The sequence below is a fragment of the Corythoichthys intestinalis genome, chromosome 14, assembly GCF_030265065.1.
Source record: "Corythoichthys intestinalis isolate RoL2023-P3 chromosome 14, ASM3026506v1, whole genome shotgun sequence".
Taxonomy (NCBI): Eukaryota; Metazoa; Chordata; class Actinopteri; order Syngnathiformes; family Syngnathidae; genus Corythoichthys; species Corythoichthys intestinalis.
The window spans coordinates 40,113,151-40,256,285 of record NC_080408.1 but is presented as its reverse complement, the minus strand read 5'-3'; the positions used below and the strand labels follow the sequence as shown (position 1 = coordinate 40,256,285).

Genomic DNA, 143,135 nt, shown 5'->3' with positions numbered 1-143,135 from the left:
AAGCACAAGAGGAATAGAAAGCAAATAGCTTGAAATATATAGACAGTTATGGATATGCTGTGCTTAACAAAAGCGTTTTAGCCATGATTTAAAGGAGCTAACAATTTGAGCATAGTTCAGACCTTCAGGTAACTTGTTCCAGAGGTGAGGAGCGTAATAACTAAATGCTGCCTCACCCTGCTTGGTTCTTGTTCTTGGAACATACAGGAGACCGGTTCCAGACGACCTTAGGGGTCTAGATGTTTCACAGGAATCTAACAAATAAAGCATGTATTTTGGTCCAAGGCCATTAAGTGTTTTGTAGACGAGCAGTAGTATTTTATAGTCTATCCTTTGACTCACTGGAAGCCAGTGTAACGATTTCAAAACCGGTGTAATGTGGTCCACTTTCCTTGTATTTGTGAGGACTGGCCGCAGCATTCTGTACTCGCTGCAAATTCCTGACTAATTGGTTTATCGAGAGCTGTAAATATAACGTTGCAATAGTCCATTCTACTGAAAATGAATTCATGCATAGGTTTTTCCTTGTCTTGGTGAGTCAGAAGCCCCTTAATTCTGGCTATATTTTTTAGGTGGCAATAAGCAGATTTAGTGACGGACTTTGGCAGGCTATCAAATGATAGGTCTGAATCAAAAATTATGCCAAGATTTCTGACTTGATTTGTAGCTTTAAGTGACATTGTGCTAAGGTGCCTGCTTATCTTTGAGCTTTCCTTTTTTGGCCCAAAAATGATCACTTTTGTCTTCTCCACATTTAACTGGAGAAAATTCTGGCACGTCCATTCATTAATTTGATGAATGCATTTACTCAGGGAGACTAAGGGTCTATAATCATGCGGGGACACAGAAATGTAGAGCTGTGTGTCATCTGCTTAGGTGTGATAGGAGACGTCATACTGCTCCATAATCTGAGCTAGGGGAAGCATATAGATGTTAAATACGAGTGGACCAAGAATTGAGGGACTCCACACGTGAATTTGGTTCGTTCTGACTGATGGTTTCCGATTGACACAAAGAAATCCCTATCATGTAAATAAGATGTGAGTCACTGAAGAACAGTGGCAGTAAGCCCTATCCACTGTTCCAATCTGCCAAGTAGTATGTTGTGATCAACCGTGTCGACGACGCTGAGATCCAATAGTAGCAAAACAGATTATTTGCCTGCATCGGTATTCCGACGAATATCATTTAGGACTTTGATAAGCACGGTCTTTGTGCTGTGTTGTGCCCGAAATCCAGATGGAAATGAGTTAAAAAGATTGTTTTGCATGATAAAAACCTAGATCTGTTTGAACAAAACCGTCTCAATAATTTTCCCCAGGAATGTCAGATTTGATATTGGCCTATAATTACTAATGGTTGAGGCATCCAGATTAGTTTGGGGTTTTTTTTTAGAAAAGGTTTTCTTACTGCAATTTTTAAAGTCTGTGGAAAGTCTCCTGTTTGGAAAGAAGTATTTACAATCTGAAGTATGTCTGGGGCTATGCAATGAAAACCGTTTTGAAAAAGTTTGAAGGAAAAGAAATGACAAAAATGAAGCATTATTCGTCAAAATAGCATGAGTTCCCTCTACTGGAGAAAATAGCTCCTAGTTTGAATAGTGACTATTTCCTTCATAGTTCCTTTTCTGAAAGCATATATACAGTACAAGGATCATATCTCCAGTTTTCCGGAGTCAAATAAAAACTGAGAGAGAGGTTAAAATCCGTGATTTCGAGTCATGTTGAGGGCGGCACTCGTTGTCAAATGAATAATTTTTTACGGTGCTTTAAAGACGCCACATGAATGAACAGGTTGGCGTGATGATAGAACGGCAAGCTTGCATCTGATTGGTTGAATAGAGTCATGTGATTATTGTTGCAACGTCTCACTGGTGAAATTGGTAGAGCTACTCTTGGCATCACTGGCAATGAATAAATAAATCAAATAAGTAGAATAAAGAGGAAATATGTACGGACTCCTTAGTAAAAAGTATGGCTTAGTAAAACTACTCTAAGGAGTACTTTTTTCTCAAAAGGTTACTCAAGTAATTGTAACGGAGTACATTTAACGCGTTACCACCCACCTCTGGCTTTGACCAACGTACTTTTCAAGATACGAGCCGTCACTTGATCACATATTTGAGATGCGAGCAAAAATTTGTAAAACAAGTGTTCTTCAGCTCCTGACCACTAGGTGATGGCAGAAATCTTTGCAACATCAAGAACCATCACCTTATATTGCCATTGAAGGACAATATCAGTCAATGGCAGTACTTTGTATCAAAATAGCCTGGCAACAAACAATAAGCCTTGTAGGATGAGAACAAAGAAAATAGATGTATGAATAAATAAATAAAAACAAGGAAGGTCTATACCCTAGCTCTGTTTTGTTTGCCTGTTCCGTATGTACACTGCTGGCCAAAAGTATTGACACCCCAGTAATTCTGTCAGATAATGCTCAGTTTCTCCCAGAAAATGATTGAATTTACAAATGCTTTGGGAGTAATATCTTTATTTTGCTTGCAATAAAAAATAAAAAAAAAACACAAAAGAGAATGAAAAAAAAAAATCGTGATCATTTTACACAAAACTCCGAAAATGGGCTGTACAAAAGTATTGGCACCCTCAGCCTAATACTTGGTAGCACAACCTTTAGAGAAAATAACTGCGAACAACCGCTTCCGGTATCCATCAGTGGGTTTCTTACAATGCTCTGCTGGTATTTTAGACCATTCTTCTTTGGCCAACTGCTCCAGGTCTCTGAGATTTGAAGGGTGCCTTCTCCAAACCGTCATTTTCATATCTCTCCACAGGTGTTCTATGGCATTCAGGTCTGGACTCATTGCTGGCGACTTTAGAAGTCTCCAGTGCTTTCTTTCAAACCATTTTCTAGTGCTTTTTGAAGTGTGTTTTGGGTCATTGTCCGGCTGGAAGACCCATGACCTCTGAGGAAATCCAGCTTTCTCATACTGGGCCCGACATTATGCTGCAAAATTTTTTGGTAGTCTTCAGACTTCATTAGTCCATGCACACGGTCAAGCTGTCCAGTGCCAGAAGCAGCAAAGCAACCCCAAAACATCAGGAAACCTCCACCATGTTTGGCTGTGGGGACCATGTTCATTTCTTTGAAAGTCTGTTTTTTCGTGTAAACTCTATGTTGATGCCTTTTCCCAAATAGCTCTACTTTTGTCTCATCTGACCAGAGAACATTCTTCCAAAACGTTTTTGGCTTTCTCAGGTAAGTTTTGGCAAACTCCAACCTGGCTTTTGTATGTCTCTGAGTCAGAAGTGGGGTCTTCCTGGGTATCCTGCCATTGAGTCCCTTTTCATTCAGACGCCGTCAGATTGTACGGGTTGACACTGTTGTACCCTGGGACTGCAGGACGGCTTGAACTTGTTTGGATGTTAGTCGAGAATCGTACACTCAAGGACGGACGAAAAAGGTTGAATCAACTTTAATCCATTTTAACTGGCTACAAGTGTGATATCGTTATTGCCACCACCTGATATATTCCACAGGTAAGTAGCAGGTGCTGTTAATTACACAAATTAGAGAAGGATCACATGATTTTTCAAATGGTGCCAATACTTTTGTCCGGCCCATTTTTAAGTTTTGTGTGAAATGATAATGATTTCATTTTTTTTCCATTCTCTTTTGTGTTTTTTCATTGCAAGAAAAATAAATGAAGACATTACCACCATAGCATTATTTTCTGAATTGCATCGGTGCCAATACTTTTGGCCAGCAGTGTGGAGAACAAATGCTGTTGTTTTTTTGCAGTTAATGTTAAGAGTAATTTTTTTGCAACCCTAGTTACAATGAAGCTGGGATGTCGAGTTAAGCATAATAACAGCCGAATACAGTTATTTGCAAATCATGTTTAACTATAATGTATTTAATTAAATACACTACAAAAATATGATATTTAAACTGTTAAACATTATTGATTTCGGGGCGGGGGGGGGGGGGGGTGGCGGTTAATTATCATGAAATTAACATACAATATAATGGCTGCAACACGTTCCAAACGAGCTGGGGCAGGGTCATGTTTGCATCACCTGTTCTTTCAACTACATTCAATAAACATTCGGTCACTGAGTAAAGTAATTGTTGAACCTCTGTAGCTGGAATTCTTTCCCATTCTTGTTTGATGTACAGCTCCAGCTTTTCAACAATCCGGGGTCTCCATTGTCATATTTTATGCTTCATAATGTGGCACACATGATCAATGGGAGACCGGCAGGCCAGTCTAGTACCTGCCATGCTATTTTTAACACATGCAGAATGTTATTTTGTATTGTCTTGGAGAAATTAGCAGTGGTGTCCCTGATAAAGCGATTGCTTAGATGGCAGGATGTTTCTCCAAAACTTGTACGTACCTTCCATTATTAATTGTACCTTCACAGATGTGTAAGTTACCCATACCATTGGCACTAAAATAGTTACATACATCACAGATCCGAACTGTTGAGCTTAGCGCTTTAACAGTTTGGGTTGTTTTTGCCCTCTTTAGTCTGGATGACATGGTGTTCCAGTTTTCCATAAAGAACTTCAAATTCTGTTTAATATGACCCGAGAAGTTTTGCACTTTGCCACACTCCATTTTGAAGTACCCCATATCGATAGAAAATGCCTGTGCTTCGGTCTTCTTCTTTGCACTGTAAAGTGTCATCCAACAACGGCAGATGGCACGATGGAATTTGTACCCCGATAATGATTTCCATTTTATGGCTCAATTGTCACAGTCATCCAGTATGACTTTTCGGCCTTGCAGCGTACATCTAGAGATTTCTCCATATTTTCTGAACTTGTTATAACTCAGACATTATGTCATTTTTGGTTAGTTTGACAACAAAATTAATCACACATTTCCAAAGATGGACGATGGACTGTCTCATCCTCAGCTCCAAGATATAGTAGCAATTTAATTTTGTTATGTTTCCAGTTTAATTTTGCTATCTTTCCAGTTCGCCTTGTTGATAATCGCGATTTTCGCTTTTCGTCTTAATGCGAAGAAAGAGTAAATGGCAATCAGACCGCCATGATATTTACGTCTTCAGCCTTCACGCTGTCACCCGGGAATTAAACGGCTGCTTTCCCACATGCTGCGTCCCGGGTAAAACCCGGACATTATACTCGGACGCAACCCGGTTAATGTCTGTGCCATCTCCTTGTCAGTCCGCGCAGAAAAACATAAGGGCTATCCGTTTAAATCCCGGGATTTAGCATATGTCTGAAAGGGGCTCTGGAGTAATCATTCACTGCCAATCCTCTCAGCAAATGAATTGATAAAATACATATTTTAATTAGAGAACACAATAAAATTAAAACATGTTTTTAAAAGCATAGTAATGATAATAATGCATCCCGTGACTTGATTTGTTCAATGATTCAATGTCTTTGATGTCATGTGATCGAAATAACCGAACCAAATTCAACAAAATACAGTGTATCACAAAAGTGAGTACACCCCTCACATTTCTACAGATATTTCACTATATCTTTTCATGGGACAACACTGACAAAATGACACTTTGACACAATGAAAAGTAGTCTGAGTAAAGCTTATATACTAGAGTTAATTTATTTTCCCCTCAAAATAACTCAAAATATAGCCATTAATATCTAAACCCCTGGCCACTAAAGTGAGTACACCGCATGGGAACTACGTACATCCCTAAATGCCAAATTGAGGACTGCTTGTCATTTTCCCTCCAAAATGTCATGTGACCCATTACAGGAGTATTGTCAGTTTGCTGCAGAGATTGAAGAGGTGGGGGAGGGGGGTCATTCCCACCACCATGCTTGACTGTAGGCATGACACACTTATCTTTGTTCTCCTCACCTGGTCACTTCCACACATGCTTGAGACCATCGGAACCAAACAAATTAATCTTCATCTCATCAGACTATAGGACATGGTTCCAGTAATCCTTGTGCTTTGTTGACATGTCTTGGGCAAACTGTTTGCAGGCTTTCTAGTGTACCGTCTTCAGAAGAGGCTTCCTCCTGGGGTGACAGCCATGCACACCAATTTGATGTAGAGAACGGCGTATGATCTGAGCACTAACAGACTGACCCCCCACCTCTTCAATCTCTGCAGCAATGCTGACAGCACTCCAGTAACGAGTCACATGACATTTTTGAGGGAAAGTGGCAAGCAGTACTCAATTTGGACATTTAGGGATGTACGTAGTTCCCATGCAGTGTACTCACTTTTGTTGCCAGGGGTTTAGATATTAATGGTTATATTTGGAGTTATTTTGAGGGGAAAATAAATTACCTCTATTATATAAACCACACACGGACTACTTTTCATTGTGTCAAAGTGTCATTTTGTCAGTGTTGTCCCATGAAAAGATATACTTAAATAACTGCAGAAATGCGAGGGGTGTACTCACTTTTGCAATAAACTGTAGCATTAGACTACCGCACCACTGTTGAGCTGAGGTCCGGGTAGCCATTTTCGGTAGACGGACTTTCTGCAACCAATCTGTCATCTTGAAGGACAAAGGCTTGCTAAACCGCATTGGCAAAGCGCAGTCTGTTTTCCCAAATAGTGCAATCACTGGAAAGTGCTCCTAATCTTCACACAGCCTAGTTAAACCTACTGTAGTAGACTGGTAGTCACAAGGATGTAAATTAGTCAACTGTTGTATAATAGTAGGGAAAAAGTGCTGATCATCTTCCTCACAGACATGAACAAAAAGAAAAAGATGTACCCGGCTGTCCATTCCAGACTCAACTATTTGTGTACAAGCAAGTGAAAATGCATTTGTCACTCTTTTCCCTTTGAGCAATGTGTGCCTGACTGTTACCTGTGCTGTTGTACACGCACATGGCTCAGATTCATGTCAAATTAGTCAAACATGGTTGAGTCGATGTCACAATTGAAAAAGACAGACAGGGCTCCGTGTTTAGTCGATTTTGGATTCAAGATTGGCAGCCAAGGTTAAATATCAGTCCAGTCTTGCCTCAGCGAGACCCCAGCTTTCCACACACATGAAAACTAGGCGGGTTCACGCGCAGTTCACAAATTTGTCGGCAACTACACGACCGCGGGCCATTTTACAAGACTTTGAGAAGAAATCCGGTAATCACTTGTCACATTGACAACCATTGAGATCTACTGGTGAGCTATCAATCATCCTGGTGAGTAACCTGAACACTCTGGCAGGCCCACTCATGAAAAATATTTAGACCTTTTGCTAACGCTTTCAATTTGGGGATTAGCACAATGATGTGTACAACTGCTGAGGCGTAAATTCTTCAACTTACACTAAAGAAAGTGGCATGAGTTTGAAATGTGTGGTATCTAAATGCATTTGCAGAAATTGAATTTGATACTCTTCTTGTTTTTTAAAGGGACCTGCGGATAGAAAAGCTTATAATTCTTAAAAGATAAACGTTATTATGAGTTAAAATAATTTGATATTGAAATCCCTCTTGATGTTTTTGTTTTTTCTACAATTTGTAAAATTAGTTTAACTACTAGGTCGCCATTGTTGTTGACGTCGCAGGGTGGTGACGTCACATGGTTATGCTGCCGGCTTCCAGAGTATGACTCTCACTACATAAACATGTCATCTGTTCAATCCTTTCAATTTGAACGCGAGAGGAACATTAATGAGCATGAAAGCACTGTCGATATTTCACAAAACGAGCAGCGAAAGCAAAATGAACAGGAAAGACAGGATGAGAGGAGATGAGATTAGAGGAAAAAACGGTGTTCTGCCAAAATGTGCTACATCGGCGAAACGTCTACAAGAGGCAAATTTGACACCCAAAGTACGACCGTGCGCTTTCAGCTTGTTTTGTTTAGACAGAACATACTAAAGATGCCTTAAGAAAATACTTAAATATAGTAATATCAAATAAGGCTGGTTTAAAAATGATACGTGACTAATGTGGTCAACAGATCAACAATTTGCTTTAAAGCTAACACAAGACAACACAATGCTTAAAAGTATGAGAGGGACACACATGCCAAAAGTATTTTGAGGCAATGAAAAGGTAATAAAAGACTCAATAAAAACACAAATAGTTAGTACTCGCCGCTTTTAACCGATGTGCGCATGTGTTGGACGTCTTGCCACGTAGAAGGAATTGGAGTAACCCGGTAGTGTTCGTCGCGTGACAGTGACAAACTACGTCATCACCCCAAGGCTCCATTGCGCGCATAAAACATGGCGCCCGCCGTAGGTCTAAATATGTATTAAAAATTACAGATTTTTAAATCAATGGCAATACTGTATTTTTTGTGTTTCTAATAACATATTTTAGTAAAAGAGAACAAATGTGACTTAGAGTCTATAAGTCTTTAAAAATGGTAAAAGCAATCCAGGTTTGGTCAAAAGATGCTAAACAGCTCAATACATATCCAATTTATTATTCATTTTCTGAAGCAGAAACCTCCTATTTCCATAGTCAGTTTTGTATTTTAGTCACAAATCTTTATTTATGTTAAGTTTGTTATTCTTACAAATTATTGACCAGTCTAAAGCATTCAATGGTTTGGCCTCTCTAAATTTACATCGCTCTACCAGGACTTTACGTTCCTCTAGCTACACGGCATAGGTCATTCCTAAATCAAAATGCATGTCATTTGCTTTTCTAGGTGTTCTAGGTAGTTTTTCAAACTAGCGTTTTGCACTTAGCCCTGGCTTGACTGTTATTGTTTTCTTTTATGTATTTATAGTTTAGTGTATTATTATTTGTAGTTATTATTCTGAGAAGCACTTTGTGCACAATTAGGCTGTTAAAATATGATATATATGGAGGAAAACACTCAGGTGACTTGAAGTTCCGGTCTGAGACCCCCAATTTGGCCAAATTTTAAAATTGTCCTATATGCATGTGTGATACATCATTGGAAAACCTAAAATCTCAATTTTCTGAGGAAAGAAAATTTTGAACAGGAGGGCCTTTAAAAAAAAAATTAAACAGCAAAACCCTAAGTGGAGGTGAGAGCATGCGAGAGCATAATTGAAGACGCCATGATTTTAACAAGATATTATCGCGTACTTAGCTCTTTTCGATCCAAAAACTCCATGTAGCACGTATCACCAAGTGTCAACACACAGCTGTGAATGGCCACGGCCGTATTTTGGGGTGATTTTATGGGTGAAGAATGGTAATATAACAAGGGTTGCGATGCAGAAATCGCAGACATCAAGGAGTGGTCGAGATTTCCATTTTCATATATTTACCCTTTTAATCGTTTTTTTTTCTTTTTTTTTTTCTTTGTTTGATTATTTATCATCTAAAATATTGGGTAAAATGTGACGGTAACGAAAAAAATACAATCAAGCCGTAGTTATGAGGTAGATATCTGTGACTTATTTACAGACGCTAGTTTTTTCATTGTGATGTCATTTATTTAAAAGTTTAAAATATGTGAGTGAATAATTTTTTTAAGTCGTTTTTTTGTTTGTTTATTTTTTTTTTTTTTTAAACTAAATATTGGACATCAACTAATGATTCTAAGCTAAAAAATGACAGACATTTCGAAAAGATTTCAGAAACTGTTCTTTTGGCTTAAAATACAGCAGTTTTATATATTATATGTGTATGTATATGAAACAAATGTGTTTTGATTTGATTCGAAAAATGGCTTCTTCGAATGCAAAGACCTAAAAAGTGATTGTTTTGGAGCTGTATAGCGATATAATGCTGTTTATATATTTTTTTGTGTTCTATATAATTTTATTGAATCATGTTGTTCGTCTATTACACAGAATAGGTCTGTGTTTTTCCATGTACCTTTTTTTTTTTTTTTTTTTTTTTTTTTTTTTTTTTAACCTATTCAGTTATTTATTTTTTAAAACTTGCCTGAAGTATGCTGGAAAATTCTCCAGCATGCGTGCAACACTTTTGAGGATATAACTGTACATAGATAGATGATAAAAGGATGGATGGAAAAGTTTTACCTATCATTCTACATTAATTATTATTTTATTTTTAATATAAGCTACTGATATTTAATTTTTCAGTCTACTTCTATTTAATTTTTTATGGTCTTTTTTTATTGTATTTTATTTTTTACTTTGACATGATTCAGTGGCCCCTAAAGAACAAAAAAGTACTTACAAATAGCTTAACATGTAACATGTAGCCCAGCTGTCACACTGACATTATCAGTTGAGGTTGCAGCAATTAAAGAATGTGTAATTGCACAATTTGTTTTGGTCACATGCAGATTCATAGATAACATCTCCGTTTGCCAGCGTTATGCAGGGACAAGCCTCCCTCATGGACTGTGTAAACAGCTTTCATTGGCTCAGCTACCACCTGACATCTTTTGTGTGCACGCACACAAATTCACACCAGTGGGAGCACGTAAATACGGGGTGGGTCGTATGCCAACTTGGGAGTTCTCCAACCGCACACCTGGGCTGTGCGTAATAGGATCAAGTCGAGTTGTGAACAAACACATTGTGATCATTGTGTAGATTTTAATGTGGCGTGATATTACAATTGCTTAACTCGTCTTCTGTCACTCACAGCGGTAGACGTCAAATCAATTTGAACTGGGACGTGTTGACAGTGAATGATTACTGCCAACCTTCCTAAACTCCGCTCTGAATTTATAATGCATTTACACTGCTGGCCAAAATTGTTGGCACCCCAGCAATTCTGTCAGATAATGCTCAATTTCTCCTAGAAAACAATTGCAGTTACAAATGCTTTGGTAGTAATATCTTCATTTTATCCCTGCAATTAAAAAACACAAAAAAGAAAGGGAAAAAAATTAAGTCATTATCATTTCACACAAAACTCCAGAAATGGGCCGGACAACAGTATTGGCACCCTCAGCCGAATATTTGGTAGCACAACTTTTAGACAAAATAACTGCAAACAACAGCTTCCGGTATCCATCAATGAGTTTCTTATAATGCTCTGCTGGAATTTTAGACAATTCTTCTTTGGCCAACTGCTCCAGGTCTTTGAGATTTGAGGAGTGCCGTCTCCAAACTGCTATTTTCAGATCTCTCCACTGATGTTCTACGGGATTCAGGTCTGGACTCACTGCTGGCCACTTAAGAAGTCTCCAGTGCTTTCTCTCAAACCATTTTTTAGTGCTTTTTGAAGTGTGTTTTGAGTCATTGTCCTGCTGGAAGCCCTTTGAGGGAGACCCAGCTTTCTCACACTGGGCCCTACATTATGTTGCAAAATTTGTTGGTATTCTTTGGACTTCACAATGCCATGCACACAGTCAAGCAGTCAAGTGCCAGAGTAAGCAGAACAACCCTAAAACATCAGGGGAACTCCACCATGTTTGACTGTGGGTACCATGTTTTTTCTTTGAAGGCCTCGTTTTTTTGCCTGTAAACTCTATGTTGATGCCTTTTCCCAAACAGCTCTACTTTTGTCTCATCTGACCAGAGAACATTCTTCCAAAACGTTTTTGGCTTTCTCAGATAAGTTTTGGCAAACTCAAGCCTGGCTTTTTTATGTCTGTGGGTCAGAAGTGGAGTCTTCCTGGGTATCCTACCATAGAGTCCCTTTTCATTCAGACGCCGACGAATAGTACGGGTTGACACTGTTGTACATATGGACTGCAGGACGGCTTGAACTTGTTTGGATGTTAGTCGAAGTTCTTTATCCACCATCTGCACAATCTTTTGTCGAAATCTCTCGTCAATTTTTCCATTCACATCTAGGGAAGTTAGCCACAGTGCTAAGGGATTTACACTTACTGACTACACTACGCACGGTAGACATAGGAACATTCAGGTCTTTGGAGATGGACTTGTAGCCTTGTGATTGCCCATGCTTCCTCACAATTTTGCTTCTCAAGTCCTCAGACAATTCTTTGGTCTTCCTTCTTTTCTCCATGCTCAATGTGGTACACACAAGGACACAGGACAGAGGTTGAGTCAACTTTAATCCATTTTAACTGGCGGCAAGTGTGATGTAGTTATTGCCACCACCTGTTACGTGCCACAGGTAGGCATGTACCGGTATGAGATTTTGACGGTACGATAACCGTGAGCAAAAATACCGCGGTTTCACGGTATCACGGTATTGCAATTATAGCTCCAAAATTTTGAGATGTATGGGGTTTTTAAAAAAAAAAAAAAAAAAAAGAAAGAAAGAAAGAAAGAAAAGAAAAAAAACCTGGATTTTTTTTCAAAAAATATTTGCAAATTGGAACATGAATATAATGTGAAAATAAATAAATTGACAAAAAATAACAAATATTTAAATAAAATTAAAATAAATAGAACCTAGACTATACCCACAGCCACAGCTCAAGTTGCTCAATATTTGAGTAAGAACAAAATAATTGCTATAAAAAACGTAAAAACACTTCTAAATAAAATTAAAAATATATATTGCATGACTTTTTTGAGGGGGGGAAGCTCAAGTGAAGTTTTGCCATTTTCAGCCACTGTGTCAACTCTAGTCTACATGATGCCATGCCTTTGTGTTAAAAAGAACAAAGAATTCATAAGTTAATAAGTTAGTTAAAAATGTATAAGTTAGTTTTATAAATTAGTTAAAATGTAAATATTGTTGAGGAAAGGTTTCATCTAAAAAAGAAAGGGAGGAGTGAGACCTCCTTTCATAATTAGCGATCTTTGACGCGATCCTTTTTCTTCCTCCCCTTCATTCAAGCTTGTTTCTCACTCAGCGGCTGTGAGACATAAAACCTCGACGAAGCTACTCTCCTAGCTTAGCCTAGGCTAACATTCGTCTCTGTAAGTTTTAGTTAGTTTGTACTGTATATTGAATTTGAAAGGAAAATGTGTGTTTTGTTTTGGGTGAACTTTTTAATGGTGCTACTGCTATCCTGTTAAACCTAATCACACGTGGAAAAATACAATTGTACAACGTTTTAAATGTATTCATTTGTATATTTCAGCACGATTTGAGAGCTCAAAAAATTGAAGAAAAGTACGCCTTGTGTTTGGAGGGTTTGTTTTTGGGGTTTGCTGGCTGTTTAGCAGAATAGCATCACTGACACTCACGGCAACAAACGGAAAGGGTGAGCGCTGCCGCACCAAGCCACTTCGGCTGCATTTTGGCACATGAAAAATAGCGAATACCGTACTAAGGTATGACGGAAAATTTTAGGTGTTTTGAAACCGCGACGTTTTCACACCACGGTAAACCGTGACACCGGTAACCGGCACATGTCTAGCCACAGGTTAGTAACAGGTGATGTTAATTATACAAATTAGAGAAGCATCACATGATTTTTCGAAAGGTGCCAATACTTTTGTCCGTCCTATTTTTGGAGTTTTGTGTAAAATGATAATGATTTAATTTTTTCCCATTCTCTTCTGTGTTAATTCATTGCAAGCAAAATAAATGAAGATAATACTACCAAAGCATTTGTAATTGCAGTCATTTTCTGGGAGGAATTAAGCGTTATCTGACAGAATTGCTGGGGTGCCTATACTTTTGGCCAGCAGTGTACAGCAAATAAACCTGCCATCCTTCAACTCTTGGTTATGGTACAAAGAATATGATCATTTCATTGTAAAAATGTTGGCATTTCAAGTGACGTGATAGTGTCATAGGCAGAGTTTGACTATTATGGGGGGGCAAAACATGTTGATGACCCCGAAATGCAGTGTCAACGATAAAATTAGCTTTCAGGATATATGTATGAATATACATCTTGACACTGTTCTTGTTCAAATTGTTCAATCCTTGGTTTAAGCTAAGCTGTTGTTGACGTTTATGAAAGCTAAGGTTTAAAGAAATTCCTAATATCTATCTTGCCTCCTCAGGTGTAGTTTTGACTAAGCAAAGCAAAGGACCGTTGTTCTGACAGATTTTGCTCCTCATCAGAAATGTCAATTTTCCAGTCCGGCGCATGCCCAAAGTAAACACAACAAACCTTCTATAAACAAAGGAATATGTACTTACGTTTGGCCATGGCATACACGAAGGAAAGTACTCCTCACGCAAACCTACCATGTGGCTACGGTCAACTCGACTGAACGCCGCTCTCTGACCATTAACGTATTAAGCATGTATTTATGCCGTATTCATGTTGCACATGTATGTTTATGATTTAAGTTGTTTATTTAGCACATCTGGGTAATATTGAGAATCCAACGGAATATAAAAGACTGTTTATTCATCACTACAAAAGCTTAGGGAGAACTATAATTAGGGAGCAAAATCTGACAGAACACCGTCTCTAAGGTGCAAGTCATATGATATGTTTGAAAAATAATTTTGACCCATTATGAAATACTTCATTTCATTTTATTTTTTATTTTTTTTTTAATTTAATTTTATTATTTTTTTGCTTTACAATTTTTATAGACAACATTTTACCAGCTGGGTCTTTATTTTAAATTCATATATAGTACGTATAGGAAAGTCAATTACATTCAATGACATTTTTCGGCTACTAGGAGGCGCACTGCCCTGGCTGCCTCTCCTCAATCTCCACGAATGTTTCTAATGTGCCCAAGAATTCTGCCAGGCAAGAAGTAGCTGCCTTCAAATGTGATAAAATAATCTTTGCCAAATCTCCATAACTTAGGTTTTGTTAGTGTTTAGGTTGTTTAAAGTCAAATCAGTTCACTTCGAAGTTTTTTTGTTTTTTTTTTATGTTTATTAAATGTCTTCCCAAGAGAAAAATTAGCTCTACCCAACTTTATATTTCCAGATCACTACTTTCATATTTAAAACATGCACCTCATCCATGTTTATTAGACCCCCGTCCGTAATGTTTATTAGCCAATTGCTATAGTTACAGAGATGCTAAGAAGGCAAAAGATGGTGGCATGCGGTCAAGTTTGCTTTTTTTTTTTCTTTTTGCATGATTTCACTTTTACACAGGTGAGCACTTGAACGCACAGGAATGCATTTCCACCCCCTTTTCCCCTCCAACATTATTAGCTTGTCACTCACTCCCACGTAGGGACTCGAGGCCCCAGTGAGGAGGGTGCCTAATAATACCTTGCTTCTTCTGAGGAGATCAGCAGGAGGGTTTGTCAGTACATGACAAAAATGGACACTAATCCTGGTGCAATATCCACCAGCCCTGCGTGTCACTAGAGTGGGATAATTGTTTCCCACAGCTCTTCTTTAAACTCGGCCCCTATCGCGCTCCCAACCGCCAATGCGGGTTAAAAGCGTGTGGTCCTAACGGGCGGTGTTTTGAATTCAGAGCTGTCATAACTGTCGTAGGTGGTAGAGGCAATGGATTCTGTAATGGACGTTAATCTCTGCAGTGTGTCAGAAAATACTCCCTTCACTCTAATGACACATTGACACATCATAATCTTCAACCTCCTTCTTTTACACATACAAAAGTGACAAATTGACAGTGAAATGGTGTTAAAATGTTTAAAATATACACATATCCTAGTTTAGCAGTCAGTCTACATCTTCACTTAATGTTTCTGCTTGTCAAACAGGCAGAATCAAATGTGCACCGGTCACAAACCCAAGTCCTTTGTTGACAAGAAGTTGCTTTTCTTCTCTTTTTTGAGAAATCCCTTTAAGAAGAAGTGACACCAATTTAGAACATGCTTATATACATCCCTGCTAATTCGTTGCGATTGACGGCAATAGACGAACATGGAGGGTTGACGTGATTATTCACTCCCATTTAAAATGGATCTGATGTCTATTGTTGTCAATGCCAGCAAATTAGTTAAAATGAGACCAAACTAAACAAACCAACTTGCTTGACATGTACATGCGTGTCAATTTTTGTACAAACACATTCACAAAATATTTTGAGCAGTGGTCTATTTTTAGCACTGACTGTAACACAACATGAAAACTGGCCAGCTGAACATTATTATAATATGCACCCACAACAATAACGATCCAATCATCCCTATTTTAATCCACTGCACGATCTAAATAGTTTTGAAGGTGTTTCTTTAAATCAGAACACTGCTGGCCAAAAGAATTGGCACCCCTGCAATTCTGTTAGATAATGCTAAATTTCTCCCAGAAAATGATTGCAATTACAAATGCTTTGTTAGTAATATCTTCATTTATTTTGCTTGTAATGAAAAACACAAAAGAGAATGGGGGAAAAAATCATTATGATTTTACACAAAACTTCAAAAATGGGCCAGACAAAAGTATTGGCACTCTTTAAAATGTGATGCTTCTCTAGTTTGTGTAATTGACAGCACCTGTTACTTACCTGTGGCACATAACAGGTGGTGGCAATAACTAAATCACACTTGCAGCGAGTTAAAATGGATTAAAGTTGACTCAACCTCTGTCCTGTGTCCTTGTGTGTACCACTTTGAGCATGGAGAAAAGAAAGACGACAAAAGAACTGTCTGAGGACTTGAGAAGCAAAACTGTGAGGAAGCATGAGAAATCTCCAGGCTACAAGTCCATCTCCAAAGAACTGAATGTTCCTGTGTCTACCGTGCACAGTGTCACCAATATGTGTAAAGCTCATGGCACTGCGACTAACCATCCTAGAAGTGGACGGAAAAGAAAAATTGGTGAAAGATTTCAATGAAAGATTGTGCGGATGGTGGATAAAGAACCTCAACTAACATCCAAACAAGTTCAAGTTGTCCTGCAGTCCGAGGATACAACCGTGCCAACCCGTACTATCAGTCGGCGTCTGAATGAAAAACGACTCTATGGTAGAATACCCAGGAAGACCCCACTTCTGACCCAGAGACATAAAAACGCCAGGCTGGAGTGTGCCAAAACTTAGCTGAGAAAGCCAAAAACTTTATGGAAGAATGTTCTCTCATCAAATGAGAGAAAGGTAGAGCTTTTTGGGAAAACGCATCAACATAGCGTTTACAGGGAAAAAAAACAAGGCCTTCAAGGAATGGAACACGGTCCCCCCACAGTCAAACATGGTGGAGTTTCCCTGATGTTTTAGGGTTGTTTTGCTACCTCTGGCACTGGACTGCTTGACCATGTGCATGGCATTACGAAGTCTGAAGACTACCAACAAATTTTGCAGCATAATGTAGGGCCCAGTGTAAAAAAGCTGGGTCTCCCTCAGAGGTCATGGGTCTTCCAGCAGGGCAATGACCAAAAACACACTTCAAAAAGCACTAGAAAATGGTTTAAATCACTGGAGACTTCTAAAGTGGCCAGCAATAAGTCCAGACCTGAGTCCCATAGAACACCTGTGGAGACATCTGAAAATGGCAATTTGGAGAAGGCACTCTTCAAATCTTAGAGACCTGGAGCAGTTGGGCAAAGAAGAATGGTCTAAAATTCCAGCAGAGCATTGTAAGAAACTCACTGATGGATACCGGAAGCGGTTGTTCGCAGTTATTTTGTCTAAAGGTTTTGCTACCAAGTATTGGGCTGAAGGTGCCAATACTTTTTACGACCCATTTTTGGAGTTTTGTGTAAAATGATGATGACTTTTTTTTTTTCATTCTCTTTTGTGTTTTTTCATTGTAATCAAAATAAATGAAGATATTACTACCAAAGCATTTGTAATTGCAATCATTTTTTCTGGGGGAAAACAGAGCATTATCTGACAGAATTGCAGGGGTGCCAATACTTTTGGCCAGCAGTGCATGTCTATATCCAGTTTGTCCTTTTAAAAGCAGAACAGATTTCCTGACGCCTGTATGGAAGATCAACCCAAGAACCGCTATTGTGTATTTGATTTCCCTTCCATGCAGGAGCTAAAGATGCCAAAAGGCCAGTCTCTTTCAGCATTTCCTTTTTTTCCCTTTGTGCAATTACAAAGAGGCACCCCTGGGCTTTGAGGTCTACAGACAGAATGTGTAAACCCGTCAGATGTTGGTGGACTTTGAGGTATTTCCTCAAGAGAGGCTATCATCCCAAAAAAAACATCCCTAATAATGTTTCAACTTTTGCTCGATGTAAAAATGAAAAGTGATGCATGATGGTAGCTTTGGTTTTAATGGTTAGCATTCAGCAAACAATCCCTTACACCACAAATTGTGATGGCAAAAAGCTTGAAATGAAACCCTCCTCATCGAGCTCAGTCATCACTGGTATTGGAAATGATATGAATTTATTGTTTTTCAGGCTCTTAATTGAAAACTGGTGTTAGTTGAACACTAAGTAGCAACCTCAGCTATCTTGGGCCACATCATCAGTAAAAGTGAAGTGGGTTATTTTCCTGAAATAAAGAGACTCTTCATATTTGTTTTTTGGATCCTTCCTCTGCCTGTTTGTTTTGTCAAACAATTGTGTTTTTTACCTTTGATTTTTCTATAACTCAGATAAGCATGACATGACCTGAGCGTCCGTAGTGCTAACACATGATATACATATCCAAAATATATTGATTTACAAATGTGACCTGGTTTGTATTTGAGGAAAAATCGGAATTGTGGTGTTTACTGATGTTTAACAAAAAAAAAAAACAATAAAAAAAAATCATAAACCCTTTACAAACACATATCCAGGGAAATTCCCATGTAATTCCCATGAGGCGGGTCCCTTTACAAGCCCAGTTGATCCAAGAGAAGGGTGGAAGGAAGAATCCCGCTAGCTTCCAAAGGAAGAATCCCGCTTTGTTTTGTTGTCTTATCGACTCTCTGCCTACCACTTAGGTTTGTATTTTATTGATCCCTGTCGACCTACAGTCACGGTCCCATTGTGTTTTTTCCCCCTTTTCCGCGATCGCATGTATTTTTGTATTTAATAAACCCTTGAAGGCATCCCGCTGTTGTTTTATGCTTTGAAGTACAACCATGTTTCCGCAGTAGCGGACCCTAACATCGGCAACAAAATAAACCACACATTTCCAAAGATGGACGATGGACTCTCTTCCTCGGTTCTACTGTCACGGACGCATTCTGTAATTCCCCCTTTTCAGTGATCGCGTGTATTTTTGTATCTATTAAACCCTTGAGCGTTTCCCTCCGCTATTTTCTGCGTTGAAGTACAACCTTGTTTCCACAGGAGCGGACCCTAACATCGACAACAAAATAAACCACACATTTCCAAAGATAGACGATGGGCTTTCTTCCTTGGCTCTATGACCAACCAATTTCATTTCGTTGTGTTTTCAGTTTAATTTAGCTATTTCCAGCTTGCTATGTTGATAATTGCGATGTTTGTTTACTGCTTTTCCTCTTACTGCGAAGAGGGAGAAAGTGACGATCGGCCCGCCATGATATTTACGTCATCAGCCATCGTGCTGTGACCCGGGAATTTAATGCCTGCTTTCATGCACACCGCTTCCCGGGAAAGTCCCGGACATTATTCTAAGACGCGACGGCCCGGCAAAACGGGCATCCTGCGATACTCCCGGTGTTTCAGAGTGTGTGAAAGGGGCTATAGATTATTGTCACGTTAGGACAAAAAATATCTGGATTGGTCAGCCGTATGAATATAACATAATTTGAGATCAGCCAAGATGAGTTTGAATCATCAAATCTCACACAATGTAAAGAACTACAATAACTTGAAGCGGGTCTTTATATTTTACAAATGTGATGATGTATTCATTTATTTTTGTATATTTTATGTTGTATAACTTTAGTTGCTATGTAAATATTAGTTCCTACTTGTTTTGTTGTGGTAGGAGGGTTTTGTATTGAACACGGGGCCGTGTTGGTTATTATTATAGCAGAGAAGACTGCAGTAAATCAACAAAGACAAGTCAACTGTGCCCCAATCTACAACTCAAGAGATCTGATGTACTCAAAAAGTGGGTTACGATTGCATATTAGTTTGAAAATCGACCGGACCCACCGTATTTTTACACGAGTGACTTCCGGTCTGCCCGAGCCTAGCTAGTAGTATTGACGCAGGAGGGCCGCGTCTCGCGTCAAATAATAAACTCTGTCGTTCTTTTTCCGTGCGTCGTATTGAACCGCATCTGGGACGCGTAACACGCGGCCGCACTGCGACTGGTGTGCATTGGCTGATTGACTTTAACTCCCGCATTTCACTGCGTTCTCTCGGCGGCCACGTTGTCACGCCGTTGACGTTATACTGTCCACAGTAGAGAGAAGAGAGAAGACGGAGTAAATATAATCTACACAAAGAAACTGTAACCCAATGGACTCACAGCCTCGAAAAGTAAGGGTTAAATTACGTCACAAACTCGTTCGGTACGCCTCCGTTCCGAACCGAGCACCCCGTACCGAAACGGTTCAAAACAAATACATGTACCGTTACACCCTTAGTTGATTGTTTTTCATGATGAAGGTGGAAGTAGTTGCCAAAACATGTCAGGTAAATAAATACCTAAAACAATTGCCTGTGATAAAAGAAAAAAAGGACTCATCTATAAGTGTAGACAAAACGAACTCAATACAACCACCCAATAATGGTTAGTGGTGTCAACAATAATCGATGCGGCGATGCATCCCGATGCGGGGCATGGACGATTCAATTCGATGCGGGCAACAAGCCGAATCGATTCAGCGCATTTTAAAATACATAAGTACGTTCAAAAATCTTCCCTGCGCAATTCCGGTGATGCAACGGATTTGGTTTCCCCATTTGTTTCATGTTTTATGTTTCATTTTTTACACACCGCACCACACGCTCTGGTCAAGTTTCCCACCAACCTCGTAGAAGCCAAAATGTCTCCAGATGTCTGCTTTCAATGTCTTGGGTACATCAATAATCTTTCTCGCTCCCTCTTTCTCCGCTTCAGCCATTGTTATGGTATGGTATGAACCCGAACCCGCTTACGGGACCAAAATGTTAAGCATTCATGTTCGGGTCGGGTCGGGTCGGGCCACAGCGCCGGACTAATAAATTATAAAAAAAAAAAAAATGGGATAAAACCGAGAGCAGGCTCTCTGTATTGTGCATTTGCTTGTGCACGCACATGAAGGCCGTGCCCCGCATGTTTTTTTTTATATTAAACTTTCCCAGCATTATTTCGTTGTGTAAATGCTTTTATAATGATCATAAAAATATGTAGACTTAAGAAAACATGCGTTTTTTTCTGCCAAATGAGAATTCGTTTCGAAAGACACTTTTATTTATGCACACAAAGGCAACAGAAATGTGATCCTTTTGAATCTTCTCCTCTGTGTGTCTGCAAAACCTATGTTTTTTTTTATATTAAACTTTCCCAGTGTTATTTCATTGTGTAAATGCTTTTATAATGATCATAAAAATATGTAGACTATGTAAACATTAAGAAAACTTGCGTTTTTTCTGCCAACTCGAAGAAATGAAAAAAAAATTCTGCTGCTGCCTTTTTGTTTTGTTTTTTTGTGTCACTCCAACAAATAATTTTTTTTTTAAATCGGGGTTGTCAGGCTGAGCCTGCAAATCTAGTTAACTGATCGATACCAGCGGGCTGTGTCGGGTCGCGCTGGATTTTTTAGGCCCGATCTAACCTCTATTGCACATATACGTATAGTGGGTTAGGCCTACATTTTACTTTTGCTCTACATTGCAATTTAGTTGATGTTTTGTTTGCAACTGAACTGATCACTGGATTGATATTGCGATAAACATGCTGCTGTACTACAATATTTTCTGTGTCGTTTTAATATTTACTTGAATATTTTTATTGATGGGTCGTTGTGACTAAAATACAGTGACTGTTATTACTGATTTTGCACATGAGTTCAGATGTTGCACTGTGTGAAAGGCTGCTACAGTGTGTATAAAAAAGAGAAAGCCCTGGCCTCAGTCAAAGCACCAATTAAATGCTGTGATCTGTTTTTTTTTTTTTAATATGTATATCTCAAAGTATTTTCATTTGACTTCAACCAGGAGTGACACAAGAGCCAATAAAAAGTTGTTTAATGTCTGACCGCTTGTGTTGCCTCATGATTCACAAAAAATATGCTTTGCTTTAGAATTTTAATGCATCCCAGGTTTTAATGCATCGCGATGCATTGCCGAATCGAACCGAATCGGATCGTGACCCTCTGAATCGAATCGAATCGAATCGAATCGTGGCCCTTCGAATCGTAATCGAATCGAATCGTGAGGGCAGTGCCGATGCACACCTCTAATAATGGTGATAGACATTTATCGACATTAATGGCAGCCAAAGAGTTAAAGAAAAAGACAAGACCTAATACAAATGTCCTTCACGTGAAAGATGATTCCTCAGAGAATCTAAATATGCAAATCACAAGTTACTTGGAACTTTGATAATAGAGCAAATAATGTCTAAACAGAAAATGACACCGCATGCGAGCGCAGCAATTTTGACATCTGTCACGCACGTGCAGTGCATAAACACTGATACACTCGAAACAGATAAAGAGTAGCTCATAAAATAGAAAATTTCTGTACTTGTGCAATATGTCTTCGTCTTTCGTCTTTCTCCGTCTGAGACTCAGACAACGCCTCCTTCACTTCCCAGGTCTATTAAAGCATATATAGGCCATTGATGGCTCATAGGACAGTGGGAAGCCAATGTGTGACGAGGAGATGGAACAATCTAAGATACTCACATTTGATTGGCTACAATAGTATTAGTATTAAAAAATGTCTGACATCGGCAATGTTACCAACTTCCATGAAATATTGCCTGTTTTTTTATACATTTCTTCACTATTACAGATCGTAAAAATGAAATTCTTTCTTTTCTGAGATTCTTTCCGCCGAAATGTAGCAGTACTTGATCAAGGTCTTGTGTTGCGCTTTAATGATGGCACCTTGCACGATTGAAATCATGAGTGCACTAAAACAATAGTCCAGCATGGACCCCACTTTGGATGTGCGTGTCATCTGATTATTTGATGACTTCTCTCGCTAATAATGATAATAGATGCCAAATAGAAATACGTGGGAGGAATTTGGTGCGTTTGAGTGCCACCAGGCCTTGCCTTCCTCCCACTGCCGAAGCGTCTCGTGCATTAGCCTCGCTCTGACCTTGTCTTGATATCACATCCTTGGAGAAAGAATGTAAATCGTATCCGTCCAATCCCAACCCCGTTACCACTAAAGCGGCTCCCTCTCGCCGCCCCTGCTCGGCTCGGCTGCAGGGGCCACACGATCTTTTCCATGTTCCAGACATAATTTGCGGCTTCGGTTTGTTTGGAGGCTGACGCTGCGTCTGCACTGCTTCTGCTGTTTCAGGCGTCGCCGGCGCTGCGTTGCAGCAGGAGTCCGGAAAAGTCCCGCTTTTTTCCCCGGAACCCCGAGAGGTCGCTGTTCGTTTGGGAGCAAAGTGCCAAGTGCGTCAAGCACGTCCACTAATGCTGATGAATAAAATTTAATGTAGAAAACACCACAGCAGGCTGGCAAGTGTTCAATTAGTCCTGCTATACTTTACCTCAATAGTTGAGAAGGATGTTTTATGGACATTTGTAAGATTATGGTGATATTCAATCAGGCTTCATTGAGGCCATTTAACCTAAAGCTCTGAGCACATTTTCTAGTGAAGTGTTATGACACGTGTGAGACATATTGCATGTGAGCGTGCACTGGCTTGTCTGCACTTAAATGTAGGCTCATCCTGCTACTTTCTACGAGAAACATGACGTGCATCCAGAGTGCATGGCATCTGTGGTCAGATTGTACAGATGTGCATTATGATGTTAGAGGAAGAGAAAAACATTTTATTAAACCTTCTACAATTCAAAACACAAGGGCATCAGTCCAACATAAGTAGTATGCAAACAGCATGACTTTAAGAACAGTGTTAACCGAACAGTGAACGACACAAGTCCATTAAGCATCTTTCAGTTTGAGATACAAATAAGGAAAAAATGCTGTACAATAGATATTTTGACCCCACAGGAGCATGTTTAACTACAGTGCAAAATAGTTTCATGAAATTACTGTGCACATTTAAGAAACAAATGTGTAAATGAAACACATTATTAGCAGAAAATACTTTTCTAGAGCAGGGGTCAAGAACTCCAGTTCTCGAGGGCACCAGTCTGTTTTCCATGTCTCTCTCCTTCAACAAACCTGAATAAAATAATCAGGGTCATTATCAGGCTAATGGAGAGCTTTGTGATGAGTTGTTCCTTAATACATATTGACTAATCCGAGTAGCGGTGGACTCTAGTGGTTGCCACCATTACTGTCTGTTTACACGCCTCAGTAGCGAGCCAGAGTCGTTCAATGTAAACAGTAACATTAGCTGCTGTGGGCGACACACCTCAGAATTGGCATACGGGGTATTTCTAGTCGTTTTTCTCTAATTAGTCAATAAATACCTATTTGAAAGTTTCTCCAAACTTTCGGCTATCCATCACATGCAACGCGCTCAACAAAACTGTTGTGCATCATGCAGGCTATTCGTGTCCCACAGAGCACCATGGGTGTGGGTGGAGCATTCCACTCACTTGTACTGAAGGGCGAAACATTTAATAATACTGTACACCGTAACAGAAAAGGTAATTAGAAAATAAGCTGTTTTTTTAAATAGGTCTTATGCCCCAGTTTTCAAATTTATATTAGTCCTTATGGCAGTCCAAAGTCCTGCCGGGGGCCAAATGCGGCCCGTGGTCAAATTTCATCCGGCTCCCAGCCTCTGTCATAAAATAATGTCTGGCCTGCACACAGACTTGATAAATTCGTCAGCAGTACTGCTACCAGCATATGAAGTAGCTTACACACTAAATGCTGCTCCTCGTTTACCCACTAAAAGGCAGCAGCACTCAACATTAACCCGTGTGACCCTTTACTCCCAATTTTCTAAAATGGCGACAATCAACAAAAAAAAGTTGACTGCGATGGCCGACGCTCCAAGGATAGGTGGAAATTGGACTATTTCTTCACTAAAATACGCAAAAACTGTGTCTGCCTCATTTGCAAAGGGACAGTCACGGTTTTTAAAGAGTTCAATGTGAGGCGATATTACCAAACAAGACACGCTGACATGTACGACAAGATTACAGGGAAGATACGTAGCGAGAAATTGAAGCAACTTGAAGCTAGTTTAATTTTACAGCAGCAGTATTTTGCAAGAGCCTGAGAGTCGAAAGAGAACGCCACAAAGGCTAGTTGCGAAATTGTTGAAATTATTGATTAAAAAACAATAATGAAGCAAATATGACACCCAGAATGGCTTGCTAAAAATTGCTTAAATATACTCTTCTATGTAAAGGACATCAGCCAAGGTCGGCCCCCCACATTTTTACCACACCAAATCTGGTCCCCTTCGCAAAAAGTTATGACACCCCTGCGTTATGGTAGTCGCCCCACCATTTTTTTTTTTAACCTAATGTATTAAATGGTTGTCATGTGATCTCTCATTCATTCAGTTACACCATTTCAGAATCCTAAAGTATTAAGAATGCAAAACTAGATGTTCCAAACTCTTACTAAGGGAAGTAAAAGGTTGATAAATTTACTGTTTGGATATGTAGATTATTTCCTACCTATTTTTCGAATCCTTGTAAGTCGTAATGTAAAGAAACAGATTTCAAACAAAGGTTCAATAGAGTTATTTGCAATACTTTTTTGACAAATAGAACACTGATTTCATTTGCTGGCTTTTCCCCTGCCAGTCTCAAGAAATACAGTAGCCTGTATGAGGCGAAAAGACTCAAAACAAAGCAGACAGACGCATAATGGTGCCCAAATACTTAAATTGATTATTTTATAGGTCCTGACAGTAATTTCTTTTTGAGGTAGGAGGCCAAGAATAAACTCTAATAAAAAAAAGAGAGAGACAGTCGTATCATAGCGTTATTGTCCAACTCACAGTTGACACTATGATTACGCCCAGTCCCTCCATTATGTGTCTTATCACAATCCTTTTTACACTCTGCCTTGCCAGGAGATACGATGTCAACGCCAGTGGTCATGCCCATCCTGCAGATAACGCCAAAGCAGAGGCGGGTCCACCGTTCTCATGTGCGTGGAGACGCATGAGGAAAAGTGATGAGATGTTTCCAGGTGTGTTCTCCCTTTTCCCAGGAAATACGGCATAAAATGGCAGCAGGAGGGGAAAAAAGTAGATGACATTCATTTTAAAAACAAATAGTACACATACATGAAAGAGCTGAATTCCTAAAGTTACAAGAGCTAAACGGTGTTGCTGTTAGGCAAAGTTATTGTAGTTTTACTTCATTTTAATTTTTTCCCATTCTTTGCTAAAAAACAAAAAAAATATATTTGCATTTACTCTCATGTAGAAATCTTGTTCTTCAAAATAAACATTTTTCTAATTTTATAATTATTTTCTTTAGTTTTTAACATCACATAACCAGTTTTATGTTTTTTGTTTTTATTACAGGTTGTTTATCAAGTACGGTAAAGTAACACGAGCCTTCACTACAATGCTGACATCTAGTGGTGCTAGTGAATGCTTACACAAACTCGATACATAAATAGTTGGATTACAACAACAAAATTATTATTATAATTACCATTACTCTAATCATTTGTTTTTCGTGTCAATCACATTATATAACATATATATATGGCGGAAAACACGCACAAGACTGAAAAAGCAGTTTCTGCTCTTGCACTCCTCTTTAAAAGAAACTGCTGTATTTTAAGCCAAAACAACTGTTGTGTTTGTTGAACTATATGTCTATATGCTGCCATAGCAGATTCATGGCGCATTAAGCCCCCCAAACTATTTATAATTTGTCCGTTTTACCGTGAAAACCCACGTTTACAGACGTCGCGCAACCGCTTTTGCTTCAACCCAGCCATAAAACAAAAGTAATAAATTATATTTCTTATTCAAAATGTCTGTCATTTTTAGTTTAGAATCATTAATTAATGTCTAATATTTTGTAAAAAAAAAAAAAAAAAAAAAAAAAAAACTTTAAAAAAGTATTCACTCCCATATTTATACTTTTAAACAAATGACGTCACAATTTAAAAAATGGTGTCTGTAAAAAAGTCACGGATATCTACCTCATTACTCGCTTAATTGTGTTTTTTTTTTTTTTTGTTACGGTCGCATTTTCTCCGATATATTACATGAAAAATGATTGATCCAAACAAAGAAGCATTGAAAATAAAACATTTAAAAGGGTAAATATATGAAAAAGAAAATCTCGACCACTCCTTGATGTCCGCGATTTCTGCTTCACGACCCTTGTTATATGACCGTGTTTCACCCAGAAAATCCCCAAAAAATCCAGCTGTGGCCATTCAAAGCTGTGTCTTGACACTCAGTGATACATGCTACATGGAGTTTTTGAATGGAAACAAGGTAAGTACGCGATAATATCTCGTTAAAGTCATGGCGTCTGTAATTCTGCTCTCGCGTGCTCTCGCCTCCAGAGGCTTTGCTGTAGGGTTTTGCTGTGTAAAAAACTTTTTTTTTTCTTTTTTTAAATGCCCTCCTGTTCAAAAAATTTCTTCCCCAGAAAATTGAGATTATAAACTTTCCAATGATGTATCACACGTGCGTTTCGGACAATGTTGATATTTGGCCAAATTGGGGGTCTCAGAGCGGAACTTCAAGTAATCTGAGTGTTTTGCACCATATATATATATATATATATATATATATATATATATATATATATATATATATATATATATATATATATATATATATAATATTAAATGAAACAAAAAAATCGGCGTCTCGCCCACACGGGCGGTATGGTCTCTCCTTTCAAGCTCGGGTCCTCTACCAGAGACCTGGGAGCTTGAGGGTCCTGCGCAGGATCTTAGCTGTCCCTAGGATTACACTCTTCTGAATGGAGACGTCGGACCTTGTTCCTGGTATCTGTTGGAGCCATGTACTCAGCTTGGGGGTTACTGCCCCTAGTGTCCCGATCACTACTGGCACCACTCTTGCCTTCACCCCCCACATTTTCTCCAACTCTTCCTTCAAACCCTTAATATTTCTCCAGCTTTTCATGTTCTTTTTTCCTGATATTGCTATCGCTCAGGATTGCTACATCTATCACTACTGCTGTCTTCTGATGTTTATCCACCACCACTACAGTATGTCAGGCTGGTTGGCCATCACCAGTTTGTCTGGATCTGGAAGTCCCACAGGATCTTGGCTCGGTTGTTCTCGACCACCTTCGGAGGTGTCGCCCACCTTGACTCTGGGGTATCCAGTCCATACTCGGCACAGATGTTCCTGTACACTATGCCTGCTACCTGGTTATGTCGTTCCATGTATGCCTTGTCTGCCAGCATCCTACACCCTGCTGTTATGTGCTGGACTGTCTCAGGGGCCTCTTTGCATAGCCTGCACCTGGGGTCCTGTCTGGTGTGATAGACCCCAGCCTCTATTGCTCTTGTGTTAAGGGCCTGTTCCTGTGCTGCCATGATCAATGCCTCCGTGTTGTCTTTCAGTCCGGCTTTTTCCAGCCACTGGTATGTTTTTCCCATGTCAGCTACCTCCTCAATTTGTCGGTGGTACACACCGTGCAGGGGCTTGTCCTTCCATGATAGCTCCTCAGGGTCCTCCTCCTTATTGGTCTTCTGTTGCCTGAAGCATTCACCGAGCAGGTCATCACTGGGGGCCATTTTCATGATGTACTCTTGGAGGGATGTAGTTTCCTCCTGGATAGTGGCTCTCATGCTCACTAATCCTCGGCCTCCCTCTTTTCGCATTGTGTAGAGCCTCAGGATGCTGGATTTAGGGTGAAACCCTCCGTGCATTGCAAGGAGCTTCCTTGTCTTGATGTCGGTAGCCTGCATCTCTTCCAGTGGCCAGGATACAATGCCAGCAGGGTATCTGATTACTGGTAGGGCACAGCTGGTAATGGCCTGGATCTTATTCTTGCCATTCAACTGACTCTTGAGGACCTACCTCACCCTCTGTAGGTATTTGGTTGTGGCAGACCTTCTAGTTACTTCCTCATGGTTTCCATTTGCCTGTGGGGTCCCCAGGTATTTGTAGCTGTCCTGTGTTATGTACTTCCGTGATCTATGTACATGTAAGGCCAAGACTTGAATGGAACAACACTTCTTTATTTAGTGTGCTTCTCAGCATATCTGTCACAGAGACATCACAGAGATTCCTTTTATACTGTAATACCACACCCACAGGAAGTGCACACTATGGCAACAGCAGTGTGACATAAATATGTCACAACTCCTCCTCCCTTACATAACATGTCCCAGAAATAAACACAAAAATACCTCCTGTTTTTCCCCCATTACTTATGACTTATAAATCAAATCTATCAGGCGGTCGCCTGTCGCGTGCAGGATAACGACGTTCAACAGTCACTTCCGATTTTCCACTTGTGGAAACAGGTTCCGATACCGTTTCAGGTTCCGTTTGTGCATTGGTTGAGTAAGACACAATTACAGCAGGATTGTTTGGGTTTGACACATCCGGTAAGCTAGACATTTCTGGTATTTTTGGCACATCCGGTAAGCTATTTCTGGAATAATTACACTGCTAGCATCATCACAATCAATAGACAGTTCTGGAGTAGTGTCTGGTGTTCCCAACAATTGATCCACATGGCGACGCCAAACACCATCAGCTGTCTGAACTGTGTAGGAAACAGGCCCAGTTTGAGCAATGATGGTGGCAGGGGCCCACTTTTCCTTACTCTGGTAACTCCGGGCCATAACAGATTCACCAGGTGGAAAAACTCAGTTCTTGGAATGCAGGTCTCTGTACTTGACTTGCTTCCGTTGATCCATTTGGACAATCTCGCTTAGGGTTGGTGGTTTCAGAAGATCAATGCCAGTTCGTATCTCTCGAGAAAACACGAGGCTCGCTGGCGATACCTTGGTAGTTGCATGCACAGATGTTCGGTATTTGAGGAGAAATTCGTGTAGTCTCTGATGGAGTGTACTTTGCCCTTGTGATGCTTTGAGAGCATGTTTGAGGGTCTGCACAAACCTCTCTGCCAAGCCATTGGTTGCCGGGTGATAAGGAGCCGACTTAATGTGTTGAACCCCATTGGCTTGCAGGAATTCAACCATTTCTTTTGACACAAATTGGGGCCCATTGTCTGACATGAGTTGTGCAGGGCCTCCGAAACGACTAAACATCTCCCCTTACTTCTCAATTGCCTTTTCTGATGTGGTTGATTTCATGATAGCTACCTCTGGCCACTTACTATGGGCATCGATAGCAACCAGAAACATTCGATTTTCAAAAGGCCCCGCAAAGTCAATATGAATTCGGTGCCAAGGGTCCTAAGGAAAATCCCAAGGATGAAGTGGGGCTGCAGGTGGATTGTTGCGAATCTTCTGGCAAGATGAACAACTTTTTACCGTCTCTTCGGTCTGTTTATCTAATCCTGGCCACCAAAAATAACTTCTCGCCATTTCTTTCATTTTAACAATACCACTGTGACCTGCATGCAGTTGCGCAAGCATTTTAGCACGCAATGTCTGTGGCACAATCACTCTCCTCCCCCACAGCAAACAACCCGATTGAACAGAAAGTTCCCCACTCCTATCCAAAAAAGGTTTGAGAGCGGTGTTCTCACACTTGGTTTGTCCTTTAATTACCATGTCCATGACGACTGACAGGTTGGGGTCGTTCCAAGTTGCACGTTTCACTTGCGACGCTGAAATTGGTGCATGTTCAACATTTCGGAAAAAGAATATGTCCACAGAGGTAGGTTCAGGAAGCGGCAACCTCGAAAGTCCATCAGCATTGCAATGCAAATCTCATTTACGATACTTGATGTCGTATGAGTGAGCTGATAACAACAAAGCACACCTCTGAAGACGTGCAGCACCCAGCGAAGGGATTCCTGCATGAGGTCCCAAAATCGTTGTTAGTGGTCTGTGATCCGTAGACAGAGTAAACTTCCTTCCATACAAATATTGGTGGAACTTCCTCACACCAAAAATAATGTTCAATGCTTGTCGTTCCAATTGAGCATAGTTTGACTCTGCTTTATTAAGTGTTCTCGATGCGAAAGCAATTGGTCTTTCATCTCCATTCGGGAACACATGGGAGATGACAGCACCCACACCATAGGGTGAAGCATTGCATGCCAGCTGTATTGGATATGAAGGGTTGAAATGAGTGAGAACCTCTGATGAAATCAGGGCATTTTTCGCATTTTGAAAAGCTTTGTTACACTCATTCGTCCATTTCCATTTTACATCTTTGCACAACAGCTCATGCAATGGTTTAAGAAGCGATGCCAAATCGGGAATAAACCGTCCATAATAGTTCAATAGACCTAAAAAAGATCCAAGCTGACTCACATTTTCTGGGGCAGGTGCATCCACAATTGCTTTAGTCTTTGATGGAGCCTTGTGTAGCCCTTCGTGGTCTATCACATGCCCGAGATACTCCACCGATGGTCTCAAAAATTCACATTTTTCCTTGCGCACTCGAAGACCATACTGCATCAGCCTTTTTAGGACAGCATCCAGGTCGCGAAGATGCTCCTCGTCGTTGGCACCGGTGCAGAGAATGTCATCCAAGTTACATTGTACTCCACTCAAAATTTGATCAATAGCCCACTGAAACAGAGCAGGAGCAGATGTGATGCCAAAAGGTAATCTGCAATATCTGAAATGTCCCTTGTGCGTGTAAATTGTCAGCCACTCCTGTGATTCTTCGTCCACATGCATCTGCAGATAAGCTTGGTTGAGGTCAAATTTGATGAATTTTTGACCACCGCTCAGACCTGCAAACAAATCATCGATCAATGGAAGTGGGTACTGTTCCACACAAAGTCATTTTAAAATCACCACATGTGCGAATTCCGCCATTCTTTTTCGGAACCGGCACAATTGGTGTCGCCCATTCGCTGGTGGTGACTGGTTCCAAAACACCACTTTTGACCAACGCATCCAGGTCAGCCTCGACTTTGTCAGGAATAGCATACGGCACTGTTCTAGCCTTCATAAACACAGGTTTGCTTCCTGGTTTAAAGTGCAATTTCACTGTAATGTCCTTCATGCTGCCCAATTCCTCACGGAAAACCTCTTCATTCTTGTCCAGGATGACTTGTAGTTGTGAAGAACCGTCTGACAGCTGCCGAACCTCTAGTCAATTTACACGAAGTGCATTAATCCACAGTCGTCCCATGATGGAAGCAAAATTCCCTTTTGTAACATACACTGGAAGTTTGGCAGTTTGATCCTTGCATTGCACAGTAATGTCAGTCATTCCTTTCATGTGCACTTTGTGTCCAGTGTACGCTTTGAACACAGTGTCTGATGGTCTTAATGGAAGGTGTCTTAAACACTTTATGGACTTGGTAAGACACAAGCGATGCTTGTGATCCAGTGTCTATTTGCATTTTGACTGGGTGACCCTCTAACTTTGGTGTGACCCAGTAACACCCTGACTTCCCGTCCACGCTCATTACATGCACGGTGTGCACGTCCCTTTCATCTTCGGAAGTGGAGGCACTCTCTACTGCTTTGACATATTTCTTTGTTTTCTTCTTGTCATTCATTCCCTTATCTTTGTCTGTGCTTGTTTTTTTCCGACAGGCACGCTCACCATGACCCTTCTTCCCACAATTATGACAGTTCATTTCTTTGCACCAGCAGGTGGAGGAAAGGTGCACTATTTTACCGCATCTAAAACGGGGACCAGCAACATTGCTTTGGGTACTTGCCACTTTGTGTATTCTGCTCGTAATGTTCAGTTGTTGAGCCTCGTTTGAAGCAATTTCCATAGCCACGCTTACATCAAAGGCTTTCTTTTATGTCAGTCCACTTTCTGAGAGTAACTTCTTTTGTGTTGCTTCATTTCTCAGTCCACATACCAATCTGTCTCTTAATGTGTCTTCTAAAACATCACCAAACTCACAATGTTCAGCCAGCTTCCGCAGCGCCGCTACGAACATAGTGACAGATTCCCCCTCTTCCTGATTTCTCCTGTGAAATCGGAATCTCTCTGCTATCACAAGGGGCTTGGGTGAAAAATGTCCATTAAGAGTTTCCACGATTTCCCTGTACGTTTTACTGCCAGGTTTATCGGGTTGAAGCAAGTTTCTCAGTAAATTGAAAGTCTTTGGCCTAATAACGCTCAAAAACGTGGGCAACACTTTCTCTTCCGCTATTCGTTAGCTTCCACAAAATAGCCAAACCGCTCCGTGTACGAGCGCCACTGTTCCACAAGTTCATCAAAAGGACCAACAGAGCCGATAACTCCCGCCATAGCGCCTGGTTACACAGCACCTTCACGCTCCTTTTGAAATCTCCTCCCCACGAAGTCACGGCGTGGAAGCTGTGGTCGGCGCCGTCTGCCCCCTGGAGCACTGCGGGTCGCAGTGCTCCAGGGGGCTCCAGGGAAGTCTGGGCTTCCCTGCTAAAGCTGCTGCCCCCGCGACCTGACCCCGGATTAAGCGGCGGATGGATGGATGGATGGATGGATGGATGGATGGATGGATGGATGGATGGATGGATGGATGGATGGATGGATGGATGGATGGATGGATGGATGGATGGATATTTAATCCCCAAAGTTAAATATGCAATTGTTTCAATGTTTTATTTCGCTATTGATGGGAAAAATATACCCGGAATATATGCCCCGGATTGAATTAGCATTATTGCATTGTTTCTCTTCGTTCCCTTAGTGACCGTACCGTATTAGAGCTTTGCCACTTTGGCGCCTCTGTGATGTATGACTTTGCTTCCTCGCCACTTTGACGTATCTGTGATGCGTGAGTACAAAGACATGTGTAACAAGGGGCAAGTAGCGCGTCCTCTTTTGCGATAAGGGACGGACATCTCTTGTAACAAGGGGCGAGTGGCTCGTCATAAGGGACTGACATCTCTGACCTCATTCCTGACGTCATGCATCCCTATATAAGCCGAGGACATTTTCCTCTCCGGTAGAAGTTTTTGTAGCTGCAAGACGCTGAACACTGTTTTAGCATTTCTGGAGACCCAAGAGTCAACTACGCCTGTATTCCTCTGCAACTCTACTGAGCGTAGGCTTTCTGCCCGATTATCAATCGGTAAGAGTTTTGACTGTTCTTGTGTGCTTTAACAGTAGCGCGGGGATTTTAGAAGCAATCTAGCGCTGGCGTCATTGTTCTTGTTTTCTTCCTTTTTCTATATTAAACATTGTATTATTTGCAAAAGTGTGCCTGTTACTGACTCGCTGCGAACCCGGAAATTTCGTAAAACATTTTGGCGTTGTCGGCAGGATAGTATTACCAGGATAGTATTACCAGGATAGTATTACTAGGACAGTATTACTAGGATAGTATTACTGGGATTTTGTTAATACTAAGTGAGCCGTAACAGAATAACGATGTTTAAGAAACTGCGAAGAACGATGTTTAAGAAGCTGCGAAAATTTATTGTGGAAGAATCCGAGGAGTGTATCGATGGAACGGTAGTAACTCCTGGTTGGGAAAAAGAACCATGGAACGGAATCGCGTCGTGTTTGCGCGAATGCGGTGGTCGTCCCGAATCATGGAAAGATTCGCTAGGGGACAGTACTGCGCACGATGTTAAAAAGGTATTGTCGTCCGTAGGGATCCCGGCTAAAGCGTTGTTGGGTGGGGTCCAACGACGCATGTGGGTCTGCGCTACGGCGTGGAGGATTCAAACGGAGAAATTAGAGGACGCTGAACGAGAGGCGTCACAACTAAAAGTACAATTGGACAATTGTCAAAGTGAACAAGGCATTTTAGAGGAAAAAATTAAATTGCTAGAATGCCAACGAGATCGGTTACACCATATGTGTGAACAAGCGGTTCAGTACGTGGGGCGTTTACCAGCTCGAGAGCGCAAACTCTCTCGAAGGCGCGCTGATCCCGTTAAAGTACGGGCATTTGTGGCGTCCTCGTTAGAGAACACCAGTTCGTGGGATCCCGAAACGTGGGATGGGGATATTTGGAATGCGCAAAGCCATGGGAATTATCAGGAACGTCCCATATCCCGACGACGACAGGTGGAACATATTCTCCCACCGATTCGCGAGCAAATGGTTGATCAGGATGGCGTTCCGCTGCTAGACAGGGATGGTCAACCTATTTATCAGGAAAGACAACGTGAACAGCCTGCTCCTGAGGTATATAAGTCTATAGAAGATTATACTTCTGAAGAGGTGATTCATCTGAGTTCGAAATTTCGTCAAAAACCTGACGAACCTTTGGACTTGTGGATTGTTAGATTATTGGAAGAAGGAGCATGGCAGGCTGAGATTGACACGCAAGACGGACATCGATTTTCTGGAATGTCCCGCGATCCCGTGGTGAATTCCGAATTTCGGTTGTATGTTCGTGCACTGGGAGACGAGGTTCGTACTGTGGGAAACGTGTATGCTCAAGCCGTGTCGACGCGCTATCCCTCTCCGTCGGATTGGCCCCCTCTTGACCGGGAGTGGCAGACCATAAGGGAAGGGAAACAGCGCATGTTGCGCATGTGCGTTCGCGAGGCTTTGAGGAATGGGGAGGTGGAGATAGTTCAAGATATCCCGGTCCCGAAGTCGGTGCGTGATGCTATGATCAAAACTGCGCCACCGGCTTATAAGTCACTGGTTTTAACCCTGATGGTAGGAAATCCGAATCAAACGCTTGGTGAAGTGTCAAGTATGATGTCCGAATTAGGGAGTTTAGGGAACTGGGAGGTCATCCGGAAGGAGGCTCCTCGCCAGTCAACTAGTCCTCCTCCTCCTCCCAGGCGAGACTATCGAGGCTCTCCAGCGGCCGGAGGGCCGTCTAGGAGAGACTTGTGGAACGCTCTTTTGAAGGCGGGAGTGCCGTTTAGAGAGATAGACGGTCTCCCCACTCCGGAACTGAGAAAACGGTGCAAGAAAAAGGGGATTAAGGTCAGTTGTTTAGAAGCATCCTTCGGAACATCACTGAAGGAAATGGAGGAGGTCCTGCGGTCGGTTTTAAGAGAGGAGGGGCGAGCAGTTCCGACAGCTCCACCCCCTCCACCCCTAGAGTCGGAAGCCTCCTCCTCTACTTCTGAGGAGGACGAATCAACAAGGGTGCGTTCAGTGAAAAAGAGCAAGCGAACCAAGGACAAACAACATCGACAGAAGAGAAAGGAACAAAGGGGGGAGAAGGTTTCTTCCCTCTATCCTAGCCTCTTGGATTTGGAATAGGATGGAGGCCAAGCCCCACCTTTTTCCATCAGAGCTCATCATTCCAATTGGTCAGGTCATGACACGCGACCTCATGTGAAAATGAAGATTCGTTGGAAGAATTCCGAAAAGTCCAAGCTCTGGTGGACACAGGGGCGGAGGCCACACTAATTTCTAAGATCGCGGAAACCGCCGAATTACCTGTTCGAGCTACGCCAGGTTCGGCTGGTCTTGATTTACGAGCCCTTAAAACGAGCACTTTAATTCCCGCGATACCTAAAGTAGTTTCAACTGGATTAGGACTTAGACGTCCCAAGGGACACTACGGGCACATTTTACCTGGGTCTGGATTGTCACGTAAAGGGGTAACCATACTTGCGGCAGTCATCGATGCCGATTATCAGGGAGAATTGGGGGTTGTAATGTCCAATTTAACCCCTGAACTGTTCATTGTGAAATCCGGCGATAAAATCGCACAACCTTTAGCAAGGGAATGTGAATAGGGTGTAGGTTCAACTCCCCCTTTCAATGGGACAATTGCTAAAAGCTATCTATTCGGTGGAATGGATCATCGGAATGGACAAACTTCAGAGTGCCCAATCTTTGTCCATTCCGAAGCATTTTATTCTGTTTTCTTTTTCAGCATGGTGATTGATGTGTGATGTGGAGGCGGTTGATGGGAACGTCTGCGGGAAGATCGCGGAAGATTGCACCGCATCGATGGTGTCTGATCATGGGCTACCATCCGTTGCATCCTTTCTGCATGGTGGATGATGAGCGCTGACTCGCTGGGGAGTCCCATCGCAGTTCCTGGCGCAACCGTTCCTTGCTTTATGGGGGACGTGCCCTACTAGGAGGAAGCTACAGGGTTGCCTCACTTCCAACATCACTTGATATCTAACACGATTGACGGAGAAGTCACTAGAACGATGTTGTCCAACACCGGAAGAGACGTGGCTCACGGTCTCTCAACTGTGGGACTATGGTTGCCCGCATCTGTCGTGCCCCATGAAGAAGCAACATCCTTCCCCACTGTCGTGGGACAAGACAATGTGGGGGGAGAGGAGAATGGTTTAGCCCACAAACCAATCTTACTTATGACTTAAGCGGCTGCGACACATCGGACAAAGTTATTGCATGTATGAAAGAAGTAATGTATCATGAAGCATGTTTTAATGCGACACAGGCATTATGCGATTGGCATGTGGAAAAACCTCGAGACTTGCTACCACATCCACAGTTGCCTATAACACCATTTTCGGGTTGTCTAAATGTACACTTTTTCACTTGGAATAACCAGACCTACAAGTTGACTAATTTTACTTGGGACCAGCGATTGACTATGGCCCAGTGGGAGGCCTTAAGACTCCCTTGGACAGTAACGCTGGAGCGCTTTAGAGGCGCCCTAAACCGTTCCACGTTGCTACAAAAGATGATTGAGGAACACAGGTCTACCATTTCCAAGCTTAAAGTGTCCACATTTATATCCCGAAATGAGGTGGTATATCGCCAGCAGATTGTATAATTAAGGGAATGATGGATTCAATCCGGGTCAAGGGGTGGAATGATGGGAAAAATATACCCGGAATATATGCCCCGGATTGAATTAGCATTATTGCATTGTTTCTCTTCGTTCCCTTAGTGACCGTACCGTATTAGAGCTTTGCCACTTTGGCGCCTCTGTGATGTATGACTTTGCTTCCTCGCCACTTTGACGTATCTGTGATGCGTGAGTACAAAGACATGTGTAACAAGGGGCAAGTGGCTCGTCATAAGGGACTGACATCTCTGACCTCATTCCTGACGTCATGCATCCCTATATAAGCCGAGGACATTTTCCTCTCCGGTAGAAGTTTTTGTAGCTGCAAGACGCTGAACACTGTTTTAGCATTTCTGGAGACCCAAGAGTCAACTACGCCTGTATTCCTCTGCAACTCTACTGAGCGTAGGCTTTCTGCCCGATTATCAATCGGTAAGAGTTTTGACTGTTCTTGTGTGCTTTAACAGTAGCGCGGGGATTTTAGAAGCAATCTAGCGCTGGCGTCATTGTTCTTGTTTTCTTCCTTTTTCTATATTAAACATTGTATTATTTGCAAAAGTGTGCCTGTTACTGACTCGCTGCGAACCCGGAAATTTCGTAAAACAGCTATTTACTTTTAACAACAAAAAATAACCTATTAAAACACTTTTTCCACAACACCAGGGGGTGCTGCAGCACTCTCAGCAGCCCACTTCTCAAGCCACTGTCCCTCTCCCCAGCCACTTCAACCAGCTCCTCCGGGGGGATCCCAAGACATTTACAAACCAGCTGAGAGACATAATCTCCCAAAAGCACCACATCATCTGCAAAAAGCAGAGGTGCAATGCTGAGGCCAGCACACTGGACCCCCTCAATGCCTCACATGTGCCTCGAAATTCTGTCCATAAATGTTATTAACAGAATTGAGGATAAAGGATTTTAAATGTGAAAAACACGGTAATACGTGAGAAATATTTGAAATCTATTTTGTTAAAAATAAAAACGGACTAAATCAATTATTTACAAGGATTACATACCTCACAAATTATTCAGTCTGTCAAAATACATTAATCAAAATAAGAATTTCATAACCTTTCACAATAATATCTGTGGTAATATAAATAAAATACAGTATGTCAGTGTTTAATAACACTGTATTATCACAATCCTACCCCAAGTATATACAGAATATTACAAGACAGTGTAATATTTTTCGCAGAATGACGATGCGAGTTATGTTCCTCTCTCGGCCTTGTTGTACTGCAGTACAAACAGGTGATATATTGTAGGCGCGATCCTCACCAGAGGTGTCGCTGCATGTTATCTTTGCACTACTTCATACAACCAAAGAACAAATTGTAGTTTAAAGATGGCGCCACCCGGCACTTTACTCGTGCGTTTTAGAGCGTTGTGCAATCTCGGCAAATGTCTTCAGAAGGGAGTCCAAATACCGTCGGACTGGGACAAAGGAATGCGTTGGTGTGGGGCAAAAATGGTCACCCTTCGATCGTACGGCACGTCGCGATTCCAGCCTAAACGAGGTGAGTGACACGGCTGAGCTAGCTGTGCAGCTAGCTGCTACAGATGTCAAGGGCATCAACGTGTGTCAAAAATATCTACATTTTTTAATATCAGAAGTCACTGTACCTGATGAGACCATAGGTCTAAATATGTGGAGAAAGACGCCCAAAATGTCTGTGTTTAATCAGAGAATAAAATCAACAAAACATCATCAACATACACACAAATAATTGAACGAATGTTGACTATCAATCAATGTGCCTTTTTTCATTTTTCTTACAAAGGTGTGTCACTTTCCACATTTTTGCATTAAAGTAACATTTTCAAGTAGTGACATTGCAAGATGTTTTCACAAGTGAGCGTCTAGTGGAACTTGATGTTACAAATTAAATGAGTGGTGAATGTGCATGCACACGTCTTAAATGTAAGTACTACTTGTTCAACTTTTTTTTTTTTTGCTGCACAGGAAATGTAAGTTCAAACTTACTGGAGGAGTTCCCAGACCCCAAAAATCTTCTGAATAGCACCATAGCTCGCTCACTGGGAGTCAACAACCTGTCTGAGCTTATCCAATACAACTGCACGGAAGAGGCGGGTGTCAAGGTCAGGACTACGTCAGTCATTTGTAGGGCTTAAGTTGTGGGTTGTCGTCACATCAATGTCTCATATTGTTCCCCTATTGTTTAGAAAGCCACTGTGACCGTGCTATGGCCCAGCAAGATTGAGGAAGATGGTTATGCTTCAAAGAAAATTGATGCGGAGCGATACGCCGCAGCTGCTGCTTGTCACAAGCTCAAAGTATGATTTTTGTAATATACGCAGGGGTGAAAGTGGGCCAGAACGGTCAGGAACGCAGTTCCGGTATAAGATTCAGGGCCGCAGTGCTATTCCGGTACACGGTGCTTTGATTCCAAAAATATGACAGCAACTGTCAAAACGCTATGTTAAAAAAAAAAAAAAAAGCGAAGTTTTTCATCTCCAAGAAAAAAACAATCTGCCAACATCAGATTTACATACACAAGTGTTAACAACAAGCATAATAAAGTGCTTGTGTAATCCGTTTCCATCGATATTATTTATTTAATTCCACGGACGGCATGGAGGTTTCCCCAGCTGCTGCACTTATCGGAGTCAGACTATGATGAGTCACGTCAATGTGCGAATGCACGCTGCAAAGCAAAACACCTGGACTCATTTATCCGTTCATTTGGCTGACATACTGACATGTGATCAGCAGAGATAGTTAGCTCTGATTGGTTCAAACATGCATGTTTTCTGGAACAGCAAAAAAAAGTTTGTTGAATTGATGCGAGAAAAAAAAAGGGCAATGCAACAGAAAATGGATCAAATTTTTAAGAGCAAGAAAAGAGTTGAGGTGGCTTATTTATCATATTTAGTTTTATTTGCTCTGATGGGGAGGTTCAGAACATCTTAGCTATCAATGTGCACTTTACACTTATTTTTGTTCATTTATGTTAGGCTACTTATTCATTTCCTTATGATTTAAAAAAGTCAAAGCGCGATCTTCAAAATATATTCCTTTTCACTCTGCATAATATAAGCCATTTGTACTTATTTTTGTTACTTATATCTTTATTATTAAAAAAAAAAGTAAATGTTTACATTACTTCAATTTTAATATACATCCTATGTTCTGAAGTAGTTAAAATTGAGATTTGGCATGTAGTATGCGAGGAAATGAGGGAAAATAAAAATTAGGAGAGGAGAGGTTGGGGTTATTGCTGTTATTGTTAACTTTTATTTTGCAAATAATTGAAAAAATACAATTTTGAATGAAAATCAGTTTTTGTATGTGTTATAGAAATAACTGTGCCAAAACAGTTTTCTTTGCATTTCAATAGTTTTAGGAGGTTTGAACCCACCACTACCCCCCCAAAAAATGAAAATAAATAGATAAATAAATAAAAATTTCGGGCTCCGTGGTGACCTTCACATCAGGGAGTTCTAGCAAGAAATTCTAGCCACTTTCACCCCTGAATATACGTACAGTGGTACCTCTATATATTAAGTTAATTCGTTACGGTAGTTTGTTTGTTTTGTTTGTAAGTCGAAATGGTGTATGTCGAGCAGGATTTTCCAATAGGAATCCATTATAATTCGATTAATTCGTTCCACAGCCCAAAAACCTACACTAATCCTTCATAAATACTGAAGGTACATTTATAAATAGCAATTACACATAGCAAAAAAATTAAATTATTAATCCAAATTAAAATAATTATAATGATAACAATTAGTAATAAAGCATTGTTATTGTCACCTTAACTTAGAGTGGTGAGCGGAGGAGACAGCGGGCATGTAGTTGCAGGAGGGAGGATACAGCGAGCCTTGTTCTAATTTAACAAATGCATTAGACACATGTACACCAAAAATTAGTAAAAAAAAAAAAAAAAAAAAATGTAAATGAATTTTTATTGTCACCTTATCATTGAGACTGATGGACGGAGATCAGAGGGGATTGAGGTAGAGGAGGATCATTAAACTTAATAACTTCAGAACCAAATAACTTCACAACTTTATAACTTCAAAACTCTAACTTTAGAACTAACTTACGTTTTCTTTTCGTTTTCGATTCAGCCATGAGAAGCCTTGAATTCGAAAACCTGCCGTGTTACCGTCTTGCAGGAAAACAATTCAATTGTGACCCATCCGTAAATCGTCGTATTTCAAGCATGTCGTCGGATGTAGAGACAAATGGCGAGTCAGCTTTTAACGTCGGATGTCAAAAAGATCGTGTGTCGAAGCGATCGTATGTGGATTTACAACTGTTAATATATGTTTTAATAGTACAGGGTGACCCCAAAAAAAGTTTACACTGCCATAATACAACTTAAATGTCATGTTTATTCAGATTAGAATTAGAGTTTAATCACAAATTATACATTATTGTAAAGAACATGTACAGTACACTCTATTTTTCAGGCATGAAAATCTCTCACCTTTCGGCGAAATTCGCCGTTTTGAAGTCAAAAATGGCGACCTACGTGAATTGCGTAGATCCGAGGAGAAATTCTTTTTGGGAGGAGGAGGGGGGGGTCGGGAGGTTTTATTTAATTATTATTATTGTAACGAATCGAGTTATAATGTGGCGAGGGTGTTAGCATGTGTTCCTGAATGCACCGCATGACGTAGAGGGGTGAGGGAGGTGCGGGAGAGCGAGGGACGTGCCTTCCGTGTTTACGTTTGTTCTGGCGGGAGAGATATGTGCGTTGGCTGCGGCAGATAGCAGTCGTGTTGTTCAATAAGTTTCCACAAATAAAGAATTTCGATCTGATAAAACGGTTGACTATTATCAACGTTACATTATTATTATCATCATGTGATTAACTTAGTACGTAAACTGAGCACTTAAGAAATCGGTTCTTTAAAAAATGTCACACTTGGACAGTCAGCAAATCCTTCTAGATGCTTCGCTGACGAGAACCAATCATCTGCCCAAGGTGCGTTCCATTATTCCAAACGCGCGCACTCCTTACTGTACATGGAGTGCTCGGAGAGCCTTTGGGTGGCATTGCATAGCTGCGAAAACAAAAACCAGGCCTTATCCACACCGGGGCAGACCAGAGCGCAGCATACACACTTGCCTGTATTTGCCAGCAGATTGAATTTGGTGAGTAATGGTTTCAATCGTTTTCACGTTTTGCGATATAAAAAAGTTACTGCCGTTCGTTGCAGCTTGCGTTGAACACTACCAAAGCTAGCCAAATCTCCTATGAAAAAAATAGCTCCCGTTAAATTGGCGTCAAGCTTGTGTATTTAGCGGTAATATAAACGAAGAAACACACTGTTGAGTCAAATTAAGCGGCATGCTCTCGGGTGGGAGTGGCGCCTCACATCGCTCCCGTCGTCCGCCGGAGACGCGTTATTTTCGGCTTGGATTTGAGCTGACGGCCGGTGTCGGCACAACACCGGCCCGACGAGTGGTGGGAATGAGTCCTGCTTCTTAAAGCTTTTCAGAAATACAGGGATCCCTCGTTTTTCGCGGTTAATGGGGACCAGAACCCGCCGCAATAAGTGAAAACCGCGAAGTAGCCCCCCCATTTTTTTGTGCGTGTTCAATGCATTTATTCAGATTTTACATTGGAAAAAAGATAAATATATGACATGTTTTTTCACTTTTTTCACCAAAGTATCATTTATAAATGGTTTTCAAGCACTTCAAAATGTAAGAATTATGATAAGTTTTAAACATGTTACTGCCCCACCGAATTATTTTTAAACAAGAATAAAGTAGTAAGAAAATGCTTGGCTTTAGTAAATGCTTCATAGTGAGTCTACTCAAACCCTCTCAGGCTTTGGTAAACGGTGATTGACACGTGTGCAAAGTTTTTCTTTTTATATATATTTCTTTGTTTGAAGCAACTTATTTGATTGAATAATGAAGACACAAATGTCCTAGCCAAAATGTGGCCCAAACGCAAAACAACATTACTTCAATGGAAAAATTTGTTTCAATCAAGTAAAATAGTTTTCAAATGCTTTTTTTGTCTCAAATTTATTTTTGCAATCAAAAACAATTTTTTAAATTGAAGTGACTTTTTGGGGATTAAAAGTATATACTGTATTTTGATTGAAGCAACTTTGTTTTTGATAGAAGTAACTTTGTTTTTTGATTGAATAATAAAAACACGATTGAATAATAAAAACACAAATCTACCTCCATCGTTATTGAGAGAGAAATAAATTAAGAAAGCTTTAAAACTAAAAGCCACCGGGGAGTCTGTTTTTTTGTTTTTTTTAATATTTATATTTCATTACATAGACATGCCTCGTAGGGAAGGGAGATTGAGGGATAAAAAAAGGAGTTAGATGAGGCTGCTAAAGGCAGTGGATACCTCATCAGCTGGGTGAATAGCAGACCTGGTAAGAACAAGTTTGCAAGCATAGTCGGGTATTAAATACAATTATAAACACAATTACAATGTTATGTTTCTATAAGATTTTATGTCATTGCTTTATTAATCATTAGGTGCTAGAGTTGTTAAGTATGGATAATAATGAAATAATAGTTTTAAGAAAACTGTGCTGTTGGTGGCTCAGTGACCATCTAATGTGGTTTGTTCTCAGATGAACAAGTTGAGGAAGGAAGTTTTGATGCAGAGGTTGAGGGAAGAAAATAGGCAGACTGACTGAGTCAAAGCCAGAAAGTGTTAATGACAGTTTTGATTTCTATTCACTGTTGCCCCCTCCCAATTAAAGTATGTCACAGTCGCAGCCAATAATTATCTAAAGCTGGTTAAAATTGAAGTTATGTTGTTTTAAGGTGTATTAAATACTTGTTCATGTGCTCCTTTTGATCTACGAGCACCCGCCCCTCCACCGGTCTCTGCACGGCCCTGCTGAAACACAGTGTGGGTCGACAGAGCTCAATATTTTATTGGGGTGTACAGTGTACTGGAACATATTTCCTCCACACCCTTCTCACCTTTTTGACCCCTGACCCATTTTCATGCCTGATTTTTCAATGTGTCCTCCCTTAAGTGTCACAACAGCCTCCAGGCGCCCGCGGAACGCTTGACAGGTCTTCTTTATGTAGGATGCTGTCATCTTTTCCCAAGATCTAACAATGGACCTCTCCAAGGCTGCCACAGAAGTTTGTGGCTTCTTACAGGCACTGTCCTCCACAGTTGCCCATATGCTATAATCCAGGGGATTGAGATCTGGACTCTGGGGTAGCCACATATCACCTTGTCAATCAACTTTTTGGTCCGCACAGATCGGCACTTCCAGACCCAGGTTTTCGTGAGGGTGTTCCAGTATCTTTCAGCTTCTTTTTAACTTTGTAGACTGCACATCTGGATATTCTCAGATTTGCTGCAATCTCAGTAGGTGTCAGACCGGCACGCAGCAATTCAGGTGCAGCTAAAGTTTTCTTCATTTTCATCAGAAGCACAGGAATTGTAGAGACGAGAGATTACCAGCTGCATTGAGTGACCTTAATGAATCACTTAAGCATGACAACCTATTTAGATGTGTTTCAATGGCTTTTAAACAAGCAGTCAACTGAATGTAAGCTTTTTTTTGGGTCACCCTGTAACTATGTCAACCCAGGCTAACCATTTACTGACTTTTCAATGTAAGAGACCTCATACATATGGAGGAAAAATTATCACAAGGAAGGTACTATGCTTACATTTCTTTGTTTGCAGTTTGTGTAATGTTCATCTTCCGTGCAGGAAATGGGTGTGATTGGTCCAGACAATCAGCTCCCAAGGAGAAGATCCAGCAGGGGAAGGGAATTTTTGCGTTCGTCTTTTTACGATGACTATGACGAAGACTTCCCAAGTGAAAGCATCCACATCAAATCGGAGCAGCCACCCGAAATCGCGTCTGAGATTTCGGAAGCCCTTTCTCTCTTCCCTCATCCCAAAGCTCTTCTGACCAGGGTCGTCCAGGTGGCCACATCATCTCAAAGTAGCAAAGTAAGGGAGTATCATTTCAGTGCACTGATCTGAACAGTGAGCACACAAAATAGCAAGTTGGTTATTGTGGTTAATAACAGGAATTGATCCGGTTTACGATGAGAGGCGGCAAGCTCAAGACATGTGAGCTGACCCTGCGCTGGCCACAGGAAATGACCTTCACAGCGACAGCAAGCAAAAGAGTCACGGCAGAAAAGCAAGCAGCGGCTCTTGCTTGCATGAAACTTAAGGTGACAGGTCATGGAGCATTTTTTATTTTTTTCTAACTGCACTTACTGCTAAACACATCACCCATTGTAGGAGCTGCAGTTGCTGGATAAAAACAACAACCCGTTGACCCACGCCAAGTACCATGGAGCCAAAGTGAAGGAAGCAGTAGAACGTGAGCGGCGTCCACTCCAGGTGGAAGTTCCACCGTATCTGGAAGAGCGTATGAGGAAATATCTTGCACAGGTCAGCAAAGTCTGGTACTTTTGAGCCAAATAAATAAATAGGTACGTTCCTTATTGGTAGAAAGTGAATATCATGGTGTAATTTGTGTATTAATGGCAGTATCCAGTTGAAGCAGAAGTGCAAAAGCTCTACGAGGAAGAGGAAGACGTGGTCAAACAGGAAGAAGTGGAGGGAGAAGACTCTCCGGTGGATGCCATCACGGGCAAACCGTACAGGCCGTGGTCTCCACAGGAAGAACAACGCCTTAATGAGTACCTGCAGGAGAAGTGGCAGACCGCTAGGCCGATCCTGGGTACTGAGCTACCAGTGGACAGCCACAGGGAGCGCGTGGTGTCGGCCGTTCGCACCTCCCGGGCGGTCGTGATCGCCGGCGAGACCGGGTGCGGCAAAACCACTCGCATTCCTCGCTTCCTGCTGGAGGACGGCGTACTGGCGGGTCATGGCTCCGAGTGCAACATTCTGGTGACGCAACCTCGGCGAATCAGTGCTGTGTCAGTGGCCCATCGCGTGGCCCAAGAAATGGGTCCTGCACTCAAACACTCTGTGGGGTACCAGGTAAGTCACAATCATGTTACTATACTGAGAGAAACAGGAGAGGTATTTCATTTTACTTTTGTGCGCCTCAGTACCAGCAACCTTCCTGTAATGCCACTGTGTTCTTAATACCGTGATGATATTGAACCGTGCAATTGAGATATCGTTACTTCCCAAATTATGGTGGAAAACAAACTGAGATAAATGTATGAAAAACAAGTAATAACATTTTAACAAAATGAGGGCATTTAAGATCATGTGAAATTCAAAAAGTGAAAGACGGACAAATGGACAAAACAAATTCAGATAAAGTTTTTAATGGAAACATTCTTGTTTTTGGCAACCCTTTTAACTTTTAACTTTTGTCGTAATCTTTTTGGATAATACTTATTAGTCTTAGTCATATTTTAGTCGTCTCAAAATGTGTTTGTCTTCGTCTAGTTTTAGTCGGTTGACTAAAAATGTATTCGTCTCTAAGTTACACTCCAAAAGTAAATAAATAAATGTTTCTAACTATTTTGAATGAACATTGACAGATTAGCACATATTGTAGCGTCTACAAGGACGCCTACCTGGTGATAATACACTCAGCAGGAAAACAAAACATATTTTCAATGAATTATGCCCACCTAGACGCCATGAACTATATGTAAAAAGTTGAAAGTTTAAGAGGATGCGCGCCGTTAGCATTAGCATAATTCGAATAGCATGCTAATGCTACGAGTTACATTTGGTGTGTGATGATAACTCAGCACAGACCTTTAAAGGCTAAAGCAACATTGCATATTTTCTTTGGCCAAAATCTTACCGTGTGTGCCAGCTTGGAGACTGGTGAGTCAGGGTAGGGGGCGCAGCACGTCACATGAGTGCCACGATGCACGCTAACTAGTAACTACACATAAAATGTTACACATTGTGCACATGTGACTGAAACTATTGTGCATCTTTGTCTCATTCTTGTCTCGTCAGACGAAAACTGGCATTAGTCTTGTTATGTTTAAGTCCCCCTAAACACGTTTTATTAGCGTTATCGTCTTGTCGTCGTCATGCAAAGAATTGTTCGTTGACTAAATATTTTCGTTATAGTCAACGTTGACGAAAACAACACTGAATGGAAATAATGATAGGAATACATTTTGAACTTTAGTTTAATTATTTGTATATATGTATGCTTATTTATTTTGGTTTTATATATATATATATATATATATATATATATATATATATATACACATACACAGTGCCTTGCAAAAGTATTCGGCCCCCTTGAACCTTGCAACCTTTCGCCACATTTCAGGCTTCAAACATAAAGATATAAAATTTTAATTTTTTGTCAAGAATCAACAACAAGTGGGACACAATCGTGAAGTGGAACAAAATTTATTGGATAATTTAAACTTTTTTAGCAAATAAAAAACTGAAAAGTGGGGCGTGCAATATTATTCGGCCCCTTGCGTTAATACTTTGTAGTGCCACCTTTTGCTCCAATTACAGCTGCAAGTCGCTTGGGGTATGTTTCTATCAGTTTTGCACATCGAGAGACTGACATTCTTGCCCATTCTTCCTTGCAAAACAGCTCAAGCTCAGTGAGGTTGGATGGAGAGTGTTTGTGAACAGCAGTCTTCAGCTCTTTCCACAGATTCTCGATTGGATTCAGGTCTGGACTTTGACTTGGCCATTCTAACACCTGGATACGTTTATTTTTGAACCATTCCATTGTAGATTTGGCTTTATGTTTTGGGTCATTGTCCTGTTGGAAGATAAATCTCCGTCCCAGTCTCAGGTCTTGTGCAGATACCAACAGGTTTTCTTCCAGAATGTTCCTGTAGTTGGCTGCATCCATCTTCCCGTCAATTTTAACCATCTTCCCTGTCCCTGCTGAAGAAAAGCAAGCCCAAACCATGATGCTGCCACCACCATGTTTGACAGTGGGGATGGTATGTTCAGGGTGATGAGCTGTGTTGCTTTTACGCCAAACATATCGTTTTGCATTGTGGCCAAAAAGTTCAATTTTGGTTTCATCTGACCAGAGCACCTTCTTCCACATGTTTGGTGTGTCTCCCAGGTGGCTTGTGGCAAACTTTAAACAAGACTTTTTATGGATATCTTTGAGAAATGGCTTTCTTCTTGCCACTCTTCCATAAAGGCCAGATTTGTGCAGTGTACGACTGATTGTTGTCCTATGGACAGACTCTCCCACCTCAGCTGTAGATCTCTGCAGTTCATCCAGAGTGATCATGGGCCTCTTGGCTGCATCTCTGATCAGTTTTCTCCTTGTTTGAGATGAAAGTTTGGAAGGACGGCCGGGTCTTGGTAGATTTGCAGTGGTCTGATGCTCCTTCCATTTCAATATGATTGCTTGCACAGTGCTCCTTGAGATGTTTAAAGCTTGGGAAATCTTTTTGTATCCAAATCCGGCTTTAAACTTCTCCACAACAGTATCTCGGACCTGCCTGGTGTGTTCCTTGGTTTTCATAATGCTCTGCACTTTAAACAGAACCCTGAGACTATCACAGAGCAGGTGCATTTATACGGAGACTTGATTACACACAGGTGGATTCTATTTATCATCGTCGGTCATTTAGGACAACATTGGATCATTCACAGATCCTCACTGAACTTCTGGAGTGAGTTTGCTGCACTGAAAGTAAAGGGGCCGAATAATATTGCACGCCCCACTTTTCAGTTTTTTATTTGTTAAAAAAGTTTAAATTATCCAATAAATGTTGTTCAACTTCACGATTGTGTCCCACTTGTTGTTGATTCTTGACAACAAAATTAAATTTCATATCTTTATGTTTGAAGCCTCATAACTCATCATAACTATCGCCTAATTGTATTTTTTTGTTACTCTCGCATTTTTCCCGATATGTTAGATGATAAATAATCGATCCAAACAAAAAAAATTGAAAAATAACGTTTAAAAGGGTAACTATATGAAAAAGAAAATCTCAACCACTCCTTGTTGTCTGCGATTTCTGCATCGGTGTTATATCACCACGTTTCACCCCTTAAAAAAAAATAATAAAATAAAATTTAAAAAAATCTGTCTGTGGCCATTCACTGCTGTGTCTTGACACTCGGTGATACATGCTACATGGAGTTTTTGGATCGAAACATGGTATGTACGTGATGATATCTCGTTAAACTCGTAGCGTCTTTAATTCTCCCCACTGCATGCTCCAGTTAGGGTTTTGCTGTTTAAAAAAAAATGTTTTTTTTTTAAATGCCCTCCAGTTGAAAATTTTTCTTCCCCCAGAAAATTGAGATTTTAAGCTTTCCAATGATGTATCACATGTGCATATCGGTCAATTTTGAAATTTGGCCAAATTGAGGGTCTCAGAGCGGAACTTCAAGTCACCTGAGTGTTTTCCTATATATATATATATATATATATATATATTTTTTTTTTTAACCAAGTCTGCACAGATGTAACTTTTTAGGCAGAAAAATCTTCAAGAAGATGACTTCCATGTAAAGCACAAATATAGAGGAATTAAAAGGATTTTTTGGGGGTATTATTATTATTATTATTATTATTTTAGTAATAAAAATACATAGTTTTATGAAAAAGTATCTGAACCTTTTGGAATTTCTCACATATCTGCATAAAATCACCATCAAATGTGATCTGATCTTTGTCGAAATCACACAGATGAAAATACAGTGTCTGCTTGAACTAAAACCACCCAAGCATGTATAGGTTTTCATATTTTAATGAGGATAGCATGCAAACAATGACAGAAGGGGAGGAAAATAAGTAAGTGAACCCTCCATTTTAAGAGCAATTGAAACCAATTTTTACCAAACACTTTTAAGTCTGGTGTGTGCCCAATCACTGACGAGTGGTTTAAAGCTGCTCTGCCCACTATAAATCACACACCTGGTAAGAATTGTCTTGATAAGAAGCATAGTATGATGTGCATCATGGGTCGGTCAAAAGAGCTGCCTGAAGACCTGCGATCAAGGATTGTTGATTTGTATAAAGCTGGGAAAGGATACAAAACCATCTCTAACAGTCTGGATGTTCATCAATTGACAGTCAGAGAAGTAGTCTACAAACGGAGAGAGTTTGGCACTTTTGCTTCTCTCCCAAGAAGTGGTCGTCCACCAAAGATGACACCAAGAGTTCAGCGCAGAATACTCAGAGGTTAAAAAAAAAGAACCCTAGAGACTAAAGACTAACAGAAATAACTGGGACAGTCCAATATCTCTGTCCACACAACTACTGTATGTAAAAATATAGCCAAGACTGGTGTTCATGGGAAGACTCCAGGGAGGAGGCCACTGCTGTCTGGAAAAAAAACCATTGTTGCTCGTTTAATGTTCACTAGAGGAACTTGGACACCTCACAGAAGTTTTGTCAAAATATTTTGTGGACTGATGAAACCAAAGTTGAATTGTTTGGGAGTAACACACAGCGCCATGTGTGAAGGAAAAATGGAGCAGCTCACTAACATCAACACCTCATCCCCACCGTGAAGCATGGGTGGAGGGAGCTTCATAATTTGGGGCTGTTTTTCTGCCTCAGGGCCTGGACAACTTGCAATCATTAATCAAAGTCAAAGTCCAGACTTGAACCCCATTGAGATGCTTTGGTATGACCTAAAGACAGCGATTTATGCCAGACATCCCGGGAATCTTACTGAACTACAGTAGTTTTGTAGAGAAGAATGGGAGAAGATTAGTCCTGATCGATGTGCCAGACTGATCTGCAGCTACAGAAAGCGTCTGGTTGAAATTATTGCTGCCAAAGAAGGGGCCACAAAATATTAAATGTGGTGGTTCACTTACTTCTTTTCCCCTTTCTGTCATTGTTTTTATACTATCCTCATTAAAATATGAAAATCTATAAATGTTTGGGTGGTTTTAGTTAAAGCAGACACTGTTTTTTCATCTGTGTGATTTTGACAAAAATCAGATCGCGTGATGGTGATTTTATGCAGAAATGTGAGAAATTCTAAGAGGTTTAGATACTTTTTCATACCACTGTATATTGTATGTCAGTTTGGGTACTTGATTAAATGAACTTCATTTGGTTTATGTATCATAACTGAATATCAATTTAAAACATTATTTTGCACTTTAATATTTCAATAATTTCACACCCTATATGCAGGTGCGACTTGAGAGCAGACCGCCAGAGCAGAGTGCCGGAGCGTTGCTCTTCCTTACAGTAGGCGTTCTTTTGAGGAAGCTGCAATCCAACCCCACCCTGAAGGGTATCAGCCATGTAGTGGTAGACGAGGTTCACGAGCGTGACGTCAACACGGACCTTCTCCTGGCGCTGCTGCGCACCTGCATGAACAAGAACCCCGACCTGCGAGTTGTACTGATGAGTGCCACCGGAGACAACCAGCGGCTGGCTCACTACTTCGGAGGATGTCCGATCGTCAAGGTGCCCGGATTCATGCATCCCGTGCGGGACAGATACCTAGAGGACGTGCTAAGAGAAATGAGGCGGCCCCTTCCTTCTGCGTCAACCAATGAGGTGAGACTAGATAGGTTATGCACCATTAGACATCTGTCGCCATTCTGTGAAAAGTGTACTAAATTTATTCCCCTTTGCCTGTCACCTACAGTGGCAAAATGATGACGTCAGTCCAGATCTGGATCTTGTTGCAGATGTCATTGAGCACATTGACAGACAAGGTGAACCAGGTAAACTCCTTCTCTTCTTCTCTATGCTTTCTTTATGGCAATTACCGGAATAAAAATCCCATTGTCTTTCCTTCTATAGGTGCCTTATTATGTTTCCTTCCCGGATGGCAGGACATTAAAACGGTTCAAGAAACGCTTCAGATGAAGCCGCACTTTTCTTCTGGCTCACATATGATCCTGCCATGTAAGACCACAAACGCCCACCTTTAAAGAAATACATAAATAAACTTTTGTGCTTGTTGTTCCAGTGCACTCTAGTTTGTCAGTGGCAGATCAGCAGGTGGTGTTCCAGCGCCCTCCAGAGGGCCAGAGGAAAATTGTCTTGGCAACTAACATCGCAGAGACGTCCATCACTATTGACGATGTGGTTCACGTGGTGGATGCGGGAATGCACAAGGAGCATAGTTACGACCCACGCACTAAAGTAAGGACCACTCCATATCATTTGAAGTGAGTGAATGATCAATGCTGCAGCATACTAAAGTCGTGTCAATGTGTGTCAGGTGTCTTGTCTGGACACCGTTTGGATCGCGCGCTCCAACGTGACCCAGAGAAAAGGCCGAGCAGGGCGCTGTCAACCAGGTCAATCCTACCATCTCTTCCCACGCAAGCAACTGGATGCCATGTCACCCTTCCCCATCCCCGAGATTCTGCGCACCCCACTGGAGAGCCTGGTGGTTCAAGCCAAAATCCATAGCCCAAAATTAAAGGTAGATACTTAAATCCTGGTTGTCTCAGTGCTAAACGTCATCTCATTGAGTGTTTTTTTTTTTTTTTTCTTGCCGTTTCCTTGGAGGCTGTCGACTTTTTGTCCCAAGTGTTAGATAGCCCTGAACAGGGAGCCGTGTCAGACGCCGTTCGAAATTTGCAAGACATTGGTGAGCCTTCTTCACTGTGTTACACTTGCACTTTATTTATTTGGAAAATAATGGACCTGTAAAACAATTTTTTTTCCAGCGTCTTAGTCCATACCAGAATAACAGGTTCATTCAAAGCCAGAGGACTGTCATTTACAGAACGGCATATTATCAAGGTCACAATTAGGGAGAAGAAAAACATGAAATGATATGCATATATGGAAAAAAAAGTCATTCAAAAAATCTTATTATTGCACATTTTGTATGAAAAACATAATTTTAAAGTTTTAATTATTTTGTTGTAGTAATATAATTGAAGAACATGAGCGAAATTGAAGTAATTTATGTGTGTTTATGGCTCAGAAGATGAATGTGTGTGCTTGGGAGTGCGTTGCTTTGTGTATATAATAGATATATCCAGTGGTATGAAAAAGTATCAACCTTTTGGAATTTGTCACATATCTGCATAAAATCACCATCAAATGTGATCTGATCTTTGTCAAAATCACACAGATGAAAAAAGTGTCTGCTTTAACTAAAACCACCCAAACATCAATGGGGTTCAAGTCTGGACTTTGACTTGGCCACTCCAGAATGTGTATGTGTTCTTCTGAAACCATTCTGAAGTTGATTTACTTCTGCGTTTTGGATCATTGTCTTGTTTCAGCATCAATCATCTTTTTAGCTTCAATTGTCTGACCTCAGGACCTCAGGTTTTCCTGCAAAACTTCTTGATAAACTTTAGAATTCATTCTTCCATTATTGATTGCAAGTTGTCCAGGCCCCGAGGCAGCAAAACAGCCCCAAATCATGATGCTCCCTCCATCATGCTTCACGGTGGGGATGAGGTGTTGATGTCGGTGAACTGTTCCATTTTTCCTCCACACCGTTGTGTGTTACTCCCAAACAATTCAACTTCATTTCATCAGTCCACAAAATATTTTGCCAAAACTTCTGTGGTGGGTCCAAGTGCCTTTTTGCAAACATTAAACGAGCAACTAGGTTTTTTTTAGACAGCAATGGCTTCCTCCGTGGAGTCCTCCCATGAACACCATTCTTGGCCATAGTTTTACATATAGTTGATGTGTGCACAGAGATATTGGACTGTGCCAGTGATTTCTGTAAGTCTTTGGTAGACATTTTAGGGTTGTTTTCTTTACCTCTCTGAGTATTCTGCGCTGAATCCTTGGCATCATGGGAGAGAAGCAACAGTGTCAAACTCTCTCCATTTGTAGACGACTTCTCTGACTGCCGATTGATGAACATCCAGACTTTTAGGGGTTTTGTATCCTTTCTCAGCTTCATACAAATCAACAATTCTTGATGGGAGGTCTTCAGACAGGTCTTTTGACCGAGCCATGATGCACATCAGACAATGCTTCTTATCAAGGCATTTCTTACCAGGTGTGTGTTTTATAGTGGGCAGGGCAGCTTTAAACCACTCATCAGTGATTGGGCACACACCTGACTTAAAATGTTTGGTAAAAATTGGTTTCAATTACTCTTGAGACAGAGGATTCATTAACTTATTCCCCCCGCCCCCTGTGTCATTATTTGCCTGCCATCCTCATTAAAATATGACAACCTATAAATGTTTGTGTTGTTTTAGTTAAAGCAGACACTGCATTTTCATCTGTGTGATTTTGACAAGGATCTGATCACATTTGATGGTGATTTAATGCAGAAATGTCAGAAATTCCAAAAGGTTCAGATACTTTTTCATTCAACTGTATATATTTGCCAAGAATAAAAGTGGGGAAGATAAATGGGAGCGTTTGCAAACTGAATTATTGGTCTTGTTTGGGCGCACAGGCGTTCTGGACCAATCAGAAACACTGACACTTTTGGGTGAACGTGTGACCTCCATGTCATGCGACCCTCGTCTGGGCAAAGTCCTGGTGTTGGGCGCCTTGTTCCGATGCTCCTTGCCCATGTTGACAGTCGCCGCATGCCTCACCCGAGACCCTTTCTACAACAGTTTGCAGAACAGAGCGTTGGTCAACAAGGTGCGATCGAAAACAATCAAACATCACGGTCGCCTCCGCGTTCAATCGTCTTCTTCGTTGACAGGCCAAAGCGAGTTTGAGCGGCTCCAGCTGCAGCGACTACCTGGTGTTCAGTCGTGCCGTGCTGGGCTGGAGGAGGCTTCAGCATGAAGGAGACCGCCAAGACAGGGACCAATACTTGGAGGATCACAGTTTGTCCAAGGCTAGCCTACGCTTCATCAACGGTCAGTCACACACACGCACACAAACCCAAATTTCCACTTGAGTGTTAAATTTCTCCATTTCTTCAAGGTCTCATCTCTCAGTTCAGTGAGAACCTGCGCGAAGCGCAGCTGGTGTCTCGCGCCAACGACTGCCAACATCGCTCCTCGCTGGTCAACCAGTACAGCGAGCAGGAGCAGCTGCTCAAGGCCGTGTTGCTTGCCGGACTCTATCCCAACCTAATACAGGTAAGTGCAAGATCAGAAAGATATCTTTACCAATTTGTGATACGTTGTTGAGCCTTTCTGTACATAACTTTATATACCGTGTCGCGATTTTACACTCTGTAGCACGAACTTTAAGACTGTCTCAGCCACTCAAAAGTCTGAAGAAAGTTTAATGGATGTTTCCATCTGAGACTTGGACATTGCTGGGCCAAAAGTATTGGCACCCCTGCAATTGTGTCAGATAATGCTCAATTTCTCCCAGAAAATTATTGCAATTACAAATGCTTTGGTAGTAATATCTTTATATTTATTTATTTTGCTTGCAATGACAAAACACAAAAGAGAATGGGGAAAAAAATCAAATCATTATCATTTTACACAAAACTCCAAAAATGGGCCGGACAAATCATTTGGCACCCACAGCCTAATACTTTGTAGCACAACCTTTAGGCAAAATAACTGCAAACAATCGCTTCCAGTATCCATCAATGAGATTCTTACAATGCTCTGCTGGAAATTTAGACCATTCTTCTTTGGCCAACTCCTCCAGGTCTCTAAGATTTGAAGGGTGCCTTCTCCAAACTGATATTTTCAGATCTCTCCACTAGTGTTCTATGGGATTCAGGTCTAGACTCATTGCTGGGCACTTTAGAAGTATCCAGTGCTTTCTCTCAAACCATTTTCTAGTGCTTTTTGAAGTGTTTTGGGTCATTGTCCTGCTGGAAGACCCATGACCTCTGAGGGAGACCCAGCTTTCTCACACCCTATATTATGCTGCAAAATTTGTTGGTAGTCTTCAGACTTCATCATGCCAAGCACACGGTCAAGCAGTCCAGTGCCAGAGGTAGCAAAGCAACCCCAAAAAGATCAGGGAGCCTCCGCCATGTTTGACTGTGGGGACTGTGTTCTTTCTTTGAAGGCCTCGTTTTTTGTCCTGTAAACTCTGTTGATGCCTTTTCCCAAAAAGCTCTACTTTAGTCTCATCTGACCAGAGAACATTCTTCCAAAATGTTTTAGGCTTTCTCAGATAAGTTTTGGCAAACTCCAGCCTGGCTTTTTTTATGTCTCTGGATCACAAGTGGGGTCTTCCTGGGTGTCCTACCATAGTCCCTTTTCATTCAGACGCCGATGGATAGTACAGGTGACACTGTTGTACCCTCAGACTGCAAGACAGCTTGAACTGGTTTAGATCAGTGGTTCCCAAACCGGTCCCCAAGGACCCCTGTGGGTCCTGGTTTTTGTTCCTACCGATCGAGCACAGAGCGTTTAACCAATGAGGTTTCTGCTAAAACAAGCAGCACCTGACTACAATTAAATGATTACACTTGTAAAACACCAGATGGGTACACATATGTTGTCTTGTTTTGTTGGAAAGAAATCCAGCACCCACAGCGGCCCGATGTGGAATAGTTTGGGAACCCCTGGTTTAGATATTAGTCGAGGTTCTTTATCCACCATCCGCACAATCTTTCATTGAAATCTCTCGTCAATTTTTCTTTTCTGTCCACATCTAGGGAGGTTAGCCACAGTGCTTTACACTTATTGATAACACTGCGCACGGTAGACACAGGAACATTCAGGTCTTTGGATGACTTGTAGCCTTGAGATTGCTCATGCTTCCTCACAGTTATGCTTCTCAAGCCCTCAGACAGTTATTTGGTCTTCTTTCTTTTCTCCATGCTCAATGTGGTACACACAAGGACACAGGTCAGAGGTTGAGTCAACTTTAATCCATTTTAACTGGCTGCAAGTGTGATTTAGTTATTGCCACCACCTGTTATGTGCCACAGGTAAGTAACAGGTGCTCTTAATTATACAAAATAAAGAAGCATCACATGATTTTTCAAAGGGTGCTAGTACTTTTGTCCGGCCCATTTTTGGAGTTTTGTGTAAAATGACGATGATTTATTTATTTATTTTCCAGTCTCTTTTGTGTTTTTTCCCATTGCAAGCAAAATACATGAACATATTACAACCAAAGCATTTATAATTGCAATCATTTTTTGGGAGAAATAGAGCATTATCTGGCAGAATTGCAGGGGTGCCAATACTTTTGGCCAGCACTGTATTAACGCTATCTCTTCCTCTTGACTGCCATTGACTAGAGCTATGGCATCAATCGAGCGACCCCCCCCCCCCCACCACCACCACCCCCACCCCTTAAATCCATTTCTACTGTGATGGCTGGCACTGACTGATTGTTTCAGTCTAAAGTCAAAATGGATTGGACGTCTATCACCGTGGCAGTTTATCCATTAAATGCGAATCGGCCTTCAATTATATATTCGGGGTTGCGTGACTTGTTTTATTTATTTATTTTTGTGTGTGTGTTGATTTGAGGTAACTGTTCAAAAAAATAGAATATTTATGATTTGAAATTCAATAATTCATGAAAAATGTTTTTTAAACTCTTTTCATTTTATCCATAAAAAAAGTCAACAATATCAATTTTTCAACCCCCACTAAATCATTTATGTATTTGCCAAATCCCAATTTTATGGTTTAATTTTAGATTAGTTTGACAGCTTGTTTTTGTTTTGTTTTTAACTTTTTTCATAAAATTATTTTTGTTTCCAACTAAAAAAAAAAGTTAAATATTTCAGAAGTCAGACTACAGTGGTACCTCGACATCCAACGTAAAATTTTACTCGTCATTTGTCTCGACATATGACGACATGCTCGAAATACGAGTTAGGACATCATCGCAATTTCATTGTTTTCCCACAAGACGGACGCACGGCGGATTTTCTTGTGAAAGAAACCAACACGTGTCCAAAGAAGGTTAGTACAGGTGGTAGAAAAGGCAAAAAGGGTGATGCTTACTAGTGAAATTAAGAGGCAAATGTTAGAAAAATGAGTGTGGTGTGCTCATAAAACATTAGTCCCCACCGACACACACACACACACGCGCGGTCTTCTCTGACCTCCGTTCACTAGTAAGTTAAGATGACAAAAAAAATGCTTTATTAATGTTGTCATATTTTTGTTGTACGTGTGTCTTATTTAATGCATTTATTAAATTAGACAGAAACACGACTCACTGTATCCACATGCTCCTGCAGTCTCCTCCTCTGTTCGCCATTCCCTATAAGTTTAGGTGACAATAAAAACGCTTTTATTTCCAATTATTATTATTATTCCGATTTGTATTTATAATTCATTTATAATTGTACCTGCAGTTTATTAAGGATTTAACATAGGTGTTTGGGCTGTGGAACAAATTAATTGAATTATAATGTATTCTTATGGGAAAATACGGCTCGACATGAGACCATTTTGACTTACAAACCAGGTCCTGGAACTAACTAATTTTTATGTAGAGGTACCACTGTATTATATTTATAGCCACCTTTTAGGGCAATCAATGTCACCGTATAAACCTAAATAAAACAAAACAAGCAGTACAATAAAATCAACATCACAATATTGATTGTATTACTTTGTTTCTGAAGGGTTAGAAAAGGTTGATCCAAGATGGAGGCCAATTTACAGAAGTATATTTTGGATTTTACAGCAACGTTTAAATTTCTTTCCTCCCTATTTAGGTGAAGAGAGGCATTGTGACCAAAGGGGGGCGCTTTCGTCCCAACAGCCTTTCGTTTCGCACACTTGGCAGCCACGTTTTGCTTCACCGCTCCTCCGTAAACAGGTGAGCCACTTCACTTCGTAGAGGACAGGAAATATCTTGTCGTCATTCCCCTGATGTATTTTATTTTATTTTTTTTAGAGGAAATGAAGAGCTTCCTTTTCGATGGCTCACCTTCTTTGGCGCTGTCAAGTCCAACGGCAACGTTTTTATCCGCGACTCATCTGCCGTCCATCCGCTCGCCTTGCTGTTGCTCACAGACTGCGACGTTAATGAGACAAGTGAGTGGCGCTCCTTCAAATTTGAATGGCGTTTTTGCCATTTATTCATTTTTAACCAAAATTTGTGGGTGTGGTTTGGATTTTCATTGTTGCCAAGAACATACAGTGAGGAGCAGAAGTATTTCCACCCCTTGTGATTTTGCAAGTTCATTCACTTAGAAAATAGGTAGAGGTCTGAAATTTCAATCATAGATGCATTTCCACTTAGAGACAAAATCTAAAATACAGTTTTGGTCAAAAGTTTACATACACTTGTGAAGAACATAATGTCATGGCTCTCTTGAGTTTCCAGTTATTTCTACAACTCTGATTTTTCTCTGATAGAGTGATTGGAACAGATACTTCTTTGTCACAAAAAACATTCATGAAGTTAGGTTCTTTTATGACTTTATTATGGGTGAACAGAAAAAAGTGATCAAATCTGCTGGGTCAAAAATATACATACAGCAGCGCTAATATTTGGTAACATCTCCCTTGGCCATTTTCACTTCAATTCGGCGCTTTTGGTAGCCATCCACAAGCTTCTGTCAAGCTTCTGGCTGAATCCTTGACCACTCCTCTTGACAGAATTGGTGCAGTTCAGGTAAATTTGATGGCTTTCTGACATGGACTTGTTTCTTCAGCATTGTCCACAAGTTCTCAATGGGGTTTAAGTCAGGACTTTGGGAAGGCCATTCGAAAACCTTAATTCTAGCCTGATTTAGCCATTCCATTACCACTTTTGATGTGTGTTTGGGGTCATTGTCCTGTTGGAACACCCAACTGCGACCAAGACCCAATCTTCGGCTGATGACGTTAGGTTATCTTGAAGAATTTGAAGGTAATCCTCCTTTTTCATTATCCCATATACTCTCTGTAAAGCACCATTTCCATTGGCAGCAAAACAGCCCCACAGCATAATACTACCACCACCGTGCTTGACGGTAGGCATGGTGTACTTGGGGTTAAAGGCCTCACCTTTTCTCCTCCAAACATATTGCTGGGCATAGTGGCCAAACAGCTCGATTTTTGTTTCGTCTGACCACAGAACTTTCCTCCAGAAGGTCTTATCTTTGTCCATGTGATCAGCAGCAAACTTCAGTCGATTCTTAAGGTGCCGCTTTTGGATCAAGGGCTTCCTTCTTGCACGGCAGCCTCTCAGTCCATGGAGATGCAAAACACGCTTAACTGTGGACACTGACACCTGTGTTCCAGCAGCTTCTAATTCTTGGCAGATCTGCTTTTTGGTGATTATCGGTTGAATCTTCACCCTCCTGACCAATTTTCTCTCAGCAGCAGGTGATAGCTTGCGTTTTCTTCCTGATCGTGGCAGTGACAAAACAGTGCCATGCACTTTATATTTACAATTGTTTGCACTGTTGCTCTTGGAACCTGCAGCTGCTTTGAAATGGCTCCAAGTGACTTTCCTGACTTGTTCAAGTCAATGATTCGCTTTTTCAGATCCATGTATGTATATTTTTGACCCAGGAGATTTGATCACTTTTTCTGTTAACCCATAATAAAGTCATAAAACAACCAAACTTCATGAATGTTTTTTTGTGACAAAGAAGTATCTGTTCCAATCACTCTATCGGAGAAAAATCAGAGTTGTAGAAATAACTGGAAACTCAAGAGAGCCATGACATTATGTTCTTCACAAGTGTATGTAAACTTTTGACCACAACTGTAAATCCTATTGTCATGTTGGAGGATTCAGCCACGACTCAACTTTGAGTCTCTGACTGAGGGAAGGAGGTTGTGGCTCAAAATCTGACGATACATTCATCCTCTGCTTTATGCAATACAACCGTCCTGTTCTGGAAAGCAACCCCAAAGCATGAGGTTTCCACCCCTATACTTCACAGTGGGGATTGTGTTCTTGGGAATGAACTCATCCTTCTTTTTCCTCTACACACAACAAGTAAAGTTTGCACCAAAAAGTTCTACTTTGGTCTCATCTGACCACATGACTTTCTCCCATGACCACTCTGCATCATTCAGACGGTCCTTGGCAAACTTCAGACAGGCCTTCACATGTACTGGGTTCAACAGGGGAACCTTCTTTGCAATGCATGATTTTAAACCATTGGACCGTAGTGTTCTTTAGAGAGTAGCCTTTGTTACTGTGCATCCAGCTCAGGTTAATTTGAACTGGATCTTGCCGGAACATGGCCCGGCACCTCTTGATTTTGGCCTCCCTGTGTTCCGGGAATTTGACCTGATCCGGTACCTCTCGTGGATAGAAATTAATAATAATAATATTGTGGTGAGCATTGTGGAGAAGAATGCCAGGATTAACCCAATCATTAATGCTTGCTGCTAGGCCTGTCGCGGTAAGAAATTTTAGTGTGCGATAATTTATTTCATAAATTATTGCGATATGCGATATTATTGCACCCCCTAATTAAAAAAAAAAAAAAAATTACAATAACACTGGGAGAATACAGTATATATTAATAGCTCATGTACATCCATTTAAACGCAATAAATGTTTACTCTTAAATTCAAAAATACTTTTTAGGAAATCGCAACTAAAAACAATAGACCATGCCTCTTTTAAGTAAAAGACCACAATATTAATACTGCACAGAAACACAGAAGAAATAAAATGTGTTTGTAAGAAAAATAAAATTCCACTTAATAATTTAAGCATCTAGGCAAATGAAAACGTTTCCCCTCATAGCTTCTGCTATGGCGTTCCATGTGTAATACAGTGGTACCTCTACATACGCAGTTAATTCGTTCCAGGAGCTTGTTTGTAAGTCGAAATGGTCGTATGTCGAGCAGGATTTTCCCATAAGAATACTCCGCGACCCTCGTGAGGACAAAGCGGCATGGAAAATGAATGAATGAATGAATGAATAATTCGTTCCACAGCCCAAAAACCCACACTACATCCTTAATAAATACTGCTGTTACTATTGCAAATAGCAATTACAAAGAGCAAAACAGATAAAATATGAATAAAAATCAGAATTACAATAATATAATAATAGCAATAATAACAATAATACAGTACAGTACCTGTAATAATGTAACGAATCGGGTTCTAATGTGGCGTACTTTTTTTGCCGTACCTGAACGCACCGCGGGGCTGACGGTGAGCAAGAGAGCGCTATTTTACTTTCTGTTTCGATCCTGGCGTCAACAGCAGTGGACACTCGGCGAGTGGATGGAATAAATTATTTGAAACCAGACGAAGCTGGCGATTTCTTAGGTGATGTTACCACAATAAGAACTGTCACCTTAACTTCATCATTCACATCTTCATTTCAATGGTTTCTTTTTTTTCACCTGCACTAAACTTAAACTGCACTAAACTAAAAACAGAATTAAAATGCATTTTGCGTAGTTGGTAACAAGGAAGCCGAACTTTTAACAGCCCGTCAGACGCACGCAGGTGCACGCGAGGCGATAAATCGCAGCGGGAAAATGATCGCCTTCATTTTTATTTACCGTGCGATAAATGGAATTATTGCATATTGCGACAGGCTTACTTGCTGCTATTGTGCTACATACACCGCACGACCCTAAGAGGCAGCATACTTTATTGTACACAGCACACATTACATAACACGGACAACCACCACTCTAAGTCATGGTTGCCCAAACTTCCCATCAAGCATTTGGGCGGAACAGATAAGTCGCTACAATATTATAACGCTTGCTAAGTGAAAGCTTGGTAGCGAAATGAACACAGGATCCTTGAGGCTTTTTACCCCTCTCATTTTATTCTTCTTTCCGCCACCCCAATGCAAAACAATACTGGCGGCTATGCAGTCCACCAATCGGAGCGTCGCACTGGCGCACCGGTGTTCTACGCTACGTGACTAATGTGGTCAACTGCTTCACAGCTAACACAAAAATAACACAATGGTTAAAAGTAAAGGCGTGCGAAATTTCCAATTCTTAGATTATTCGCGATTCGGCCGTGGAAGATTCGAGAACGATTCACAAACATCCAAATTCCGATTTTTGAATTATACCAGGTAAAGCAGAACTAAAACACAGTCAGCGCGGTCTTCAGGACTCAATGAGGAACGGACCTAAAGCAAATATCATGTTCAACTCATGCTGCTAGATAAAAAAACAAAAATACCTGACTGCGGCCGACAGCTGGTTCAAACAACGCCCAGTTGCTAGTTGCTACAAACATACGGCTAAAGTAGATATCACATATATGCAGAAGTTAATGCTAAATGACAGACGACTGCAGTGTTAGAACATATAAAAAGAACTAGATGCGAAACGACAGGCTTGCCGTTTTGTAGTTACTTAGTAGTAACAGCTGTCACCTTAAAGCAGTAGACTTCTCTAGAAGGCTCAGTTGTAGCGAACCTAATTAACTTTTTATCTGAAATACTCCTAAATCAGCAAAATCTTGACTTGAATCTATCTTTAAATAATGAAATAGTTTTAAAACTTTGACATGTTGTAAGTAGACATAAGGGAAATTATGGAATAACAGGAGCAATTTTATCAACTTTAACGGCTGATTCACATCATTAAATTAATTGAATGTAGTTTAAAGCTGCTGATACAGAATGGGGACCTGAGTATTTTATTTAATGTTTTTAACTATTAACTTGATACTTAAATATTAGTTTGGTTTAGCCTAATATGATTTTTAAACTATTTTGGAACTAATGTACAAAACATTAAAAGGGGGGGTTTGGGTGACATCAATAATCGATTTATAATCAAATCGGAGCCTCTGAATTGTAATCGAATCGTTAGGTACCCAAAGATTCCCACCTCTAGTTAAAAGTATGAGAGGGTAAGACATGCAAAAGGTATTTTTGAGGCAATGAAAAGGTACTAAAAAAACTAAATAAGAAAAATAAATAGTGAATTAGTGAGTACTCCCCGCTTCTAACTGATGTGCGCATGCGTGCGGATGCTTGCGCAAGCGTGCTAAGCATTGTGTAGGACGTTTCGCCGAGTAGTAAGGAATTGCCTAACACAGGTACACCAATAAGAGCCCAGCGTTGACACATAAATTACCGTGCCAATGACAGCCCCGGTTATGCTACAATATAAAAAAATTTTTTAAAAATGTATAAAAATATATTGTGCATAGATTAATTTACAGAACATATCCCAAGAATTGCGTGTTGTTACCAATCTGCACTTTTGGTAAGTGGTGCTTTCAACTCCGAACCGTATTAAGTCAACACAGAGCTCCCTCTTTCCCCCTTATGCTCGCCCACTTCTTCTTCTACGCCAAATTGGCAATGGCGGTCACACTGAAACGGCACAGCCGCCCCTTGGGGATGCTGGTAACAATGTTTATAAAAATTTAACGTCATTTGAAAGAGTCGGAGATTTGTTGATACACTGAAAAGCTGGACCAACAAAACAGCACCTGACATAAAAAGGAAAAAAAAAACTTTAGGCTCAAACGGTATTTCAACATGCCAAAACGATAGTTACATTTACTGTCATTTTTCAAAAAGAAGGAAGATGGTGACAAACGAGTCAGAAAAGCAACAACGATGACTAGAAATGTTGTGGACAACTAAATATGGTAAGCATACTTAATAGGCCGCCATGCCAATCTTTTTTTTTTTTTTTTTAATGTTTTACAAGTTAGACCTATTGAGAAACTAATTGCTGACTGTGTACTGTAAGTCCCACCTGTGGTTATGTGGGCCCCTGCTGTGCAGAGTATAGCCTAAATGTAAATTGTTGTCATGACATTTACCGGTATACCATGGATATTATCTGAAATTTAGGCTTGTAAGTCCCACAGTAAGGCAAGTGGGCATTTGCGTGTTGTTTCAGCACCATTTTCTGCGTATGTTCCGGGACCTGTGCCGGTCTCGTCATCCCTGCGCTGTCATATGTACTTTGCGTTCCGGCACCTTATGATTTACAAATTAAGCACTGGTGATGCCCCACAAGGAGAGGTTTTACATGGAGCCCCAGTCCGAGGTAGATTATCAGTAATGTTTAGCCTTTTCCATTATGTAACAATTGCTACAACTGTTGATTTATTCTAACCAATATGCTTTCCAATTGTTCCATAGCCTTTTCCAGCTTTGTGGAGCTCAACAATTTTTTCTCTGGTGTCTTTCGAAAGCGCTCTGGTCTTGCCCATGGTAGCAGTTGGATTATGACTGACTGTGGGATCCGCAGGTGACAATATTGAGCTCAAATGGGTGGTGGGTGGGATGTTACTCATGGGGTCAAAGTGGACTTTTTTTAAAGGTAGACTGACAACCCTTTGAGGGTCATAATTATTTCTGATTCTCAGGGGTGCACATACTTATGAACCCTGGTAAATTACAAATAAATTATCGAAAAATCATACAATGTGAGTTCCGGACTATTTTTTTTAGATTGTCTCAATAAGTGGAAATGCATCTATGATTGAAATTTCAGACCTTTACCTATTTTCTAAGTGAGTGAACTTGCAAAATCACAAGGGGTTCAAATACTTCTGCTCCTCACTGTATTACCAGTTTATTCTAGATTTTTTTAATGATTTGATTGAATTAATTCTATTTCTGTATTGTTACTTGTTTGTAATCTTTTTTTCAAAATATTAATGTGTATTTGGTTAAAATTATTTCATTTTGAAGGAGTGTGTACAGTGGGGAGAACAAGTATTTGATACACTGCCGATTTTGCTGGTTTTCCCACTTGCAAGCCGTGTAGAGGTCTGTAATTTGTATCATAAGTTCTTTTCGCCTGTGAGGGACGGAATCTAATACAAAAATCCAGAAAATCACATTGTATAATTTTCAAATAATAAATTTGGATTAACTGCATGAAATAGGTATTTGATACATTACCAACTAGTAAATATTTCGGCTCTTAGTTCTTTTTTAAGAACCCCTCCTGTTCTCCACTCATTACCGGAAGTAACTGCACCTGTTTGAACTTGTTACCTGTATAAAAGACACTTGTTCACACGCTCAAACAAACAAACTCCAACCTCTCCACAATGGCCAAGACCAAAGAGCTGTGTAAGGACATCAGGGATAAAATAATAGACCTGCACAAGGCTGGGATGGGCTACAGGAAAATAAGCAAGCAGCTTGGTGAGAAGGTAACAACTGTTGGAGCGATTATTAGAAAATGGAAGAAGTTCAAGTTGACGGTCAATCTGCCTCGTTCTGGGGCTCCATGCAAGATCTCACCTCGTGGGGCATCACTGATCATGAGGAAGGTGAGGGATCAGCCCAGAATTACACGGCAGGACCTGGTCAATGACCTGAAGAGAGCTTGAACCACAGTCTCGAAGAAAACCATCGGAAACTCATTACGCCGTCATGGATTAAAATCCTACAGCGCACGCAAGGTCCCGCTGCTGAAGCCAGTGCATGTCCAGACACGTCTGAAGTTTGCCACTGACCATCTGGATGATCCAGAGGAGCAATGGGAGAAGGTCATGTGGTCGAATGAGACCAAAATTGAACTTTTTGGTCTAAACTCGGCTCGCCGTGTTTGGAGGAAAAAGAAGGATGAGTACAACCCCAAGAACACCATCCCAACCGTGAAACATGGAGGAGGAAACATCATTTTTTGGGGCTGCTTCTCTGCCAAGGGTACAGGACGACTGCACCGTATTGAGGGGAGGATGGATGGGGCTATGTATCGCCAGATCTTGGCTGACAACCTCCTTCCTTCAGTGAGAGCCCTGAAGATGGGTCGTGGCTGGGTCTTCCAACATGACAACGACCCAAAGCACACAGCCAAGGCAACTAAAGAGTGGCTCCGTAAGAAGCATCTTAAGGTCCTGGAGTGGCCTAGCCAGTCACCAGATCTGACCCCGATAGAAAATCTATGGAGGGAGCTGAAAGTCCGTGTTGCCCGGCAGCAGCCCCGAAACCTGAAGGCTCTGGAGAAGATCTGCATGGAGGAGTGGGCCAAAATCCCCGCTGCAGTGTGTGCAAACCTTGTCAAGGACTACAGGAAACGTTTGGCATCTGTAATAGCAAACAAAGGTTTCTGTACCAAATATTAGGTTCGATTTTTGTGATGTATCAAATACTTATTTCATGCAATTAAATGCAAATTTATTATTTAAAAATCATACAACGTGATTTTCTGTTTTTTTTTTTTTTTTTGTATTAGATTCCGTCCCTCACAGTTGAAAAGAATTTATGATACAAATTAGACCTCTACATGCTTTGCAAGTGGGAAAACCAGCAAAATCGGCAGTGTATCAAATACTTGTTCTCCCCACTGTATATACGTTTGGTAAATGAGTTAAAATTTTGTTTTTGGAAAAAAATATGAATTGTATAACTGTATTGTCAAGTCATTTTTAAATTAGTTTCTTTCAACTTAAACTTAAAACGAGTTAATATTATTTTTAAATGTTATTTTAGCCGTGATTTTAATCATTTCTCTGCCCATTGAAAATCTTTTTTTCAGTAAGCGGCAACGAAGTGGAAGTTGCGCTCGCCGGCCACTCACTAACCCGTTGCCAATTGTCTGCTACTACGTGGGAGCTGCTGTGGGATCTGCGCATGTCTGTCCAGGCTATGCTGCGTCGCAATCTCAGGCGGCCCGCCGGTGCGCGTCACTTCCAGGACGGCAAGCTCATCTCGCTGCTGGTGGAGCTACTCAACCACACGGATGCCAACCCATGGCCTCGTAATGAGAGTGAGGTGGACTGATCATGATTTTGTAGTTTATTAGACCCTCCCCCCTCCCAAGTACCTTTTTTTGCATCAGCAGACTGTGATATCATGAGTTATTGAAGAAATTCATTCATTTGGGTTGTGCAGACTCATTCATGAGTTGACTTCTAGCATTCATCTTCGTGTATAAATATTTTCATATCAGTTAAACTGAATGAAAATTCAACCCTCAATTTTATTTATGAAACACTTTAAAAAGAACCACAGTTGTATCAAAGTGCTGTACATAAGATTGATCATGAAACACAATAAAATAATTTAAAACTATAGTTTGCAAGGATTTTTACCCCCTTCTTTTTTGGATTTTACTTGTAAATTTACAATTTTGTATTGGTTGGTTTATTTCCACTTTTATAACTAGAAGACAATAACCATGAAGGGTTCAATCAGGCAAAAATGATTCAGATTCAGAGATTTGTCATTGACACCAGCTCTCACAAGATGACAACAGATAATGATTGTCATTGGTTAAAAAATGTTGTTCGTGAAAAGTCTTTGATTTATTCAAAATCCTTCATGAACTGTAAGTGAAAAGCGCTGAGGCGTCTCAGTAGTTCTTCCATGATGTCAGCAGAAGTCATAATGCAAATCCTGTACCACAAAAATATACGAGGACGTTGTGTTAACACACTAGTGGTATGAGTTTATCAGAACTGCCCTCTGGAATTTCAGTAAAGAGACCAATCTGACAAACGTACTGATTTTGGGCCATAAAGGACTATAATCCTAACCTGATGTGGTAGGTGCCTTCTTTTTGTCCATACTCAGATCCTGGACTCACAAATAATCCAGTTTCTTCCAGCAGTCCGACACAGTAGAATGTGTCTGGTTGCATGCCCACTTCCTGAAACAAATTGAGTTTCTGAGTTGAAGTCCAAGTCTGTCATCTGACAAGAATGAATCGTATGAGGCGGCATGACCTTAGCTTTGCTAATGGCTTTCGGTGTCAGAAGCAGTCTAGGGAAGGCAAAGGCTCCTCCTTGCACTGGCTGGCACCTGATTGCAGGCAGACTATTCAAAACCTGATGAACTCGCTTCACGTTGTCAAGCAGCGTGCTCCTCGCGCACTCAGTTTCCTGTTGACGTCTCTCTTTTAACAAGGAATTGTTCCCGGTGGACAAGCGAAAATCTTTTGGATCATGTCTGAATAGGAATGTGACTCACGTGTTTATAAAGCGGGTACGATGGATCTCCCGGCTGTGGGGGCTTGGCCATGAGTGCCAGAGCAATTTGCCCGTAGACGGGAGAACATGTGACCATATGGAAGCTCTGCTGGACGTATGGCATGACGGCAGGGTCTATGTTGAGTAGCTCCACGTATCCTCCTCGAAGACCACACCTGGAAGGAAAACGAGGCTGGCCGTGACCACGTGGGCCTAAAGGGAGCCTCGCTGCGTGTCACGTGAGCTGTGCATACTCTCCCAGGAGGCCTTTGGATGCAGAGTGGAAGGAGGCCAGCTCCAGCGTGTGGGACAGAGGAGGTCCCAGCTCCCACAGAAGCTTCTTGTAGGACACAAACTCCCTCTCAGCGTCATAAATGCTGCTCTGGTACACCTGGGGGTATATAGAACAAATCATTTTTATATCACTACTGTTTTTGACAAATATCTATTTATTTAGAATAAAAAAATATAACGTTTTTTCCCTAAATCTTAATAATTGATTTGGATTTGAGTTTTATTTTTATTTCAAAAAATATATTTTTTGTTAACGCTATAACGAAAGACCAGAAGGGCGTCGGATGACCCAGATACCAAACTGACTACTTGGCTTTGTCAAACCACTCAGACAAGCAATCAAGCAGACAAACCCCCCTACACACCCCTGTGGAGTCGCTGCCTAGGTGTGAAGGGGGGGGGGGGGGGTCACTCTGGATAGCTGCAATTAGCATCTTGAATATTTGCAAATCCAGGGCTTCCTTGGATTCATTGAACACGGAGATGGCCAGTCGCCGTGTTCTACAATATGATTGACATTGCAGCACTGAATGCATATGTGTTGTATCAGGCATGCACCGGAAGGCAAGGGAGACAGGTGGACTTCTTGGTGGGTCTTGCAAAGAAATTGGCTAACTCTCATGTGGGCGCAAAGAAGACACAGAAGGAAAAATTGCTTCGGCAACAACCTCCAACATCTAGCCAAGGGAAAAGGGTGAAGTGTCATATGTCACCACATAAAAATGTTTTTTTGTTTGTTTTTTATCACACAATCCCTTGTATATAGTTTCTTTTGTTCTTTTTCCACATATGTTTCTTTATTGAATAAAAAGCTTTTTTGTGCAAAAAAATGACTTGTGGTGTGCATCATCAGCCATCCATCATCAGCAATATGACAATTATAGCTCCATACATACAAGAAACAGTGCACCTAAATATTCAGAGAGATTGAGACAGCTGTTCTTTCTCAATGCTGTAATGACAGCTGCTCTTTCTCAATGCTGTAATTAATTATAACGAACGCGGAAGTTCGTTCTACCCCTGAGACAGCGGCATGGAGGAGGCTCGACGAGGCGTCTCTGTACACGCCAGAGTTTATTTAAAAACAATAAAACAGGCTAAAAACATGTTAAAAGAGGGTTGCCTCGGTCCCAGCCAGGGCAGGGCGGCGTGGCGTTCATATCACCCCTGAACAGAGGACACTGCTCCATGGTTCAGCATGCACTAGAAACGGAAAAAAAACAAAGCATGGAAAAGTCACTGCAAACCACAAAAATGGATACACCTGAGCAGGCCTCCAGGGGGTTGAGCCTCCCAAGGCCCTGCTGGGCCACCTCTCATAGTGTCTCTAAAAAAAGTTAAAACAGTGATAAAAATGGATAAAAAAAAAATAAAAATGCATCCACCGCTCCTTTAGTACTTTTCCCTCAGTGCGGAGTCCGTCCACGAAGCGGGACTTCCTCAGGTGCCTTCCCAAGGCTGTATTTATAGCAGCCAAGTGTTCTGCTTCACCAATCCACCTAACCAAGTGTTAATCAAGGTGATTGGGAGCACCTGGGGGATAAGTTCAGACACTTGTCCACAACGCCCCCTTCAGTACGCTACATAACGTCATACAGTCCTCCGCAACAAATCCCCAGCTAAAAAAAAGTGCTCTATTATCTTCCCAATTTTGTCAAATCGTGCACAATTCGATCACATTAGACAACCATACAGGGCAGTTACCAAACACTAAAACATACGTAAAAAGGTTGTCCACCCGATTGCCTGCCTGAGCGGTCCACTGTCCGACAAAGCCAAGGCAGCTTTGCCCTGCAAACACTCAATATGCTAATTGGAGCAATCCAACCCTGTGGTTTTGCAAGTGTAAATAGGAATGACGAATAAGGACCTCAATGCTAACAAAAGATATGCTGATTAGAGTCAGATGACCCTTCTCTGGATACAAAAGTGATTTGACCACCCTTTGTAGTTCTAGTGTTTAATATGATACGATTAGTTGTTTATTTTCCAAAATTTACAAATTATCAGAGGCGTAGAATAGTGGTGTCGAAACTACGGCCCACTACCAAATTTTGATAGTCCTGCATCAAATCATGAAAATATTGACAATTACTTTCAACCTACATCCTGTTGCACTTCTCAGCTTTAAGTTAGTCACTTAAACAGTACCTCTCCATTTGCTCAAGGATCAAAATCTCACATGTTGAAAACATTGTAGGAAACTTTGGCATTTCATTTTTTTTTAAACGAACTTTCATTTAAAAAAAAAACAAATAATAAATACTCCAATGTGGTAAATTGAGCTATTTTGGGATTGATTTTCTTGACTCTTTTTGCTGTTGCTGAAAATTTTCTCTTTGTTGTCCAAAAATACTTTTGTTTCAGTACTGGAAATACATCTGTTGCAATATCCTTAGAACTCTGGTTTACTTTGTTTCTTGTAGCCTTTCACTCATTCACCGTCATTGACAGTTATAGACAGAAAATCTATTTCAACTGGGAAGCCAGGCATTAAGTGAACATGTTTCACTGCTATTGACGGTGATAAACATCCAATTTGACTCAGGGGGCTGGCAGCGAATGAACAATTGCTGCTAACACCCCTGGCGTTAAACATTTGGAGCTACTTTTTATTGGACAGATTTGATGACATCGTCGTCACCTGTAGCTAGGCAGAATTTACCTCACCTGGTTCAGGGAGGCCAGCATTCAAATCTGGGCTCCTGCCTTCCTGTATGGAGTTGATATATTGTCCTCCTCTACCTTCTGACATTTAAGATTCTTTGAAAACTGAAAATGTGTTGGATCTATTCACAACTAATCTGAATTAAACATAAGACACTTTCTGGAGGCTCACCTCATCAGCAAGAAGAAAGAGTTTGTTCTCTGCAACAAACCTGATGACCTCCTCCATCGACTTCCTACTCTGAACGTGACCTGAAGATGCAGGACATTGGGGAACATAAAGACAAACAACACTTACAAGTGTTGGGCTTCTGACATTCTCACCCGAGGGGTTTCCTGGATTGATGACGTATAAAGCGACGGGTTGGCACACGCCCCGGGCTGAGTCCAGCGCGCGTCGCAGTTCATCCACCCCTATCTCCCAGCCGCACTCCTCATCGAGGAAGTAGGGGACCACCACGCCCCCCAGGGTTTCTACAGACAAGGGGGTTGTTGTGTGTCCCGGCACCGGCATGAGCACGCCGCTCTTGGGGGATGCCTCACTGTGCACTAGCAGCGACAGGATCTTCTAGATGGGATTAACACAGTGCATCAGTCAATTGGTATTCAATCTCATTCAGTACCAGTCCAGCCAACTCAAAATATGGGGTGATTCAAAAAGAATGTCCTAAAATCATCACGTGATATGTCAGAAATGAAAAACATGGACATATATATTGAACATAACTTCAAGTTTGATTTCGTGTTTTACTAGTACAGTCCTCAAATGGGGCCATCACCAGCAGCAAGGACAACATCGAGTTTATATGAGAATTCCTTCCAAATCAACATAGTGGACTGCAACATTCTAAGCAGTGTTAGTGAAGAATTCCATGTAAAAGTTATGTTCAACACCTGTGTCCAAGCCTGAATTTTGTAATGCTTTTCCATATATGACACATCGTGTGACGAGTTGAGGACATTCTTTTTAATCGCTATGTAGATTGGACCCTAACGCCGTTAATGGCAGCAAATGAGTTACAAATGAAGGATTAAACTTTTCGTGTATGAGGTTTTTTTCCCTTATATGTTTTTATTAAATCCATGCCAGGACAGGAGCCTCAAACTAGCAGCTCGGGCCAAATTCGACCTACTGGAGGTAAATTTTGCTGCCCTCCTTTGACATCCAACTGTTGTACAGTGGTCTCGACTTACAAAATTAATTGGTTCTGGAAGTAATTTCCTAAACTGAAAGTTACGTAAGTAGGGAAATGTCCTAATCCATTCTAAGCCCCCCAAAATTCAGACATAATCTTTGATAAAAGCATAAAAATGCATCAAAAGATGTCACAAATACATGTTACAATTAGATTATGCACAGCTCTCATTTTATGTTTACTGTGCAATAATGTTAATACACTCACGTAAAGCTGTCGGAACACCTCGGCGAATAAAGAGGACATTGGTATACGCACACACACCTACAGTAGAGGTCCCTCTTAGCTAACTGGATGCCACGAGGATGCTTAGCAATAGCCAATAGCAGAGCAGCTATAAGTATGTTACATTCAGTCAACTGTAGAAGCTACGAGTAGCAGCCCATACTGTATTTTTGCATTTTGAATCCTGAAATTTCGTGTTGAGGTTTGTCATAACCTGAAAATTCCGTATGTAGAGACGTTCGTAAGTAGAGGTACCACTGTATTAGTGTTGCCCGCATGGATTTTACGATGGGCAATGAAAATAAAATACATAGATAATTTTAAATAAAATAAATTAATTGGAGTACTGAATACGTTTTGGGGTGGGGGATGAATTATTTAAATAGTTATTATTGAAAAAGAATTTCAAAAAATGCAAATCAAAGCCAGTAGTTATAAAAAATATAATTCTTAATGCAATTAAAAAAAATAAGAATAAAAACAAATGGCAATAATTTTATTTTTTTATTTTTTGTACAATGTCAATAGCATACCGCACGAATACTATCTTTAGACCGCAAGGCTGCGTGACGTCACTATCGTAAACCGGAAGGGATTCAAACATAGAAACGCCCTCGCATGCAACCATGTTAGTGCTGCTTGTTTTCTGCCAGTAATCTTTCAAAACAGAACATGCCTACTAAACACTGCTGCTATGGAACTTGTAGGAACGACTCTAGACATTACCATATATGAAGGATGTTTTCTTTATACGTTTTCCGAAGCCAAAAACTCAGAGGAAAAAATATAAACAATGGATCAGCTTGTGTGGATGTCCAAAAGACCAGTTTAACGCCAGCAAGGTGAAGCCATTCACCTTCATATGCAGTAAACTTTTTTTGGGGGGCCATGGTCCTACAGATCCACTGCCTGCCACATTCTGCCCCGAAGAGGGAAGACATTTTGATATTTTATTTTTTAGCGTGACGTTTTGCCATGCTGCTTCTGTCTAACAATGAATGACCTGAAAAAAATTAAAATGGTATCCGACTGCCACTGTTGTTACCTTTTCTGTTGTTTAAGGAAAAAAAAAAAAAAAAATCAACTTTAGTCAGGAGGAAGTGTAAATCGATCAAAAGAATAAAAAATTAAAAGTGTTTCTTTGGCTGCTTCTTTTCACCAGTGAATTTGGCCCCAGGGACATCATTTTCGGACAGAATTGGTAGGTTTAGCTCGGTAAACATCTCATTCATACACTATTTACTAAAGATACACGATAATATCGGTCGCCGATAATTATCGGCCGATAATGGCAATTATGACGTCACACAGATAATCCAGATAATAAAAAAATTCAACCGATAATGCAATCCGATAATTATATACTTGATTTAGCCTCCAAATGTGCACAACCGAAGAATTCAGCACGCCGCCTCCTCAACCCCTCCCCTCTCTGAAACCCCTGAGGGAGGAGGGGTTGAGGAGGCGGAGTTACACGACAAGAAATAGTTGAATATTATGGCGGCTGTTACTGAAAAAACGACGCTCTCGTCATCTGCGAAACCTGTACCGCAGAAGTTCCATGAAGCCGAAAGAAAGCGTCCTCATTCAAAACCACTAACCCAGCATCCATTTAAAACTGCATCACAAAGATTTTTGGAACGAATACGAGGCTGCTGCTAGCGGGAATGCTAAAGCTATTGTAAACACTAAGTTAAACTACGGGGCTTGAGACGATACAGAGTTGGGTTGTTTGGGAAAGCAGCCCAAGGCGGGTGGTAAACTCGCATCTAAGGCTAAACACCGGCACGACTGGAGACCGACAGTCTGCAAGTAGCCGTCTTCCGACGGAGCCCGCCGCTCTGGCCGGTCCGGCAGGCCGCTGCCGCCTAGCCGTTGGCGGGGCGGGCAGAGCCCGGTTCCCCGGCTTCAGGACCTCCGGCGAACACCCCGGTTTCTCAAGCATTCTCTCACGGCGTGTGAGCAGAGCCAGGCCCCGAATACGCCGCAGCGAACCGGCCAGTGCGGGCGGATTATCCGGTACGGACGTAGCCGCCGACGCCGCCGAGACGAGACACGATTTTTTTTTTACCGAAATGACCCGAGAGCAAAAGCCCTGGATAAAAAAATAATGCAGTTTATACGACCACCATTCTTCATGAAAAACATGCCAATCACATTTTCACCATGTACATTTGGAAAAGTGATGTCCAGTAAGCAAGCTTATCATGACGGCACAGTGATTAGATGATAACTTAAACATGGAGAAAACGAAGTCAGCCAGTCAATAATGCATTCAGTATGTAAAATGACGAGCGGTCAGATGACTTTGTAACGCTGCCTTTATTTTCGGCTTAACAAAACTCAGGCACAAAACAACACGCACGGAGATGCGAGCTCCAACTTCATCCAAATAGTACTGCCGTGTATAGGTTTAGCTGCTGTAAAGCAAATGTCGTGAGTGCCGCAAATGTAAACAAAGCGCTGCAGAATGGGTACATGACATCTTGCTCTTTTGAGTTAATCATTTTCGCAGTGTGCAACAAAGCATATAACATTAGCAATCACTTTTCAAATTAATTTAACTTATTTGTCTGCTCAATTACAGTCACAGTAGATAATCAAAACTTATTGGCACGTATTAACACTTATCAATTTAAATATGCACATTCCTATTGCAATGAAATAATAATATTCTGTAGCCACAAATATTATTCAAAATCTTTTCTTCTTCCAAGTTTTTTTTAGGATTAAGTATGACAATGTATTGCTTAAAATAAGGCTGTTGAGATTATTTTCAGCTAGCTATTTTTCTTCCAAGAAATCTGAGAGAAATACACTTGAAGCGCTGGCAGATAATTTCACTTATTTCCAATAGATTTACACTTAAAACTGACTAGTTTTAAGGAAGTGTGTTTTGCAGTGTATTAATGTTATATATGTTAGGAATGGCTTACAGGCATTTTTGTGCAACTTAGGTATTTGCTCTGTAAGTAATTGTTGCCAAAAGTTTACCATTACACAATGTCAGACAATCTTGTCATTATTTAGATGTTGGAATTGACGACTTGTTCATATTTTATGTTGAAAAAAAGAGCAATAAATTATATTTTTGCACAGTAATATTTTCTTTAGTGTATACTTTAAAATTTTACATACATTTTTTAATAGAATTATCGGCTTAACATTATCGGTTATCGGTTGGAATGAGGAGGAAATTATCGGTTATCGGTATCGGTTGAAAAATGTATTATCGTGCATCACTACTATTTACATGCATCTAGCATGAGGGACAAACGCGAGCTTGACCCCCCTAGCAACAGTTGCGAACGTCATGAAAATTAATGAGCAAATGTTACGTGCGGTACGCTATTCTCTGTCATCTACTCTGGGAATGTATTTTTTGTTTGTTTGCCTGTTTGTTATGCTTTAGAAATTTCTGGGGCTGGAAACGATTATTCAATCATTTCAAGCCCCTCCGAGTTCAAATGGATTGGACGCTTATTGCTCTCAATAGGTGTTTTCATATCAATTTCCCTCTTTTACTAACTACCACAACACATACGCAGTGAACTGGGCTGGCAATGAATCAGCTTTAAGCTAATGATAACTTTGATTAGATGTCCACGTAGTGACCACTGTCTCCGAAAGGGTTAAATGAGTTGAACACCATGAGTGACATCTGTGAACCAGGATGGATCCAGATGTTGCCAGGATCAGCTGGAATGCCATCTCGTCTGGTTAAGAACTCAGCAATGCTCTCCACTATTTCGGAAATCCCCGGAGTGTTCGTATATGAGCCTGAGAAAAAAGGAACCTCTTTTCAAAATGATATTGTATAAAATTTTTGAATATCTAATCATCCTGGATTGATATGTTGAATGTAACAGTACAGTCTATGTGCCGGTTTGTCCAAACTAAAGAATGGTTTTCATTCAACTGTCTGGAGTGTTTTAGCAACAACAACAACAACAACAAAACTGTCAAAATTGCTTTGTAATTAATTATGCTTTGGGTGAAATATAACGGATTGTTTAAATATGCATATGATACCATATCAAATTGACCAAAAAACCCTTAAATCAAAATCAAATCCTGGTAGCCTTTGTAATATTGGCCAATGTATTGTTGTCAAAAGCTTTCGTATGATGCCATTATGATTGTATACCACTAGTACATACAGTTGGGCAAATATTTATTTAGTCAACCACCAATTGTGCAAGTTCTCCTACTTGAAAAGATTAGAGAGGCCTGTAATTGTCAACATGGGTAAACCTCAACCATGAGAGACAGAATGTGGGGAAAAAAACAGGAAATCACATTGTTTGATTTTTAAAGAATTTATTTCCAAATTACAGTGGAAAATAAGTATTTGGTCACCTACAAACAAGCAAGATTTCTGGCTGTCCAAGAAGTTTAACTTCTAACGACGTCTAACCAGGCTCTACTCGTTACCTGTATTAATGGCACCTGTTTTAACTCATTATCGGTATAAAAGACACCTGTCCACAATATCAGTCAGTCACACTCCAAACTCCTCTATGGCCAAGGCCAAAGAGCTGTCGAAGGACACCAGAGACAAAATTGTAGACCTGCATCAGGCTGGGAAGACTGAATCTGCAATAGGTAAAACGCTTGGTGTAAAGAAATCAACTGTGGGAGCAATTATTAGAAAATGGAAGACATACTGATAATCTCCCTCGATCTAGGGCTCCATGCAAGATCTCACCCCGTGGCGTCAAAATGATAACAAGAACGGTGAGCAAACATCCCAGAACCACACGGGGAGATCTAGTGAATGACCTACAGAGAGCTGGGACCACAGTAACAAAGGCTACTATCAGTAACACAGTGCGCCGCCAGGGACTCAAATCCTGCACTGCCAGACATGTCCCCCTGCTGAAGAAAGTACACGTCCAGGCCCGTCTACGGTTCGCTAAAGAGCATTTGGATGATCCAGAAGAGGACTGGGAGGATGTGTTATGGTCAGATGAAACAAAAATATAACTTTTTGGTAGAAACACAGGTTCTCGTGTTTGGAGGATAAAGAATACTGAATTGCATCCGAAGAACACCATACCCACTGTGAAGCATGGGGGTGGAAACATCATGCTTTGGGGCTGTTTTTCTGCAAAGGGACCAGGACGACTGATCCTGATAAAGGAAAGAATGAATGGGGCCATGTATCGAGAGATTTTAAGTGAAAATCTCCTTCCATCAGCAAGGGCATTGAAGATGAGATGTGGCTGGGTCTTTCAGCATGACAGTAATCCCAAACACACAGCCAGGGCAACAAAGGAGTGGCTTCGTAAGACGCATTTCAAGGTCCTGGAGTGGCCTAGCCAGTCTCCAGATCTCAACCCCATAGAAAATCTGTGGAGGGAGTTGAAAGTCCGTGTTGCCCAACGACAGCCCCAAAACATCACTGCTCTAGAGGAAATCTGCATGGAGGAATTGGCCAAAATACCAGCAACAGTGTATGAAAAGCTTGTGAAGAATTACAGAAAACGTTTGGCCTACGTTATTGCCAACAAAGGGTACATAACAAAGTATTGAGATGAACTTTTGGTATTGACCAAATACTTATTTTCCACCATGATTTGCAAATAAATTCTTTAAAAATCAAACAATGTGATTTTCTGATTTTTTTCCCCCACATTCTGTCTCTCATCGTTGAGGTTTACCCATGTTGACAATTACAGGCCTCTCTAATATTTTCAAGAGGGAGAACTTGCACAATTAGTGGTTGACTAAATACTTATTTGCCCCACTGTATGATGTAAACTCAAATGCCAGTAGGTGATTCGTCCCTACTTACCTACACTGCCGCCATCACAACACCAGAGCAGCTCCTGCGCTCGTCGCTTGACATCCAAGGGCAGGTTGTCACCGTCCAGGAGTTGTGGGTAAAAACAAGCAGCTAGCACCTGCCTCACCAGGTGCACATATTTTTATATAAACACACCAAAACAATATACTTTCAGCACCCACTTTTTTTTTACCTGTCTGACAAAGGAGAGAGGTTTCATGCCAGCCCTCTGAGGGTCCCCCCAGGAGACATCTATTACATCCTTATATGGTTTCTTCACTCCCTGGATGCAACAATTAGTTGGAAAACAACAAATGAAAGCACATTTCGAAGTCTGTTTCTACCTGCTCCAGCTTCTGCTTAATGCGAGCCGCTCGTTCCGTTAGGTCCGTCATCTGGGACGGCCGCGCAGTTTGCACATGGGAACTCATCTCCTGCATGTCTGAAGCTCTTCTTTGGTCGACCAACTGTGCACCACTCACAGATGGATTCGTGGTTAAACATATACAGGAATATGTGCTTAATTAACAGGGATGATTTGGGGTTTGTATTGAATGCTTTAATGTGATTGGATGCAAAATGATCCCTCGGTTCATATTTAAACTGTGGTTTGCCACTGTCAGTCTGCATGTGTTACTGCCAGTGCATATTCAAAAGTAGAAATGGTTAATATGTCACAATATGTCCTAAGAATGCAAGGTGTCAAACATTGATTTTAATCCTTGCTTTTCATTTGAAATTGTCTGTACGCTTGGTTGTAGGGGGAGGCTTCAGTAATGTGAGACTTAGGGTAATGCGAGACACCCCCGTACCTAAGTGGGGGAGTACATTTGTGATCTTGCAACCATCGTGTTTTCATGAATGCCCACCTGTGCAGATGATCCACCTTGAAGGAGAAGTACCTTTTGCTCATAGGCACTGTCAAACTGTTTGCATTATTCTAACACACTTAATACAGTCGATGAGGGAATAGTATCGTTTCTCATATTTACTGTTTGATTGTTTGTATTACTCTGACACACCCAATATAAAATAATTAGCACTTTCACCATAGTTTAAGGAAAACAAGCAGAATATAGGACATAAGAGATACATGACGCCTTCTTATTACTGAAGCCCAACATGTGCATCATGCAACTGACTGAGCAAGACTGACGCTGACAAGCCCACATCTGCACCACCAACTCTCGCAATCAGTTCTCCCGGACAGTCCAGAACAAATGGCGGGACGTCCTGTTCCAACACAAGGAACACCGGAGAACGCCCGATATCCAACTGATAACGCAACTGACAAGACTCCGTGAGCCCCTTTGATGCTGAGGTGGCAAAATCCACAACCCTCATTGCCCTGACAACAGTAACTCCCGAATCCTCCTGTCCAATCCTCACACAGACAATGATCCTAAACAACGCCCAAACACACCCTTCTTCCTGCCTATTGCCGATTTACGAACGGTTTTGTAACAAACTTTATTAATCATCAGGCTGGATGTTGAAAACATCATTAGAATTTTTTAAAATGCATTTAATGAGCAGAATTTCTGAAGTTATGAAAACCAAGTCGTTTGAAAATTTCCAGATAGCAGACCGACATTGAATAAACGTTGATTTTCCATTAAAATTACGCCTGCAGCTATCGATTATTTTAGTAGTCGATTAATCGGTTAACTAGTTAGTGCGAATAATCAAGTAATCGGATAAGGAACATATAAAATTAAAATACCTGACCTGAGCCTCTAACGGTATACAAAATAAATAAATGAGGATATATGTACAACAAAAGAACAATTGGCCAACTTACATAGCAAAAGTCCGCTAGTTTAAATGCTATAAAATGCCAACGTTTTTTTTTTTTTTTTTTTTTACAATGCTCCTAACAAATAGTTTAAACACCCCCCCCCCAAAAAAAAAAACAAAAAAAACGGCTAAATAGACCTTTAAACTAAATTACGAATGCATTTAAAAAAAAAAAACATCTCAAACAAAACCTTAGCTTATGTTGGTCTTAACAGGGAGCAGCTGGATTCAGCTATGTGAAATGAAGCAGACTAGAAGGCAGTGTATCCACTCATATCAATAAAACTAAAGGCAAACACTTTCAAAGCAAACAATTACAAACCCACTTTAATTAAACGAATACTCGAGGCAGCAAAATTTAATTTGAATATTTTTTCTCTAATCGAATACTCAAGTTAATCGATTATTCGTTGCAGCACTAATCAAAATCATCGTCGAAATTTTCGACTTCAAGTTGCGTTGAAACAACGTTGTTCTATGGTATGTCAGGCGATGGTTGGGTTAACATTGTTTTATAGTTGATGAACTAATGTTGACAAATAGTTGATTCATGATTGACCTGGAAATATGATTCAAAAAGTTATTGAAATATGGATGACCGGGCGTTTTGGTCGAAAACATAACATTGATTCAGTGTTGTTACAATACTATAATAATCGAAATGAAGTTTAGGTTTTGTAGGGATATCAACGTTGAAACAACATGATTGAGGGTGCAAACGTCAGGTTGTGTCAACGATATAAGATCGACATCTTTTCAACGTAGGTCTACCATCTGGGCTCCGTAGCAAAATGGCCGACAAATGACGACACTGGTTCCGGTTGACTCACTCTGTGCATTTATACATCTAGTTCTATTTATATGATTTCTATGCCAATACAGGCGTTGTTTCTTGACGGAGCAAAATCGCGGACGTACGCGCTTACTACGCGTTTACTTCCTGTTTTGTTTCTTTTCTCCTTTCCGTATCTGGTAAATAGCTTCGGGTAGAAATGGAACAATTAGCCCAGCAGGCGGAAAATTACGACCGGCCCGAGAGCAGACGCGCCTCTCCCTCCCACCGGTGGACCTTCTAAGTTGTCGCTGACGCTCTCTCCATTCCGCGGCGACATGGCACTCAGCTCGGGCGGCTGGGCTCCGCAGGTCTCGCTGCTCGCTTCCTCACAGCTCGGAGCCTGCGACGCCGGGCTCGCTTCTTCGTCGGCTTGCTGCAGCACCGTCTTAATGTCAGTCCGCGTGTCGGTGTCCCACTCCGGTATCCGACCCTTGTGCCTGCCCGGAGCCGACAGCGAGTCTCTGCGGCTCCAGCTCAGCATGGACCCGAGCCGGGCCGGAGAGTTTAGGCTGGCCCTGCGGGACACCAGCGGGAACCGCAGCATGGTGAGATTACGTTTTAATACACCGGGTTGACAGTGTAACATTTGCTTGTAAGTGCCTTTGTAAAGCCATAATCCGTTTGATTTTTTTTTTTTTTTTAAGTGAAAAACATAAGTCTGACGGAATATGCGCGTGCCGTTAACTTTCAAGTGTTGTATGATGGGAAACGAGCACCCACTATCCAGTACGTAATTCTCTTAATCACATACAGTATAACACATCAATAATTAAGATTTATTTTCTTAGAAATGTAAGTGCATAATCATTGTACTTTATCAGTCCGTAAATATTTCTAAAGTTCGAAAGAGGAGCTTCCACGGTTGATGACAACTAATCAGTTATTAAATCAATCAAGAAATACTCCAATAATCGACTAATTATGTAGAAACATTGCTTTGAGAAAACTGATTGGCTGCTGTTGACTGGCATTGCAATGAATTAGTTAAAAGTAAATATTTTATCATTTCTGTGTCCTCAGTGATAGACGACTGAAAATATTCGCAATCATTCAAAATATATATATTTTTAATCGAGTTAATTACAGCTTAAAAATTAATTAATCGTAATTAATCACAATTAATCGCAATTCAAACCATCTCTAAAATATGCCATATTTTTCTGTAAATTATTGTCCGAATGGAAAGATAAGACACACGACGGATATATACATACAACATACTGTACATACAGTAAGTACTGTATTTGTTTATTGTAACAATAAATCCACAAATGGCATTATTAACATTCTTTCTGTTAAAGTGATCCACCGATAGAAAGACTTAAACGTTCTTTAAGTTCTTAAACGATAAATGTTATAGTTACAAGTTATAGTCATTTTATATTAAAACCCCTCTTCATGTTTTCGTTGTAATAAAATTTGTAAAATTTTCAATCAAAAGTAGAGTTAACATGATAACAAGAAGAATAAAAATAACAATAATAAAAATTGAGTGACCAAAGTCTAAGTTTTACGTGTATTTTGCATAGCTATTTTGATATGGAATGCCAGTTCATTTTGCATTGTTGCTTAACTGTTTGTCAGAATAAGGCCTCATTACTATAGACTGAAGTGCTTTTCTTTTTGTGACCATCATTTTTTTTGGGAGAGATAGGAATATTATTTTTGTTGTGCTTTCACTGAACGATACTTATGTTTGTTGTGATGGAGTTGCCGAAGGTTGTGCCAATAAACGGCGCGGTCCAAAGAACGCCTGTGTCCACTCACCTTTACTGTATAACATATATCTTTACATATCTTACCCAAAATACAACAAGGGACATATAATTGCCACTAAAAGAAAGAAAACTTACTGAAATATGTGTGGAGCACAAATAGCAATTTGCATTGCATTGTGAATACAGCATAAACGTCTCACAACTACTAATTCTCCCACGTTTAGAAGAAATAACATGAGTATGGAACGGCGCTACCCCCAAGCGGCCGGTGGCATTCTCTTCACTCCTAATGTCCATAAACGGCCTCATTGTAATCTGTTTAAGGCAGGGGTGTCCAAACTTTTTGCAAAGGGGGCCAGATTTGGTGCGGTAAAAATATGGGGGGCCGATCCTGGCTGACATCCTTTACGTAGAACAATATATTTAAGCAAATTTTAGCAAGCCATTCTGCGTGTCACATTTGCTTTATTAATGTTTTTAATTAATAATTTCAACAATCTCGCAACTAGCCTTTGTGGCGTTCTCTTTTGACTCTTGGGCTCTTGCGAAATACTGCTGCTGTGAAATTTAACTAGTTTCAAGTTGCTTCAATTTCTTCAATTTCTTGCTGCGTATCTTCCCTGTAATCTTGTCTAGGGCTGCAGCTATCGAATCTTTTAGTAGTCGATTAATCGATGGTCTACTTAGTTCGAATAATCGAGTAATCGGATAAGGAACATGAAAAATTAAAATACCTGAGCTGAGCCTCAAACGTTATATATATATATACACACAGTATATACTGTATATATACTGTATATATATATTTTTTTAATGAGGATCAATGTACAACAAAAGAACAACTGGCTGACTTACAAAGAAAAAGTCCGCTAGCTTAAATGCTAATGTTTTTTTTTTTTTTTTTTGCAATGCTCTTAACAAATGGCTCAGACACAAATTCCCACAAAAAAACGGCTAAATATACCTACAAACTAAATTAAGAATGCATTAAAAAACATTAGCTCAAACAAAAACTTAGCTTACGTTGGTTTTAACAGGGAGCAGTTGGATTCAGCCATTTGAAAAGAGGCAGACCAGAGGGCAGTGTATCCACCCTCATCAATAAAACTGATTGCAAACACTTTCAAAATAAACCATTAAAACGGCACTTTAATTAAACGAATACTCAAAGCAACAAAATGTAATTAAATTATTTTTTTGTAATCGAATACTCGAGTTAATCGATTAATCATTGTAGCACTAATCTTGTCGTACATGTCTTGCCTTGTTTGGTAATATCGCCTCACATTGAATTCTTTAAAAACAGTGACTGTCTCTGCAAATGAGGCCGACACAGTTGTTGCGTATTTCAATGAAGAAATAGTCAAATTTCCACCTATCCTTGAAGCATCGGCCGTCGCAGTCAACTTTCTTTTTTTGTTCTTGTCGCCATTTTAGAAAATTGGAAGGGTCACACGGGGTAATGTTGCTTAGAGTGCTGTTGCCGCTTAGTGGATAAATGAGGAGCAGCATTTAGTGTGTAAGCTACTTCATATGCTGGTAGCAGTACTGCTGACCAATTTATTAAGTCTGTGTGCGGGCCAGACGTTATTGATTTTATGACATAGGCTGGGGGCCGGATGACATTTGACCACGGGCCGCATTTGGCCCCCGGGCCGGACTTTGGACATGTCTGGTTTAAGGCAATATGCGATTGCGTCAAATATTTTAACGTGATTAATTTAAAAAATTAATTAAGACCCGTTAACGCGATAATTTTGACAGCCCTAATATATTTGCAAGCTTTTGTTTTGGAAAAAGAATGTAGTTATACAATTGTTACTTTGTATGATTCATAGTACAAACCTTTCTCCACGCAGTTTTTGAGTCCGATGCAGGCTTGATGGCTAAAATGCTAAACCCAGAGTTACATAACCAGAATTAACATGATTTGAAAACAGAAACAGAGTTAACCAATCTATAAAATCATCAGTGTGTATTTGACGATCCAATTACAAAAATTGTTTGTGGCAGCCCTAATCTCAATACATGTGTTCATCTGTTTTTACTGGGAGGTTTAGCAGAGGCTCTCAATGAAAATGATTTGGATGTCGATGGTCATCTTCAATAGCAGTGAATGAGTAAAATTTAGGCCCCCACTAATAACGGCTGTTTCTCCAGTAAAACCTCCCTCCGCTATTTGAGGGAATGCATATTTTTTTAGGGGTGTCAAACGATTAAAATTTTTAATCGAGTTAATTACAGCTTTAAAATTAATCAAACGTAATTAATCGCAATTCAAACCATCTATAAAATATGCCATATTTTTCTGTAAATTATTCTTGGAATGGAAAGATAAGACACAAGATGGATATATACATTCAACATACGGTACATAAGTACAGTATTTCTTTATTATAACAATAAATCATCAAGATGGCATTACCATTATTAACATTCTGTTAAAGCGATCCATGGATAGAAAGACTTGTAGTTCTTAAAATATAAATTTTAGTACAAGTTATAGAAATTTTATTATAAAACCCCTGTTCATGTTTTTGTTTTAATAAAATTTGTAAAAATTTCAATCAAAAAATAAACTGGTAGGCCGCCATTGTTGATGTCAATAATTACTTACACGATGCTCATGGGTGCTGAAGCCTATAAAATCAGTCGCACCAAAGCGCCAGCAGAGGGCGGCAAAACTCCGAAAAACACAACAAGTACAGCTTTAACTGTGCTGTCATTTTAATCTGTTTGAGCAGGGCATTTGTGCGTTAATTGCGTCAAATATTTTAAAGGGATTAATTTAAAGAATTAATTACCGCTCGTTAACACGATAATTTTGACAGCCCTAATATTTTTCTATTCAGTTGGTGGAGTTCGACCTGCGCTCGGTGCACTACGAGGTGAGGTCAGCGCGCTGCCATGAGATGCGTCTGACGGCGCCGCCGCACGACTTTATCCGCTTCTCATTCCGCTGCGACCGCGAAGCGGAGGAGTGGGCCACTGTGGTCATGTCTTCACTGCGCGAGGCGCAACGGGGTTAGTTTGCCATCAATTTGACGTTAAAGCATTGACAGTCACGTACGATTCTTTATTTTGTTGTGACTTGGACAGTTGCAAACATGGCCACCTACGAAGCAAGCGGTAAGCAAACACAAGCCGGTGCCACTACAGAGACATCGCTGCCGCGCGCAGGTGGGTGTTGCCACTCATTTGCTAATATTACTGTCTTTTGAAATCTAACGTGCACTCTTTTATTTATTTTTTAAAAAAAATTGGGGGGGGGGGTGGCTTTAGAGGAACTTTGCCTGGAGCTGGTCAAGGCGGTGGAGGCCGGAGATGCTGAAGCCGCCGCGCAGCATGCATCCGCTCTAGCCCGTCAGAAAACTGCACTGAGCATCCAGCCAGCAGAGAAGAACTATGGCAGCAAGGAGATCAGGTACATATACAAATAATAGGACTAAAATTGCCGCAAAATTGGCCTTTTAACGGGGTTAGAAGTGGAGCAGTGGACCATAGTATTCGGTTCTGCACATGATGCTCACTTCTTCCTCTTTGACTAGCATTTAGACTTTAGCCTCCTCCTCAAGCAGCAGAAGCCAGGGGTGTCACTTGACCTAATACAACACTGGGGCAGTCAGAAATGGCGCTTTAAACTAAATCTAATAAAATCTTATCTGATTATGTTGTGTTTAGAGCTGAAACGAATACTCGAGCAACTCGAGTAACTCGAGTTTAAAAACTAATCCGAGTAATTTTATTCACCTCGAGGAATCGTTTAATTTTGCCAGCTGTAAGCATCACGTTTTGACCGGACTACTTTTAATGCGGGACAACACGCTGATGTCACGTGCGTAGAGGAAGAAGCAATGAAAAAAAAAAAAAAAAAACTGCAGCCAACAGCGCTACAAACTACGCCGACGTTGCTAAAAACTAGCCCACATGAAGCTACGGTGGTAGCAGTAGCAGGTAAGGTCTGATGCGTCTCATAGATATTACATGTATGTTAAACTAGATGCAAAATGACAGAGTCAGCGGCATTAGCAAACGGCCATCATCTTAAAGCAGTACACTTCTCAGCGCTGATAAATAAGATTAACGTTACTATCACTCGCTCATGTAGCGTTAGCCCCACGGAGGGCTCGGTTTCTATTAATTATGACCACTAACGATATACAGGCTTTATTTAATCTGTGAAAACATAGCACTGTAGAGTGATGAGGGTGTAAAATAATAACTTAATAATGCTGTCAATTTTAGCTCAGGAGTCATTGCTGGATAAAACACCAAGTAGCACTGGTCCCTAATCTGCTCCAATACAGCAGGCATCATACTGTAACATTGACAAAGAGTCACCCGCTTCGTTAGGTTACAATTATTTATTTTTTAGGAACTTTTAGAACAACCAACACAACGCACACGCACCTGCCAGAACGACAATAACAACAGGAAGGCACGTCTCCCGCTCTCCCGCACCTCCCTCACCCCCGCACGTCAAGCGGTGCATTCAGGAACGCATGCAAATATCCCTGCCATATTATAACCTGATATGTTGGGTGTTTTCAACAATGTACATCGAAAATAAAGACATTGATTGACTGAAAATGGTTCAATATTAGGTGAAATGTCTTGTTTTCTCATGTATATTTATAATTGCTCTTTACCTAAAAAAATGTATGTTTTATCCGATTACTCGATTAATCGATAGAATTTTCAGTCGATTACTCGATTACTAAAATATTCGATAGCTGCAGCACTAGTTGTGTTTGTATGAACTGATGTATTTAGCCTGTTTGTGCACGTTACTCCTGAACTCTAAACCACTGCTGGCAAAACGAAAAATGAAACACAATAAATCTTTATGAAATAATTATTGCAGCACGAACTATGAAAATTCATCAATGACAGCCAATGAGTTAATTGTAAGGCTAAAATAGCAACGACAACAACAACAACAACAAAAATCGTGCATGAAAGGGTTAAATATTTTAAAAACAAAGATGCCTTAATAATGTTCACGTTAGCATTTGTGTTGGTTGGCATACAAGTACTACATGCAGAGAGCGCTTACAATGTAACTTAGTTTACATAATACTGTAAGTAGTAAGGGTGTAACGGTACATGTATTTGTATTGAACCGTTTCGGTACGTGGTGCTCGGTTCGGAACGGAGGCGTACCGAACGAGTTTCTGACGTAATGTAACCCTTACTTTTCGAGGCTGTGAGTCGATCGGGTTACAGTTTCTTTGTGTAGATTATATTTACTCAGTCTTCTCTACTATAATGAGGACCAACACGGTAGGACAGTATAACCCAGAAACGTCAAATGCGCGACAACGTGGCCGCCACGAGAACGCAGTGAAATGCGGGCATTAAAGTCAATCAGCCAATGCACACCAGTCGCAGTGCGGCCGCGTGTAGACGCGTCCCAGAAGCGGCTCAACACGACGCACGCGAAAAGAACGGCAGAGTTTATTATTTGACGCGAGACGCGGCCCTCCTGCATCAATAATACCGGTAGCTAGGATCGGGCCGGAAGTCACTCGTGTAAAAATAAGGTGGATCCGGTTGATTTTCAAAGTAATATGCAATCGTAACCCACTTTTTGAGTCCATCAGATCTCTTGCGTGGTAGATCGGGGCATAGTTGACTTGTGTTTGTTGGTTTACTGCTGTCTTCTCTGCTATAATAATAACCAACACGGCCCCGTGTTCAATACAAAACCCTCCTACCACAACAAAACAAGTAGGAACTAATATTCACATAGGAACTAAAGGTATACAACATAAAATATACAATATAAATGAATACTACATCACATTTGTAAAATATAAACACATAGTAAAATAAATAATAGCCTATTTAAGTAAAATAAATTGAAATGCGCTAAAAAACCTGTAATTAAATAATAAGAATAATACACAGATACTGCCTACACAATTAAATTTATTAATTTCTGTGTGGTGCTTTAACTTGAGAAAATCCACCAATAAAGCTTTTGAAAACCGTTCATAAGAAAAAAAAATGATTCATTGAGGCATTTCATTTGTAAAATATATGTTAAAATCTTTGTCATTGGGATTGCTTTTCTCTTGAGCACAGGACTTCTTATTTCTTCTTTCTTTCAGAAAGAAAGCTGACCAATACGCGGGGTCTGGAAGGCAAATTGTTGTTGGATTATCTTTAAATACTCGCTACTTTTTGAGCAGAATTCTAGCTTTGTATAGGCTAATGTTCCTATTGTTGAAAGCACAACGGTGTGTAATAACAACTAGCACATTTATATTTTGCATTTTGTTTTCTTACTGCACCAAAAATGAACCGAACCGTGACCTCAAAACCGAGGTACGTACCGAACCAAGATTTTTGTGTACCGTTACACCCCTAGTAAGTAGGGCTGCAGCTATTAATTTAGTAGTCGATTAATCTATCAACTAGTTATTTTGAATAATCAAGTAATCGGATGAGGAACATTTAATGAGTTGCAGATTAAATTTTATGAGATTAAAACAAAGGCTTGCTAAAATTGCAGTTTCTGAAGAGCATTAAATATGAATACAAAATAAAATTCCCAAGTGTTTTGTCAATCAATACAGAATTGCACTTTCTTTTAAAAATAAATTAAAATACCTGAACTTAACCTAAAAACAGTATAAAAATAAATAAATGAGGATCTGAGTACAACAAAAGAACAATTGGCTAACTTGCATAGCAAAAGCCCGGTAGCTTAAATACTATAAAATGCTAACGTGTTTTTACAATGCTCTGAACAAATCGTTCATACAAATATTCCCACAAAAAAAAGAAAAAAAGAAAAAGCTATATATACCTCTTAAACTAAATTACGAACGCATACAAATCATTAGCTCAAACAAAAACTTACCTAATGTGGGTCTTAACAGGGAGCAGCTTGATTCAGCCATGTTAAATGAGTTATGTCATATTCACTGTTGCCATTAAAGGGTAGTGTATCCACCCAAATCAATAAAACAAAATGCAAACACTTTCAAAACAAACTATGACAACGCCACTCTAATTAAAAGAATATTCAAAGCAGACAAAAAATAATCGTTGCAGCACTGACTGTAACCGTAATGTACATTGAGGCAAATTGATTGTTTATCAATGACATGGTGTTAACTTGTTTTACAAGTCTGTCCGTAGTGGTGGAGGACGTCTCTTCTTCCTGCTGCTTCACAGTCAAAGTCTTCCCCTACATGACGGTGGCTGCACTCAAACAACAGGTTACAAATTCTACACCAGGGGTGTCCAAACCGGTCCTCAAGGACCACTGTGGGTCCTGGTTTTTGTTCCTACTGATCGAGCGTAGACCGTTTAACCAATGAGGTTTCTGCTAAAACAAGCAGCACCTCACTACAATCAACTATCACACTTGTAACACACCAGATTGGTGCAAAGGTGTCATCCTGTCTTGTTGGAAAGAAATCCTCCACCCACTGCAGCCCGATGTGGAATAGTTTGGGAACCCCTGCTGTACACATTTCGTAAATTTCAAAACGACAGATATGAACATCACCGAGCAACATTGTTATACCTTCACCAGGTGTTTGTGGAGTACGGCTTCCACCCTCGAGTGCAGCGCTGGGTGATGGGTCAGTGTTTGTGCACGGACCCCCGCTCACTGGCCTCCTATGGCGTGCAGCACGACGGCGACACAGCGTACCTGTACTTGATCTCGGCTCGCCAGGCACGCATCACGCGACAGCTTTTCCAGCAGGACCTGGAGGGTGCTCTGTCCGCTCCGCCCCTCCTGACCAGCAACGGCCCAGCGTCTCAAGATCGCCGGGGCTACAACACACTGCCTACGCGGTTACCCCCCACCGGTCAGGGTGCGGCTAGTGCATGTTTTCTACAATTATTGTCTACGGTCACACGGTGATGTCGGGTCATCAGCGCTAAGCCTGTCGCGATATGCAAGAATTCCATTTATCGCGCAGTAAATAAAAATGAAGGCGGTAACTTTCCCGCTGCGATTTATCGCCTCACGTGCACGTGTTTGCGCGTGCGGCAGACGTGCTGTTAAAAGTTCGGCTTCCTTGTTACCAACTATGCAATATGCTGCGACGAGGACTCAGGGCTCAAATACACCCGGCGCATCTTCGTTCCGGGTTCGGTCCAGGTCCGGCAAAAAAATAGCGCCGGAGCCAATCCATTCCCATTTTATCCTATTGTTCAATGTATACCGGCAGCGTCAGTGCTCTGGATTGATTGCGGACCATCTCCAGCGTGCCGGAGCCTGTCGGGTGGTTTAGGCTATTTTCTATTTTCGCTGGAGACGTATCCGTCAAAATGGGTGTATCCAGGCCTGGAGTCAACAGCCAGTTGGTTATTCATGGTTTAAACACCAGTGAACATGGACGAAGAACATTTCATCGTGGAGGTGGAAAGTCACAGATTTATGATGCAGCAGATCATTATTATAAGGACAGCATTCAAAAGGAAGCTGCAAGGTGTCCTATTATGTGTGTTTTTCTGGCAATGATATCACACACGACGTGCTGACAACTTTGTTTTTATTAACACACGGTTCTAACAACACTCAATCTGTGGCTCTCAGTAGACTGCCTCTTTCTCACTCCCGCATCAAATGAACAAAACAACATCACCTTACGTTGCACTTAAGTGTGCTTTGGAAAACATCCAATCAGAATATTACACATGGAACGCCATAGCAGAAGCTATAAGGATAGACGGGGAGTTTTTATGCAAGTTACGTAATTTAAAACCGTAATTAAATAGTGTCGCAAACTCATGATTAAAGCAAAAAAAAAAAAAAATCGGGTTCAGTCAAATCAAGTCTCTATCTGCTTCTCTGATGAGTACAGACTCTTTGTGTTTGTCTTTGTTTTGAATGCCACATTATGATGGGACGTAGTTGGCCCAGCAGCCGTGCGCAGCCGGTATGTTTTGCCAATTTTTGACTTACTGTGGGGCACGCAGTCAACACAGAGCCATGCCGGACCCAGAACGAAGATGCATCTTCGTGGTGACCACTTTGTTTTTTATTAGCACACGGCGCTAACAACACTTCCTCAACCTATGGCTCTCGGCAGGCTGTGTCTGTCTCTTTTTTTGTGTCTGTCTCACTGCCGCGTCACATGAACAAAACAACATCACCGTTGCGTGTGGTTCAGGGTGCCTCGGAAAACATCCAATCAGAATATTACACATGGAATGCCCATAGCAGAAGCTATGAGGGAGAAAGTTTTCATTTGCCGAAATGCTGAAGTTATTAATAGGGTTGCCACCTGTCCCTTAAAATAAGGAACAATCCGAAATTGGGAATTAAATGTTGCGTTCCGTATTGAACTACTACGGAATATAAATGAACAGATACATTTCTATGCATTTTAGTTTTTGGGATGTCCCTTTTTTTCTCTCTGCCTGTACAGCTTTGGGCGCGAGGGGGGCGTCCCGTATTTCTTATTTCTGAAAGGTGGCAACCCTAGTTATTAAGTGCATTTTTTTTTTCTTGAAAGAGACATTTTATTTATTCTATGTTTCTGTACGGTACTAATATTGTTGTCTTTTACTTAAAAGAGGCATGGTCAATTGTTTTTAGTTGTCATTTCTTAAAAAGTATTTTTGAATTTAAGAGTAAACATTTATTGCGTTTAAATGGGTGTACTTGATCCATTAATATATACTGTATTCTCCCTGTGTTATTGTACATTGGTTTTAATTTTTGGGGGGAAGGGGCGCAATAATATCGGATATCGCAATTTATACGATTATGATGAGAGAATTATTGCTCACTAAAATTTTGATTTTTTTTGTTTTGTTTTGTTAAATCACAGGCAGTGGTGATCAACCATCAGACCTACAGGTTGTCCTTGACATGGAGAATCTGCAACTGTGCAACAAACCTACTAGAACACAGGTAACCATCAAGAACACTTCATTCATTTTGTCATGTATGATGAAACCCATTAGTTTCTAATTGTAATTATTGTTAGAATTCTATCATTTAAATTCTTTGCTTATATTTATTTTTAAAAATCGGCTTTTCATTTTGAATGGTAAACCAAACTGAGGATACATGCTTTTCTTTGAATAGCAATGAAAAATATAAGTTTTTCACTGACCAGTATAACAATGGCCATGCAATTGTGTTTAAAACACAAAGATCATCCATTTTGTAGAACTGCAATTACTCTCCCTGGAGTAAGCCTATACCAAAGCCAAAAAAAAAAAAAAAAAAAAAAAACGAATGCAAGTTTTTCTCTGATGAGACGAAAATGTGCCACAGTTTCCATCACATGTTCACAATATGTGACATTTTATGTGTAATTAGCATGCATCGTAGCAGTGTCTGGTTGTGTCACTCATGTGACGTGCTGCGCCCCACCAATTCACCCGCTAGTATCCTCTCCAGTCTCCCCATTGCTTGTATAGAGACACACTCGGAAAGATTGATCTTCTTATCTTGGCAAGAGAGAATATTCAATGTTGGTTTAGCCTTTAAAGGTTTGTGCTGAGCGATCATCACACAATAAGTGTAACTCATAGCGCTAGCATAGCATTCGCGTTAGCATTAGGTTATTGCTAACGCTAAGTTGAACTCTCGGACAGCTTTTGTTTTTACATAGTACAGTTCGTGGCGTTCAGGTGGGCATAGTTCATTGAAAGTAATGTACCGTTTTCCTGCTGAGTGTGTATTATTGCCAAGATGGCGTTGTCACTGTAGACGCTACAATATGAGCTCATCTGTCAATATTCATTCGAAATGATTGGAAATGTTTATTTATTTACTTTTGGAGTAAAAATTTTTAATTTTACAGATGAAAAAAATTTTAGTAAACGTTGACTAAAACATATTTTGAAATGACTAAAATATGAATGAGACAAATAAGTATTATTGTCCATAAGATAGACAAAAATTAAAAGGGCTACCATAAACAACACTGTTTCCATTAAATATGTTTATTAAAAATATCATCTGAATTAGTTTAGTCCATTTAGCCGCCTTTTTAAATTTCACATGATCTCAAATGCCCTCATTTTGTTAAAATGCATTTTTTTACATACAGTTCATGGAGTCCAGGTGGGTGTAATTAATTGAAAATAATGTTCTTTCCCTGCTGAGTGTGTATTAAAACATAACAGATTTCAATATGTGCTCGTCTGTCAATGTTCATTCGAAATACTTTTATTTGTGGAGTAATACTTTCGAATTTTACAGGCGAAAATATTGCGTAAACGTCGACTAAAACTAGACAAAGACACATTTTGAAAAGACTAAAATATGACTACTAAAAATTATTGTCCCAGGACTACTAAGAGGAAAATTAAAAGGGCTGGCAAAAACAACACTGGTATTTCCCAACAATTTTAATCATTTTTGCAAAAAATAATTGTGGAAAGTTTATGCTTATGCTAATATCCGATGCCCCCTCCCCTTTAGACGGAGTGGGCTTGTCCCTCATGCACTTTCATCAACAAGCCTTCTCGTCCGGGCTGCGAGATCTGCACTACAGCCAAACCTGAGGCCCACGTTCCCAATGCCTTTCAACAGGCAGCACGCGGTGAGCCGGCCCCAAACAGCAGCTGACTGCCCGTCATCGCTGTCTTACATGCATAAAATGCTATGCCAGTGTTGCCGTATACGTTGTCCACACACCCGCCATGATGATTGTCAAGTGCACTGAGAGTCACAGCAGCCAATTGTTGGTTGCTGGAGATATTTTACGCACTGTAGCATGAAGCTGGAAAACAGAGTTCAGCCATCTTTCATGGACAAGACGCTCTGAGTTCAGCCACACCATTTTTTCTTTTTCAGATAGGAGGGGAAAAAAAACAAAAGAGACCCTTATATTTATTGGAGGGGTGGTTGTGACAGAAGCTGTGGGGCACATCTGATTTCCGTCAGGGCAAAACTGTGAAGTTGCCGTTCAGATGAGAGGATGTTTACAGGGTGGTTAAAAGTGCTTTTACTCTTCACAAAATCTATTTTCATGGATGTTTTTTTGTTTTGTTTCATAATTGATGTACATTTTAGTAGCTGATTTGATTTTATTAGATTCCTTCAAGTTGTGACAGCAACAGAATTGTTTTCAAAACATATTACTGTATAAAAAGACGAGCAGAATAAACAATGTTACTTTGTGGTTGTCTTAATGATGACAACATTAAAGGGAATGAATGGAAAATGAATCAAGTCAGCATTACTTCCTGTTTTAAACAATTATGCATCACCTAACTCCAGAAGTAAAATGTACAATGTATAAAAACATAAAAAAAAAAAAAAAAAAAATTCAAACAGACCACAACTCATTTTTGAACAAGCATTATAAATTAGGAATAGGCATTTTAATACAGTTCCTAACAAAATTGGAAATAATAATTTCCTCCCAAATAAATAGCTTGCCATGAAACCGGTTCTTCACGTTTAGGTGAGACTGTCTGATTACAGCCAAGTAGTGTTAACCATTTTGCCTCATTTTTTCAAGACATGATTCATTGGTTATTATGCCCATCTCAAATAGAATGTAACAAAATATACAGTACAGTCATTTCCTGGTGGGAGAAGAACCTGAGATCACCTGTCAAATGCTCGTTGTGGGCTACTTCCAAAAGAGGATATTCCAGAATAGCAACCAGCAGGGATACACCATCAACGCCACCAGCGGGAACACCAGTGAGCCGTAAAGCTCATGGTCCAGGATGCCCTGCGATATAACCGACAGGAAGAGCAGCCAGCCCTCCTGAAAGCCCAGAGGCATCTCCTGAAGCTCGCTGAAAACAAAGACTGAGAAGAGCAGCGTGCAGGCGGGGCTGAGGAGCACCATGAAGACGGCTGTCGGGACTCTGAGGAATAGAAAATACATATAGTAAAAAGTTTTGAAGTTATCGGCAAGGCTCAAGTGGAGGGCATTTTTACTTGGGGACGTGTGGCGTGACTGCGGCAGCCATTGGCACGAGGGTGAGGGCGAGGATAAAGCCCAGTGAGAAGTTGATGAGGGCTGTGCAGCCCAAGAGCACAGCCAAGTACAACAACGCTATCAGCTTCAGAACTCTCCAGCCCTGCTCCGTCCCCTCGCCTGAAACAAGCCTGTCACACACACAGGATGTTAGAAAAAAACGATATTTTGTTAGTCATCATTCATGTGGATAAGTGGGGGAAAATACAGTGTGTCCCAAAAAAAATTGACATTTCTTGGCCGCATAATTTTGACAATTTTTGTTGAACTTTTCAACAAAACTAAAAAGAATCCAAATTCCATGAGTATTTCATATATTTTTCTTTTCAGGTTGCCATAGAAATGCCAATTTCTTGGAATATGCTTGAACACATTCACCCAAGAATGTGCAGCATGTTTTAAATGAAAAATTTGAAAAACTTTATGAACTAGCAAAGGAAATTGAACCTGGAACCAAAAATAGAAAGAGGAAGGTTGCTAGTTGGCAAGAACTCGACTACTGACCAGAGGTGGGCAGTAACGCATTACATTTACTTGAGTAACTTTTTGAGAGTACTTCTCAGATTAGTTTAAAAAGCCATACTTTTTACTTTTACTCGAGTAGATTTGTGAAGAAAAAAAACGCTACTTTGGGCTACACAATTCGTGACATCTTTCATCTTTATTCTACATATTAGATTTTACTGTTTTTTTTTTTGCCAGAGATGATGCCAACAATGGCTCTATCAGTATCACCAATGAGACGTAACAATAATCACATGACTCCATTACACCAATCAGACTAAAACTTGCTATTCTATGATCACTATCACTGGCCTGCAATCACGTGGCGTCTTTAAAGTGCCGTAAAAAAAAAAAAAAAAGTATTTGACAGAGCACTGCTGTCAATAGGACCCGAAAGCACAGATTTTAAACGCTCTCCCAGTTTTTATTTGGCACCAGTTGACCACAGAAAACTGGAAATATGACTATTTTAATTTCACAATAGGAAATGTTTTCTAACCTAGAGGGAATTTATGCTCTTTGGACGAATGATGCTTCATTTGTGTAATTTTTTTCCCCTCTTGTCAGAATTCTAGATTTTTTTCTGTCTTTCTTTGGCTTAATGTGGTTATGTAATAGTTATAGTACAGCATAATAATACCAGTTGATATATATATAACCATAATTGTGCAGAAAAAGAAAATACCATTGTTTTTTTTTTTTTTTTTTTTTTATTCAAACATCTTAAGCAGTTACTTACAATGTTACTCATTACGTGAGTGTTCACCACTTTTTTAAACTTGTACTTAAGTACATTTTTTGGATGACTACTTTCACTTGAGTAATGTTATTTTGAAGTAATGCTACTCTTACTTAAGTCAAATTTTTGCATACCCTACCCACCTCTGCTATTGACACCAGGCACACACACTGATCAAGCGAAATTGGTCACAGAATTTCTGTTTAATTTCACTGAGTTAGCATCAGTGGATTCTGAGATATTTGCTTTTAAAATGATATTTTGGGGAAACCCTGCTTTATACTCTCGATTATTGGTATTTTTGAATCAGCAAAATTTGTGTCATTAGGAGTCCTGAGTTAAGGTACCTTTGAGTATTGTGAGGCAGAGCCAGGCCAGCTGTGTATATGGCGATGGCCGTCAACACGACCGCCTCGGTCTCAGAAACCGGGAAGTGTTCCACCGCCATCTCCTGGAAGCGGACAGGCAACGTGTAGAGGGCAACTCCGGTCAGGTGGCTTATTACAAGAGGGGTCAGTATGGAGAGCACGCCTGGACTGGACTGCTTTGAGGGCGAGAACGCAGTTTAACACAGACGCCGATTTGAGACTGTGGGCACTCTTGACGCATTAGTAACCTGTTCCACATTAGCGATGCCATCTTTTGTTGCTGGAGGCGCTGAGAGTTGAACCCACAGATCCAAAGCCTACATTTCAGTCAAGGACTACAACGGATCACGGAACAGAAATCCTTCAATATTTTTGCTTAGAACATGTGAAAGTAAGGATACGCGGAGCAGCAGGATGAGGCCGACCAGGCCGATTGCTGGCATATAGTAACTGATGGAAACAAATTGGGTGAGCGACGACAAAAGGTAGAAGAAGTAGGACTGGTGAAGGCGCTCCAGGAGGTTGTTCAGCTTGCGGTACATTCCCTCCAAGAGCCTACGCACAAACAGACAAAAAACAAGAGTAACCTACATTTACCTTTGATTTCCACTTTGAACACGTGACTGCAAGGGTGTCCAAACTACAGCTCACTACAGTAGTGTGCCCCGCTGCCCAGTTTTATTCTTCTTATTGTTCCTCACAGTACCTTATTTTCCACTTTATCAATATGACTATTCTGCCCTTTGGCCGAATGTGTGTTTGATTATACTGCTGACTTTTGTTTTGTGTGGCATGCTTTTGTTTTGGCGCAGGCAGCGTAGAGCAGGTATTATTACCGTGCGCGAGTAAGAGTGCATGTACACACAAAGAACGTATTTGCGCACACAAAGAAGAGGGCACCTGCTCCCATAAGAAGTCGCATAGGGTAAATTTATAGGGTATTCAGGAATACTTAAAGGGTTAAATCCGGGTTACGTTGCCAGTTTAGGAACGGAACTTGTTCGTAACCCGGAGACTACCTGTATAGTATCTCTACATTAGTTCAAGGGTCTAAACCTGACATGTTGAAATCAATGTAGGAAACTAGAATTTGAGGTTTTTTTTCCCCTTACATTACTAAACTTAATGAAAAATTATTTCCAATGTGATGAATTGATTGTGATATTCTTGACTTTTTTTTGCAGTCGCTGGACATTGCCTTGTTCTGCAAAGTTTGTTTCAATAGTGTAACTACCGTAATTTTTGGACTATAAGCCGCTACTCCCCCCCTCTGATTTTGCATCCTGCGGCTTATAGTCCAGTGCGGCTTATTTGTTGATTTATTTGGGTTAACAGGTAACATTTTATTTGACAGCGACATCATAAGACTGTTATAAGACAGACATAATTATGACAAGACACTTTCATGGGCATTACTGAATGCTTATGACACGTGTCATTCAGTATTATCCGGCATATTATGTCACCAACTCCATTTATTTCCAGCCTGGATCGTTTACACCCCTCAAAAGTGAGATAATTTGCCGGATAACACTAAATAACATTTGTTATAAGCATTCAGTAATGCTCATGACATTGTCATGTCATTATTATGATTGTCTTTTTGCGCCACTGTCAAATAGTGTTACCAAATACCATAACTAGCAATTAATGAAACAACTGGAACAGTAACTGAAGAAATAATTAGCACAGAACATAATTTTGATTGTCATTTACATCTGTAGCGCTGCAATGCATGCTAGGAGGCATGTTGGACGACAACAGTGTTGACAGCAGGAGGTTTACCGTCTCCCCCAAGGGAGCAGTGATGGCCAGATGAAGCTTCTTGAAGCTTGGCTGCAAAGCTTCATGGTGGTAAATTTGGTCTTACGAAAGTGTTATGATGCCGCTGTCAAATAAAGTGTTACCGGTTAATATCTTTTGGAGTAAATATCCCATAATACAGTGAGGACAGCTGCGGCTTACAGTGCAGTGGAGTTTATCAGTAACCAAATGCCAATTTTTGTGTCAAATTTGGTGGGTGGCGGCTTATACTCAGATGCGCCTTATAGTCCGAAAATTATTGTGTATAATTAAATAACCTTATACCTTTGAATTATTTTGTTGCTTGTCATCCTTAACTCTTTTACTGCCGTTGACAGTTTTAGACATCAAATCCATTTCAACTGGAAAGGCTGGCATTGAGTGATCAAGTTTCACTGCCATCACTTGATCGTTGCCAACCCTCCCAGTCAAATTGAATTAAATGTCTATCACCGTCAATGGCAGCCAATGAGTTAATACTTAAAAATACATTTTAAAAATCCCAGTATTTTTTTTACCCGATTCCAAGCATCTGTCTAACAAACGAAAGTGGGAGTATTTTAAGTTGGCACTTTGATTTTTCCCATAGTGGCGCTCGGACAAAAACATTTGGACACCCCTGCACTACCGTACTGTTGTCTCTATGATGTTTAGCAAGAGATGGAAACGTAACACAAACCTTCCGACTGTGGTCATGTCAGTCTTGTACTGACGGAAGCTGTTGATGCCTCTGATGGTGACCGCCTCCACGTGGTAGCGCAGGAAGAGACCGTGGTCGCCCCAAGATCGCCCGCTGGCCTGCTTGAGCACCATCAGCATCAGCGTCTGCACCGCATGGCTGTAGCCCGATGTTGTGTCCCAGTCATTCCTCTGCAGCTGTGCCGAACATTTTAGAATTTACTGTAAGAAAATGGCTGTGTCCATTTTCACTCATTTCGTGTCTTAATGTTGCATATTTGAGATATAAAAGAGATTATTTATTTATCTAAGGCAGAACATAACAAGAACGAAGTTGTATATTGTTCAGATTAAAGTATTTTTCAGAAGGTTTTGGGGGTCGTTCTCCTAAAGTTGTAGAATAGAAATATTGAAATTAGGGATGTCACTCGATTTTGACAATCTGCCGACACAAAGTCCCAATCTAATACCGAACAAAAACATCAAAACAAAAGTTTGTCTTTTTGCGGGAGTGTTGCGGAGTACAAAACATAAATATTTTGTTTTGATTTTTTTTGCAAGGCCATTGTATTTCTGCATTATTCTATTATTTTTTAGCCCTTAAAAAATAAAAAGTGTACTGCCCAAAACAGTGTGTTTCCCCCCTGTGCACTCCCCCACAGCCAGCAGGACAAGGCTTGGTCTTTGGTTTTTATATGAAGTAATTTGTTTAAGTTGTGAAGTGAAACTTTAACAAAGAAAAATGCATGCATTCAACACAACTGCACAATACACGCCATGTAGATACCACACTTTACTTGAGCTACAAGCTAGTATAGGTTAGCTCAATACAGCAAGACTTACCAAATTTTGTTCATACAGGTTTTCCCCAGAAACACACATATACTGCATATTAACAGGCTGGTATAGATGTGAAATACTTACATTATAAAGCACTCAACAGCAAGCATCAATGTGATCGACAGGCTGTGTACTTTGTAAGTGAATGAGCCTGTGTTCCAAACTGCGTCAATTGATGGATGCAATGAATTGTTATCACCACAAGGTGGCAGTAACATACTATTAAATGTCAACTGGCTCATAACACTGGAAATTCTAGCCAGCATAATAATGTTTTTTTTAATTTTTTTTAAAATCAAGAAACCAATCCTTTTCACCAGTTTCCAGTCCTCTGAAAAATGGCCCGATCGGCCCAATTTCCGATCACGTGAACGGATCGGGGACATCCCTATTTTCAGTCATAATGTTAAAACAATACATTCATATCAATTCATTCAATCAATTCATCATTCAATTTTTTTCTTTGACTCATAAGCTGCCATTGACCGCAATTGATGTCCACTCCATTTGAACTGTACAGCAGTGATTTTTCACTTTCCCATGGATTGGATGTCCATCGCCGTCAATGGCAGCTAAGGACTTGAATATAATTAAAAAGGAGTGTCTTTAGCTGTTTTCAAACCTTGCCCTGTATGGTGCATAGGACACCAATCTTCTGACAGAAAGCATAGAAGAGGTTGGTGAGGTCCAGGTTAGGCAGTTGCCCATTCAGCCCCTCCAGCACAATATCCAGACTGGTGACCACATCACTGCTGAGCTCCAGAGACACTGCTGCCTGAATGGAACCAGCGCGGCCTCGGATAGCAGACCACTCCATGCCTGCACAGAGGAACACAGCAATGGATCAGTTTATCCTGCATTGCCTGTGTTTCTCAAATCTTCTTTTGTTGTTGTTGCTGGTTTTATATGATACATACGCATGGCATCCTTATGGTATTCTATGCATGCTACTTTGTAAGTCAGAGCACTTATTGACAGGCATGAAAATGGGTCAGGGGTTAAAAAGGTGAGAAGGGTGTGGAGGAAATATGTTCCGGTAGGGCTGTCCCAAACGACTAATTTTCTCCCGATTAGTCAGCTGACTATATTTATAATTAGTCGACTAATATATATATATATTTTTTTTTTCTAATTTAGCAATGAAATTTTTGTTGACGCTTAATAATTGACAAAAACATTTTGGAACACTTAAATTCTTTATTCAAGTACAAATAAACATGTAAATAACAATAATTAATCACACATGAACACTGAGGTCAAACGGCAATAGTAGGCCTGAACGATATTGGAAAAAACTATCATTGCGATTTTTGGGGAGTTTGCGATATTATATTGCGATATTAAAACGAGAAAATTTTCACCAAATAACTTGAATAGCTCCGTTCGGGATAGCTGTACTGTTGACGAAGAAAAACAGTTTGGTCGCGCTGCCTAGCAGGAGGTACATTGAAACACTGTGGTGCTGTACGAGCATGAAGCAGAAAAACATGACTGTATGTTGTTTTTAAACTCCGATGCTCTGAAAAATGGCGCCATCGGCCCTAATTTTTATAACTCAGTTTAATCCAGGATCTGCACACTTGCTGCGTTCATGAAGTAAAACAAAAGTTTAAATGTTAATAAAAAGAAATAAAATTGCACGTCCTGTGATGTGACTATTGCGCATGCGCACATTGCGATAGCGATGTTCAAACGATATATTGTGCAGGCTTAGCTGATAGCATTTACTAGTGTGAAAGAATGGAATGTAAACAGATTCAGAACACTGGCTTCGCCTTTCCAACATTATTCAAAACAATTCTTATAAAAAAAAACATGTCTAGCATTATTATTATAGTATACTACTGTATATAATAGTATTATAATAATTATATTAACTGCCAATCATATTTTTAAAAATGTTTTTAAAGTTACTCTTAGTGTAAAATCTGAATTCTGTAGTATTATAGTATTTACATATTATAGTATTAAATCTTAAGTATGTGGGATTACCTCCAGAAATTGTTATTTATATGACAAACGTGACGTGCTTTTTTTTTTTTTTTTTTAATGATCATCGGAAGTACATTCGCTAAACCGCTAACAACTTTACACTCCGCAAAAAGCACTTTTCGTCATTGCTTCTTGTGTCACTAATAGTTTTTTTTTTTTTTCTTTAATTTTTTTGTTTGCAAATGCTGTTAACCAGCGATTTTTCATGTTAGAAGTGTCACCTTTTAACCGCGAGTTTGCGTTTTGGAAAAGACTGCCAATGTTTTATAGCAAAGTAAAGTAAAGTAGGTTGTCTTTTTTCCCCCATTTACCTCAATGTAGTAATGCTAACATTTACAGTGTTTAATATAGATGTGTTTTCTTATTTTGTATATGTGAACTTTAATTCTACGGCATGTTGTTGATCAATAAACATCTGGACACAACAACGGGAGTCTCATATGTCATCTACACGCACGCACAAATGTATCCATGCACGCAGTGATGAAACGCAGCCATGAAAATTACCGCCCTCATTTTTATTTACTTTGCGATAAAGGACTCATTGCATATCGCGAGAGGCTGAGCACCTTCAATAAAACATGTCATTAGTTAGTTAGTTGCCCCCCCCCCCAAAAAAAAAATTTCACGTAGGTCACCCTTTTTTACTTCAGAACGGCGAATTTCGCCGAAAGGTGAGTGATTTTCATACCTGTATTGAACATGTTTGAATGGAAAATGTATGAAAAGGAGTTATTAAATACATTTCGTCATTATTACCTGTAGTGTTGGTGTGGTGGTATCCCTCCAGCCAGGCCTGCATGCCGATCAGATCGTGTTCATTGACAAGGAAGATGATGTCCTTGGCCCAGAACACCTGACCTATTTGGAAGCAAAGTATTCAGGTTTACAAAGAAATCTTGTGGTAGCACATCTATGTGTCCATGTATGAGCAAGCGGAAAGTCTAACAAAATAAAACATTAAAATAGAAAGTTTTCTTTTCAACACAAAGTATATGGCGGAAGACACTCAGGTGACTTAAAGGTCCGCTCTGAGACCCCCAATTTAGCCAACTTTCAAAATTGTCCAATATGCATGCGTGATACATCATTGGAAAGCTTAAAATCTCAATTTTCTGGGGGAAGAAAAAAAAAAAAAAAAAAAAAAAAAAAAAAAAAGTTTTTTAAACAGCAAAACCCTACCTGGAGGTGAGAGCGCGCGAGAACAGAATTACAGACGCCATGACTTTAACAAGATATTATCGTGTACTTACTTTGTTTCGATCCAAAGAACTCCATGTATCATGTATCACCGAGTGTCAAGACACAGCTGTGAATGGCCAGAGCTGGATTTTGGGGGATTTTATGGGTGAAACATGGTAATAAAACAAGGGTCGCGATGCAGAAATCGCAGACATCAAGGAGTGGTCCAGATATTTTTTTCATATATTTACCCTTTTAAATGTTTTTTTTTCAACTTTTTTTTGTTTGGATCAATTATTTATCATCTAACATATAGGAGAAAATGTGACAGTAACAACAAAAAAATACAATTAAACGATAGTTATGAGGTAGATATCCGTGACTTTTTTACAGACGCCGTGAGTCGTTTTTTTAAAGAAAAATGAGACATGGATTAATGATTCTAAGCTAAAAACGACAGACATTTTGAATAATAAATATAACTAATTACCTTCGTTTTATAGCGGGGTTCAAACAAAAGCGGTTGCGCGACGTCTGTAAATGGGGGTTTTCAGGGTAAAACGGACAAATTAAAAATAGTTCGAGGGCTTAATGCACAGTGAATCTGCTATGGCAACATATAGACATGTTGTTCTATCAAACACAACAGTTGTTTTAGCATAAAATACAGCAGAAACTCCTTTTTCAGTCTTGTTTGTGTTTTCCGCCATATACAAAACAAAATTATTTATACTGCCCAAATAATAAACCTACAGAAAAATGATCGACAGTATTTTATGAATGCATGTTTTGTACTGAGTATTGTCTTCTTAATTTAAATATACCGTATTTTTCGGACTATAAGTCGCACCTGAGTATAAGTCGCACCAGCCATAAAATGTCCAACGAAGAGGAAAAAAACATATATAAGTCGCACCGGAGTATAAGTCGCATTTTTGGGGGCAAATTTACTTGATAAAATCCAACACATAGAACAGATAGGTCATCTTGAAAGGCAATTTAAAATAAAAATACAATAGAGAACAACATGCTGAATAAGTGTTCAGTATGATAATCTTACATTATGCATGAACAACGAAATGCGAACGTGGCCGGTAGGTTAACGTAACATAGCTATGAAGAGTTATTCAGATAACTATAGCATAAAGAACATGCTAACAAGTTTACCAAACCATCAGTGTGACTCCAAAACACCAAAATAACATTTGAAATGATATAATAATGTATTCATAATATCACACATAAGTCGCTCCAGAGTATAAGTCGCACCCCCAGCCAAACTATGAAAAAAAACTGCGACTCATAGTCTGAAAAGTACGGTACTCAGAAAATTAAAATTCAAAGAAACAGAAATTGACAGAAAATAACTTAAATAACAGTAATGAAATACTACTGATACTAAAAATTATGAATTCTAAAAAAAATAAATATACAGTGGGGAGAACAAGTATTTGATACACTGTCAATGGGAAAACCCATTGGCAGTGTATCAAATACTTCTTCTCCCCACTGTATGTGTATATATATATATATATATATATATATAATAATCATAAATTGAAAGTCTGTGGCAGGAAAAGTAATTATAGCGACAGGACATACTGTATACTTTGTAATAGGATACAAAAGGGACTTCTATTATAAAGTCATTGAAATGACACTGCAAGGAACAAAGTCTTACATTTTGCAGACAACATAACATTTCCATAGCTCACTACCCAACTTACTTCTGAAGTACTGCGCCAAAACCAGCAACAGCCCTACAGCCTGGTTGTTACCCTTGCCTGGGCTGCACGGTGCAGTCAACACTAAGGCTTCAGTCCGTGGCGCTCTAGGGGAGCGGAGGATGCCGTACACATTTGTACCTTTCACCATCTTAAAGGCAAAAAAGAAGGCAGACGTGAAGTGTTGTGATGGTTTAACACACCAGCCATGCAAGAAGAGCTACATTACAAATCTCTCTTTGTTTTCATCCGGGAATGGAAGCGTGCGAGAGAAGGTCTGCGTGTAGACTTCCAAGCCTCGATCCTGCATAGTTTTCACCAGCCAGTTCACAGGCATCCCACTGCAGACCAATTATTTTGTTTCAGCACAACCATCGGCCAGCCATCAGTACAATGTTTGCCTTACGATGCTTTTATCTTTTGTGTCCCAAACTCCCTGCCGGTGACCAGTGCCCTCTCCCCGGCCGGAAAGTGTTCCTCCACCATGGTGGAGCCCATGGCGTTCTCGGACATACCTGTCCGCAGGGTGAATGGCTCGAAGGCCAAACCCATGAACCATGCCACTCCCGCAAAATAGCACACAATACTGCAAATGAGAGGAAGAAGACAAAGACACAATTAAGTCATAGCTAGTTGTTTGGATTAGGGATTTCCTGATCAGAGTCACCTGCTTTTAAAGACCTGTTGCGATTGAGTCAACACCATTTGTTACAATACGTTTTTAGGACTTGTTGAAATAATTATATAATATTTCTTAAAAATCCGTGATGCACAGAGGGCGCAAAATTTGAGCCGCGTAGAAGCGAGGAATCACTTTACTTTAAATCACCGCTTCGTTTATTTAAAAACTGGCAACTGGCGGTTGCCGGCTTAACTGTCCACTTTTATATTACCGTAACTGAAAAAAAAATTTTAAGAAATGAATTTATTTTCAGCTCTGCTTATGCTATCTAATTCTGCCCTAATGTTGGCACTTGCAAAAACACTTTTGCGCTACAAATCAGCGGCCGCAGATGTCACCTTTTTAGGATTTCAACCCTGCATCCTTGTTGTGGCATATTTTGGAATTATTCTTACAGAAACTATGTTATATTTAGGCCAGAGTTTGAAGCTGACAAAATGGCGGCACCACCACTGCTAAGTTCAGAGCCACTGTGGTTAGTTTAGGCCGCTTGTTTATAATTTCAATAGGAACTTTTTAAAGTCATGATGGCTGATTAAAAATCAGTCGATTTGATTTTTAGCCTGCTAACATTGTTTACATAATATATTGCTTGTATGTAAAGTTGCTCTGATGATGCCATATAAGGCCCTCTTTGTCGTATTAGCTAATACAAAGACTGCCAAATATCAAGTACATGAAGTTCGTGTCATAAAGATAATGTACTAAACATTTGAAAAAAAAAAAAAGAAAGCAAAATGAACAAGATGTGGCTCATAACATTTAGAATCCATTTATGTATTCTAATTTGCATTACAAAAATCAATGGGCTTTATCATTATGGCATTGGGCCAAATAATATTATGCACTCCTATAACTTCTTTTCCATTTGAATTTAAAAAAATAATAAAATTAAAATGTCCATCAATGGTTCTGTGAGCTTTGTAGAATGCAAACAAAAATGAGTGGATGACTTCATATTTTTTGTCCAAGTGCCTACTTCATGTCACAGCCTTGTTATAAATAATTAATTTCATATTTCACACGGTGTTTTATGCTCCTGAATAATGGATGTGTGTGGGAAGCGATCGTTTTATAATTTCATTTTTTAATCCCGCGCCATGAAAATGAGTGACTTCCGGCTTCAGTCTCGGGTTGAGGACGAATGCGAATGTGACGTCACCCGGGTCAGCATCTCACAATACAGCATTGCTTTATAGCATGCAGGTGGACTGCGGATTCAGCTAATTTTGCGGATTAATTTGTTTATTTTTCGCATCACACCAGCCAAACGGCTGCAGAAAAATGTTGCTCCACCAGGGAGAGGCGTAGGAGACTTTTTAGGTTTCAAAAGGTTCCCCTTCACCGGGGATATTGGCCCTACTACTGTGGGACCATTGGATTTACGAGAAGTGAGTAAACATCGTATTTTGTATTATGTCAAATACTGGGATCATGGCATACATTTTAATACGGAGGTGGCTTGCATTTTGTGGCTGATTGTCCACCAAAAATGCCACTCGGCCGACGACCGGCGGCTTGTTTGCACCCCCCGCCCCACACTCTACTTATTGCCCTCTTTGTGTGCCCGGCATTCTGTCAAATTGCAACTTTTTGTTAAAAAAGGGCCAGAGTACAGAGACTAAAAACAATGTCATTTTGCGGCTCTCTTCGTCGCATTTTCCTCGTTCTGAATAACTCCCCCTCGATGGGCTGAATTCTAAATCAGATGAAACCATGACCCTGCCGACGTCATCCTCCTGTTGGTGACGTTAATGGTAGGCGTGGTTAAACGGCGGATTAAAGGACTAATTTCTCGTCATCTGCACTTTGCCAAATTGTTGTAAATAGTCGAATCGTCTCAAAATATTTTTTTACTTTAAAGTGCGTACGACAGGAGAAAAAAAGTCTTAAATACATTATTATGTGAATTAGAATCATATTTTGAGACGATTCGACTATTTACAGCAATTTAGCAAAGTGCAGATGACGAGAAATTAGTCTTTTAATCTGCTGGTTAGCCACGCCTAACATTATAGGGCTCTAGCATCCCCAACAGGTGGATGACGTCAGCGGGATAATGGGCTCATCGGTTTTACTATTCAGCCCATTGATGAGGAATTACTCAGAAGGAAAACGCGACCAAGAGAGCCGTAAAATGTCATTGTTTCAGTCTCTCTACTCCAATATTTTCACAGGATATTCTTGTTTTATCCAAGTATTTTTCCGCAATAGTTAAATAAATGGCATGGTCATGACAAACAGTCTTGTGCTAAATGGAATATGGAATAATAAAAATGCATTTATTCAGGACAACATGGCAAAATTGACATGGTCAAAACTGTCGACTTCACCTTTACTGTCGCATTTTATGCCATCTAAGTCGGGCTTATGTCATTTCCCTTCCCCGGCTTCAGAGAATGTAAACAAACCAAGAGGCGTGTCAGATAGCCGACATGCTAACCTGAACCGAGTCATGTTTCAAAGTCTTCGAAGCGGAAAATCACACATAACTAGCCCGGAACATTTCACATGACGACTGGGTTGTCGATTGTCTTCGCCGATCGTAAACCCGGCCGGTGGCGAACAAGTTGGAGCTCGTCGTTCCCCTGCTGAGGGCAGAGGGCTCGTTTGCGGGACAATGACAGCCGGACAAACCGGCCGACGTCGGAGGAGCGTGTAGCTGCTAAATGGTTAACACAAATATGGCAAAATAATGCTTTACTACACGGCGAAGTCATAAACAGCGAGACTCATAGGAGGGCGGCTGCAGTTGATATGCAGATAACATGACAATATGTGTATGAGGAGAACTTTTTACATGCCCATCCATGATCAAACGTAAGTAGTCCTTTATTTAAAGAAAGCTTGTAGTGTTTACTTTGTAATCGCTGTATTCGCGGCTATTTTTAACTCAAAGTTGCAATTTCTGATCGGTCGGAAAATTTGACAGAACACTGGGCACATGAAGAGGGGGAATAAGCCAAGTATAGTGCTCTCTCACGGGGGAATGTGCCACACGCCGCCGATCGTCGGCTGAGGGGACAAGGAGCATGCCAGCCACAAAATGCAAGCCACCTACATATTAAAATGATCCAAGTATTTGACAAAATACAAAACTCCATGTTTACTCACTTCCTCGTAAGTCCCATGGTCCCACAGTCGTAGGGCTTGTTTTGGCCAATATCCACCGGTGAATGGGAACCTTTTGAAACCCCAAAAAGGCTCACACGTCTCTCCCATACAGCAAGATTTTTCTGCAGCCGTTTGGCTGGCGTAGTGCGAAAAATAAACGAATTAATCCACAAAATCAGCGGAATCCTTAGTCCTTCTCATACAACAGTACGGCTGGATAGTGAAGAGGACTCCTTCTCCCGTACACGTCACAGCGCCCTCTTCCTCAATGCAAGACCGAAGCCGGAAGTCTGTCATTTTCGTAGCTCGGGATTAAAAAATTGAATAAATATATCGATCGCTTCTTCACACATCCAAGTGGTCCATTAAATTCAGGAGCATAAAATATTATGCCGCGTATATAATGAAATAAACATGGTTTTTTGTGTCACATGCACTTTAAGACTTAAAAAAAAAAAAAAAAATCCTGTTGTACTCACTTTAAATGTACTGTATACATCCCTTTACATTATTTGTCTACTAGCAGTTTTGTCTGTTGTATAAAGTGCAAGCCCATGCTTTTTAAAAATGACACCCTTATACACTTAAGGCAATGTGTTCCAACACTTCCAAATGAAGTTTTGTTTTGAAGGAAGAATAACATAGTAAATGTAATAGGCATTGATGTGAGTGCGAAATGGATAAATTGAGACCATAAACAGACCAGATTGGACCATTAAGACGAGTGAGCAGGCTGACCAATGCCTGTCTTCTGTTGGGATCAGACAGAAGTCCCATGGTGTTTCTTTTGAAGGAGTCCTGTGAAAAGAATACACATTATAGGACTACATTTAAATACAGCACACACATTATAATTGTAGGTATTTTTATTATCTTTACACCTGCTTTCGCAGCCTCTTTTGACATTTTAGCGTGATTAACCTGTACCTGGCTCACTAGCTAGCTTCGGCACAGCGACGAGCGTTTTTTTTTTTTTCCAAGCACGACTATCATACATAAATCGCTTATGAATTTTGTGTGGTATTAAGAGCTGTAGTATGAATAAATTACCCTTTTCCAGTGTAAACGCCGGTCAAGACCGCCGACAAAGGAAGTGTTTGAATCACCCTACAAAAAAAAAAAAAAAAAAAAAAAAAAAAATCTCTGTGTGATAGATATCATATATACACCTAGATGATTTTGCGCTCTAGAAGACGACGAGGACGGGCTTATTGGCCATTTTAGAACAGATTCATACATACAAACATTTGCTTAATAATTAATGTTGGAGATGCAGTGATTTTTACAGTGTACCTAAAAATCATTATAACACCTTTTCAGCCCTCAGTCACAAAGTAACCGCCCGCCTATAGCGCCTACACTGAGATTTTGTGGGAAAAAACCTTCACTAATAATGCTGTATATGTATACTGTACAATTATTTTAGTCAGAACTGAAAAATTTATATGTTTATAAAACATTTAGCTAGGTGGCATAAAGAATAAAATGAATGCGAGCTTTAACAGAATTCACTGGCGGAACTTAAGTTGGCACGTTATGTTGTTCCTGGGTGGAAGTGTTTTGTTAAGGGAACAGCCGGAAAGATGGTGTGTTCTCTCGCGGGTTGCATGTCGGACATACATTGCCTTTTGTCACAGCTTCGATGTCAATAAAACAACGTGGATTAGCTCCGTGGTTTGATACTCCTCCTCCGACTCCTTCCCTAGCTCGCCACAGAATGAACGTTTCTAATTCGAATACCGGCCACACTGTCCAACAGTGGATTAATCAGATGTTGCCAATAATATCTCTGGAATTTATGACTTATATTTTAAAGGGCAAAGCACAGCTTTTTTAGGACTTTTTTTTTTTTTAGTTTCGTCAAGAAAATGAAACTAATATGAGGATTGTTGGATCAAACTGTGGACTGTAACCTTGTGTTAATGGAGGATAAAGTGGGTGAAGCTGGAGGTTAATCACGGTAGAGGGAAATTTGTGTTGTTGGTGTGGGTTTTTGCTGTTTTGTTTTGGTGGTGTGAATCACCACTTTAAAAATGAACTGGGGGGGCAAATTGCTATTTGACATGGCTTCAGCCGACCCCAGCTAACTTAGTTACGCCAATGGCTAAGTGACTGATTAACCCCAAAATCAGCTTGGAAAGGTTCCAATACAAACATCTCTAATTAAGGCATGTACCATAGAAAATGGATGAATATTACACAACTAGCAGTTAAATAACCAAACAAAACTTATAACAAGCATCACAACATCATAGGAAGCAGAAGTATTTATTTTTTTGGTCACATATACAAAATAATGTACAACTGGATTTTGCGTGTGTGTGAGGGGTTCATCAATGTAGAAAACAGTCTCCACTTGTTTGAAGTCCTGGAAAGTCAAGTCCTAAAATAATTATGTGCAAAGGTCAGTCTGCAGTGGCCAGAGAAGCCTCTTGAAGATGTTGACGCACCACCTGGTCTAGTACCTTGCTCACACCTTTGCAAGCTGTCATGGCAGCCTCCATCATGGCCTCGAGGTGGTCCTGATGTAGCCTGGCTTCCATCTGAACCAAGGCAATCTGCCCGCCACGTGGGAGCAATGCTAGCGCCAGGGAGCTCACGCCACCACTCTCTTCAGCGTAGCACAAGTCGGCGAGCGGCGTCTCGTCGACAAAGCCCACGGTGGAAGCGCACACGTAGTCCAGCATGGGGATGCCGGCATCTATCACGGCCAGGGTGGCAGCGTTCACGCACACACTGTAGTTGCCTCCGTCTGACTGAAGAATCTGTTGAGGAAAATAAGTCCTGTCAAATATCTCAGAAAAGGAACAATTTGGGTGTTCACCGCTTCTTGCTCTAAATCAGATGGGATTAGCTCCAGTACACGCATGGGAAAAGTGGAATTTATTTACTACAAATAAATCTATCTCAGAGACCAGGAATTGACTATGTGCATTTTTTTTCAAGACTAGTACTACTCGTACTTTATTTATACTTACACCTTATGTGCATTTTTTTTTCAAGACTAGTACTACTCGTACTTTATTTATACTTACACCCAGGGCCGGAGTGGGACTCATTTTCGGCCCTGGAATTTCATGCCTCAGACCGGCCCACTCATTTAAAATTATGTCATTATGCATACACGTGTTAAGTTCAGTGTTCTCTAAAGCCGTGTACTGTAATTCTGTGTATTCCAATTCAGTGCAGGTCATGGTTGTTTAACAAGGTGGCTTTATTTTAACAAGTGCAACACAACATATTTTGAACAAATTTAAAAATGGATTTTAAAAAAAACTATATTAAATGATACATTTGAAAAATAAATTAGGCCTGTCAAATGATTAAAATTTTTGATCGAGTTAATTACAGCTTAAAAATGAATTGTAATTAATCGCAATTCAAACCATCTATAAAATATGCCATATTTTTCTGTAAATTATTGTTGGAATGGAAAGATGAGACACAAGATGGATATATACATTCAACATAAGGTACATAAGGACTGTATTTGTTTATTATAACAATAAATCAACAAGATGGCATTAACATTATTAACATTCTGTTAAAGCGATCCATGGATAGAAAGACTTGTAGTTCTTAAAAGATAAATGTTAGTACAAGTTATAGAAATTTTATATTAAAACCCCTCTTAATGTTTTCGTTTTAATAAAATTTGTAAAATTTTCAATCAAAAAATAAACTAGTAGCCCGCCATTGTTGATGTCAATAATTACTTACACAATGCTCATGGGTGCTGAAGCCTATAAAATCAGTCGCACCCAAACGCCAGCGGAGGGCGGCAAAACTCCATAAAGCACAATTAACAAGTGGGCATGTCATTGTACTGTCATTTAAATCTGTCTGAGCAGGGCATGTGCGTTAATTGCGTCAAATATTTTAACGTGATTCATTAAAAAAATTAATTACCGCCCGTTAACGCGATAATTTTGGCAGCCCCAAAATAAATGAATAAATAAGACCTTTTCTGCAACATCAAATATTAACAAAATGAGTGCTTACAGATAAAACAAACATAGCAACATAACAATATGAAAAATAAAGAATACGTATTGCACATTGTAACAACTTCTAATGATACTATTATCCATTTTCCATTTCCACTTTAAAAACGCCACGTAATTGATTATATTAATTCTAATGTTCACTCGCTGAACGACATGGCAATCCTACCTTCCAGCTCTGCACCTGTGGTGTGTTCATTATGGCTAATGCTTGCTGCTACATATCCCTTGTGAGGTGCTACAAGAAGCCAAAGTTTCCACAATTACATATTGTCGTATCACACGGTGCAAGTTGCATTTTATTCGCCATCTGGCCTTACCACTTTCGTTGTAATCCTCTGTAGTTTGAGGCAGCAAGGTCGTTGCATGAAAAAAATTAGCTATTTTCGCGCATTTTGCCGATTCTTTCACGAGTGCTTTTCTCTTTTTAATTCTTATTTTTCAGCGCCACCCTTGCTCTTTTTATCCATCCGAGCACCGAGATAGCAGCTAATTTGGCTCAATACAGACTACAATTAGGGGGCGGAGCTGCATGCTGTATTTTTCGTCTGCACACGTGAGGATGAGTCTGGAAAAAAAAATAATACTGTTTTTTTTTTTTTTAAGACGGCCCACAGGGACAGCGGTAACAGAATGTAAGTTATACTCAGTGACACTGTCATAAATAAATACCAAACAAAAAATGATAACAGTGTAATTTTTTTTTTTTTTTTTTTTAATAAAACGCGGACCGGCCCATCTGGCCGGCCGGCCCTTCTGGAATCGTCCAGAAGCTCCCGATTAGTCACTCCGGGCCTGCTTACACCTTATGTTTAATAAATCAGGACCAACATTATCACATAGAACTGACTAAAATGTGGCTGAACAAATAGAGGGGAAAAAAACAACTGACTCACAATTTGAGACAAGTAAATTGAGTAACAAGCTGTCATGGAAAAAATTAAGTTCAGTTGAGCTATCACCATCTACTGACACTTTGGGAACAATTTTGTAAAGCATTAAAAGTAGGGCTGTCAAACGATTAAAATTTTTAATCTAGTAAATTACAGCTTAAAAATTAATCGTAATTAATCGCAATTCAAACCATCTATAAAATATGCCATATTTTTCTATGAATTTTATATATATATATATATATATATATATATATATATATATATATATATATATATATATACTGTAAAATAAATTGTTGGAATGGAAAGATAAGACACAAGAGGGATATATACATTCACCATATGGTACATAAGGACTGTAGTGGGCATTTCACTCTACTGTCATTTAAATCTGTCTATGCTGTCCTCACTCCGAAGCGTCTACTTTTTCCAAAGCTAGACAGCTAGTGAACGACGCCTTAATAATCAGACTTCTTCCTTTTTCATCTGGTTTATTAATAAAGTGGCCTCAAACCATTGTCCTCTTTAGACCGTCCTAAAACTACAAAAAAAAAGTACACAAGCATTGCATTAGCAACAATGTTAGCTTAGCACGCTATACAGGTTAACTAAACATAAACAAAAAGCGTCTCATACAAAAAATATAACATTTCGCTTATTAACATAATATGTACATTCTTTACAACAACCATACTTACGGACAAATCTTGTCCAAGGATCATATAAGCACAACAGAGACGTTGTGCAGCCATATAGAACTGGCAAGAAAAGAATAAACCATGTCGCGAAGCGACCACAAGAGTTCGCTGTTCGACAGCACAAAAAGCCTTGCTGTGAAACTTACCAAAAGGCAGAATCCTGTCTGAGCGGGACATGTGCGTTAATTGCGTCAAATATTTTAACGTGATTAATTAAAAAAATTAATTACCGCGCGTTAACGCGTTAATTTTGACAGCCCTAATTAAAAGTAGGGGTGTCAAACGATTAAAATTTTTAATCGAGTTAATTACGGCTTAAAATTAATTAATCGTAATTAATCGCAATTGATCGCAATTCAGACCTTCTATAAAATATGCCATATTTTTCTGTAAATTATTGTTGGAATGGAAAGATAAGACACAAGATGGATACATCCATTCAACATACGGTACATAAGTACTGTATTTCTTTATTAAATACTTTCTTTATGAATAAATTTTTTTATAATAAATTCTTTATTAATACAATAAATCAACAAGATGGCATTACCATTATTAACATTCTGTTAAAGCGATCCATGGATAGAAAGACTTGTAGTTCTTAAAAGACTGAAGCCTATAAAATCAGTCGCACCCAAGCGCCAGCAGAGGGCGCCAATACTCCGAAAAACCCAAGTACACATTTCACACTGCTGTCATTTTAATCTGAACGGGCCATGTGCGTTAATTGCGTCAAATATTTTAACGTGATTAATTTAGAAAATTAATTACCGTCCGTTAACGCGATAATTTTGACAGCCCTAATTAAAAGTAAAAAAAAAATAACTTCTCCGAGTAATACATTTACCTTGACGTAGATGTCAATTTGAGAGCGTGGGTAAAGCTGCGTCATCACAGCGGCTTCGAATGTCTGTTTGAGGTGGAGGCTCATCTCAGTGGACTTGCGGTCGCCGTGCGGTCTCCTCTTCCTCTCTGACGTGCTGAAAGTGGCCATGCTGTACTGGCAGTTGATGACAGCCCGGTCATGGAGGGTCCGAATGCGGGAGCCTCGCATCTGAGGGGTGACAAGGTCCAAATGTCAACATACTGGCTCTCATCTGTACTTCTCTCAGTAATATCTCCGGTATTTTTCTGCTACCCAGTTGTTGTACGTCATACCATGTCCTAATAAATATCATTACATCACAAATATTGATTGGACAGTTATTGTGTATTTCTTGTGTAGGTTTTTACCATTATTACATAATTTAAATACTAATTTGATGTACATTTATAGGTATACTAAATATATAGTTAATGCTGTACTGTTTTTAAAAGCTGTATGACTTTAATTAATATATATGGCGGAAAACACAGACAAGGCTGAAAAAGCAGTTTCTGCTCTTGCACCCCTCTTTAAAATTAACTGTAGTACCTTAAGCCAAAAGGACTGCTGTGTTTGATATAACAATATGTCTATATGCTGCCATTGCAGATTCATGGCACATTAAGTCCCCGAACTAGTTTTAATTGGTCAGTTTTACCCAGGAAACCAGTTTACAGACGTTGCGCCACCGCTTTTGTTTCAACCTAGCCATAAAAAGAAGGTAAGTAATCGTATTTATTATTCGAAATGTCATTTTTAGCTTAGAATCATTAATTGATGTCTAATATGTATTTAAAAAAAAAACGACTTTAAAAAAATTATTCACTAACATATTTTAAACATTTGAAAAAATTAGCGTCTGTAAAAAAGTAACGGATATCGACCTCATAACTCTTGCTTAATTGTATTTTTTCGTTACTGTCGCATTTTCCCCAGTATTTTAGAATAAATAACTGATCCATACAAAGAAAATTTAAAGAAAAAAAACCGTTTAAAAGGGTAAATATATGAAAATGAACATTTCGACCGCTCCTTGATGCCTGCTATTTCTGCATTGCGACCCTTGTTATATTACCATGTTTCACCTTTAACCCCCCCCCCCCCACCACCCCAAAATCCGGCTGTGGCCATTCACAGCACTTACGTTGATTAATCTTTTATCTTATTTAAGACTACAAAGTTTGACATAGCAGTGGTACACTGCATACGATATATTTGGGGTGCAAAAGTTAGCATCAGGCTAACTTCCAGTGCTACTTACTTCGTGCGGACCGTACACAACCGCTAGAGCTTTGGTGTTTCCTTGCTCAAAATACGCCGAGCCATCGGCCTGAGCGAACACACCCATGCGGGCTTGAACCTTGCGAAGCTCGCTGGCTTTGCGTCCATCCAGACGGTATCCTTGGTCGGACAACAGCTCCAAACCAGCCATGTTTTCACTTGGTCAGGGAAGACATGTGCATGTTAATAAGACTACTTTACCCATAATGCCTTTAGCAGGCAAGCCTACGGAAAGCCAAAACAGACAAATACAATATTTGACACAAAACGCACAGTTACGATAGTTAATAATTGATTTCACATTAAACCTGTGATACAACAACAGGATAAGGACACTTGCACACTTCAGCAATTTTAAAAATAAAATTTAATAGCATCTCTAATGTGTATAAATAATACATATGAAACAATGCATATACATATAATGAGTTGAACAATAACAGGGTTACATGTGATGCAAAGGAGTTCTTCATTTAGTCAGTGTATGGGTGAGGTAAAACAGTACCTTAAAATCAAAGCCTTCAAAAATGCACGCTTAATAAGTATGCGATCCACATTCTTCGATAAAATATAACAAAAACAATCCTTCACGTGCGGTCACAAAAAAAGAGCTGCAGTTTCATTATTCTATTTTCAGTCTTAAATTCTTTTCCTTAAAGATTTGACTTACCACGCTGAAGCACAAAGCTCCAACACTATTCATACTGACCTCTCAAGTTTTAGACAAAATTGTTTTTTAAATCTTGAAAGGACTTCCTTTCACTTCTAAAATGTCAGTCATCAGTCACATTGTATTGTAACAAATGGTGTTTATGATTAGACATGAAGTATTAGGAGAAAAATCAAACGAAAACATGACTATTACACACTGGGACAAAAACTGGAGTAACAAATAACGTGTAACAATGTAACAAGTTCGCTAATTCTCAGCGCCTGGGGTCAGGAATACCGAGGTTGATGCTTTCTCTCTCGCTAAAAGCAAAGAAAGAGAGCAAACTCTCTCTTCAGTCGCCCCTTAAACACTCGGCATTATACAAAACACAAAGAATGACAAATGCTACCTCTCAAAATTGGACCATGAATGCAACATGAGCCCATCCCTTTTGTCATCTTACTATTTGTCCATTTAAAAAAGGGGGTGACAATGACTACCTCCTTTGAAAAGAACAAAATAAAAAGTGAAGAAAAAGAAAAGGTGGCAAGTTCTGCTATAATACGCAGGTGTAAGTGACAGTAAGGTTTTCGGCACCAAAAGATCATGGCAACCTCACTGAGCTGTGTGTGTTGAACAAGTGGGCAGGATAAGACGGCGGGAGGAAACGTGGTCTCTGCTAAATTTTCAAGTCCTCAGAAGAGTGCAAAGATCCCTTTATTTCCCTGACATATCCTGTTGTCGCATGTCACGTTCCTAAAACTCGGCAAACTCCTTCACACATTTTTCCGTGACGGAAACACGGATCTCCTCCTCGTCGTAGTCGTCAAAGTTGCTAGTATCACCGGGGCCTCTGCACTTTGGTATGAACGGCGCTTCCACCTGCCTCGGCAAAAAAAAAAAAAAATCGGCGCAAAACAATCAATTACCTATACATTCTTAATTTCAATAAGCACCGCGATGGTCTTGCCTTCCTCTCGTAGATTGCAATCCAATCCGTTGTGGCGAACCACTTGTGGCCCTTGATGTCGTTGACGCCGTTTTTCAGGTTGCCGAAACGCTTGGTCAGGTCCACCTGCAGCAGATTTCTCAGCAGATCCTTCAAGTCCGAGCTGAAGTGGGAGGGGAAGCGTACCTGAAAAGACAAAAGAAAAGTTGTTGCACGTCAACATGAAAATCAAAGAAATTCTCCGGGGACTCACAATCCTACCTTGCCAGAGACAATTTTCTCATAGATCTGAATGGGTTGGTCTGCAAAGAACGGAGGGTAGCCGGCTGCCATTTCATAGATGAGGACTCCTAAGGCCCACCAGTCCACAGCTTTGTTGTAGCCCTGAAAGAGTAATCACACATAATGAGTGACACAGTGGAACCAAAGAAACAACTACTTGTTGAGTGCCAAGTTAATCAAAAAAGCCTCAAATAAAATATATTTGATGATGACCAAAACTGCTATTCTCTTCTGTAATGCCCCCTTACTGTTTGTAATTTTTAATGAAAATTGCTAACAGATGGCACAACATTTTGAGCCAGTCACACTAGACATTAACAGAGCTCAGTTCAGCAAATATGAAAGATCTTTGAGTTCTATCTTTTAAGTGCATTTTGGTTTTTCTTTTCTTTGATGCCACATTTACTCCAGAAGCCTGAGTCGCGTTAACAAGGATTGTTGCCAAGCATAAAGTAAAAAGAAAAGCAATTTCGACCGAAAATACAATCAATTAATCGAATAAAGCATTTTTTTTTTTAGGTAAAGAGCAATTATAAATATACATGAGAAAACAAAACATTTCACCTAATCTTGAACCATTTTCAGACTATGAATGTTTTTATTTTCGATGTACATTGTTGAAAACCGCCAACAATTGCATCTAAGATGTGACTAGAAAAAAACAACAACAACAAATTCACGGCTTTCACTGAAAAAACTTCTCGATCTTGTTAAAAAAAATAAAATAAAATAAAATAAAAAATCCTATTTTGTTACCTAAAATGTCATTACACTTGATAACACAAAGTTAGGTGTTTTTCCCACGTTTCAATTGAATTTCCATTTGTGTCAAGCTATTTTAAAAAAACTTGTTAAGTCTAAACTGTAAGTCCTGTTGGATTTTGAGTTTTTGCAGTGTTCAAAATAAATTATTTTATATTTATTATTTTAAACCCTCATCACTCTACAGCACTGTGTTTTTACAGATTCAATAAAGCCTGTATGTAAGACACGTTAGCCATGCATCGACAGTGGTCATAATTAATAGGAACCCAGTCCTCCGCGGGGTTAATATTACGTTAGCAAGGTACAGTAATGTTAATCTTATTTATTATTGCTAAGAAGTCTACTGCTTTAAGATGGCGGCTGTTTACTAACGCTGGCAAGTCTGTCATTTCGCATCTAGTTCTATATACATCTGCTAACGCCGCCGAGTCTGTCGTGTCGCATCTAGTTCCATTTACATGTGATATCTATGAGACTCATCAGACGCGACATGCTACCACCATAGCATCATGCGGGCGTAGTTTGAAGAAATGCTGGCATTGTTTGCAGCGGCTGTCTGCTGCAATCAGGTATTATTGCTTCTTCCTCTAGAGACGCGATGTCAATGATGTCCCGCATTAAAAATAGTCCGGGCAAAATATGATGCTTAGAGCTGGTAAAATTAAATGATTCCTCGAGGCGAATAAAATTACCCAGATCCATTTTTAAACTCGAGTATTCGTTTCAGCTGTACATTAGACCATTATGAGTTGTTAACAAATACAGGTTTTAAACTTTTAACACTCATAATGAATATCTAAAAGATGACATTTTCGATACTATATACATATTACATAAAAAAAAGGGAAAATGGCTGTTTGAAAACAATAGAATATATTTTTTTTCATTTCAGATCGATCCCCTCCAAGGGCTAAGAGGTAGAGCCAAAGGCATGAACAGATCCCTCTCAGATGTAAAAGATGATGTTTCATTTCATGGATATGAATGTTATTTTTCAAGTTTCATGACAACAATTAAAAACTACTGTAAAAAAGTGCCATTTTTGGTATGTAAATTACTCCGTTCTTATTTGCACAACCTTGATGTGCATTATGTCAAATTAAAGTGCATGTGACACGAAAAAGCATGTTTATTTCATAATACATGCAGTTATTTATGCTCCTGAATGATATGGACCGCTTGGATGTGTGTGGAAGCGATCGCTATATTTATTTAGTTTTTTTAATCCCGCGCCATGAAAATGAGTGACTTCCGGCAACAGTCTCTAGATGAGAAAGAGGGCGCTGTGACGTGTACGGTAGAAGAAGTCCTCTTCACTATACAGCCGTACTGTTGTATGAGAAGAACTAAAAATCCAGTTGATTTTGTGGATTAATACATTTATTTTTCGCATCACGCCAGCCAAACGGCTGCTGAAAAATCTTGCTGTATGAGGGAGAGGCGTGTGCGCCTTTTTGGAGTTTCAAAAGGTTCCCATTCACCGTGGATATTGGTCAAAACAAGCCCTACTACTGTGGGACCATAGGACTTACGAGGAAGTGAGTAAACATCTTGTTTTGTATTATGTCATTGTCAAATACTGGGATCATTTTAATACGGTGGTGGGTTGCATTTTGTGGCTGACATGCTCCTTGTCGCACATACCCCCGCCGGGCAAGCACTATACTCGGCTTTTGCACTCTTGGTGTGCCCGATGTTCTGTCAAATTTTCCACCCGATCAGAAATTGCAACTTTGTGTTAAAAATAGCCGCGACTACAGCTATTACAAAGTAAACACAACAAACTTTCTTTAAATAAAGGGCTACTTACGTTTGATCATTGATAGGCATGTAAAAAGCTCTCCTCATGCACATTAGCTGCACGTTAGCTGCACAACAACTGCAGCCGCCTTGCTCCGGGGAACGAACTGTAAATTGCTCTCCGCCGGGCGGTTTGCCGATCAGCGAAGACAATCGACAACCCAGTCGTGATGTCAAAAGTTCCTGGCTAGTTATGTGTGATTTTCCGCTTCAAAGACTTTGAAACATCACTTGGTTCGGGCTAGCATGTCAGCTATCTGTCCCGCCTCTTGGTTTGTTTACATTATCCGAAGCCGGGGAAGGGAAATGACATAAGCTCGATTTAGGTGTCATAAAATATCGTTCGGGAGGTGAGACAGTAAAGGTGAAGTCGACAGTTTTGACCATTATGGAGTAATTTTGCCATATCTTCCTGAATAATTGCATTTTTATTATTTCATACTCCATTTAGCACAAGACTGTTATTTGTCATGACCATGCCATTTATTTAGCAATTGGGGAAAAATACTTAGATTAAAATAATATCCTGTAAAAATATTGATGTAGAGAGACAGAAACAATGACATTTTGCAGCTCTCTTCGTCACGTTTTCCTCGTTGTGAATAATTCCCCCTCGACGGGCTGACTGGTCCTTCCGAAGCCATTTATTTAGCTATTGGGGAAAATCACTTGGATAAAAAGAATATCCTGTAAAAATATTGGAGTAGAGAGAATGAAACAATGACATTTTGCGGCTCTCTTCGTCGCGTTTTCCTCGTTTTGAATAATTCCCCCTCAATGGGCTGAATAGTAAAACCAATGAGCCCATTCTCCCGCTGACATCATCCACCTGTTGGGGACGCTAGAGCCCTATAATGGTAGGCGTGGGTAACCGACAGATTAAAAGAGTAATTTCTCGTCATCTGTGCTTTGCTACATTGTTGTATATAGTCGAATCGTCTCAAAATATGATTGTAATTCACATAATAATGCTTTTTAAGACTTTTTTTCTCATGTCGTATGCCCTTTAATTAAAGCTAAGATGTTACATTTTCATGATCAGTTGTCAAAACCTTACTGGGATTTATAGTTATCAGTAATCGAGCAATGTGTGCGATTTTCCATATTTGGCATTTGAAATTCTTCTACTTTAGCTGGTTATGACACTTTCAAAAATGTAAAACTTTTGGAAAAAAGTTCATGACATAATTCTTAGATGATTTAGGAATAAAAAGATGTGCAACAAGCAGTGTTGTTAATAACGGCGTTACAATATAACGGCGTTATTTTTGTCAGTAGTGGGTAATCTAATTAATTACTTTTCTCATTTTGGCAACGCCGTTACCGTTACTGAGGACGGAAAGGCATGCGTTACTATGCGTTATTATATTGGTTGAAAAGTCTGAGGGAGACGGACTCACCGAGACGACAGAGCAGAGCAGGAGTGGGGAGGAGGCAAGAAAGTTGTGACGCCGAGCAAACGCGATGCTAGGTAGCTCCAATAATACCTGTTGTAGCCGATAGCATACAAACTACACCCGCATGTTATGTAGATATGGTAGACATGGTAGATAAAACATATATATAGATATAACTAGATGCGAAATGACAGACACGGCACTAGATGCGTTAGTAAACAGCCGCCATCTTAAAGCAGTAGACTTCTTAGGACGGCTCTTTTGTAGAGAACCTTCCTAGCGAACCTAAGTAACTTTTTATCTAAAATACTTCTAAATCGGCAAAATCTTGATTTGAATCTATCTTTAAATGATGAAACAGTTTTAAAACCTTCACATGTCGAAAGTAGAGAGATGGGAACTAATGCAATAATGGAAGCAATTTTAACAACTTTTAACGGTTGATTCAGGGTAAAGGGTAAATTAGGGTAAAGAATTGGGCTCGGGCCAATTGTACCAAAAACCTTTTAAAACTTCACATAGTGTGGCCAATGTTTTTGTTTTTTTTGAGGGGGAAAAAAAAGTAATTATCACCAATTACTTTGCCAAGTAACTAATTACTCTTACATTCAGGTAATTGAGTTACTAACGCAATTACTTTTTGGGAGAAGTAATTTGTAACTATAATTAATTACTTTTTTTCAGTAAGATTAACAACACTGGCAACAAGGCATGTTTAAACTGTTTTTTTTTTTTAGTTTATAAACTCATAGAAAAATCAAACCCTAATTTCACCCAAAAAAAAATGCTCAGAGTGTAAAAGCTTAAATTAACAAGCAAAATGCAAAAGAAACTAAAAAAGAAATTTTTAAAAAATCCTCCCATTACTATCAAGAATAGAGCAAAATCAAATTTCTCCCATTGACAAATTTCTGGTGACCTGTGATAGTGCAAAACCAAATGAATAAATAAATGAATAAAACAGCAGTGGCGATCAGATTGGCTGAGTATCGATACTTTTGCAATCAAATATCGTATCCTGATACAACATTTCAGTATCAAAACTTTGATACTTTTGAACTCTCGTCCAGGGTGTACTCCACCTTAGATCAGAAGTCAGCTAGGATAAACTCAAAGTTGCACACAACCCGAATGAGAACAAGCACAAAACAATATGGTTGGACAAGTGAAACGAGAATAGACTTTGCAAACAAATCTAAAATGGCTGGGAAGTTTACTTTGCTGAGAATGATTTCTGGGGCCAGGTACTCCGGTGTGCCGCATAATGTCCAAGTTCTGCCTTTCACCCGCTTGGCAAATCCAAAGTCTGTCACCTGAAAAAAGAAAGTGGCACGTGAGGGGATTGTAGCCGTTAAAGAGTCGCCATGTCATATCGTCGGGCAAGCGGCTCACCTGAATGTAGCCGTGGTGGTCAATAAGAAGGTTCTCAGGCTTTAGATCTCTGTAAATGAGATCGAGCGAATGGAGGTACTCAAATGTTAGTACTATCTGGGCGGCATAGAAGCGCGCGTGCGGCTCACTGGAAAGGAAATGGAGGAGGGGGAACGGCAATGACTGTGAAATCACTGATTAAAACAAAACAAACCAAAGACTTAAAATAAGTGTTTATTCCTCCGAGGGCCTCACCTGAACCTCCCAATTCGTCTTAAGTGCGAGAACATCTCTCCTCCGGGAACATACTCCATCACCATGTACAAATTGGAGTTGTCCTAAAGTAACACATTACACCCAACTTTAATATCTCTTATTTTAAAGCTCAAATGGGTGAAATGAATGAGATTGTCTTACCTTGAATGCGTACTCGAGTCTGACGAGAAAAGGGAAACTGACGGCTTGTAATATTCTCTTTTCGTTTAAAGTGTGTTCTATTTGTTTAAGTTTCACAACCTGGCATTAAAAACAAACAAATGAAAGTCATAAAATGACATTTTACTACCCAAAGTGTAGTTATTTGTATTCAATTTCAGTATATGCATATTTGTGTCTCTTCATATGAACCATCAGTATTAACACAGTCAATCAAAATTGAGCACTTAAAACAAGTGCTGCAACGATTAATCGACTCAATCGAGTAATTCGATCAGAAAAAGCTTTGCCTCAAATTTTGCTGCTTCAACGATTCGTTGAATTAGAGGCGCGTTGTAATGGTTTGCTTTGAAAGTTCAGATGGTCCCCGGGTTACGACGTACCCAACTTACGTGATTTTGACTTTATGATGCCGGAGTCTCATCTGCCATTTTGTCTCCAGTCATTTATTTATTTATTTATTTATTTTAAATAATGTTGACTTTTGTTTTGTGATGCATGCTTTTATTTTGGCGCAGGAAGCATAGAGCAGGTAGTACTAATAATGGCACGCGAGTAAGAGCGCATGTACACACGAAGAAGAATGTTTATTTGCACACATGAAGAAGAGCGCACGCACGCACACACCCACGAAGAAGTCACCCAGCCGAGTGATAGCTGCAAGGCTGCGCACTCATTTGTTACTTGTGAAACATCCACAGAGACAACACCTGTATATAACACCTTTTGTACTGTTTATTGTGCGTTTTCAATTGTGGTCGAATACTTGTGGCGAGTTTATGTGATTGTTTTTAATGCTGTGCCGACACTAACTGAGACATACCGATCGTTTGTGTGGATTGTTATTGCTGTATCAGCAGATAGTTATAAACGCAAATTTGAATTGCTGTTATTGAAAACAAAACTGAATCAATTACTTTTCGTTTTAGTTTCATTCTGCAAGTGCCGATGTCATGAGCAGCAAAATAAAGATGATGTATGTTCCATGCCTGAATTTGTATGGGGGACGGGAAACCGTCCGCCTTCGTCGTCTTCTTCGGTTTCTTCGGGCAAATCATATCACATTTTGTAATTGTCAATGATTGTCAATGATACCAATGATGATGACAATAAAATTCCATAAATAAATAAATAAAAAATAAATAAAGTCAGCAAACCACACAGACGTCTGACGTCGTCATTTCGGTGCTTAGCTCGCTGTCTAGCTCGGACTTAGCTCCAACATCTTGGTGAGGACAGTACAATGACGTATAAAACATGTTTTTGGATAGTTATTTTGAGATTTACGGGGTATATAGAGGTACTTAAAGGGTTATTTCGGACTTAACGCGTAAATTCGGGTTATGTCGCCAGCGTAGGAGCGGAACTTGTTTGTAAACCAGGGACTACCTGTATTGCACTAATTTTATTAATTTGGGTGGACACACTGGCCTCTAGTGGCAACAGTAAATATGATATAACTCATGGCTAAATCCAGCTGCTCCTTATTAAGACCAACATTAGATAAGTTTTTGTTTGAGTTAATATGTTTGTTTATGCATTCGTAATTTAGTTTAGAGGTGAATTTAGCAGTTTTTTGTGGCAATATGTGTTCGATCGATATCAAGAGCATTGTGTTTAAGAAATAAAAAACCTTAGAATTTTATAGCATTTAAAGTAGTGGACTTTTGCAATGCAAGTTAGCATATTGTTTTATTGTAATACTTAGATCCTGATTTTTTTTTTTTTTTTTATCGTGTGATGCTAAGCTCAAGTCTTTCAATTTACTTTTTAATGCATTTATTGCTCTCGGGAAATGAAAGTGCAATTCTGCATAGTTTAAAGAAACACTTTTATTTTGTATTGGCATTTAATGCTGTTTTGAAAGTGCATTCTTATCAAGCCAAAATAAATGTTACTGCAACATAAACACTTGTTTGTCTTACATCTACAATTTATTCTGCAATGCATCAAATGTTCTTAATCTGATTACTTAATTACTTGAACTAACTAATCGATACATTAATCGATTACTTAAAAATAATAAATTGCTGCTACTTAAAACTGCAGTATAAAGTGTCTTATATAAATAAAACAGACCTTCTGCTTATCCAGTATTTTCATGGCAAAGTACTGCTCTGTTCCTTTGTGTTTCACAAGCATGACCCTTCCAAATGAGCCAGTCCCCAGAGTCTTTAATCTGTCAAAGTCATCTAGGCACGTCGTGCTCTGCAGAAAGAGAGGAAAAAAAGCATGTTAGCCACTTACTGGAATGTATTGACTATAAACAGCATTCTGACCTGTGGTGGACATTCCCATTTCCGTAAGAAGTCTTCTTTGGCTTTGGCTAGAAACTCTTTTACTACAAAGGAGAGAAAACAAATAAGCATAAATTCTATTTGGAATAAAAGCAAGGATGCTTTTTTCATGTAGGATTGGTAAAAATATACAAATGTAGGGCATCAGAGGGGCAAAGGGAAACAGAATTTTGAGGGCAACTCTCATCTGGATCTGAATTACATGACACAAACACAAGGGAAGAAAAAACCAGACAGGCAAAAAGAGTGACGCATGCCAAGTACTGCAAATAACTGGGTTTTCTGTTATTTTGTAGTTTCAAGTCAAGGGAAAAACAAAATTAAAAAAAGGGTAAGTTTCTCTCTGTGCATCACATTTTTTAAGGGAAAGGCTAATAAACAGAATTGTAAGCATTGACAAACCGATGTATGGCAAACACAGCAGATATCCAGATTGAGAGAACGTGAGCGACAACAACAACAAAAAAAACACACTTATTATCAAAGCACACAATAACAGCAAGCACATCGAGCAGGATTCGCACAATGAGACCTGCGCCCAAAATTTGCAGGCTCATGTTTTTTTGTGCATACCAAACGTCTCTATTGATCACCGAGGGTGTTATATTTTTTTTCACAGGAACAATCACCCACCACCACACGATGGAATGATACGGAAGAGAGAGAAAGAGAAGACAACAGTTATGTAGACAAAAACCACAACAAACAAAGTATGTGATGGGAGCAGCAATGAAAATAAAGTTGACATTGTGTAGGAGACCCAACAGTACATTAGACAAGACTCAAAAGAAAAAAAGACACTCAAAACCTGTTGATTTTTACAACAAATGAATAGATTTTTTTTCCCAATTATTCCTAGATTGAAAATACTACATTGTTGTCAAATACATTAATGCTAATGGAAATAGACCTTGCTGAACGGTGGCAAAATTAAAATACAATGTGCATATAAATACAAAAATGTCCTCCAATGAAGGTGTCCTAGATTATGTTTAGTTTCATTCCTTCAGCGGAAGAGGGACCCAGATTTGTGCATACTGGATGAATGAACATGTGGTAGGGATTTTACAGTGGTAAAGCAGGGATCCAGACTGCCCCAAATGAGTGCATTCTGCCCCAAAATGTTCAATCAAATACATTTTTAGCAACTATTAAGATACATTTTGTTGCTGACAAATTTCTGACCAGTGGTTGGTGCTAATGCATATTGCGTAAATGAGATGGTCTGCCAACCAACATAAGATTAAGGCGGCAGCCGATACTGTGTGCAAGAGGACGTGGGTAAAGGTGTGGAACAAAACTGTACATGTCATAGTATTTCTAAGATGCAAGTCTTTGTACTGGTACGTTTTGTTGTCACTAGAGCTGAGCAATTTTACAGATATATCGGGAGACTGCAATATAAAGTCACACAATACCTTTATCGCAATACGATGTTTAGTTTTCAGTTTATGGTGTGAATTTTTTGGGGGTGAAATACATAGCTATCCATTTATTTTCCTCGTTATGTTTCTCACAGAAGCCAATTTACCATAAAATGTCATAGATCAAGGTCAAGCACATGCGTGACTCCCTTTTGAAGCGAGTTGAAACCATAGATAATGGATATTAGATGCCTCATTGAGTTGGGCGTGTCAGACATCGCTACAATCATCATAATCTAACAATTTCTTCTTCTTTCTTTTAAAAAAAAAATTTTTTTTATTAACTGATATTCAGCGGCACAGTGGCTGAGTGGTTAGCACATCCGCGTCCGTGTGTGTAAATGGTTGTAGGTCTCATTGTGCCCTGCGACTGGCTAGCAACCAGTTCAGGGTGTGCCCTGCTGTCTGAACCTCCCCATCAGAGAAAATAAAATAAGGATTATTTAAAATATTTATTTATTGTTTTTTTTTTACTTATTTTACTTATTTACTTATTTTAAATAAGGATTATCTTCAATTCTTTCCTTTCTCTTAAAAATCTGATCAATTTTCTGTTGCATTGCCCTTTTTTATCACATTAATTCAACAAGCTTGTTTTTTTTTTTTTTTTTTTTTGGTCCCAGAAAACCTGTGCATTTGAACCAATCAGAACTAACTATCCATACTGATCAAGACAATGTCAGCCAATAGAATTGGCAACTGAAGTCCCGGCCAGGGAGGATGGTTAACTGAGCGCATGCACACATCGACACGAGACATCAGACCCATACTGGTAGAACTCTGTGCTGTCCGTGGAATAAATATGAATATTGGTGGAAACGGATGACACTACACAGGCACTTTATTATGCTTGTTGTTAACACTTGTGTATGTAAATCTGACGTTAGTAGATTTTTTTCCTCCTGGAGATGCCTGTGTGGCAATCAGGTAGTTTGTTTTTAGCATGGGGTTTGACAGTTGCCGTCATATTTTCGAGATCAAAAGCACATTACAGCTCACTTTCACCCCTGTTGCTATCATATTGTATCCTCTACCAAAAACTTTAATAAAACACAACCAACCAGATAAAATGTACTGGTAAGTCACAAACAAGTCATGAACGTGGACGTACACTATTCTTTGTGGTATATTCCAAAGGGAACAGTTTGAATGCTTAATAGTTAATAGTTAACGCGGCTTCAAATCTGAAAACAGTGGTCAATCGTCACAAAAATGTACGTGAAAATATGCACTAATTCTGACTTTAACCTTTGAAATTATCAGAACAATTGCACCAATAACCAATAATTTGGATTTTATGGATGCTTTCGACAGTCCTACATCCAAGCAGTGCTCCTACACAGTGATGTGAACAGAGTGATGTGTTTAAGGGCTCGAAACAGTTTTTAATTTCAAAACTAATTTAAAACAGCATCATTACATTAAATAGACTATGGACAGATGACCATGCCTTCAAAATGTAAGAAATGAACTGATGTTCCTGTAATAACAGGATGATGAATTATGTCAACGTGGTAATCCGCTGTGACTATGTCATGTGTTCAAGGTCCGTAGGCACTGTAAACACAAGGTAATCTTGTGTGTATTCAGCAATGTAGGTAACCAGGTTTCTTTGTCAGAGCGGCTAACAAATCTGCAACAAGGCCAACCATGACACCTTAAATAGCTTGAACACTACAACAAGTTAGCTACCATAAAGGAGACAGATATGTCAAATATTGATAATATTGCCCTCCATAAAACTCATGTAAACCCCTTCATAATGGTAATGCTTATGATCTTGCTGTAAAACAAACAGATATACTAGTCCTTTTCAAAAAAATTATTTATTATTATAAATATAATAAATATAATCATTATTATTATAATAATTGTGATAAAGTTCATTATTTTCTGTAATGTACTGATAAACATTAGACTTTCATATATTTTAGATTCATTACACACAACTGAAGTAGTCCAAGCCTTTCATTGTTTTAATATTGATGATTTTGGCAAAAAAGTCCAGAAAAACCAAAAGCCTCTTTCTCAAAAAATTTGCATATTTCATCCGACCAATACAAAAAAGTGTTTTTTACATACAAAAAAAGTCAACCTTCAATTAATTATATCAGCTATGCACTCAATACTTGGTCGGGAATCCTTTTGCAGAAATGACTGCTTCAATGCAGTGTGGCATGGAGGCAATCAGCCTGTGGCACGGCTGAGGTGTTATGGAGGCCCAGGATGCTTCGATAGCAGCCTTAAGCTCATCCACAGTGTTGGGTCTGGTGTCTCTCAACTTCCTCTTCACAATATCCCACATATTCTCAATGGGGTTCAGGTCAGGAGAGTTGGCAGGCCAATTGAGCACAGTAATGCCATGGTCAGTAAACCATTTACCCGTGGTTTTGGCACTGTGAGCAGGTGCCAGGTCATGCTGAAAAATAAAATCTTCATCTCCATAAAGCTTTTCAGCAGATGGAAGCATGAAGTGCTCCAAAATCTCCTGATAGCTAGCTGCATTGACCCCGCCCTTGATAAAACACAGTAGACCAACACCAGCAGCTGACATGGCACCCCAGACCATCACTGACTGTGGGTACTTGACACTGGACTTCAGGCATTTTTGGCATTTCCTTCTCCCCAGTCTTCCACCAAACTCTGGCACCTTGATTTCCGAATGACATGCAAAATTTGCTTTCATCTGAAAAAAGTATTTTGGACCACTGAGCAAACAGTCAGTTGCAAACAGCAACAGCTGCTTCTCTGCTTCTCCTTCTCCAAAATCTTTCTCAAGGTACGGTCCCCTCTTCTAATTGTGCAGTGTTTCCTGCCACACTTTTTCTTTCCCACAGACTTCCCACTGAGGTGCCTTGATACAGCCTATTCGCTCAGAAATTTCTTTCTGTGTCTTAGCCTTTTGCTTGAGGGTGTTAATGATGGCCTTCTGGACAGCAGTCAGGTCAGCAGTCTTGCCCATGATTGCGGTTTTGAGTAATGAACTAGGCTGGGAGTTTTTAAAAGCCTCAGGAATCTTTCGCAGGGATTTTGAGTTAATTTGTTGATTCAGATGATTAGATTAGTAGCTTCTTTGGAGTACCTTTTCATGATATGCTTATTTTTTGAGATAGGGATTTTTTTTTTTTTTTTTTTTTTTTAACTTTTTTGGCAAAATCATTAATATTAAAACAATAAAAGGCTTGAACTACTTCAGTTGTGTGTAATGAATCTAAAATATATGAAAGTCTAATGTTTATCAGTACATTACAGAAAATAATGAACTTTATCACAGTATGCAAATTTTTTGAGAAGGACTAGTATATATAATTAGAGGTGGGAATCTTGGGGCACCTAACGATTCCATTACGATTCAGAGGCTACAATTATTGATGCACCCCCTTGCTTTTAATGTTTTGTACATTAGTTCCAAAATTTCCAAAAATCCTCTCCAGGCTAAACCGAACTACTATTTCAGTATCAAGTTAACAGTTCAAAGCAGTAAATAAAATACTCAAGTCCCCGTTCTGTATCAGCAGCTTTAAACTACATTCAATTAATTTAATGTTTTGAATCAAACGTTGAAGTTGTTAAAATTGCTCTCGTTATTCCATAATTTCCCTTCTGTCTACTTTCGACATGTGAAAGTTTTAAAACTGTTTGATCATGTATAGATAGATTCAAGTCAAGATTATGCCGATTTAGGAGTATTTTAAATAAAAAGTTAATTAGGTTCGCTACAACAGAGCCTTCCAGAGAAGTCGACTGCTTTATGATGGCGGCTGTTTACTAATGCCGGCAAGTCTGTCATTTCGCACCTAGTTCTCTATACATGTTCTAACGCCGCCGTCGTCTGTCATTTCGCATCTAGTTCTATACATATGTGATATGTACCGTAGCATTATGTGGCCGTATGTACTGTATGTAGCAACTAGAAACTGGGCATTGTTTGTAGCCGCTGTCAGCCGGAGTCAGGTATTATTGTTTTTTTTACCTAGTAGCATGAGTTGAACATGATATTTACTCTCGGTCCGTTCCTCATTGCGTCCCGAAGACCGTGCTGACTGTGATTTAGTTCCGCTTTACCTGGTATAATTAAATAATCGGAATTTGGATGTGTGAATCATTCTCGAATCTTCCACGGCGGAATCGCGAATAATCTAAGAATCGGAAATTTTGCACGCCTCTATCTATCTATATATATATACAGTACTGTGCAAAAGTTTTAGGCAGGACACCTGCCTAAAACTTTTGCACAGTACTGTATATATATATTTTTTTAATTATTAAATTTATTAGGATCATGGAAGCTTCCACTTGGGGGAAAATATATACATACAATATATCCTGTTTATACATAATATAATAAAAATATACAGTACTGTGCAAAGGTTTTAGGCAGGTTTCCTGCCTAAAACTTTTGCACAGTACTGTATATATGTAAAGAATGGCAATGACAATATCCTAAATATTTGCCAGCAAATTGTCATTTTAGCTTATAATATTAGGATTTTATTCTTCAAAAAGAAATGTCTTCTGTGCATTATCCTAATGACTTCATTCTCATAAAGCCACACTTTTATTGCAATCTTGCAACTTCATTTGGAGAACAAAACAAGACATTCAGTGTTTTCTTGACATTATGAATATATCCTCGTAGTTCATTCTTTCTCGCATTATCAACATTTGATTTCTATTCATTTCACTGGCACCACACTGTATACTTGACATAGCAAAATTAGTATAAAATGGAAGAGAGAAAGGACTGTCTTGTGGCTGTGCACCATCATCTTCTCCTGAGCCTTAAAGGCTGACCTGTAGCCAGTTGTGATTTGTTTTAGCTAAAGCCTATATTTTATTGAAAAAATAATTTTAAATTATGATTTCACTGTAGGCACGAATCATTATTTTAACCCACAAAGAATATTCCTCCGTCAAATCAGACATGGCTAAAACGGTCATAGTTGGAAGATTTGACTGATCTCAAACACAAGTAAGCCATTAAATTATTTGCCGTCAGAAACGTGCTTATAGGCAACTGTTTATTTAGTGTACAGAGAAGTGTGTTAATGTTGACCATGTGAGAGCACAAGAGCACGCTCACACCGACCCGTCTGGGCCAAGTTACGTCAAAGCTTTCAAAGCTTGTAATGCTTCTTATCCCGATGACGAGCCAACTTGGTCGATGACGACTTCTGTTCCTGCCACATGATGAACCTTGCTGATAGATTGGAGAGTGACAAACTGTGCACAACTAACATGAATATAATGACAGGGCATTTGTCATTTTTTGGCCATATTTGGTCACTGCTGTGCAGTGAGCTTTGTTTATGTAGCCCAGAATAAAAATGTGGTGGAACCTCCAGGGGGAGATCTACTAACCTTCACCCTACAAGTTTATGACTATTTCATGGCAATTACTAGTGTTTGTGGTTTCTTCGGTGCTGTTATACAATTATAACACAAGAGATCATGAAGTGCATGTATTGCATGCCAACATGACGTGAAAACACACACATACCTCCAGCCTCTTCTTTAGAAGAGTCATTTTTTTGTCATTGTCTTTCCTGCTTGTTACACGAAGACGATCATCATCGGACTGTTGTGGTTTACTTTTAGCAATCAGCACCAACCGGGTTTTGTTGTGACTAGCTTTGTCAGAACAAAAAAAATGAACACAACCACAGAAAAATCGCGCAGCTCTAGTGTGAATGTGTTTGTTATTTTAATCTATAGTGACGGGTGACAGGTGGGCCTCTTTTTTGGACATTACAGAACAGTGGTGGCGCCATGGGCTAGGCTAACTAGCTCCACATTAAGGTTTTTAATAAAACATACAATGAGAGTCACTCGGTAAAGTACACAAGTAGGGCTTACCGCTCTCTAGCTCGTTGCCCTTCTTGGCTGTGGCAGCGTTGCCCATGGCGGAAGACACACGGCCCAATCGCTCCCGAAAAAGAGAGGGGAGATGGCGGATGGCTAGCTAACTAGCTAGCCTCTCCGCAGCAGTCGCTAATCACTTTTAAATATCACAAACGGAAAAAAGTCAATGCAGTTCAAAAGTCCTCCGCTTCGGACGTGTAATAACCAGATAGTCCCCGAGCAGCAGCACCCGTCTCTCGTCATGTGTCGGCCCCGGCGTCCTTCTCCCCCCCACCCCCGTGGAAGGTTCCCGCTGCGCCTCGTTCACTGATGTGTGCCCGGCGTGAAGCTGGCGGTCACTGACGGTGCTCACCGCCCGCCCAGACATCTCACCCGCCCGCCAATCAACGGGCCGCGCACCCGCTTTGCCCCCGGTTCTTGAATTTGTCACAAACAAAACTTACTGTTTTATGACTTTACACAAAACATTTTTCCTCAATTAACCGGATATATCTTTGTAACTTCTGTTGTCTACGCCGGTAGGATCTGTGAATGTATCCATAAAAATATGTAATAAGACCCCACAACAATGACGATTATGTAATGACATGGTGAAGTGCCCCAACAAAGACAACAGATGGCGCTGTATTTAAAAAAAAAAGTAATGCGTAAGTTTTTTTTTTTTTTTTTTCAAATTAGAACATTTTTTCACAGACGACAATACTGTACTACAATTATATATATGTGGGATGTAGTGTGTTGTAGTTTTAAAACCTCCTTAAGGCAATACGGGTTTATTAAAAAAAAAAAAAAAAAGTGAAGCAATTTGGGAAAAAATCAAAAGACTAGTAAATCTAAAATGACAAATTCTTCTGAAAGTGTGCAATTCTTCTCACAGTTATATGGCTTTCTTCTATATTTTCCAGTAAAACTTTAAATTACCATAAAATTCCATCCATACATATATACAAGGACGTAGGTTTGCATAGGGATGGTAGGGACATGCAACTTTTCAGAATAATCAAATTGTCTCCACCAACTTTTAGGCAACCTTATTTGCATTATATAATGACTTCAGTTATTTAAGTCAGTAGTTTAGATTATCTACCCATACAGTGGGGAGAACAAGTATTTGATACACTGCCAGTGTGACATGGCCATGGGTTTTCCCATTGGCAGTGTATCAAATACTTGTTCTCCCCACTGTATGTCATAAGGACAGAATTGACCCTACCATTATTAAGTGAATTATTTTCATTATGTTCAGACTTCAAGACCTCAAACGCACATTTGATTGGCTCATGACTTGCCCCCCAACACACACCCTCACAGCCCTGACGGAAATGCAACATGTCGACAACATGCCGTCTTCTCCGCCCCCTTCAAAGAGGAGGGTGTCATGATTAGCCAGGTGTGGGATGGAACCAAAATGCAGATTCGGCAACAAGCTTGACAGTTTGGCCAGGAGGCCGTTTATTGCAATCAGCAGCAGAGTGTTAGAACAGCAAAAAGAGGCAGACCGGATCACTGAAGACAGCCGTGGTTGCGTGGCCGTCGAGAAGAGCAGGCAGGATATCATATGAAGGAGGTCTCGGACGTGAAGCTTTGTGCTGGAACGATCAGACAGTGAAGTGACGTGAGCCAGCCACTTAAATACTCCCCTAACGATGATCAGTAGCAGCTGTGCCAAGCTGAGAGGCGGGAAAAGGCAGGTGAGTGAACCAGAGAGGCAGGGAACATGACAGGGCCCCCCCTCAATGGCCGGCACCCGACGGCCCAGGCGCCTCAGGATGGGCAGCATGGAAGGCACGGATGAGGGCGGGATCCACGATGAACCGGGAGGGAATCCAGGAACGCTCCTCAGGGCCATACCCCTCCCAGTCAAACAGATACTGGAAACCCCGGCCACGACGTCGCACCGCCAGGAGCCGTCGGACAGAATAGACCAGGCCGCCATCCACAAACCGGGCGGGGGGCGGGGGTCTAGCCGGAGGGACAAGACTACTTGCACGGGCAGGTTTCAGCTGACTGACATGAAATGTGGGATGGACCCTCATGGACTTGGGCAACTGGAGGCGCACGGAGACTGGATTAATAACTTTAGAAACCGGAAAGGGACCAACAAACCTGGGAGCAAGCTTCCTTGACTGGACCTTCAAAGGCAGATGTCGTGTGGACAGCCAGGCCCGGTCACCCATAGCGTATGTCGGGGCAGCAGACCTCTTGCGATCCGCAGCAGTCTTGTAGACAGCCGAACGACGGAGCAGAATGCGTCGAGTTCGTTCCCAGGTCCGACGGCATCTACGGATGAAGGCGAGTGCTGAGGGGACTGGAGAGTTGTTATCGAGAGCAGGAAAGAGCGAGGGCTGAAAGCCATGTACAACATGGAAGGGTGAGAAGCCCGTCGCTGATGATGGAAGAGTATTATGCGCCACCTCCAGCCACATCAGCTTCTCGCTCCACGTGGAGGGGTCCTGGGACGCCAGGCAACGAAGACCAGTCTCCAGGATTTGGTTCAGCCTCTCCGCTTGACCGTTGGATTGTGGATGGAACCCAGATGAAAGACTAACTGTAGCCCCTATCATCTTGCAGAAGGCTTTCCAGAAAGCAGAAACAAACTGCGGACCCCTATCGGAAACCACATCAGTGGGGAAGCCATGCACGCGAAATATGTTGGACATGAGTACTTGAGCCAACGCCTTGGCAGAAGGTAATTTAGGCAATGGGATGAAACGCACCATCTTGGAAAATCTGTCTACTACTGTGAGGACAACAGTGTTGCCAGAGGATGGGGGTAAACCAGTGACAAAGTCCATACATATGTGTGACCAGGGTTTGGATGGTATAGGTAAGGGATGGAGCCCACCAGCTGGTCTGCACGAAGATGGCTTACAAGAGGCACATACTGAACAGGCGTTGACGTATTCGGTAACATCATTGCGCATGGCTTTCCACCAGAACCTCTGAGAAATGACAAAAATTGTTTTGGTGATACCCGGATGACAAGAGGTCTTGAGAGTGTGGGCCCAGTGGATAACCTGACCGCGAAGCTCAGGCACCACGTATAGCTTTTCTTTCGGGCATTCTGATGGGACTTCTGTGGACTCGAGAGCTGATTTTACTTTGGCCTCAATATCCCATGACAGCACAGATAAGAAACAAGATTGAGGCACAATTGGCATCGGTTCAGAGGTGTTTTTGCTTGATTCGAATATCCTAGACAATGCGTCAGGTTTTGTGTTCTTGGACCCTGGTCGATATGAGATATGGAATTGGAACCGATTAAAGAACAGAGACCAACGGGCCTGGCGTGAATTCAAGCGTTTAGCAGTTTTGAGGTATGACAGGTTTTTGTGGTCGGTCCAGATCAAAAAGGGCTGTGAAGCTCCTTCAAGCCAGTGCCGCCATTCTTCCATGGCTAGTTTGATTGCCAATAGTTCTCTGTCCCCAACATCATAATTTTTCTCTGTGTCTGACAATTTTTTGGACATGAAGTAGCAGGGGTGAAGTTTACCGTCCGTAGGATTTCTCTGGGACAGCACTGCTCCGACTCCCACATCTGAGGCATCCACTTCCAAAATGAATTGGTGAGCAGGGTCCGGCAAGGAGAGAATGGGGGCAGAGGTGAAGCGGTTCTTGAGCAGATCAAATGCCTTCTGGCATGGCTCTGTCCACAGGAAGCGTCTATGGGTGGAAGTGAGAGAATGCAGAGGTGAGGCAATGGTGCTATAATTCTTTATGAATTTTCTGTAAAAATTAGCAAAACCCAGGAATCGCTGTAGCTCTTTTAGGTTCTTTGGTATGGGCCAGTTTAGGACTGCTGAAATCTTGTCGGGATCCATCTTGACCTTACCCTCGGCGAGAATGTAACCGAGAAACGGAACGGAGGGTTTATGGAAATCACATTTTTCGGCCTTGACATACAGCTGGTTCCGCAGGAGTCTCTGAAGTACTGCCCGTACATGCTGCTGGTGTGATTCCTGGTCGTGGGAGAAAATCAAAATATCGTCAAGATACACGAATACATTCTTATTAAGCAGGTCACCAAGAACATCGTTTACAAGATTCTGGAATATGGCGGGTGCGTTGGTGAGTCCAAATGGCATGACAAGATATTCATAATGTCCTGAAGGGGTGTTGAAGGCCGTCTTCCACTCATCTCCTTGCCGTATGCGCACCAAATGATATGCATTTCGCAGGTCTAGTTTAATGAAGACTTTAGCACCCTCCAGTAACTCAAAGGCAGACGATATTAGTGGAAGTGGATAACGATTCTTGACCGTGATTAGATTTAGGCCTCTATAGTCAATGCATGGCCTTAATGTCTTGTCTTTCTTCTCTACAAAAAAGAAACCGGCCCCGGCCGGGGAAGAAGAAGGACGTATCAGGCCCGCGGTCAGGCATTCCTTGATGTACGAGTCCATGGCCTTACGTTCGGGTGCAGACAAGGAGTAGAGCTTTCCTCGTGGTGGGGTGGTACCAGGCAAAAGCTCGATCGCACAATTTATGTCTCTGAATGGGGGAAGTGAAGTGGCTTTGCTTTTACTGAAGACCTCGGCGAGATCATGATAACAACTTGGAACATTGGCGAGATCAGAAGGAGGGACCAGGGTTTGAGGAGGTCGAGGAAAACATAAGTCCGAACAATCCTTTCCCCACTTTATTATATTGCCAGAGTTCCAGTCTAACTGTGGGTTGTGTTGCTTTAACCACGGTAAACCAAGGATTAAGTCATGGGGCATGTGCTCAAAGACATGAAGGCAAAGATTCTCAGAATGGTTGTCCGTAAATGTCACACAAACCGATTGAGTTTGATGGGTGACTGATCCAAGGGGGGTGCCATCGACAGCCTTGACCGACAGGGGGCTATTCAGACGAATCAGGCAGGGTGACAGACGCCTGGCAAGATTGAAGTTGATCATGTTAGCTTCTGAACCAGAATCAATAAAAGCCGAAACCGTGACATTACTATGGGGTGAGGACAAGGTAACTGAAGGAGTAACGTTTCCCGAATTATTAATGATAGTCTGGCTCACCTGGACAGAGGTGTTAGCTGGGTATGATGCAGCCTTGACTTGACATTTATTGACTACATGGCCACGTTGTCCGCAGTAAAAACATAGTCCATCTCTTGCTCTGCGTTGACGTTCCTCTGGGGTGAGACGGGTACGGCCCAGCTGCATCGGCTCCTCAGGTGTTTGTTCTCGCGTAGTAAGGGAGTGAGGAGAGTGCCGTTGAGGTGACGGTAGGAAGGAGTGGGGGTTGTCTTGATAATGATGATGATGTTGGCGCAGCCGGCGTTTTCCTTCCTGGTCTCGCTCGGCAAGGCGTCGGTCGATCTGCATGGCCAGTGCAATAAGGGAGTCCAAGTCGCTCGGGATGTCGATGGCTACCATGGCAAGCTTGATGGGGTCAGAAAGGGCTTGAAAAAATGCATCAGTCAGTGCAGATTGGTTCCAATCACTGTCGGCTGCTAGCGTTCGAAAATCAATGGCAAAGTCAGCCACCCGGCGTTTCCCCTGTCGCAGGTTCATTAGTGCTAACGACGCCTCTCTTACCGTCGGTTTGCTTTGAAAAACTTGTTTCAAGGAGCTGGTGAAAGTCTGATATGATGAACAGACAGGTGAGTTGCGGCTCCATTCAGCAGTGGCCCAAGCTGCGGCTCTTCCTGAGAGGTGGGAAATGGCATACGCCACCTTGGAGCGCTCAGTCACAAAAGCAGAGGCTTGCAACTCAAAGTGGAGCTCACATTGGGTTAGGAAGGTGCGAACGTCTCCCGTGTCACCCGAAAAGCGTTCTGGGTTGGACAGTTGTAAGTTCACCTGTGTGTTGGGTTGGTCCACAGGAGCAGAGGCCGACCTGACGGATTGGGCTGTTGGTTGAAGCTGAAGAACGAGGTTTGCTAGCTGAGAGTTCAGAGTCTGTATCATTGACGTCTGTCGATCAGTTGTATTTTTCAGGAATTCATGGAGGGAGGAAATCTGTTCCTCTTGCAGCAGGATTCGCCGTCCCTGGGCTCTGAGGGCCACATGAAGTGGATTCGAATCTGCGGGTTCCATGTTTTGGTCTGATCGTTCTGTCATGATTAGCCAGGTGTGGGATGGAACCAAAATGCAGATTCGGCAACAAGCTTGACAGTTTGGCCAGGAGGCCGTTTATTGCAATCAGCAGCAGAGTGTTAGAACAGCAAAAAGAGGCAGACCGGATCACTGAAGACAGCCGTGGTTGCGTGGCCGTCGAGAAGAGCAGGCAGGATATCATATGAAGGAGGTCTCGGACGTGAAGCTTTGTGCTGGAACGATCAGACAGTGAAGTGACGTGAGCCAGCCACTTAAATACTCCCCTAACGATGATCAGTAGCAGCTGTGCCAAGCTGAGAGGCGGGAAAAGGCAGGTGAGTGAACCAGAGAGGCAGGGAACATGACAGAGGGATATTAGAAGTTTTTTTTCAGCCAGCAGCAGCAACTGTAAGTAATGTAAAAAGACGTCAATATTGTGGCGGTGGATAATACACCACTGATTTTGCTACTGAAATTTTGCTACAACCTGCATCAGTTTGCATCACATTAAACTGAGTGGATTTGCTAACCTGCAAACCTCGAGTGGGAAGCTCCTTAGAGAGAAGTGACCTGTATGTGTTTTCTACTGTTAATATTAATTAAACTGTGAGAAATGAAGTGATCCGAGGTTTACTTCCTTGTCCCCAATTTTCATTTTTATTTTATTAATGTTGTCTTAAAACAGCCCAAAGGAGCTTTTATTTATTTATTTATTTTTTGCTGAGTTTGGCTGTGCTTTTGGACGAAAGCAGTAATGTTTTGCCTTAAGGAAGGCATTTTTTATTTTTAATTTATTTTTCTTATTCCCTGACAAAGAAGTTTTTTTCATTCATTCATTTTCCATACCGCTTTTCCTCACGAGGGTCGCGGAGGTGCTGGAGCCTATCCCAGCTAACTACGGGCAGTAGGCAGGGGACACCCTGAACTGGTTGCCAGCCAGTCACAGGGCACAAGGACACATACAACCATTCACACACACACTCATACCTACGGACAATTTAGAGTGTTCAATCAGCCTACCATGCATGTTTTTGGGATGTGGGAGGAAACCGGAGTTCCCGGAGGAAACCCACGCAGGCACGGGGAGAACATGCAAACTCCACACAGGAAGGCCGAAGCCCGGGATTGAACCCTTGATCTCAGAACTGTGAGGCAGACGTGCTAACCACTCAGCCACCGTGCCGAAGTTTTTTTCAGTTATATTTAATTTCTTTATTTAGACCGACAATGTTGTGTGGTCTTAGGACAAATGTTTATGTTTTGCATTCCTAGTTAGTTTAGAGATTATTAACAAGTTTGTATTTTTGTGTATGATAATATAATTCAAGTTATGTTCAAATATTGTAATTTAAATTTGCTAATAAAATCCAGACATTTATTCTGAAAGTTTTTTAAATGTTTCTTTAATAGTTTTTAAAAACAAAGGTTTGAATCAAACAATGTATCACCTGAACCAGTACATATGACAGTTAGTATAAGTCATTACAGATTTATTTTGCATTGCTCATTTAGCCTATCAATTATTTAGGTTCATATTCGTGAGATTGTGACAAATGTAACGCTCACCCCCGTTCACCCAGTCTGTTTGGTCTTTATTATTATTATTATTGTCCCGTCCTTACGTGTACAAGCATATATATGCTGTTATATCGTCCCTACCAATGTTGAGACCAAACCAATGCCCTTGTATACATACATACAGTACATACATACATACATACATACGTATACATACATGTTTTTCACCGTTGTTATTATTGATGTATGATCACTCCTCCGTTCTGACCTCCCCGAAAAATCTGAGCTATCCAAGGACCGATCTACATTTTAGGCATACTAGACTACCCCAAGACTCGAACCAAAGTACTCTCATGAACTTCTGATGTGGGATTTCATTTCACAGATTTTTTTTAAGTCAGTGTCCCCCTGAAATGGACTCATTTTTGCATAGCTCCCCATTTTATTTTAATAAATGGTCTTGCACTCTGAAGCCACTGCCTTGCGTTTTCATAATGCACAAAATGCAAACAATGATCCAAATGAGGGGCGGCTAGCTTGACTTTGTTGTTCCTTGAGGAGGCTAGCCTGACCGCAGTAGTTTTGCAGGTTAGCAAGTTCACACAGTTTAATGTTATACTAACTCTGACGCAGGTCGGACCTTCAGTAGCAAAATTAGTGGTGTTACCCCCAACTACACAACATTGTCATCTTTTTAC

At 40.3% G+C, this 143,135-nt stretch overlaps 6 protein-coding genes across 9 annotated transcripts; 2 read left to right on the top strand and 4 right to left on the bottom strand.

The window, feature by feature from the left end:
• Window positions 1-38,577: 38,577 nt before the first annotated feature.
• On the top strand, window positions 38,578-67,937 carry dhx30 (DEAH (Asp-Glu-Ala-His) box helicase 30). The gene is made up of 19 exons (XM_057857882.1): window positions 38,578-38,806; window positions 39,253-39,389; window positions 39,474-39,584; window positions 44,984-45,229; window positions 45,310-45,459; window positions 45,530-45,682; window positions 45,782-46,237; window positions 51,336-51,707; window positions 51,799-51,877; window positions 51,957-52,061; window positions 52,126-52,301; window positions 52,381-52,587; window positions 52,674-52,755; window positions 54,547-54,740; window positions 54,805-54,964; window positions 55,032-55,189; window positions 58,714-58,817; window positions 58,896-59,035; window positions 67,400-67,937. The coding sequence occupies exons 1-19, from the start codon at window positions 38,635-38,637 to the stop codon at window positions 67,642-67,644; spliced, it is 3,447 nt and encodes a 1,148-aa protein (XP_057713865.1). The 5' UTR covers window positions 38,578-38,634; the 3' UTR covers window positions 67,645-67,937.
• Window positions 67,787-80,409, bottom strand: LOC130930132 (alanine aminotransferase 1-like). Its single transcript, XM_057857883.1, has 11 exons — window positions 79,346-80,409; window positions 79,195-79,284; window positions 79,011-79,119; window positions 76,863-76,993; window positions 72,117-72,360; window positions 71,965-72,044; window positions 69,086-69,222; window positions 68,833-69,007; window positions 68,589-68,744; window positions 68,400-68,512; window positions 67,787-68,259 (listed from the first exon to the last, which is right to left on the bottom strand). Exons 1-11 carry the CDS (start codon window positions 79,439-79,441, stop codon window positions 68,169-68,171), a joined length of 1,422 nt encoding a protein of 473 aa, XP_057713866.1. The 5' UTR covers window positions 79,442-80,409; the 3' UTR covers window positions 67,787-68,168.
• A 1,280-nt stretch (window positions 80,410-81,689) lies between these two features.
• LOC130930211 (ranBP-type and C3HC4-type zinc finger-containing protein 1-like) lies at window positions 81,690-97,470 on the top strand. Of its 2 annotated transcripts, none has more exons than XM_057858004.1 (8): window positions 81,690-82,178; window positions 86,204-86,375; window positions 86,451-86,531; window positions 86,634-86,775; window positions 90,490-90,580; window positions 90,901-91,180; window positions 93,155-93,237; window positions 94,762-97,470. In XM_057858004.1, exons 1-8 carry the CDS (start codon window positions 81,909-81,911, stop codon window positions 94,906-94,908), a joined length of 1,266 nt encoding a protein of 421 aa, XP_057713987.1. In that variant the 5' UTR covers window positions 81,690-81,908; the 3' UTR covers window positions 94,909-97,470. The 2 variants fall into 2 exon arrangements, with proteins under 2 accessions (XP_057713987.1, XP_057713986.1); XM_057858003.1 differs by having other exon boundaries at window positions 81,693-82,178; window positions 90,901-91,186; window positions 94,762-97,469.
• Window positions 94,269-111,006, bottom strand: gpaa1 (glycosylphosphatidylinositol anchor attachment 1). Of its 2 annotated transcripts, none has more exons than XM_057858001.1 (13): window positions 110,954-111,006; window positions 110,607-110,701; window positions 106,514-106,693; window positions 106,337-106,448; window positions 106,111-106,258; window positions 103,961-104,062; window positions 101,832-102,028; window positions 100,371-100,567; window positions 98,290-98,443; window positions 98,137-98,205; window positions 97,868-98,061; window positions 96,238-96,408; window positions 94,269-96,164 (listed from the first exon to the last, which is right to left on the bottom strand). In XM_057858001.1, the coding sequence occupies exons 2-13, from the start codon at window positions 110,678-110,680 to the stop codon at window positions 95,921-95,923; spliced, it is 1,842 nt and encodes a 613-aa protein (XP_057713984.1). In that variant the 5' UTR covers window positions 110,681-110,701; window positions 110,954-111,006; the 3' UTR covers window positions 94,269-95,920. The 2 variants fall into 2 exon arrangements, with proteins under 2 accessions (XP_057713984.1, XP_057713983.1); XM_057858000.1 differs by having other exon boundaries at window positions 94,279-96,164; window positions 97,868-98,064.
• Window positions 111,007-112,160: 1,154 nt separating this feature from the next.
• On the bottom strand, window positions 112,161-117,842 carry exosc4 (exosome component 4). Its single transcript, XM_057857694.1, has 3 exons — window positions 117,628-117,842; window positions 116,349-116,555; window positions 112,161-112,668 (listed from the first exon to the last, which is right to left on the bottom strand). The coding sequence occupies exons 1-3, from the start codon at window positions 117,796-117,798 to the stop codon at window positions 112,309-112,311; spliced, it is 738 nt and encodes a 245-aa protein (XP_057713677.1). The 5' UTR covers window positions 117,799-117,842; the 3' UTR covers window positions 112,161-112,308.
• Window positions 117,843-117,996: 154 nt separating this feature from the next.
• Window positions 117,997-135,170, bottom strand: prkacbb (protein kinase, cAMP-dependent, catalytic, beta b). Of its 2 annotated transcripts, none has more exons than XM_057857793.1 (10): window positions 134,876-135,170; window positions 127,578-127,639; window positions 127,378-127,506; window positions 125,281-125,379; window positions 125,119-125,201; window positions 124,885-125,011; window positions 124,710-124,805; window positions 119,510-119,632; window positions 119,270-119,434; window positions 117,997-119,181 (listed from the first exon to the last, which is right to left on the bottom strand). In XM_057857793.1, the coding sequence occupies exons 1-10, from the start codon at window positions 134,919-134,921 to the stop codon at window positions 119,056-119,058; spliced, it is 1,056 nt and encodes a 351-aa protein (XP_057713776.1). In that variant the 5' UTR covers window positions 134,922-135,170; the 3' UTR covers window positions 117,997-119,055. The 2 variants fall into 2 exon arrangements, with proteins under 2 accessions (XP_057713776.1, XP_057713777.1); XM_057857794.1 differs by having other exon boundaries at window positions 127,578-127,633.
• Between the last annotated feature and the right edge of the window lie 7,965 nt (window positions 135,171-143,135).

Coding starts and splice junctions, on each gene's coding strand:
- dhx30 (XM_057857882.1), top strand. CDS start 38,635: ATGGCGCCACCCGGCACTTTACTCGTGCGTTTTAGAGCGTTGTGCAAT. Junction 51,878..51,956: donor TGACAGACAAGGTGAACCAG/GTAAACTCCTTC, acceptor TTCCTTCTATAG/GTGCCTTATTATGTTTCCTT. Junction 55,190..58,713: donor TCTATCCCAACCTAATACAG/GTAAGTGCAAGA, acceptor CTCCCTATTTAG/GTGAAGAGAGGCATTGTGAC.
- LOC130930132 (XM_057857883.1), bottom strand. CDS start 79,441: ATGCAGGAGATGAGTTCCCATGTGCAAACTGCGCGGCCGTCCCAGATG. Junction 68,745..68,832: donor CGTACCCGCTTTATAAACAC/GTGAGTCACATT, acceptor AGACGTCAACAG/GAAACTGAGTGCGCGAGGAG. Junction 68,260..68,399: donor GAAGGCACCTACCACATCAG/GTTAGGATTATA, acceptor TTTGTGGTACAG/GATTTGCATTATGACTTCTG.
- LOC130930211 (XM_057858003.1), top strand. CDS start 81,909: ATGGCACTCAGCTCGGGCGGCTGGGCTCCGCAGGTCTCGCTGCTCGCT. Junction 82,179..86,203: donor CCAGCGGGAACCGCAGCATG/GTGAGATTACGT, acceptor TTTTCTATTCAG/TTGGTGGAGTTCGACCTGCG. Junction 90,581..90,900: donor TGGCTGCACTCAAACAACAG/GTTACAAATTCT, acceptor TACCTTCACCAG/GTGTTTGTGGAGTACGGCTT.
- gpaa1 (XM_057858000.1), bottom strand. CDS start 110,680: ATGGGACTTCTGTCTGATCCCAACAGAAGACAGGCATTGGTCAGCCTG. Junction 106,259..106,336: donor ATGAAAACAAAGAGAGATTT/GTAATGTAGCTC, acceptor TTTGCCTTTAAG/ATGGTGAAAGGTACAAATGT. Junction 104,063..106,110: donor TTTGGCGCAGTACTTCAGAA/GTAAGTTGGGTA, acceptor GCTTCCAAATAG/GTCAGGTGTTCTGGGCCAAG.
- exosc4 (XM_057857694.1), bottom strand. CDS start 117,798: ATGGCTGGTTTGGAGCTGTTGTCCGACCAAGGATACCGTCTGGATGGA. Junction 116,556..117,627: donor TTGTGTACGGTCCGCACGAA/GTAAGTAGCACT, acceptor GTCACCCCTCAG/ATGCGAGGCTCCCGCATTCG. Junction 112,669..116,348: donor AAATTGACATCTACGTCAAG/GTAAATGTATTA, acceptor TTTCCTCAACAG/ATTCTTCAGTCAGACGGAGG.
- prkacbb (XM_057857793.1), bottom strand. CDS start 134,921: ATGGGCAACGCTGCCACAGCCAAGAAGGGCAACGAGCTAGAGAGCG. Junction 127,640..134,875: donor GGGCAACGAGCTAGAGAGCG/GTAAGCCCTACT, acceptor TCTCCTTTGTAG/TAAAAGAGTTTCTAGCCAAA. Junction 124,806..124,884: donor ACCACCACGGCTACATTCAG/GTGAGCCGCTTG, acceptor TTCTTTTTTCAG/GTGACAGACTTTGGATTTGC.